We start from the raw sequence: 144,179 nt of genomic DNA on the forward strand, positions 1-144,179 counted from the left end.
CCCAACAGCAGTCAACACTTCAACGCTCCAGGTCCTGTTCACATGAAAGGTCTGGGCTCCATTTGCAGAGCCTTTCAAGGTGTTCAGCATCATGCTGCAAGCTCCTGGGTAAGTCCTACAAAAAAATCGAAGAAATCCCCGAAGTCAAAGCTCTTCAACTTTGCTGCGCCTGTTCAAGTCATTGGACAAGGCGCAGGAACAATGTCACCACTCCAAGCCCCGCTACAAAGCATGCATAAGCCATGGGGCCTTTCTCTGGATCTGCTCTACGCCTCCCTGAATTTCCCAGAGCCAGTGCTACCCCCACCCTGCTAAGGGAGTTTCGTGAGGCCATGCAACTAATATTTGGATGGGCCAACCCTTCTGGAGCGCCTTAAGGTCCCAAGGGTTAGGAAGGTGCCTGACTGCATTACTGGTGCTGAATTCACCCTCAGCACCAGAGCCTCCTCCTGGCACAACCGACACCCCACGGCAGCACTGACCCAGTCATCATATCTGACTCCGATAAGAAGTCAGATAGGCATTGCCTGGCATCCAGCACTGGTCAGAACTCCACCTTCCGAGTCGGAGACAGTGCTTTCTTTTTTTGACAAACCATGTGAGGAATATGATTGTGGAGGATCTGAGGATCCCTTTGACTACCAGAACCCCTTAGAAGAGCCTGACGACAACTTGTATGAGGAACTTGCTGTTGAAGGTGGGCTCACCCCAGGCAGTCATCTTTCACCTGCAGACTACAGCGGACCTGCCGCATTTACTGCACTTTGGGGCCTATCCTCCAGGAAGAAAGTCCAGGATATTCATGCAATGATTCTGATGTTTCGGCTTCTATCGTGGATTTCGGTGAGACTGACTCGGAGTATCCTGCTGTTTACACATGCCCACTGGAATATGCAGGCTCTACAGTGGGACCTGAAGTCCCAGTGGGTGCAGCATAAAGGAAATCTCTCTGACCTGGTCCAGATATCTGAGGGAACTACAAAAGATCTGCAGTGGTGGCTGACGAGCTGAGATTGGGTGGATGACAGACCCCTCTCCCACCCCACCCAGAACAGGCTGCAGTGACAGACATGTCACTCCTGAGTTGGGGCAGCTATCTAAGAGAAATGGAGATTAGAGGACTCTGGTCTCCAGTGGAGTCCCGGCTACACATCAACCTGCTGGAGTTGAGAGCAATTCGCCTGGCATTGATAGCCTTCTTTCCGTCCATCAAGAGAAGGCTGGTTCAGAAAAATACTACTACCATGTGGTATTGCAACAAAAAGGGCAGGGTGGGGCTGTAGACTCTTTGTGAAGAGGCCCTGCATCTCTGGAAATGGATGGAACTTCAGGACATATTCCTGGTGGTTCAACATTTGGCGGGCTCTCTGAACTCCAGATTGGATGCATTCACTGGTCGATGCCTAGCGGATCATGATGGCATCTCCATCCAGAGGTGGTGCAAAGTCTCTTCAGAGATTGGGGAGAACCTTGATTAGAGCTCTTCACCACTGCCAAGAATACACAATGTCAGCGCTGGAGTTTCCAAAGCGACTGTTGCTTGGAGATGCTTTTTGCCTTAAGTGGGGCTCAGACCTCCTGTATGACCTTTTTGCTAATACCATTTCTGCCCAAAGTTCTCAAAAAGATCAGGAATGACCGGGCCCAAGTAATTCTTGTGGCTATGAATTGGGCACAGAGAGTATGATATCAAACTCCTGAGAATGAGCATCGGTTCATCAATCAGGCTGCCCTTTCAAGAAGATATTCTGTCAAAGCAACTGGGCAGGATTCTGCATGGAGATTGAGCGGCAGCAATTAACAATTTTTCACCTCCGTGCAGAAGTGTGTGATGTCATTCTTACAAATTTGAGACTTGGTGTGCTACCAAAAATGTCGATCGCTTTTCTGCACTTTTGTCTGAGGTGTTGCTCTTTGTTCTTTTGTTAGCCTGGCAAGGCTTTGCTTTGGGCACAGTTAAATTGTATTTTTCTGCCATATCAGTGTTCATGCGACTGCCAGACCAGCTGCTCCTGTTTAAATCACCTGTTGTGACTCGTTTTCCAAAAGGACTACCACATATGTTCCCTCCAAATCCCTTTATCATCCCCCAAAGGGACTTGAACCTAGTCTTGAAATTCTTGATGTGCTCTCCCTTCGAGCATATGCACAACTAGCCGTTTCATCTTCTGACCATTGAAACTGCTTTTCTAGTGGACATTAGATTGGCCAGACTGGTAAGGCAGGCACTCTCTGTGCGCCCTGCAAACACTGCACTCTTTCCAGACACGGTTGTTCAGAGAACATGTGCCTCTTTCATGCCAAAAGTGGTGACACTCTTCCATGTCGACCAGAGCATCACACTGCCAACCTTCTTTGCTCCACCTCACCCTTCCAAAGAGGAGGAGAGACTCAATCGCATGGACTTAAAAAGAGCCTTATCATTCTACATTACTCGTTTTAAGGATCACTGGGTGGATGATCAAGTAATCATTGGGTTCACCAGAGCAAAGATAGGAAAAGCTGTGCAGAAAAGGAGCATCTTAAGATGGATTAACATCTGCATTAAAATCTGCTATGCACTGGGCAAGAAACAACCCCATGGGGGCCTTTGCATGCTCATTCCACAAGAACCAAGGCTACTGGCACTGTGTTACCTCCTTTTCTAGACATCTGTCAGCCTGTGACATGGGCATCTCTGCACACGTTTACCAACCACTACTACCTGGATATTCAGGTCCATCATGACAGAAACTTTCCCCGTTCGGTCCTCCAGGACTTCCTGGTCTAAATCAGTTTGCAGACTACCTCCGGAGAGGTATTGCATGGGTATCAATTCTAAGGTAAGGAATCTGCAGTGTGAAGTCTATCAGATGAACATGTTACTTACCTTCAGTAACACCTTATCTGGTATATACTCTATCTAGCCGCAGATTCTTGACTGACCCTCAGATCCTTCCACCCCTGCAAACTGATTTCTCCACATAGGGTGACACTTGTAGGCTCTCAGTGTCTGAAGACTAGTCCATCAGCATTCTGCCATGGCTCTATGCTTCTGGTGTGGAAATGTCATAAAAGAAAACCTGATGTCAGCGTGCTGGGGTAGCACCTATATAGGCACAGCACATGTTACTTCCGGCATGGACGACACCGGTGCTGCTGATGTGGAGCCGAACGACTCCACATACCAGCACAGAGATACTGTTAGAAAATTTCCAGTTGCAGTCTGATGTCTTGGAATATTCGAAAGTGAGGAATTTGAGGCTAGATAGAGTCTCTACTAGATAAGGCATTACCAAAGGTAAGTAATTTGTTCTTTAATTACAAGAAGATATCTATACTACAGCACGTAGCGTGAGCAATGCTTAACGTAAGCTGGTAATGCATTTATTCAGCAGTTTTCAGTTTTAATTAGTCCTGTCTGAAAATTGAACTAAGCCAGAGTAATTGGAGTAATTTCAGTAATTAGGCATTCCTCTTCTGATGCGAACTTACTGAAATGATGCAATTACTCTAGCTTGAGTAATTAAGAGTAATTTGGGGCAAAAATCCTACCCCAAGTGCACATGAATAATGAACTAAGAGAGAGTGAGTGGCCGCGGGCTACAGCTGCTCATGTCCAGTACCATTTAGAGCTATTTGTTTAGCTCAAAATGCATCCTCAGGCCCATATTGGATGCAAAGGTGCATTTTGCACTAAGAAAAGAGTGTGAAATGCTGGATTACACTTCTCACTCAATTATGCACAACAATGGGCAGTTTTGCGATAATTACAAGTAATTACGCTAGAAAGAATTGCACCAGTTATGCCTACACCTAGTATTAATGCCAACTGAATAAATACATCAATAATTGGGGGGCATGAAGATGAACACTTCACATATTCAGGGCTCTCCTCAACCACCCTGCCTAGCAGTGGTGGCTCCTTCGCAATGGCGGAGGAGCATCTCCCTACTGCCTGGCGCTGACCCAGCAAACGAAAAATAAAATGATGCTCTAGCATCGTTCTATTTTTCATTTGTTGGCTCTGAGCAAGCCTGTGGATGGAGGGGTGGGGCATAGGAAGGGGGAGGAGGAGTGCGTGTGCACTCCCTAAGTACGCATATGTAATTGGCCGGCCAGCTCAGGCCAACCAAAACACATGCGCACTAAGGTTTCTCCAACCCACCTGCATTCAGCAGCCGGGCTGGAGAAACACCAAAGACTCCATGACCCGTGGCGAGCGCGTTTCCTGCCCACTCAGGCCAATCCCTACGCTGCTATGCAGCATGGGGATTGGATGGGAGTCTGTCCCAGGGGCCTGTTGGGACCAAAAAGAGGCCAGCAGCAGCAACGCGGGAGGCAGCCAAAGGCGTCAGATATGTTTTTAAAATGGTTATTATTAACTCGTCACCCCCCTCCCCCGCGCTCGCTCTCCCTTCCTGTGCTCCCCCACACCCGCCCACCATCCTTTGTTAGAGGCAGCCGTCACTGCCGCCTCGTAGGTCTATCCTTTCAGAAGTCCTTCATTAATTTGGTGGTCTAAGCTTGGGCATGTACATCTACAGACTATTCATCTGCTAATTTGTTCATACCTTTTTATTTCACAGTACTGCGCCATATCATCACATTAATTCAGATATTATTGTGTTCCTTAAGGATATCTCATATAAAGAATGATCAATGTTTTATCATGCCTCATTTCTTCCCTGGCAGGCCTCAGTGTGTCAATATCCTGCAGAGTGGCTTTTGCATGTGTGTTAAAGGTGATGAAATACTGCTGCTGTGTTCCATCTTCATGTGCTCGCATTGAGGTCGTGAATGTGTTACTGGCGGCCTCCTTCATTCTGCGTGAAAGTGACATGTTGGCCTGATGAAGTTCTGATGGGATGTAAATTGGACCAGCCTTCTTGGCTGCTTCCATCTGTTGGAGCTCTGCAGCAGTTAGGGTGACAAATGTTTCATTACAAGTCCCTCAGAGCTGTTCTGTTTTTTTGTTGCGTTGGCACTGCTCACACTCTGGAATGCGCCCCGAGAATACTGTACATGACAAGGGACTCTGAATTTGAAAACGTGAGGAATTTGCAAATTTCAGTGATTTTTTTTATCGTTTCAAATCAGGATTACATTTGCATTTAGTCTCATTGTTATATTTAAAAATGTATCAAGCAAAAAACAGAACTGTTGTTGATATTTTAATGTAGCACTTGCAAAGCACACAGCCTGTCATTAGAATGGCATGGTGGCACCTTTGATTATTTCAGAGTTTGACCTCCCAAGCCATTGCATTGCAGGCCTGGGTCTAATTCGGATTGTGGAGGAGTGCATTTGTCAGCTCTACTGAAATGTAGGCGTTTGGTGAAAGCGACCAGATGGCTATGCCATATTGTTTACATATTTCCTCGGTTGGTATGGGTGCTATATTAAATATATATGTGTGTGGTAAGCCATTTAATTTCATATTCGGGCTTTCCTGGGTGCATGCTCTGAGTTCTTTCTTAATGTGTGATGTTGTAAGGTGGAGTGTGGTAGGCCTAACGTGGCAGTACTTTGTACTACGCAAGTCATGCACTGGTCCAAGGTAGGGGATGGTAAAGATGCTAAAAATGTTCACATGGCCTACCCGCTTTGGGAGTTAGTGGCATTTAGGTCTGCCTCTGTCTGGTGGGAATTCTCAGAACAACTTCTGATACAAATTTCCTTTCAATTGTGATTATAGGATGTGGCTTTACAGTAAAAGCACACCGAAGGCACCACTGACAGGTTTCCACTCTATGTCTATCACCCTCCCTCCTGGGGGAATCTCTACGTTTTGGCTCAACATTACACATTTAATATTTAATGCAGAAAGAGGAACCATTGAGAAAATACTTGGAAACGGTCTTGTTGCTTATGGCAATTATGAGCTCCCTGAGCTCCCCTTAAACAAAGAGCTTTGTTCTTTCAGAGCAATTACCAGAAGTAAAAAAAAGAAAAAGAAAAAAGCTCCATTGCCAGTAAAACTTACAAAATGCACATCTGCAGAAATAACGTTTGCTCTTCTTTTATCCAGTCTGGACACAGCTTGGACTAACCTTAAAGATAATATTAGATGGTAATAATCCAATAAGACAGAGCTTTACTTGAGATATTTTGAAATAGCAAGAGATGCTTATTCAAGCAAGATGAGAGTCTTACAGGGAGCTGCATCTTAGGCCTAGCTGCATTATTTAAACACATGTTCAGTACCGCAGTGCAAATGTGGACATCACTGGATATAGACTCAACAAATAAGCACACTCTTAAAAACATAATTCAGAGTAATATTTTTTAGGGGGGAAAAACTTGTGTTTTGTGTGCATATATAGTGAAGGCGTTAGGCCCAGATTCACAAATCTATTTGGTGATTGCAAACCCTGCTACTTACAGAATCACATAAAATACAATTGCTCAATGATTTTTTGTATTTACTGAACCCATTTTGCAAGTCAGATAAGCCTTTTCCACTCACAAAATGTGTTTTGTGATCTGTACCGAGGAAGAGGTGTGTAAATTGCATACTCTCCAAATTTTAAGTGGCAATGATATGAATCAAAGTTGTAGAGGAAGGAAGACTGAAATATGCCTCTTACTGGTTCACAATTGAATCCCATTAAATCCATCAACATCTTCCACAGCAATTAAAATACCTATTACATACTTAATAGATTACTTGCTGCTGCTTGAATTACAAAATTACGTCTGATGACTACGGTCCATATCATGCATTGTTTGCTGGATCCGGAACAGGCATGTACGCCAGCTTTGCGCGTCCCCGCGGCACAATGGTATTACAGAATGGGCTGCAGATGCTTGTGCGTCTTCTACTGTAATGCTGATAGCTTGGTGCACATGTAGCACCAGTGTTATCATGACGGTGCAATGCCTCATTTGCATGGGGTGTGGCCCCATGCAAACAAGGGAATAATGTTGCCTCTGTGCCCATGCCATATTATGGATGCGGGCGCAGAGTCAAAAATTACATTGAAACTGCACCACAAAATAAGTGGCTCACTTTCAGTGTGCTTCCTAAAGGCAACCCTCTGGAGGGTAGAAAATGGGTCCTATAGAACCCCCCAGATATACCCCGTCAGACCAGTGCAGTCACTCACTGCACCCGCCTGCAAGGGGATCTCTTTCCGCTCTTCAAAATTGCAGGTGGCGTGGTGTCTGCACTGTGAAACATGTAACAGATTTAAAGCAGCTACACGTGCTTCACTTGAATGCACTGCTCCAAGGCCAGCAAGTTCACTGCTGTCCTGGGGTAGAGCATTCTTTCTAATACGGTGCACTGTCTCCATTTGCACCCGGCGCACCTTTTGAAAGAGGTGCCACGGTACAAATAGGGAAAGTGTGCAATATACAAAATACTGCCCCAGGTAAGTGCAACTTTTAAAATTAATACTAAGAAATGTATGTTTCAAAAAGGACCATGGCTCTCCGTGATGCTAAAAAAAAGAAGAGGAAAGAACTGGCACCAGTCTCTGGATTCGGGTAATATGGAGTTTGGAAGGACATAGCCATGACGGTGGTCAATGGTAGCAATCTGATTCTGGTGTGTTTTCTACAAGTTCAGATGCATATTTGCTGTTATTGGGTTATTTCATGGATTGAAATTCTTTATGCTCACGTTTATAGAAGATGAATATTTATTTTGCTTTATAAAAAAAAACATCCACGGTTATTTTATTTATTTCTAGTTTCAATTATTCTATCTACATAGTCCAATTAGTTATGAAGGGCACATGTGCTGACCTGCTACAGGAAAGGAAGAAGGATTAACAAGAAAAGACAGTGTCATCTTGTTGTTAATTTTGTTGCCTGATTTTGGTGGTACTTCTGTTTTTATGTTTATCTGTTCTCTTATGTCTCCTGTGCCTGAGTAATGATTGACGACTGGGAGGAATGAAGTGTCCTAAGGTACCACGAGGCTTCTTCAGCACACTCTACTGCAGATTCCCTTGCCTGTTCTATGTCACTGAATTCTGTTAAATCCCTCTGTCTGCACTCCTGAACCACTAAACAGACCAATGGTGAACCCTTCTCTTCACCCATGGACCCTATCTGTGCAGCACCTATCCATAACTTGCTCCCAGATGCATCCCAGTAATCAGACAGTTCCACCATGGTAAACAAAATGATGTGGCCCATTCCACCCCTTGCATCCTATCCTCAATCCAAAGAAACCAAAAGCTGTCAGTGTCAAGAGCCAGTCCCCAGGGCATACAGGGATATCTGACCTCTGAGATTTGTCGGGGTGGGCAACAACCCATAACACAAAAATTATTTCAGGGGGGGGTCCAAAGGATAAGATTTTTAAAGACCTGCAAGAAGTAATTCCCCCAATACACATATATAAACCACACAAAGAACTTCTTTGGTCTGTCAGGACTTGAAAACAATGAAAGTTTAAGGCGAAGTACAACCGTATCTCAATCAAGAAGCCTAATTGGGAAGCAATCCCTTTTAGGACGAATGCCCTCACTCACCAAAGGTGACATGCTTCATCATTTGGACTTTCTCCTCCCAGTGGGAAAACCTAGTCCCACTGAGGGCTACGACCATCCCTCTGAGAGGTGGGAGCTCTGGGATGTTTGTGTTGTTCACTAAGCGGGTGGGAATTGCTATGCTCAAATGCGAGCAAACTAGTAGAGTGAGGGTGCAGCGCAAAAAGTGAAAGGTAAAAAGTGAATCTAAAACTGCCTAGTGCAGATGAAAAGGAACTTTATTAGCTCATCTGGGCTTGAGGATTAAAACGCAGTGCGACGCAGTGTGTGATTAGACTGCTAGATTGAAATGAAAGGTTGACATGTTTCAGCCATAAGTCATCTAACAAGTATGTTTGGCTTTCTTCAGGACCATATAAAAGCAACTGCACAAGTGAAAAAAGAAAAAGTGTCTGATACAAAACCAGTAATCCTAGATAGGCACACGGTATCACTGGAACTCGTCCAAGACAGTAGGACAAGTAAGCCCACCTCAACCTGGTCACAACTCAGGGAAGGGAACCCCGCTCTCTCTCCGTCGGTACTCCATTGTAGTACTAGAGTTGTAACTGGGTGTCTTGGGGTGGGCACAACGCCAGGTGTTAGGCACCCATCTTCCACTCTTCTTCCAACCAGTCCATGGGTGGTATATTGAGACTGGCCCCTCCGCCCAGGCAAAGCAGGCTTCAAGTGTGAGTCCTTCCTCCTGCTGTTCTTACATCTGGCCTCTGTACCCTCGTTTGGGAGAGGTTCCCCTGAAATCTGAGCTTTCAGGGCGTCCTTTGTGGCTTTCCTTCCCAGCTCTCCTGACACCAGAGGGAACTCATTCTCCAGAATGCAGTCCATGAGCATCTGGGGACTAACTATGACCCTCCTCTGGGTCACCTCCCCACCACATTCCAGGGATACGAGGCCATGGGGTAGAAAATATCCTGCCCTTGGGCCTGAGTTACCCTAAACACCTGGACAGTGCACTGCTCTGGGAAACCCAGCCTTTCCAATGCTATGGTCTGGCTGGCCCCAGTGGCCTCAGAGCAGTGACAGGGAGCACATTCACCTGTTGGAAGTAATGACTCCCAACTTCAGGGATCTATTCCATGAGTTCACGCCCAAATAAGAAAGATCATGGCATCGTATCTGTGTCTCACTTGACCTCCCACTCACTCTGTTATAGGGAACCTGAACCCCCTTCTTGGAGTCACTCCCAGGTACATTCTTGTGGACTATGTGGTCCTCCTCCTAAGCAAGTTCCCTGGGATTTGGGAGCTTACTATCCACAAGGTGTTGGCACAGATCTGTAAAACAAAGACAAAACATGTGGTCTCTAGAAATCAAATTGTACAGCCACTTGGTATCACTCACAACACTGCCGTACACCTAACCGTTTAATGCCTTGCAAAATAATCCATACAATCCACCCAGATCTGTTGGGGCAGCTTCTGGATGTCCCCACACTTCAGCCTATACTTCTCCGGGTGAGGCTATATTTTATGTTTATGTTTATGTTTTTGTTTTTGGCAATTTTCATAGTGCGCAAATACCCAGGGGTGTCTCGGCGCTGACTGAACAGTTGATGGCTATGGCAGATCTTAATGTGGGAACAGCCAGGTTTTTAATTTCTTCCTGAAGCTAAGGAGGGTTGGGGCAGTTTTGATGGTGATCGGGAGTGAATTCCATAGTCTGGCTGTGGAGATCACAAAGCATCTGTCAGCCCAGTTAGCTTTCCTTGTGCGTTGGACTTTGAGCAGATGAGCTGAGGATGAACAAAGGGTTCTGGGGTTTTCGAGTGGACGGAGGGTGTCTTTGAGAAACTGCGGGCCTGAGTTGTGAATGGCTTTATAGGCAATGCACAGTGCCTTAAATTTTGTACGGCTTCTGACAGGGAGCCAGTGAAGTTGTCGGATGTAAGGGGTAATTGAGGTGAACTTGGGAATGCCCAGTAAGATTCTGGCTGAGGCATTTTGCACTAACTGAAGCCTATTAAGGACCTTTTCCTGTGCATTGAGAAGGAGGGCATTACAATAATCCGTTCTGGCAAAGACGAGGGTGCTGATCAGAGTTTTTCCAGCTGAGGTGGGAAGATAAGGAAGAAGTTTCTTGATTTTCTTCAGAGTGAAGAAGGTGGTGGAGACTACGGATTTGACGTGATGGTGGAAGAGCAGTCTGTCATTGAATATGACTCCGAGGTTGCGAACCTTGGTAACAGGTTCTGGTGGAGGTCCCATCTCATTCGGCCACCATAGGGGGGACCAGGCAGGTTCCAAATTCCCGAATGTCATCACCTCTGTCTTTTCAGAGTTTAATTTTAGACAGTTTGAGGACATCCAGGAGCTGATGGCGAGCATTCCATCTTGAAAGTTTGCTGCAACTGTTGGTCCATCATTATGTACTGATAGGACCATCTGGGTGTCGTCGGCATAGGTTGTGAGACTAATGCCATAAGACTTAATCACCCTCGCTAAGTCCGAAACATAGATATTAAACAGGGTCGGACTTAGCAAGGAGCCCTGTGGTACTCCGCATGGAAGGGAGAACGTGTGGGAGAAATAAGGGCCCAGCTTTACTGCCTGCGAACGGTTGGCCAGAAAAGAGGCAAGAAGTTCTTTGGCATTGTTGTGAATGCCAATTGCTGAGACAGGGTCGATCAGAGTGGCATGATCGACTGTGTCGAAAGCTGTAGATAGATCCAGCAGTATTAATACTGCTGCTCCGCCTTTATCTAGTGTCATTCTTATTTCGTCTGCTGCTTTTATTAAGGCTGTCTCTGTTCCGTGTTCCTGCCTAAAGCCAAATTGGGTGTTGTCCAGTAAGTTATTTTCATCGATAAATTTGTCAAGTTGTATATCCATTACTTTTTCGAATATCTTTGCAGGGAAAGGGAGACAAGCAATGGGTCTGTAGCTGGATGGGGAGGCGGGATCAAGGGTGTTTTTTTCAGAAGTGGCTTGATGATGGCCTTCTTCCAGACTGAGGGATAAGAGCCGGTAGTGAACATAGTATTACAAATGTTCGTCAAGGCGGGGGAAATGGCGTCAGGGATGAGGTTGAGGATGGAAGGTGGACAAGGGTCCAGGGGTGATCCTGATTTCGTGCTAGAGATTAGTCGAGAGATTTATTTCTCAGAGACTGATTTGAAGTTACAGAAGGAAGGGACGTTGATAGCTGGAGATTGTTTAACTATGATGGTTGAAGGAGGTTCGTGAAGAAAGGCTGAAAAAATAGAAGTGACTTTGTCCTTAAAGAAATCTGCAAGGAATTGCAGAGGGATTGGGACGTGTCGGAAGGGGGAGTGGGGGGGTTTGAGAGATGATTAACTACTTGGAACAGTTTTCTTGCGGAGTTTTTGACCTGATTGATTTGGGAAGTATAGTAAATCATTTTTTCTGAGGTGATGAGGTCTTTGTATTTGGATAGGACGCATTTATATGAGATTTTGTCAATAGGGTTGTAATACCTGCGCCGTTGTCTTTCCAGGTTTCTGCAATGTTGTCTTTGTAGACGTAGGGATTCAGAGAACCATGGGGCAGAAGGAGATTTTCTATTGCGTTGAGAGGTTTTGGGGGGTGCAAGTTTGGAGAATGCCGTGTCCAAGATGTTGAGATAGTTGCTAGAGGCTAGTGATGGATCCGGTTCCATAGTGTTTATGCCCTCGGTCAGCATCGAGGCAAGGTGATAGGTATCGATGTTTTTCCAGTCTCTTGATGAGATAGAGGGAGATGGTCCGATTTGAGATGGAGGCGACTTGATTTTAATAGAAAAACATACTGCTGAATGATCAGTCCAAATGAGGGGAATAGGGGCGGAGATCTGGATGTTAGGGTTGTTGGTGAATATTCCATCAAGGGTATGACCTGCCTTGTGGGTAGGCTGGGTGACAATTTGCTGAAGCCCTGCTGCTGAGAGATCACTGATTAGGGCGATGGTATTGTTGTCGCTTGTAGATTCTAAGTGGAAATTGAAGTCTCCTAATATGGTGTATTGGGGAGCTCCAGCTGTAACTTCAATTAAGTTCTTAAAGCTGTTAAGGAAATTGGATCTAGGACCAGGAGGGCGGTAGAGCAAAGTGCCTGTAAATGACTGGTTGCCGGAGAGGCTAATAGAGAAGGAAAAGGCTTCACAATCTCTGTAGATAAGGTCAGTGGTTTTAACTTTATAGTGTTTTTTATGGATAATAGCTATACCACCACCCTTTTTTTTGGTTCTGTCTAGTCTGTGAACACAGTAGTTTTCAGGAAGGGCAGCTTTGAAGTCAGGACCGGAGGAGTTGTCGCCCCAAGTCTCGGTGATGAATAGTAAATCGAGATTGTGTGACACAATAAACTCTAGGATTTCGAGTTTGTGTTTTGGGAGGGAGCGTACGTTATTGAGTGCTGCTCGAGCCTGTTTAGGGGTATTAGCAGGGGGAGTGTGGTTGATACATGCAGGGCATTTGTAAGGACCTATCAGAGGGTCCCTGTATAGAAATTGAGGTATAGAGTGTGGTAGGTTATCCGGAGGGTTAAGATCTAGAAGTTGAGATGAGGTATATTTGATCAAGATAGAGGCTAAGGGGGGCTGCTGAACGAATGGGCCAGGGGGGCGACCCTGGGCCCGGTCCCGGCGCGGACGGGCGGGGACAGGCGCAGACGGGCTTGCCTTAGGCGCGCCCGCTGCGCTCGTCCGCTGCACGTCCGGTAGGTGCACATGTTTAATGGTGAGAGAGGGTGTTAGGGGGGCGTGGCCAACAATAGTAGGCGTGGCCTGGGGAGTCCCAGGAATGGCGGCAAGAAATTTTTTGAACCCGCGGCAGCGATAAATCATGCCTCGTGAGTGCTAAAGAAGAATAATAAGTGCCCAGGAGGGGATCGGTAAGTTTAAAAGTAAAATTTTAAGCACAAGTTAAAAACTGCGAGCAATCGATTCTCCCGGCTTCCGCCTCAGGAGGTTACTGTCAGGTTCTGGCGCTTGTAGTCAGCGCGATTAAGTAGTCTTTGGCGGGGGTGTGTGGCCAACAATAGTAGGCGTGGCCTGGGGAGTCCCAGGAATGGCGGCAAGAATTATTTTGAACCCGCGGCAGCGATAAATCCGCTGCGCGGGGGATGCCTCGTGAGTGCTAAAGAAGAAATAATAAGTGCCCAGGAGGGGATCGGTAAGTTTAAAAGTACAATTTTAAGCACAAGTTAAAAACTGCGAGCAATCGATTCTCCCGGCTTCCGCCTCAGGAGGTTACTGTCAGGTTCTGGCGCTTGTAGTCAGCGCGATTAAGTAGTCTTTGGCGGGGGGCGTGCCCAACAATAGTAGGCGTGGCCTGGGGAGTCCCAGGAATGGCGGCAAGAATTATTTTGAACCCGCGGCAGCGATAAATCCGCTGCGTGGGGGATGCCTCGTGAGTGCTAAAGAAGAATAATAAGTGCCCAGGAGGGGATGGGTAAGTTTAAAAGTACAATTTTAAGCATAAGTTAAATCAAGATAGAGGCTAAGGGGGGCTGCTGAACGAATGGGCCAGGGGGGCGACCCTGGGCCCGGTCCCGGCGCGGACGGGCGGGGACAGGCGCAGACGGGCTTGCCTTAGGCGCGCCCGCTGCGCTCGTCCGCTGCACGTCCGGTAGGTGCACATGTTTAATGGTGAGAGAGGGTGTTAGGGGGGCGTGGCCAACAATAGTAGGCGTGGCCTGGGGAGTCCCAGGAATGGCGGCAAGAAATTTTTTGAACCCGCGGCAGCGATAAATCATGCCTCGTGAGTGCTAAAGAAGAATAATAAGTGCCCAGGAGGGGATCGGTAAGTTTAAAAGTAACATTTTAAGCACAAGTTAAAAACTGCGAGCAATCGATTCTCCCGGCTTCCGCCTCAGGAGGTTACTGTCAGGTTCTGGCGCATGTAGTCAGCGCGATTAAGTAGTCTTTGGCGGGGGGGTCGTGGCCAACAATAGTAGGCGTGGCCTGGGGAGTCCAAGGAATGGCGGCAAGAATTATTTTGAACCCGCAGCAGCGATAAATCCGCTGCGCGGGGGATGCCTCGTGAGCGCTAAAGAAGAATATTATGACATGATACTTCATCCTGGCTCCTGAACTATGGTTACTAAGAAGGGGGACCCCTGAAAAGATGTGGGCAGGTAGGCAGGGGAACAACAGATACACTAACAACAAAAAACTACCTGTCCCAGTAAATGTAAACAAGGCCCCAAATGGGGGTCCTTAGATCAACTCGCTGTCAGCAGAGCAATACAATTGCAAGGAAAACCTTACCTATGGTTAACAGGGCATCTCTCCCTTCACTGGGAATATGCCTCCAAAGGCTGATATCCCAATCTGCTTCAGGGACCCTAATCATCTCCAGGGCAACCTCATAAGCCTCAAACTAGTTGTAGATGTAATCCCCCGAAAACAAATCTAGGCACCAGGGGCCGGATGTATCAAGCTTTTTTGTGATTGCATATGGGTCGGTTTGCAGAAGCGGCCCATTTGCTACTGCAAAAAAGCATTTTGGTATGTATAAACCAAATACTGATTTGGTATTTGAAAGCGGAGTCCTTCCAAATAACGAATTGTAATGGTATATATTAATGTGGTGCGACCAAATTCCGGTTGCAAAACATTAATCATTTGCAGACTACAGAAATGTAGTGGTAATGCATTTTGTAGGAAAGTCCCCCTTTTGCATGGTTACCCCCCATTTATTACCTGCCATTTGATGCAACCTTACTTGATGTACCCTGAGTCCCTGCCAACCAGGTTCCCAGGGCCTGTGTTCTTTCCCAAAGCTGTATCTTTGTACCCACAATTGGCTCAGCCCTGGCCGCAGGTAAACCCCTTGTAAAAGTTACCATTGGTACCAAGGGGGGGCACTGTGACCAGGGAAGGCCTCTAAGGGCTGCAGCACCTATGACAACCTCCGCCCTCTGAGTCCAGAGACAAAACCCATCCTTGGCAAAGGTGTCACTCCTCCTCCCTCTGGATGGGCTGGGTCCACGAAGGCCTGCTGCCTTTGGAAGCTGACACTGCCTTTTGCTGCCCCTAGCAACTGGCTCCCACCGGTTCTGCTCCCCACTTTGGGCAGGAGAATCGGCGGGAAAACCAAGCCAACCTTTGCCAACCACACCCCTCAGATGAAGCACACATCTCAGTCCCCTCCATCTTGAAGATGAGGGGACTCTGCCAATTAGGGAGAGGCACATGCCTCCTCCCACTGGAGGGTGGCATAATATGGGGTGGACCCACCCCAAGGAAGGGACCCATTGGGAATTTTTTTTACTTTGAGTGATTTTGCGCCAACAAGAACTCTGGCTGCCCTTGTTTGTATTTAACCCCTCTATTGTGTGTCTGCTGGGAGGAGTAAACATAGTCCAACTGCCAACTACACACAGTCCTGTGACCCAGGATTGGCTGCAGACATCAAATAGTTGAGGACAGGAACCAGCCAACTTTCTGAAAGTGGCATTTTCAAATTGTAACTTAAGATCCAACTTTACCATTAAAGAGGATTTTAATTACAATTTACACCAAAGATGAAATGCTTACCTATTAACATGTATTAAATGTAATAAGGCGATCCGCTGTTATCCTATGAGGGATTTAGGCCTCATAATAGTGGAAAATCAATTTAAGAGTGTTTCACTAACAGGAGATGTAAACTTTGAAAGTGCATGTCCAGCTTTTTAATTACAGTGCACCCTCCCCCATTGGCTACCTAGGGCCTACCTTAGAGGGGAAGTTCAGAGTCCTAAGGCCAACAAAAACAAATTCAGCAAATGTTAGAGGGTGAAGGCAAAACGTTTGCGGGTGACCCTGCAGGGAAGGCCAGGTCCAACAATCATGTTGGGGAGAAGGCAGCTATGAATTTAGAGTTAAATGAAGGACCAAAAAAACAACATAAATATAGGAAAATGCAGGAGAAGATTACTGTCAGCAGAATACTTAAGCCAGGAATAAAATAGAAGAGTCAAAGGGAGTACTTTTTAGGAGAAAAAGTGAATCAAATATGTTTATTATGTCTATTGGAAGTTTAGCTACCGTTGATAATGTATTACAGAGCTGGACAAAGAACCAGCTGCTGTACAACCATTGGCAGAGCCAATAGGTATCAAAGATGAGACCTATTTCTTTTGCCAATGCTTGTTACACCAGGATCTGCTACAGTACTAAAAACGTTTTTCCACCAGTAGCAAAACCAGCCACCATTCTTGCGTGCCATTAGGTAATCTACCACCTTCCTTAAACCACAGCTCAAGCCTGCTGAAGCCCGGAATGCTCTGCACCGCAAAACCCTCATCGAGTATTAAATTCCGGTACTGTTTTCTCGTATTGTTTCTTCTCTTCTACCGCGCATTAACACGCAGAGGCCCTGCACCCCACTCCCATGTGCATTATCTCTCTTACTACTTCCTTAAGCACGCTGTTTGACTCCGGCCAACTCTCGTTGGTTTGTTGATCTTGCATAACATATTATTGTGCACAACTGCTTCCATTAGTTGGACGTTTTGAATCATCTTTATCTGTTTCCTGGCCCTAAAAAAAATCAATTCCTAATGGACTCCGGTTCATTTGTAAGAGCGGGGAATTTGGGGTCAGGACTCACTTACCAGCCAACACGGCTGAACAGTCTTAAGTGTCTGTTCCCAATGTTGTGCCTTTGACGAAAAATAAAAGAAATCCTTTTAAAATTCGTTCCCAGGAGTTTTAGTCTTGGACAGTTCTGACACTAACAACGCCAGCGACTTTGAGAAAATCACTTTGCCTCCCACGGCCCCAGTATACTCAACTGTTAATGGGTTAATGGTGCAGCAAGCCCCACGGGGGAATTACCTTGTTATTTCCTCCGAGCAGCGGCCATTAAGCACGTTCTTAATGCTTTATAAATGCAATATATTGGCTCTATTATTCTTGAAGGAAAGGGCCTATATGTAATTTGCATACTTTCAAAATACTTGTCCGGCTGGCACGGCGCCTTTAAAAGGAAACACCACGCTTAATGCACAGTCAATGAAAAGGACACTCGATCTTAAACTCTGGGTATCTTTAATTGCTTTAACCAACTTCCCTGCAATCCCCTCCTCTCCTGAAAGGCGAGTATTATTACTGGCAACAGCGTCACACATTACGCTGCTCATAAAGAGATTACAGGTCTGAGAGGAGGATTCTGAAATGCATATTTTCACTCAGTAAATGAACACACCTGTTTGTGGGCAGCGAAATCTTATTGGTTTTAAGCCCACGCAAAATGTTAGTTGCACAGGTGTAATCTTTGTAATTTTCAGCATTGCGTAACGATTATTACGTGAAATGTAACCCTGAGCAAAGCACTACGCTACGCTCGAGTAGTTTGCGAAGTTTGCGCTACTTCGCACTACGCAAACTGCACGTAGCACAGTGCAAGCACCCCTAGCATAGTGCAGAGCTAATTTTTTGCTTGCTCGCGGTCCTCAACATCAAGTTGGCGACCGCGAGCAAGCAAAGTGACATCCCAGCGAGACTTTTTCTTCGTTCACGATCAGCATCATCAAGTTGCCGATCGCGAGCGTGGAAAATAAAACTACCGGCGAGATTCTCAATGTGGGGAGGTCAGGTTTCTCATTGCCAGTGGTCGCATATGCTCATGACCGCTCGTGATGAGAAACTACCAGTCCACGTTGAGAAAGCTGCAGCTCGAGTAAAATCTACTCGAGCTGCAGAAAACTACAACTCACACTGTGCAAGATGCCGTTTGCAATGATTACACAGTGCCGAATGCTTGACCGCACTATGCAATCATTGAAAACGGCATCTTGCACAGTGCGAACTGGGTACTACGCAGTTTGCGTAGTGCTACACGTACCTTGCGTAGTGCGAAGTGCACTTTGCATAGCTTTGCGTAGTGCTACTTACGCCCAGCCCTAGTGAAATGTCGAGATTATTCCATTATGCCATATTGAGTTGAGAATAGATTTCGTTCAGGTAAATATCCTATCACTGGAGCTCAGGGACAAAGCCAATAAACTAAATGGAAAAGCTTTGTTTCCGACATGTACGGATGTGCGCTATTTTATTAGTGCAAACTACATCCTTGCATCCAAATTGGGCGTATGGATGTATTTGCCCAGAATTTCAAAAAATTTTGGGGAATTTTGCGGAATTTCCGCAAATAAAACTAAACAAATTCGCCCAGCAAGTTCAGACTGGCCTACACAGCAATCAGACAGTGCCCAATGGGCTCGTCTGACAGCTCATAGAAGGGGGGCTTTTTTGGCTATTTGTGGGCCTGTTTTGATGTCTGGTGGAATCATTTTTACTATTGTTTTTTCTGAAATTAAAATAAACATTGCCAAAGCAAGCTCAGAGTCAGTCTTCCATACCTTACAAGGCACTTATACAGCGTGTCTTTGCAAGTGCAGTTTGCAAAATGGGCCACATTACAGCGTTCTTATTCTCTAACGGGGTCCGTTGTTATTTTGATGCCCTCTCCTATTTTCTGTCCCAGTTTGACCAGGTCTACTAGACTTTGTTGATTTAAGTATTCTTTTTTTTTAAACATTTTTATTTGCCTTTTTTTTATAACCCAAGAATACAATCATGTCATCATCTGCTCGCACTACCTTGTCTCCCACCCTCCACCCTCCCCACCATACATCTCTGATAAATTCCATGTCGGTCCGACCCAAAGTCCAAAGTGCTGTGGTGTGATAGTCTCTTAATTTTGGCCTCCAAGGCCTCCGGAGGGAACAGCTAGATGCTCCTATCACTCTACTTCGCATGCATCCCTCATAACCCCCCGTCCAGCCCGTGGTATGTTCTCCATATGCCCCAGACCTTATGAAATTTCTTCGGGCAACCCCTTCGGCAGCCATATAAAGGTCCAACCCTCTTCTCCATTCTTCCAATCCTGGCGATTCTGGCGCACCCCAGTATTTTGCTATGTCTCTTTTTGCCATCACCAGTGCCAACACCAGAAAGATGAGTTGGGGGCGCGCTAAGTCTACGTCATTCGTCATGCCCAGTAGGGCCAGCCTGGGCTCTAGCCGGAGGGAGGTCTCCAGCACCTCGCTCAGTTCTTCAAACACTTTACCCCAATAGTCCTGTATCGAACAGCACGTCCATATGATGTGATAGAAGTCCCCTCCCATGTCCCCACATCTAAGGCATCTTGTGTCGTCCGTTCTACTCATTTTATGTAGCCTCACTCTGTCATAATATGTTCTGTGGAGGACCTTTAATTGAATAAGTCGCAGCCTAGACTTAATGGCCACCTCCCTGGGGTGCATTAACACCTTGGCTGTGCAGGATATTCCTCTCCTGTGCTGGGCCATAATGATCTTGGGTGTGGTCATGACGAGCTCAGCTCGTCATGAGCACACGAGCACCGTGCCTCATGACAAGCTGAGCTCGTCATGAGCACTGAAGGGGTTAACACCATGCCCCAGTCAATATCTTCCATGTCTCCCACCTCATTCTCCCATGTCCTAGTTTTTTATGTAAGTGAGACCGCTTTTCCCTGAATCTGTTCCTGTAGTAGCCTTCCCTCTAGAGGTGCGTAGACTGAGAGCTCGTCTACCCGAATCTTTTCTGCACGCCAAGCATGTCTCAGTTGTGCGTACTTATAAAATTGCGTGCAATGCAGTCCAAAATCCGATCTAAGGGCCACAAATGATTTCAACTCTCCCCTGACCACTATGTCTCCCAAGGTGGAGATACCTATATCATCCCACCTCTGGAAGCCTTTTAATTTGTTCAGCTCCATGAGCCACCTACAGTGCCAAATCGGCATCTGTCGAGTGGGTTTCTTCTCCCATCCCGTGCGCTTCATCGCCTTGTTCCACAGCTGTAAAGTAATGCCCGTAGCAGGAAGAAGGTGCCTCCGTCTGGCTCCCCCATAGAGGTAGTAAATAATGACCTAGCTGACATCTTATGTCTCTGAAGGGCATAAGTGGGGTGATCTGCCTGCGCATGTAGCCATCATTGATTGGGGCAATCTGTTCTGCCCAATAGTATGCCTCCAAATTCGGGAGCGAGATCCCTCCGCTATATTGATGTCGCTGGAGGGTGTTCAGTGATTCCCTGGGTTGCTTACCCAGCCAGAGAAAGGAGCGGAGGTCCGCATGTATTCTCACAAACACATGGTGGGAGTGGATAATATTCATTCTGGAGGGTATATAGGAATTTGGGTAGTGTGATCATCTTGAACATAGCCGCCCGACCCAGCATAGTGAGCGGGAGCTGCTTCCAGCGAGTCGCGTCCTCTATGAAATTCAGTATTATTCGTTCTAGATTCTGTTGGTAGGATTGTTTCCTATCCAGGGTGACGCACACCCCAAGGTATTTAAACCCTTCTGCAGTGGTCAATAACCTCCCTGGAAGGTCTGGCCACCGTTCCCGTCCCTTAGGGTCATAAAGGACCAACTTGTGCCAGTTTACCTGGTAGCCCGCGTACCTGCCATACCTTTCCAGTTCCGATAAAAACTTCCAGTATCGTATGCTCTGGCTGTGTGATATATAGTAGGATGTCATCAGCGTAAAGTGATATTTTCTCCTCAACGGCACCCCCTTTCTGAATCCCCTAATGGCCACATTCTGACGGACCCTGGCTGCCAGTATTCTATCGTGATGGCAAAAAGGAGGGGGGACGAGCAACCCTGTTGGGTCCCCCTCCGGACTGGGAACTCCCGCGACAAAGCCCCGTTCACTCTCACCTTGGCTCTAGGTTCTGTGTATAACAGATGGACCCACTTCCAAAATTTGGGGCCAAAACCAAATTTCTGCAGGACGCCCTTGAGAAATGGCCAATGGACAGCGTTGAAGGCTTTCTCAGCATCTAAGGATAGAAAACAGTGGGGATCCTCTCTCCCTTGTACCTCTTGCAGCCAGTTGTGGGTGCACCAGAGGTTTAATCTGGTGGCCCTTTCCGGGAAGAACCCTGTTTGGTCTAAATGTACTAAATCCAATATCATTGTCCGAAGTCGTAAGGCGAGGATTGTCGCCAGTAGTTTCGTCTCTATATTCAAGAGGGAGATGGGGTGGTATGACGCACAGTCAACTTGCGGTTTTCCCTCTTTATGTATTGGGATTATTATCGCCATACTCATGTCTGGGGGGAGTTTCCCTTCTTGTAATGCCTCCTCGAATAGTCCCTTCAGATGGCGTGTTAGGAGGTCCGCCGTGCGCTTAAAAAACTCCGCCGGAAACCTGTTTGGGCCCGGGGTTTTACCCGGTCTCAGCCTGGACAGGGCCCCAGAGATCTCATCCAGAGTAATGTCAGCCTCTAGGCCTTGTTGGGTCTCAGGGGTCAGGGACGGCAGTTCAATTGTTTCCATATACTGTAGCGCCTCCTCACATGTCCTGAGATCTCTATCCGCGTAAAAGAGTTCGTAATGGTCAGCAAATACCTCTGTGATTTGGGCATCAGATCTAAACAACCGCCCCGTAGGGTCTCTGAGCTGCTCCACCCATCTGGCTGCGCGCTCCTTTTTACTGAGCCACGCCATTAATTTGCCGACTAATCCCCCACATCATATACACAGTGCGGGGTAGCTAGTGCCTGGGTTTTGCACTCTCCTGTGACCAGCTCTCTATATTGTTTCTGCATGTCTGTCAGTCTCCTGAGTGTCCCTGTCTCTTTCAATGCCTGATATTCCCTCTCTAGGTCTAAGATGTTCGCCTCCACCGCCAGTGTTTCAGCGTGGAGCTTTCTCCTCTCAGTCGCTAATCTGTGTTGTGCCCTGTCTCGTATTACTGCTTTTATTGCCTCCCAAAATGTCACCCCAGAGCTGACCGTCCCTTCATTTTCAGCTACATAGACCTCCACGTCTGCTCTTAGGCCTTTCAATACACTCGCATTTTGTAGATCCCAAGCCGTCAGCCTCCAGGAGCCCTGCCCATTCCCACCCTGGATAGTAGTGGGGAGTGATCCGAGATCCCTCTTGCTTTATAGTCCGCCGTGTCTTCTACTGCCAGGGTTTGCCTGGACATGAAAATGTAATCTAAACTCGAGTACACTTTATGTGAGCCCGAGAAGAAGGAGTAGGTCTACTGATCAGGGTGTAGCCATCTCCATACGTCTGTAAGCCCCATGTTTGTGATCGTCTGGCATAGGGGGGTCCGGGTCTTGTCCCTTGACGCCGCTCCTGTCTGGTCCTACCCCGGGTCCATCACATCGTTGAAATCTCCCCCAAGGATCTGTCTAGTGTCCGCTGTGTCTAAGAGTATATCTACCACTCCCTTTAGCGTGTTGGCCTGCAGTTTTGGGGGGGCATACACTGAGAGTATTGTGCACTCTCGTCTATTCCACGTCCCCTTTACTCCCACATAGGCCCCCTGTGGATCCGTCCATGTTTGAGCTGTACAGAACGGTGTGGTCTTTTTCACAATTATGGCCACCCCTCTCAAGCCCGTGGTGTACCCTGCATGTGCCAATACCTTGTACTGACCCCTGGCTAGGAAGGCACAGTTTGTCCCTTTAAGATGAGTTTCCTGTAGCAGTGTTATGTCAGGGTTTAGCCTTTTAATATAGGTGTTCACCAGCCCTCTCTTAATCTTACTGCCAAGCCCGTGATTTAAGTATTCTTGATGGAACTTGCCTCAAAGTTTTTTTTAATCTAAGATTTCATTTTGGAAGACCCTAGGTAAAGTGTAGATGTGGTTTCCATGGAAATGTACAATGGCTCAAAGTAAATCAAATACTGTGCAGGGAGCAGCAGCAGGACGTCCTGTAAAAGAGGCGTTGTGCCAAAATACCACCAGATTAAATCTAGGCCCACCTGGGGCTACATTATACAAAGTGTCCATGGGGAGCAACAGGTGTTTGCACCTGCTTTGTGCACTTCCGGGGCACATTGAGATTACAGAAGGGGCCGCAGATGCTATATATGTAATAAGGCCCCCGGTGCCCTGCAGCTGCACCCGTCAACAGCGCTGAGCCAACAACTAATCATGGCGGGAGACATCCTTAGCAGACTTTCATGCTGCCTAGCTGTCCTACACTAGAATTTAAATTTCTCCTCAAAGGCTACTAAAATGTTATGAGCTCTCCCCGCTGAGCCCAACCCATACACTGGGGGAACCCATCTGGATGTCCCCCTTTTCCACAAGAAATAAAACAACCATTTGTTGAAAGAAAAAACAAACATTTCAGTTGTCTCTGTTTATTGCCCAGTGCACAAATATTTATGTAATGTATATTTGCTCCATTGTTTATTATACAAGTCTCATCACAAAGCAACAGAGCAGGGGAGGTATTACAGAACATGCCCCGGGTTGCAACAAGCATTTGCTCCCCCCCCCCCGGGGGCATGTTGGTATTACAGAAGGGGCCACCGAAACTTATGCAGCCCCTTCTGTAATACTGAAAGTGCTGGCATACATGTAGCTCCAGCGCTTTCTCAAGAGGGCATTCCCTCATTGGCTTGGAGGCGGGGCCCCATGCAAATAAGGGAATCCCTTTGCCTCTGTGCCCGTGCCGTATTATTGACGTGGGCGGAGAGGCAAAGAAACTGTCATGTAGTACATTGACATTGCGCTACCTAAAATGTAGCGCACTGTCCATGCGCCACCTGATGGCAGTCATCTAGAGAGGGTACAGGTGGTCCTATGAAACCCAAGACATCCCCCTGCATCTGCCTACAAGTGGTTCTTAAATCCCACTTTAAAATGCCGGCGGGATTCAACCTGCCTTGAGATACACTAAGCGGCTTTTAAACAGCTGCTCCGTATTTCTCCTGAATGGGCTATCCCCAGGGCAGCGAGAGTTCACGCCTGCCCTAAGGTCATTGTATTTTAGGTGATAGGGTGCACTTTTTCTGTTTGCACCTGGCGCACCTGATAAAGGTGCGCTGTAGTGGAAACGGGAAAAATGTGCCCTATCTATAATAGGGATACTATTATGTATAGAGCCACTTTTCCTGTTTGCACCGGTCGCACCTTAAAACAGGGGCACTGGGCATTAACAGGGAAAGTGTACCCTATTACACAGAAGCCGCTGCCCCGAGGGCAGCTGTGAACTCACTATGCCCTGGGGGAGGTGTATTCAAGTGAAAAACAGAGCAGCTTTGAAGCAGCCGCTCCATGTTTCACTGTGTAGGTGGCAACCCTCCTGCACTTTTAAAGGGGAGTAGAGATCCCCTTGCAGGTGAGTGCAGTGAGTGGTTGCACCCGCCTGCAAAGTGATGTCTAAGGCGTCCATTGGACTCACTTTACCCCCTCCAGAGGGCTGCGATTAGGTGGAGCACCTGACAGTTTCTTTGCCTCTTTGTTCATGTCTGTGCATGGGCACAGACTACCATGAGCGTGAAATCCGTTACGCTCGCGGATTTTGCGGATTTTTGGGAAATCCGCAATCCGTGAATTTTGCAGATTTCCCGCAAAATCTGCCAAAAAAAATCCGCGAACGTAATGGGTTCAAACGTTGAACCCACACTCATTTAACTATTTTACAATGGCGCCAGCAAGCTGCCAGCGCGGTTGTAAAATAGTTACAAAGTTAGCTTGCACAGGAACCACTAGATAAAATGAAGCAGGTGCTTCCTGTGCAAGCTAACTTTGTAACTATTTTACAACGGCGCTGGCAGCTTGCTGGCGCCATTGAAAAATAGTTACAGGGCAGCACAGCCTTACAGGTCACTCAAGGGACCCCTGCGCCCTTCAGGGCGATTGCATAGTAACACACACATGGTCGCTCGAACTAGTTAATGCTCAAATTCAGTGACTCATTCATTAGCCCAAAAACAATCATGTGCCTCTTCCCAAATGTACCGCGGAAAATCAGCTGTGATGCTGGATAGAGGCCTTTGCATCCTTGACTTTCACGAGCGCAATACCCGTGCTGTTCCTGTGACCAGGAGCTTCTTTTTCTTCATCTGCTGAACCGATCTTTCTCTGACCTTTTATACATACAAGAGGCATGTGAACTCGCATGGAAGCACCCCCCCCCACCACAAAATCCGCAAATCATGGTCGCTCGAACTAGTTAATGCTCAAATTCAGTGACTCATTCATTAGCCCAAAAACAATCATGAGCGTCTTCGAGGCTGGACAGGTGTGCCTCTTCCCAAATCTACCGTGGAAAATCAGCTGTGATGCTGGGTAGAGGCCTTTGCATACTTGAGTTTCATGAGCGCAATCCCCGTGCTGTTCCTGTGACCAGGAGCTTCTTTCTCTTAGTGTTCGCACGGGTTGCTGCAAGTTCGCACGCGTTTTGTACAATTTCGCAATTTGCAAAATTGTACAAAACCCTCGCGAACTTACAGAAACCCGTGCGAACATAAAAAAAATCCGCAAATTCGCGAGAATTCGCGGATTTTGCGGATTGCGAGTTCGCAAATCCGCAAAATCCGCGAACGCGAGATCTGCAAAATTCGCCCATGCTTCCACAGAGGCAAAGGGATTGCCTTATTTGCATGGGGCCATGCCCCCTTGAAAATTAGAGAATGCCCTCTTGCGAAAGCACTCAAGCTAAATGTGCGTCAGCGCTTTCAGTATTACAGAAGGGGCGGCATAAGCATCTGCGGCCCTGGGGGCACTTTGGGTAACACAGACCCAGGTTTCCAATGGGCCTGATTCACAGAACTAGCTTAAGATAAAATCCTAAACTTACTACCGTTTACTCATTTTGGTAGTCACAGAGTAAGTGCCTTCTGTGAATACCAAAATGAGTAAGTGCCTTCTGTGAATACCAATATTAGTAAGTGCCTTCTGTGAATATCAAAATGGTAGTAAGTTTAGGATGTTGTCTTAAGTTAGTTCTGTGAATCGGGCCCAATGTTTGTACCATTGCACCAGTTACATAATCTCAGCAACTTGTAGGTAGGAATATGGATCCCAGCTATGTATTGTTGATCTTGCTCGACCAATGTGTGTGTTTGATTAAATGTAAATTGATACTTGTATAGCGCACTACTCACCCGCAAGGGTCTCAAGGTGCTTGTACAAATACCGCTGTGGAACCCATCCTGGCTTTCCCTGTGAGGCGTCCACTCCTGGGCACCCCCAAGGTGGAGGCCAGGCATCCCTAGCGTTGGTGGGGGCCTTTGTGGAGATTAAGCAAGCTATTCCCCAGAGTTGCAGAGTGGGACTCCATGATTGGAATAGGCACCGAAGCAAGAATTATCAGGTCCGTGGAATTTTTGAGCCCAAGACCCGCTGAGGCGGGGAATTGAACCCTTGTCCCGGGCTAGACCTCTGCATCAGGGTCTGCCGCTCTAACCATTGAGCCACCTTCAGCAAAGTTCACGTGTTAAAATTTATTGAATACTGGTATTCATGGGATGTATTGTGGCAAACCTCTAGTTACAAAGATAAGTTTGAGGTCACAATTAACCCTGGGCAAAGTACTACGCTACGCTCGCGTAGTTTGCGAAGTTTCCGATACTTCGTGCTACGCGAATTGCACATAGCACAGTGCAAACAGGCGTAGTGTAGCACAGCGGTCATTTTTTGCTTGCTCGCGGTGCTCAATGTTAAGTTGGCGACCGCAAGCAAGCAAAATAACATCCCGGCGAGACTTTTTCCTCGTTCGTGATCAGCAACATCAAGTTGCCGATCGCGAGCATGGAAAATAAACCTCCCAGCGAGATTCTCAACGCGGGGAGGTCAGGTTTCTCATTGCAAGTGGTTGCGTATGCTCGCAACCGCTCACGATGAGAAACTACCAGTCCGCGTTGAGAAAGCTGCCGCTCGAGTAATCTACTTGAGTGGCAGAAAACTACAGCTCGCACTGTGCAAGATGCCATTTTCAATGATTGCACAGTGCTGGATGCTTGTCCGCACTGTGCAATCATTGAAAACGGCATCTTGCACAGTGCAAACTGGGTACTACGCAGTTCGTGTAGTGCTACGTGTAGCTCGCGTAGTGCTACATGTAGCTCGCATAGTGCGAAGTGCACTTCGCGTAGCTACGTATAGCACTGCTTCGTGGACTACGCCCAAGGTTAGTCACAGTAGGAGCCGTCTGAATTACGGAATCAAAAATAAACAGGTAAATCATTTTACCACATTTGTAATTATTGTATAATGTGCAGAATAAAAATGTGCCCCAGGATGCTCGTTTTCATTAAAAGCAGTGACAGTATATGTTCTCTTCATTTCAAAATGGGCTATGTTTCAAATCAAATTAATGCATTCCGTTTTATTTTATTAATTTTACAAATAAATAAAAAAGTGCAAATCATTTTTTCTACTTTTTGTTTAAAGAAGATTATTCAAGTACTGTTATTTCTTTGATGAATCTCCATAACTCTTCTAAAATGATTCATGAGGAATATAATGTTACGTTTGGTTTCACAAAGTTTTCTTCCATTTTTTCCCTGAATGGAACATCTTTGTGTGATATAAAGTAAACCCGCATAGGTTTGCACCCACTCTGTATTACAGTAGAGAATTTCTCTAAAATGGATAACATAGTTTGGAGTAGCTTAACCAAGGACGTTGAAATATCAAAAATCAGCGCACATAAAGATTACATGGCTTATTAACAACAATTTGACACATGGCAGCGCTGCATGTCAATTTGCTGCACTGCCCTGCGTCAAAAAGAAAAGAACAGGGATGCAACGTATCTATGAGATACAGCACATTCCTGTCCTCTTACACTGCGCTGGTGCACAAATGGCTGCCTAGAAGCATGCCACCCCTGGGGAGGTGCAAGCTTTTGATGCATTCCCAGGTTTACAGCACGTTGTAAACATGTAAACTAACAACATTCACGGTCAGTTCTCCTGCCGACACTGCCGATCTTCCTTCTCCGTTGATATCGCCCACCTGTCCATCGGAACTATGCTGGATGCCCGGACCTCAGAAACGATGACCTGCATCCTCCTCAATGTGCGCTCCCTTCACATACATGTGCACTCCAGAGGTGTACAAGATATAGAGAAAGGACCGCCCTCATTGCACAGGAGGAGAATTAGCCATCATAGGCAAGAGTGCACTCCAGCTCTATACCTCGAACGAGCAACCCCCTCTCAAACACTGAACACCTCCACTACCTGATCCAGACCAGCTCCAGGACCACCCTGCGGGGCACCCTAGCCTACAGACCCCCCGGACCCCGCGCACCCTCAGCTACCACCATTGCCGACCTCGTTGTACCTGATGGAGCAGATTTCATCTGGAGTCAGGCATTGTTTATTTTTGTGCTTCAGACAGACTGCATTTATAATTGACACGCACATTTTGGTGCAAGTTAAAAACATGGCACATGAAAAATATGAAAGTGATGCCTAGTCAGTCTTAAATGCTTGTGCTGAATTAACATGTGTTTTTGCAGTGTAGAGAAAAGTGGCCTTTTTAGCTTGGAAGATTAATAGAATGTGTTTCTCTCTTCCCAGCTCATCCTTGTAATCTAAATTCACTATTTATGTCTTAAGAGACTTTGGCTTGGTGAATATTTGAAAAAATATATATGTATATACTTCAGTTTATTACACCTCTTTTTATAATGTGTGTGAATTAACAAATGCAACAAACACTACACTTGGGGCTAAATGCTTTTTTGCATGAAAAGCTATCTAAAACATTAAAGCATGTTGCTGTGTGCGCTGTATTAACTGTGTGCGCTTTTAAAATTTACCCTAATGCATAATAATGCTATGTTATACATTGCACATTTTGCATGTTGTACATAACCAATAATAAAAGCTGCTTTAAACTAATAGCTTGTCTAGGTAAACATTTATAAGGGGTATTAGTATGAGGGAGCGAAACATAATGGCTGATTTACATGAAATTAATATTCTTTTGTGTTTGTTTTGTTTTTGAGGCCTACGAACACATGGCTGCCTGTGAATCCAGCAAGGCTATGACTTGCATTAAAGAGAAGAGAGCATGCGCAGACTGTGCCAGCTTTCGTCATGACAAGAAGGAGTCAAGGCCACTGTGAACTGTACATTCTTCTGATTGTGCCAATGTACCAGTGTTAGTTAAAATATCCGTCCTGCTGTGATGTGACAGGAAGGAGGAATTGGAATGAAACATTTTTCCTAGTAAATGTTGCAAAAGCATATAAATATATTCATAATTTGTGCTTCTTTTGTTAAAACTGGCATGCTCTAGAATTTTAAAATGAGTCAGGATGAGGAGACCTCATGCCATCGTGACTTACCAATCAAGTACAAGCTTTTGTGAAGATTAATCATTTTTGTGTAGTCTGCCATGAATTCAAGTATAAATAATGACCTCTTTGGAGGCATGGTTGGCTTCTAGCTCATTTTGGCTTTGGCTTAGGCTCTGCTTCATTCATATGGGTTAGGTACGAGAAACGGCGCGGGAGGACATCGCTGAGGGTAAAGATTGCGTCCAAGGAGAAGGGAGGGTTTCCCTTGCTGATGTTTTTGTCAGAGAGTCCTAGCACATTATATTTTGGCACCAGGCCACATTCCTTTAAGGTCTGGTGAAGGAGGGGTGCTTTCAAGGAGCAGCTTCCATCAGAGTGGCAGAGATGCAGAGAGCAGCAACAGATAGAAAAGCTTTTTAGATTTAGGTGCTAACATTTTAAGTTTATGCTTTGACTAATTATTAGGTCTGAAAAGATTTGTCTTATGCATTTATTTTTCTTTATGGGAGATTTTTGCAAACTATTTAATTATTGATTAGCCTTGCAAGACTATTTTTCTTAGAAACTCTTTAAGAGTTTTGACTGACATTTTGCGCCACATTTTCTTTTCTACATGTAATGCTTATATGCGGACTGTAATATGTTCTGTATTATTGCTATTTTTCCTGTTTTCCAAATTCTGTAACCTGATTGATATTTTACTAATGAATAAAGGGTCAGAGAAAAACCTAACTTTTGACTAGAAAATAAAACCCTTTAAAATACTCAACAACTCTCTTCATTGGCTAAAATAATAATTGCATTTTTGACTGTTCATGTTTATTTAAAGTCTCCTGAAGGTAATACATAGTGTCAAGGGCCCAACACCTTTTCAGCGGTAAATTATAGGTAGCATGAGGGTTTTGCATTGAGAAATTACCAGAAGAAATTACCGCTGCATCACACCCCACGCCATAACCTCAATGGACTACATCCTCATCAGGGACCTGAACTTCCACCTCGACAACCGCAGCGACCCTGACTCCACCACCCTCCTTGACAACCTCGACAACCTCGGACTGAAGCAACTTGTCACCACCCCCACCCACAGAGCTGGACACACCCTTGTCCCCATCTTTGCAGGAGGGACCAACATCCACTTCAGCTACACCATGCAGCCCCACTGGACAGACACCAACTGCGCACACTTCACCTTCAATCACCCCAACCGCACCGAAACCCGCCCGCGTCCACCTTGAAGGAACTGGAGCAAGATCATTGAGGGACTCCGCAACACCACCCTCCTCCAAGACCCCCAATCCGCCACGACCGACGCCAGCTCTGCAGCCAGAGAACTTCACTGCTGGATCTCCAACTGCGCCGACCAGCTAGCACCCCGCCGCCACCCTGCCAATCAATGCCCCCTGAAGGCCGCCTGGTTCACCATCAACCTCCAAAAAGCCAGGCGCTCCTGCAGACGCCTCAAGAAACTTTGGCGGAACGGGAAAACTACCAACAACCAGATCAACTACAGGACCGCCATGAATGAATACCACTAGCTCATAAGGATCACCAAGCTGACCTTCATCAAGAACAAAATCTACACCAGCTCAAGCAACACAAAAGAACTTTTCAACGTTATACAGCAGTTCACCAAACCACCTAGCAAAGACATGGACGTCACTCCATATCAGGACCTCTGCAACAAGCTCATCTCCTACTTCCACCAAAAAATAAAGACCCTCTATGGCAACTTCTGCAAACAGACTCCAGAGACTCCAGACACCACCCCCCTCTCCACCAACAACCACCAGCCTACCATCACCACCTGGAGACCTGCCACCACCCAAGATACCACCACACCCATAAAAGCACCCACTCAGGAGCCCCCACGGACCCCTGCTCACCTCACATCTACCACAGAGCCGCCGCCGCCATAGTACCTGAGCTAGGACGGACCATCAATGCCTCCCTCACATCCAGCATCTTCTCCGAATGACTAGAAGAGGGCAAAAGTCAAGCCCCTACTCAAGAAACCCATTGCCGGTCCGACGGACCTGAAGAACTACCACCCCATCTCTCTCCTCCCCTTTGCAGCTAAAGTCACCGAACGATTCATCAACACCCATTTGACCACCTTCATCAAAGAGAACGCCATCCATGACACCTCCCAGTCTGGATTTCACAGCAACCACACCACCGAAACCGCCCTCCTTGCCGCCACTGATGGCATCCGCATGCTACTCGACCAGGGCCACAGCACAGCCCTCATCCTGCTATACCTCTCCGCTGCCTTCGACACCGTCTCACACCGCGACCTCGCGGCCAGACTCCATGACGCCGGCATAAGAGGAACCACCCTCGACTGGATCTGCTCATTTCTCTCCAGCAGAACCCAAAGGATTAGACTCCCTCCCTTCTTCTCCGAACCTACTGAGATGGATGAGCGACAGCTGCCTTAAGCTGAACTCGGAGAAGACAGAGGTCCTCATCCTCGGACCCTCCCCACCTCATGGGACAGCTCCTGGTGGCCCCTGGCCGTCGAAAGCCCACCCACCCCCACAGACCACGCCAGGAACCTCAGCATTATTCTAGGTTCCACCCTCACCTTGACCCGCCAGATCAACACCGTCGCCTCCACCTGCTACAACTCCCTCTGAATCCTCCACAAGATCTTCAAATGGATCCCCCCTGAAGGCAGAAAGACCATCACCCACGCACTCATCACCATAAGACTAGACTAAGGAAACACCCTCTTCGCCAGAATCAACAAAACCCTGCTATGCAAGCTCCAAATCATCCAGAGCACCTCTGCCAGACTCGTCCTGGGAATACCTCGACACGAGCACATGACCCACACCTACAAGACTTCCACTGGCTCACCATCTAGAAGAGAGTAACCTTCAAGCTACTCACCTACTCCTACAAATCCCTCCACAACATCGGACCCAAATACCTCAATGAAAGAGTCTCCTTCCACGTACCCAAAAGGAACCTCTGCTCCACAGATGCCTCCCTGGCAGAGACCCCACGCATCCACAGAACCAGAGCAGGCAGAAGAGCTTTCTCTTACATCGCAGCAAAGACCTGGAACTAGCTCTCTGTCAACATCAGATGCTCCCCCATGCTGCACAACTTCAGGAAGAGCCTCAAGACCTGGCTCTTTATCTGATCCAGAGCCGAACCCTCGCACCTTGAGACCCTTGTAGGTGAGTAGCGTACTTTACAATCCCCCTGATTGATTGATAAATCTGGGAATATGTTGAATGCAATGGGTACGTGCAAACACCCACCATATTTCGCATGGCATGCTTCCCTACTGCAGAGTAAGGCAACGCACAACTTGCGCTACGTTGCCTCACACCATATATAGGAGGCCAAGAAAAGCCATGCAGGGTGACTTTAAGTGGTCTCGTAGATATGGCTCTGCTGTGTGTGCCACCGGAGCATCATTAAAAGTGATGGTCCATCAGCGCATGGGGCTTGTAAATGAGACCCTACATGCCTCATTTATGGTATTTTGGAGTAGGTCAGTGCGGTAAGCCACCTTGCTGCGTTGCCCTATGCCAAATACGGTGTGTTCCTGTCCTTTCTGTCAGCACTCGCACCATTTTTTGGCAGCCTAGCGCCAACGTGGGCACCCTTGCACCACGCCTCTGTTGCATGTAGGATGTTTTTTGTGCAAGACGGGGCACCTTCTGGCACAAAAACAATCTTGCGAGGTGTTTTCGTCTTTCCACCTGTGCTGCAGAATGCAGCTCACATGGAAAGAGGAAAAACAAGGAGAAATAAACATATTTCTCTTCGCTACCCTCACCTTGGGCAGCATACGGATTTGTCGCTTCGACAGGTTTACATCACTGTAAATCTGGGGCAGTATCAAATTCCATGGGAGTTGCGTGGGAAAACCAACTGTAATGCACATGGAACACCTCGAGGGCACAGAGTCAGATGAAGTAGCGATTTGTGCAGCTTCACCGTACTCATGATTTTTGAGGCCACTCAAAGCCATGCAGGGTGGCTTTGCGTGGCTTTATAAATCTTTATGAGAGCCCTGCGCCATGCATGTACCACTCTATGTGGTGAAAAAGTGAATATGGGCTCTCATAAATAAGCCCCCGAATACAAATTGCACAATACTCTTTAAGAAGGAGAGTATGCACATGATAGATGACACAAGTATAAAAGGACGCAATATCGGAAGTCGCAAACGAGTACAAAGATTATTCGTTTACATTTGTACGAATACATTTTCTTGATGCGAATGATATGTATACTCCATCCTTAGGGGAAACAGTAGCCAGCTGTCAGATGAAGTGGTAGAGCAGGCATATTACCTGGTATGCTGGCGATTGATGGTAGAACTACCGACTGCGTCCACTAAGGGTAGTACGCTGGCAGGAGGTTGACTACGAGCAGCGACAGACTGGGAATCCTAAGCAGCCTTGTTGGATCAGCCTTCCACACACTCCCCCCGGGCAAGGGAAGGTGAACTACTGCTTTTGTCACTAGGCCAGATATTCCAGCACCACTGCAAAACCGCCCTCAGTAACAAAACCGGCCCACACAGCTGCAAAACCAGTCCCCACCCTTCATGCTCCCGGGGAAACACCCAACGCCCTCTAAAGCCAGTCTAACTCTGACTACGAGCTGTGCCAATGAAACACTGATTTCGCCTGTGTACATTTCTGGAGACCACTACTAAACTATAAGGGATTTTTGTAGATACTACACATTGGGTTATAAACAAATACCCCCAAATTTGTACCAATGGTAATTTTATCAACCCTCATTTAACAGGTAAGGGCCCTCTTTCAAACAGTGGTACTTATGCCAGCCTCCCTGTCAGTTGAACACACAATACTGTTTTTAAAAATACGGGGGCATATTATCAAGGGGGTTTATCTCTGCTTTTTTGGCTTTAAAAGCCAAGAAAGCAGAGATAAAATTATCTCCCTATTACCAAGCTGTCGCTAACACCAGTTAGTGACAGCTAAAAGGAGATAGCGACCATCTTGGGCTCCGGTTTGCATGTCAGTGATATTTATCACTAATGACATGCAAAGTGGGCGTGCCAAGATGTTAGAGACTGGAAACAGTCCCTAACATCGCTATCTCCTATTACCAACTTTTGGAGATATTCGCGCTATGCGCGAATATCTCCAAAAGCTAACACCTGCCCTGAGCAGTTCTTAGCCATGTTATCCAATGGGAGGTGGATAACATGGCTAAGAGCATTTGCTCGATAATGCATGAATATCGCTGACTTTTCAGCGATATTCATGCATTGCGGCCGTTTTTTATCGCATTTGCGATAAACCTTGCTAATAGCAAGGTTTATCTGCGATAAAAATCGCCGATGTGCGGCGATAATTTTTGTCTCTTAACAAGTTAGAGACAAAAATTATCGCTAGTTGTTGGTAATATGCCCCACGATTTTTACCCGACTTCTCCACATATTACTTAGAACCAATTTCCTAGGCTGTAAAGGTTTCGAACTTTTGTCTACAAAATGTATTTTTAAGACCCCACTATTTAAAGGCCACTTATAAGTTTGAGCCAAACTGACAGGGTAGGAGGTAACTGATAAGTATATTGTTTTAGATTTGCTTCATTGATCTTGAAACCCTTGCATATCCGTCAGCTGATTTGCTATACCTATTTAATCTTGCTTTATTAATTTTGTAATGATCTTTTACGACGTCCATGAAATGATATGGTTTTTATTCATGTATTGTTGATGCTTTTATGATTTTTAAACTAAAATCGAATAAAGCTTAATTGAATTGAATTGATTGTACTCAGCCAAATGCAAATCAGTCTTAACCCTGCTCGAAACTTTAAAAGTTGCCACATTGTCTTAAACACTGACATTTGACACATGTTTGCTTGTGTGCCTGTGCAGGATATTATTCTCTGAAGTGGCTGTGCGTAGATTTACACTTTTTTGTAGGCATATTAGCAAGCTCCTTGAACATTCTGTACAAGAGCTAGGTTCACTATGCAAAATGCTTTTGGTTGTTATTTGTCACTCAAGACCGAGCTATCACGAAAGAATCAACAATAGTGGTCTGACTGGAGCTCCAGCATGATTACATGATTGCAGTTTATTATAACATCAACCTTTTGCTGACACTGCTGAGGATGCCCCATGCAGAATTCCAGGCCAGCTGATTCCTCTTTACCTCCTGTGAGGGATGATGCCCAGCTCTCCACTCAGACAGAGGCCCTGATGATGCCTACCCACGAGTAACATGGACGTTAGATCACCCTACAGGAATTCTGGCAGATTTGTAAAAACCTTGTGGTGTTTAGTCTTTTTTTGCCCAGTACAAATTATGAGCATTGTGTTTTTCCAGTGCTTAAATTCAATTTGGCTTTTATTTCCTTCCCTTAGGGGGGTTATTCCTATGGTCAATTCTTCAATTCTTAGTTCATTTTCCTAACTCCTTTCTGTGTACCTTCTCCTTGAATTTGCTCTTATATGTAACTTTCCATTACTTCCTTAACCTACCTGCCTGCTTCATTTCCAGCACTCAAACTCATCTTTCCAGCAGACCAATTCCACCAGATGTCCAGGATGTGCATGGAAGCCAATATGTTTTCTTATTTTAAGATTTGATTGCAGTTAATAAAAGGATAATAATAAGCAAGGAACGCCCCTCCTTGCTGCTGTTTTCTTCAGACTAATGACAAAGTGTGACTGAAGATTATCTACTTACAATGTGAGAATGTATTGTAGGGTGCTCTGTGCTCTTTTATTGCAAGCCAGTGCCACAGTGCTCTACTTTTTTCCTCGAGACACCAAGAAAGGACAAAGCTAATACATGTTGTTTTACGGTCATATGTAAACGTATTCCGGCACTACATGGTCAGAGGGGAGAAGTTTGCTAATGAATCAATATGCATACTCTTAAGTAAAGGATCTTTGGTAACAGCAATTTGTGCTGCTGAATAAAGAAGCTGATTAGTTAGCACATCATCTTCATGACCTGCAGGATGCCTTAGGTTGTTTGCCTGTGCAGTTCACACTGTAAATGAAGGATATTTACATGGTTGGGTTATGCCTATGGGATTTTGTGTTTATTTGTAACAACCGCAATGCTTTGATTTTTACCATGCATGTAGGTATTTGTTTATTTGAAAGCAGTGTGGGGACTGTGCTACTGCCAAGCTTGTGTCAAAGTTGCTTAATGCACTTTACCTTTCTGTTCTGTGAAGCTTTCACTGTTGTAGTGCATTTTCCATCTTGGGAGAAAGAACAAGTACACCTCAATAGGTTTCCACTGAATTCGGTGATAGTGTTTTGTACAGGTAATTCTGAAAAGCGGCAGGTCTACTTTCTGCACTTTCCAAGCTTAATTTTGACATGCATGCAGTAGGAATGAAAGGTGTATTTGGTGATTCCGAGGCTGTATCATGAACACATTCTGTTTTGGTGTAAAGGCTCAGAATGAGTTCATACACCTGTTTTGCTTAAATTGTGCTATGTGCAGCACATATTAAGGAACAAAGCAGTGGCCGCCTCTTCATGTTTCTGGACTGCACGACAGCATCTTGAACACTAACTCATAGGTTTTCTGAGTTGTTGTATGCACTGTAGGATGCACAGCTTCAGAAAGTCCTATTAATGGACTCTTTCTGTAACCTGTGCATTACTGCAGAAGAAGAAGACGATTAGGGGATGTGGCTCACAAAGGCATGCTTTTCAGACCATCATAATAAAATACTAAGGGGCAGATTTATGAAGGGCTTGCGCCACGTTTACGCCGCCGTTGCGTGACGCAACGGCGCGGAAACGTGGCGCATCCCTGCGCCCTATTTACAACGTGACGCATCTAGGAGATGCGTCACGTTGTACAGCACTGCGCCATGAGGAGGCGTTCCTGCGCAGGGGGGGGCGTTCCTGCGCAGGAACGCCTCCTGAAAGTGGCTGAGTGAAATCTATGAGATTTCACTCAGTCACTTTCAGGGCAATGCTGCGTCAAAACCCTGCGCCTGCTTGAAGCAGGCGTAAGGCTTGAGGCAGCATTGAAAGAATAGGCCCCCACAGAGCATTGCTGGAGCCGCGTCGCGCTTGCGACGCAACTCCAGCAATGCGTCACTTTTACGGCACAGATGCGTGACGCATCTGTGCCGTTTTTGCCCCATGGTGCGCCGCATCATAAATGCGGCGCACCATGGGTGGCGTAGCTGTGGCGCACTGTGGCGCATGTTAACTGGCTCATCCCTCGGGATGCGCCAGTTAACATAAATCTGCCCCTAAGGACAGAAGTGTTGGGTACAGCACTTTGTGGGAGAAAGTTGATTTTAAAGGCATCCTTATGCACAGTAATGTTTGTTGCCACAATCCTGATACTGAGATTTAAGAAACCAAAGCTTTTGCCATTCTGAGTGAAGGACAATGACGTCTGTGAGCTGAATTCATATGAAGACAGCCATGCTACCAAAAAGGAAGCTGAAATAGGTCTAGAGAGTTGAGGCAGTCCAGAAATCCTGTATATATGCTTAAAGGTCACAGGGGCATATTAGCAAAATCCTCGTTAAAATTGTCGCCGTTTTAGAAGCCCAGGTTAGATGTGCAGGACATCTAACCTGGGCTTCTATTGGAATTCTATAACGCATATTAGCAAGCCTATTATTGCTGTTTCAGCGACAGTTTCCTGCCGCTAAATCTGCGATATTTTAATGAGTTTATTGCTAACATGCCCCACAATATGTTGTTTACCATGACTCAAGTGGTCACAGCAGTAGCATTTATCACACAAAAGTGCTTAAATGTAGAGGCTGCACTTTTATTGCTTTGCTAATAGAGGGCACTAAAGCAGTAACTGCAGCAAAATCTGATGTTTTCTAAATATTCCCTTTGGTGATGTTTACCAGTTAGAAAACCATATACCCTATATGTAGGTTATGGTAGCTATCCTCATACTAAGCTTGCTTGTTTTTAAAAAACATATTTTTGTATTTTGGAAAGTACCACCCTAGAAAGTTCAAGTGTGCAACATTTTTATAATGAAGAAAACCAAATTCAGTAATGAACTTTGATAGTTATTACAAATATCACAAAATTAATTGGTAGAAGTGTAAAAGTCTGCATTTCCTGCACTAATGTTGAAACCAGTTACCTGTCAAGAACAACTGGAATGCATGAGTCAAATAGCAGCTAGACAGAGACTGCTCTGTAACATGGCAAACTCACTAGGACAAGCCTAGGGGAAAGGAAATATCAGAACAAGAGAGGAAAAGCACACTTTGTCACAAATGGTACAGGGTAATGTCAATTCTCAGCTTGAAGCAGCCTTCTCTACATCTTTTCAGGTAATCAGTATGTCCAGGTGTCATGTACCGTGTCAAGTCTCATGACACATCACCAGCCCACTTACTTCCTCCTCCTGTAGGATCACAGTATATTGATGACAATCAATCACTAGGTAAGGCCTTAGGTTCTCTTGGAGTTCCTCTCAGCCCTCCAGGTCATGCTCAGTGTGAAGGAGGGATCCACACAGTATATCTCAGCCTCCAGCCCATGTTCTGTATCAAGTACCCAAATCAGAATTGTAGGTATGCCAGGAGCGAGAAAGGGCGGTTAGAGTCTCTGCTGCTGCTCGTGCTGAACATAACGCGTCCTAAGTTGCTCAGTCTGCGACCTGTTCTTAAATTGTTTTTAAGCCATTTTAAAGCTTTTAACTAATAACTTATTTCAGGTATCCTCTTGCGCATTTGCACAGCACTTCCTGGAACTTTCTCCCCTGCTCTGGTCCACCGCGGCGGGAGCGGTTTGTGTGGAGGGCGGGCCAAAATCATTCAAAAGCACAGCTGACTCCACTCTGAGCTGAAAGGGGGTGGAGCTATCCTAACGCTCTCCCATATCAGCTGATGGGCCAGCGGACACGCAGTGGAGAAGAAAGGGCGGTTAGCGTCTCTGCTGCCACTCATGCTGAATGTAATGTGTCCTAAACTGCTGAGTCTGCGACCTGGTCTTAAATTGTTTTTAAGCCATTTTAAAGCTTTTAACTAATAACTTACTTCAGGTATCCTCTTGCGCATTTGCACAGCAATTCCCGGAACTTTGTCCCCTGCTTTGGTCCACCATGGCAGAAGCGGTTTGTGTAGAGGGCGGGCCAAAATCGCTCAAACGCACAGTTGACTCCACTCTGAGCTGAGAGTGGGCGGAGCTATCCTTACACTCTTCCATATCAGCTGATGGGCCAGCGAACGCTCAGCAGAGCGAGAAAGGGTGGTTAGAGTCTCTGTTGCTGCTCGTGCTGAACGTAACCCGTCCTAAGCTGCTCAGTCTGCGACCTGTTCATAAATTTGTTTTAAGCTATTTTAAAGCTTTTAACTAATAACTTACTTCACGTGTCTTCTTGGGCATTTGCACAGCACTTCCTGGAACTTTGTCCCCTGCTCTAGACCACTGCAGCGGGAGCCGTTTGTATGGAGGGCGGGGCCTAAATCACTCAAATGCACTGCTGACTCCACTCTCAGCTGAGAGGGGGCGGGGCTATCCTTCTGCTCTCCCATATCTACTGACGGGCCAGCGGACATGCGTAGAGGGCGTGCCGCCCGTCCGCATCTGGCCTGCATCCAGCGCCAGCCACGCTCCCCGTCTTCAACCAACTACAAGAACAATACTTTCAAGGGAACAAATACTTGATTTAAAGTCAAAAGGCTGTCCTAGACCAACCTGCCTGGACCCCTGTATATTGGAACAGGAGCTACATGACCAGGGGTCATATTGCAAAGCCTGCTCCTTCGAATTTAACAATTCATTGAAGGGGCCACACCCTCGGGATTACAGACCACTAGTAACAGGTCAAATGTCAAAATAAAAGCCTGTTTAATTAACTGTAGATCTCGCCCCAAGCATGCGGACGATGTCTGGCTATTACTAGAATCGAGTGCCTGGGATATCATCTTCGTTACAGAAACATGGCTGAGAGAGAGCTTTAACGCCGATATAATGTTGCCCATCCCTGAAGGCTATAAAATAGTTCAGAAAACCGAGTTGACAATAAATTAGGGGGTGGACTTGCTGTGATCATAAGAAGCGATTGGGTGATATCACACAAAAGGATCGAACACACTGATCTGATAGAAGCAATGTCCTTCAACGTTACAATCTCCCCTAGTCTCTCTATTGCGGGAATGTTGGTCTACAGACCTCCTGGTTCCAAACCCACTGAGATATGGGAAATATGCGATCGGATCACTGATCTCTCACTGAAATATGTGCACTTCATAGTACTGGGTGACTTCAATGTCCACATGGACAAAAATCAATGTCCCTTGGCCTCCCAACTAGATGACACACTTAAAGGATTGAAACTCAATCAAATGGTCTCTATGCCTACACATGTGGCAGGCCACATACTGGATCTCATCTTTATTAACATCCCAACCTTAACAACAGAGGATCCCCTTCCCCTCACATGGTCGGATCACAGTCTCATCCCATTCAATCTAACCACCCTCATACACCATAACACTGGGAAACCTGAGTACGAAGTCAAAAGAAACTGGAGGAAAGTCACCCCCTAAAGCAATTGGCCCGGCACAACTAAACACCCCCTAGTCATTTACCGGAGAACCTAACAGTGACGCTGCAACTTTTAACCACTGGGTCACTTCTGCCCTGGACAAAATAGCCCCTATGAAAGTTATGAAACTGGCCAAGAGAAAACCCCCTCCCCTTGGTGTACATCGTAACTACAATCAAAAAATCAATCAGAGTACTTGTAAAGCACGCTACTTACCTGTGAGGGTCTCAAGGCCCTGAGGGGAGGGGGTGCCGCTACTGCTCAAAGAGCCAGGTCTTGAGGAGTCTTCTGAAGGCGAGTAGGCCTTGGGTCTGCCGTAGGTGGGTAGGGTGTTCCAGGTCTTGGCAGCGAGGTAGGAGAAGGATCTGCTGCCGAAGGTTGTTTGTTGGATGTGGGGGACAGCATCGAGGGCGAGGCTGGTGGACCGGAGCTGGTGAGTCGGGGTGTAAAAGCTGAGTCTGCAGTTCAGGTAGGCTGGTCCGGCGTTGTGGAGTGCTTTGTGTGCGTGGGTGAGGAGCTTAAATGTGATCCTCTTGTCGACAGGGAGCCAATGTAGGTCTCTCAGGTGGGGGTGATGTGGCTGCGGTGGGGATGTTGGCGATCAGTCTGGCGGAGGCGTTTTGGATGCGTTGTAGTCGTCATAGGTGTTTGGCTGGGATTCCTGCGTAGAGTGCGTTGCCATAGCCCAGTCTGCTGCTGACCAGGGCCTGTATCACCGTTCTTCTTGTTTCGGTTGGGATCCACTTGCAGATCCTGCGAAGCATGCAGAGGGTGTTGTAGCAGGAGGAGGACACGGCGTTGACTTGTTTAGACATGGAAAAGGAGGAGTCGAGGATGAATCCTAGGTTGCGTGCATGGTCGGTGGGTGTTGGTGCTGTTCCCAGTGTGGTCGCCCACCAGGAGTCGTCCCAGGCTGAGGGGGTGGGTTCGAGGATGAGTACCTTTGTTTTGTCCGAGTTCAGCTTCAGACTGCTGTTCCTCATCCAGTCAGCGATGGCCTTCATTCCCTCGTGGAGGTTGGTTTTGGCGGTGTGCGGGTCCTTGGTGAAGGAGAGAATGAACTGGGTGTTGTCGGCGTAGGAGATGATGTTGAGGTCGTGTTGGCGGGCCACTTGTGCGAGGGGTGCCATGTAGACATTGAACAGCGTCGGGCTGAGGGTTGACGCCTGGGGGACGCCGTAGATGATGTCGGTGGCCTCAGATCAGAAGGGCGGGAGGCGGACACTCTGGTTTCTGCCGGAGAGGAAGGACGTGGTCCAGTCAAGGGCCTTCTCTTGGATTCCAGCTTCTAGGAGGCGTGTCTTTAGAGTGCAATGGAAGACCGCGTCGAAGGCGGCTGACAGGTCCAGGAGGATGAGGGCTGATGTTTCGCCGTTGTTTAGTTGGGGCCTGATGTTGTCTGTGGCGGTGATGAGGGCTCTCTCTGTGCTGTGGTTTCGTCTGAACCCGGACAGGGACTGGTCCAAGATGTTGTTGTCTGCCAGCTGGCGGGTCAGTTGCATGTTGACGATTTTCTCGATGACCTTCACCGGGAACGGGAGCAGGGAAATGGTCCGGAAGTTCTTAAGGTCAGAAAAAGCTGCTGTAAGAAGCTTGAACGGATCTGGTGAAAAACCTATAACATAGAGGCAAAAAATACTTACAGAACAGCACTAAAACAATTCCATGGGTTAAAATGTAATTCCATAAATTATTATATTGCCAATCAAATCAAATCCATCAGACAACTCCACTAAAGAAGTTTTTTAAATTCTCCAAGGGTTCATTAAACCAGGGACGATGAAAAGCAATATAGCCCCCTCTGCCACTCTTTGTGAAGATCTCTCGATCTTCTTCCAAGAGAAGATCCAAGACATTTACCCTTCATTTACCGGGACCGAACTACCCAGCATACCTTTGCATTTCCCCTCCCCTGCAAACAGTTGGTCCGAATTTAGTCTTTTTACCCCTGAATCCTCCCTCATGCAATTAAAAAAACCAAGATCCGGATCTCCAATTGATCCCTGCCCGGCTAGGCATTTCAAATTACTAACCCCACTGCTCAACCCCTCATGAAACCTGCTATGGAATGCATCTCCTAAAACAGGCATTTACCCATTCATTTTATTAACTGCACTCTTTCAACCTATCCTCAAGAAGGAGGATGCAGATCCAGCAGTACTGAAAAATTTCAGACCCATCTCACTCCTGCCAGAACCAGCCAAGATCCTTGAGAAAGAAGTGCAGAAACAGCTATCCAATTTCCTAGAGTCTAACAAACTACTCCATGACTCCCAGTCCGGATTTAGATATAGTACAGAGACAGCGCTGCTTGAAGTAGCTGAAACAGTCCAGGAGACCGTGGATAAGGGTAGCTGTGCAATGCTGGTGCTGCTGGACATGTCGGCGGCATTAGATACGGTGTCTCAAAAGATCTTCTTAGACAGGCTCAGGTAGCTGGGAGTGGGAGGGACCATCTTAGCCTGTTCAGCTCCTTCCTTGAGTGCCTGTCCCAGAGAAGACGGTTGCATCCTCATGTTTCATTCCCTCACCCCCTGATTTGTGGGGTCCCTCAGGGCTCGGCCCTCAGCCCAACTCTTTTTTAATATTTATTTTACCCCCCTTGCCCCACTTATAGAGCAACACGGTGTGTTAGCTCACATGCTGATGATACCCAGCTTGTTTTCTCCTTCAAAGATAACTCTGGGACAGCATTTACAAACTTCAAGCAGTGTCTCATGGACATATCAGCCTGGATGACTAACAACTTTGTTAGGCTGAATACAGATAAAACGGAGGTAGTATTTTTTAACCAGCCTTTCCTTCATCAATCCGCCCTATCATGGCCTTCAAAGCTTAATCCTCGCCCACTTCCTGTCTCCACGGCCAGGAACCTAGGGTTCAAATTCAACACCACACTCCCTTGCAAGACCCGGATAGGACATGTTTCCTCATCCTGTTTCTGGAAAATGAAGGCAATACCAAGATTCCTTCATATCCTAACTGTGGACTGCAGGAAAACAATAGTCCATGCGCTGATCACATCGCTGCCGCACTACGCCAATAGTTTGTACTTGTATTTGCCAGTCTCCCTGATCAAGAAACTGCAGACTATGCCAAATGCAGCGGCTAGGCTTATCTGAAATATCCTGCTACGGCACATTTCCCCGCACTTACGTAATCTGCACTGGCTGCCCATTAAAAAAAGAACAGAATTCAAGTCACTGACTCTTGCCTACAGAGCAGTCAATGACCTTGGCCCTCACTATCTAAGGAAAAGACTCCGGAAATCCCACCAGAATAGGAACCTAAGGTCTAACCTCTTGAACTCCTAGTCACTCCTCGCTTCGCTAAGGCCATGCTTGGAGGACAGTCCTTCCCTGTCAGAACCACAACCCTGTGGAACTCAATGCCCGAACTCATTAGAAAGGGTAACTCAGAATCTACCTTCTGGAAATCCTTGAAGACATGGCTCTTTATTATGCCTTAGTACCCTGTGTCACCTGACACCGCACCCCTTCCTTTCTGTATCCACTGCGAGCGCTGGGACACCTCCAATGGGGGTAGCCATGCGCTCTACAAGCTACAAAATAATAATAATAAGGTATGCCAAGTGCTCAAAACCTGTGTTTGTGCACCCAAAACAGAACTCCATCATGTTATCTTGAAGTGCCTTATACTGTATCTGTTTGTTTGCAGTTCCTGTGGGGTTTGTTGAAATCTCATTAGATTTTGGCAAATCTCAGCAACCATCTTGGATGCAGTTAGCATTTAAACCTTGCCCAATCATGTCCATTTGCTTTCCCTTGAGAACCTTTCCAGAAGCAGTTTCTCCTTCAGGTGCTTTACTTACCAGAGAAATATCCAGGAACCTTATTGACCTGCCCTGAAGCTGAGTAATCTTCAATTCAACCCACAACTTGGCCAACTCTTCAATGTCAGGAGCCTGCGAAAGAAAAGAAAGACAGTAACTGCTGTTGCTTCTTACAGGATCTGCCCTTTCATTCTCTCAACTGTGCATGGCTATGCAGGTAGAAGACTTTAGCCAATTATAGACTCTAATAATGAACTTTCAAAAGTGAAGGGGGTACATATAAATGAGTTCACTCACCACTCTATTTAAAGGGACAGACAAGTTATCAAACCTTTGGTGTGACAGCGACACCATAAGGAGAAGAAAGCTAGAAAATGATACAATCCAAATCATAATGGAAGCGAATAATGATAAATAATGATGTGCCTGTAATGTGATAAGAAACTATATATATATATATATCTCTATATTCACAGAAAAAACCATAGGTTTGACACCAGTTATAGTTAGCTGGAAATTTTACTGACATAAAACCAATGAAATTCCACGTTATAGTTAGTTGGACTCACTATAACTTGCGCGTGTAATGCACTGCTGATGACATTACATATTACATCACTCATGACATGGTCAGTGACATCACTTATGACATCACTGATGACAGACCTCCTTTAAGTGTAATGTAACCCTTAAAACACATATTGGAAAATAGAAATTAACATTTTCAAAAAAAATGGAGATACCCATACCAGTTACAACAACCAATTCAGTAATTCCACCATCTATATACACATTCTCTCATTTACCAACAGTTCTATATAGTCACTCATACATATACTCACTCATCATATGTAGTGATACACCTACACATCCTGTAACACACCGACAATCATCCAAAAGTTACTCACACACATACTCACACATGCAAATAAACTATTGAACATCCATTTATTTGCATATAAAACTATACACACTCAACCACCCATACAGTCCTGCACATATGGTGTCTTCTAAACACATACAAAAAGAGAGTTAGTCATTCATGCATCTATGTGATTAGTAATACCCCCATAAAACCATAGAAACACTCATACTGATACTAAAAAAACATCTAAGAACCCAAATACCTACACATGTAGGTACTCATCAATCCATGCAACCAGTTATTCACAAAGTGAAACACTGATACATATAATCAAATATTTAAACATTACTCGCTAATATATGTATTCACTAAGGTACACTTAATAAGCCAGTTATCCAATCATTTCTTTTTGAAAACAACATTCATTAAGACAATAATTTAAACATTTATTCTTCCCTCGACCTTTACATATACATATATAAAACATATTTATTTTTTAGAAAGACACACATTCACTGGATGGTGTCATAAGTGATGTCACTGACCATGTCATGAGTGATGTAATATGTAATGTCATCAGCAGTGCATTACACGCGCAAGTTATAGTGAGTCCAACTAACTATAACGTGGAATTTCATTGGTTTTATGTCAGTAAAATTTCCAGCTAACTATAACTGGTGTCAAACCTATGGTTTTTTCAGTGAATTTCATAGGTTTTTCAAATGCTACTTCCTAACTATAACGTGTGTAAAACCTATGGTTTTTTCAGTGAATTTCATAGTTTTTTTGAATGCTAGTTCCTAAGTATGTAATCACGTTCGTAACTACATAGTGTCACCGCCTACACGTCCTGAGAAGCGCATGTAAAGTCATGTGACTTGAAAACAAAACTTCCAATTGGTTATTAGTAGTTTCTGTTCTGGAATATACACGAAGCACTCCACCCACTTTCCTCACAATCTTTTCTACTCTCAAGAGACAACAACGTCGAGCATCTTCCGGAAGACTTTGCTGAAATGGCTGCCCTACCAGATTCATCTTCCGAATCTGAAGGAAATGAGCGACCACCGTTAAGAAGAAAAAAGGAATCTTTCATTTGGCAATTTTTCACTTATCCTGAAGATCAAAAGAAAGTGAATGCGCCAAAAGTAACCTGCACGATATGCAATTCGGAGCTCTCAAGGAGAAATCCAAATAAAAAATATTCCTTTTCTGCACACACCATGCAGCGGCATGTTAAACAAAGGCATCCTGAGCATTATGCAAAAGCATCGACAAGAGCCCTGGCCACGCTATTACCATCAGAGGTGGCCAGCACATCTTCTGGTGTACGACCTGTATCTCCATCGAGTGCTGAGATGGACTTGAGACCATATCTTGCGAAGGTGCATATGAAATGCAACAAGTGTGGAGAAATTCTTTTGTATGGAGAGCAGAGCCTCGTTCTTATTAAACTCAAAATTGACAGTCACAAATGCCCCAAGAAAAGATAAATTTCTTCACTTCATTTTCAAACTATTACATACTGAAAAATGTAGTAGCAACTTTAAGAAATCGAAAGAACTAACTCTTTCTACCAAAACGTGCTCCAAGAGCATATTATGAGAGATTTTTTCGCCGCTTTATTTTAGTGCGAGACCGGGTGCGCGCACCCTCCTATCGCGTACAGGACCTGACACTTGCATGTGAAGTCATGTGACTTCTAAACAACACTTCTAATTGGTTCTTGGTAGTTTCTATTCTGCAATTTACACGCAGCACTCCACCCACTTCCATCACTTTCTTTTCTACTCTCAAGAGACAACAACGTCGAACATCTTCCCGAAGACTTCGGTACAATGGCTACCGTTCCGCATTCATCTTCCGAATCTGATGAAAATGAGCGACCACCTTTGACAAGAAAAACGGAGGCCACGCTATTACCATCAGAAGTAATCAGCACATCTTCCGGTGGACGACCTGTATCTCCATCGAGTGCTGAGATGGACTTGAGACCATATCTGGCGAACGTGCACATGAAATGCACGAACTGTGGAGAACTTCTTGTATACGGAGAGCAAAGCTTTACTCTAATTAAACAAATAATTGAGAGTCATAAATGCTCCAAGAAAAGTTAAATTTCTTCACTTTATTTGGATAGTATGACATACTGAAAAATGTCGTCGCAACTTTAAGAAATCAAAAGCATCATAACACTTGTTTCCAAAAAAAAAAAAAAAAGTTCTTTTCAGAACTAACTCTTTGTACCAAAACAAGCTTGAAGAGCATATTAGCTGATATTTTCTCGCCGCTTTCTTATAGTGCGCGACCGGGTGCACGCACCCACCTATCGCGTCGAGACACGCATGTGCAGTCATGTGACTTTAAAACAACACTTCCAATTGGTTCTTACTAGTTTCTATTCTGCAATTTACACGGAACACTCCACCCACTTCCCTAGAAAACCAGTTTATCGTAAAACATTTAAAGCCTCCTCTTATGAAATATTCGACATCAATCACATAGCAGAGTACTAAATAGCACTATATACTCTCCGTCCCTTAATTATAAGAGACTTATTGCTATGTAAAAGCAACTTTTGTTTTCCAAGATAATGTAAAATGCTGAGCCTATTACATAATTTTATTTCACATATATGTTACTAGTCTCCTTCGAGTACTAACACCGTAGAAAATACCACCAATAGCGGTGATATTTTTTACACCGAGAACGGGCGATTTCTATCGCTTACAGCCCTTACAATTATAAAGTTTTATTTCCTAAGTCTCTGATCTCCAACTGTGCAACGTAGGTCCCCTGTGTGTCGCAATAAGGTCCATAAACAAAAACTACAGAGCCAGCATTATAAACATACACAGAACCACAAAACGACAAGAGCCACCATGCTAATATATATCCTTAATATAATAAACCTCTGAGAATAAATACATATTTCCGTGGCAGCCCATAACACAAATGTGGCGTCCTCTGACTCTGCTCCATTACCAAACACCGTAACTCCCCGCCCCCCTCACTTTTCACTAAACTCCGCACTCCACCCCAGCCGAACCCCCTATTACAAACCCCCAACCTACCCTCCCTGCCCAAACCCACCATGAACGTCAAACCGCCCCTAGAAAACTTATAAGACACAGGATTACTAAAACTCAAAGAATACGCAACAGGCACATAATGTAAATAGTACATAAAGGCACATATTTTTTCCAAAATACTATTTAAAAACATGTTCTATTTTTAATAAATCTATCATGCATCTGACCCTCTAGAACTGCTTTCAAAACGTGAACTATAAACCTCTACTTTTCATTTTCAAACCATACACTTTCTTCTGACCCTCTAGAACTGCTTTCAAAACATGAACTATAAACCTCTACTTTTCATTTTCAAACCATACACTTTCAATTACATTATTTTTTTTCCACAATTCATGTAATGTTACAAACCTTTTCAAAAATACACCAGTCCGTATCATTTATAAGGATTTATTTTCAGTCTTCATCAGTGACACTTTCTTCACATATAATAGAAATCACTATAACTTTTTAAACGACAATGCTAACGCAGTAAAAATAACCCTTCATTTGCTTTCCTTTAAGAATGCACACTATGTACCCCACGCATGCGTTTCTTAATCTTTGTATTTTGCAGCGAATACCGACCTTGAATCGGAAGACATGAACAAGACCGCCATTGTCACATTTAAAACTGAACGTTGCATCTGCTCACACACATATCTTTCACTAAGCTAACATTCACAGAAAACAGCATTGATGTAAAAAAAAATTGACCTTGCTTTACAACTCCCTCAAATCACTCCCTTATTTTTTAATGCATCCTCCAGTTCAAAAAAAGCTACTTTTTTAATAACCACTAAGCAATATATAAGTGACTAGACTCCTAGAAAATGTATCAAGTCATTCTGCTCCTCTCCACTGCATAGCCGGCGACCTAATTCTGTGGAGTTGCTATACAACCAGCGGTGCTGCGCCGTTTCCTGTACCATCTTGGGAAATTCAAAATGGATGTCCCTCCTTCCTTCGCAAACGAGCCGGGCCACTTAGAACTATTTCGCCAGAGGATGCTTGACTACTACGGCATCTTACCACTCTCGACTTTGAATGCATCATATCGATTATCATTTCGATATTCGTATTTCACCTGTGTGCAGCCTGTATTTCATTGCCTGAGCTGTGATTTCACATGGGCCCTGGATTTATGTCTCTGCAATTTGGTACCTCCTGAACCGAATTACAATCACCTCATGAATCCGTTACTTGATCATGAACAGCTTTGTTACAACGGAGGGTTTATGGCCTTTGCAGCGATACAAGGAGTTCTGGGTCATTGGAATATATTCGCAGCGGCGCAAGATTTCCTAACAGAGAGCTACATCGAAAACCCACCGAGCTGCCCTATGATGGTAAAAGACGCCCCAATAATGACAGATCATGAATGCTCCTTTCATCTTCTCAATTGGATGGCTGACATGTTTTCAGATGATAACAATGATTTCATGTTAGAGGCACTTGCTGCATACTTTGCCTACACAATGGACGGTTAACTCTTTCCTAACAGCGAGCTACATCGAAAACCCACCGAGCTGCCCTCTGATGGTAAAAGAGGCTCCGATTATAACAGATCATCAGTACTGCTTTACTCTTTTCCATTGGATAGCTGACATAATTTCAAATGATAAAACTGATTTCCTGTTACAAGCAGAAACTACCTATTTTGCCTAAACAATGCTTCAATAACTCTCAAACAACCCATTGACGTCCTCATTTCCTTTTGGTTTTCTATATTCTTCACGTTATTTTCCATATTTTCTTTTGAAGAACAGACCTATTTGCTTTACTAACAGTGGACATTATAATTTCGTGTTGTTAGACAGCTGATTCATAAAGTAATGATGTATAACCACTTGCATTTTCATATATCGTTCCTAAACTGAAAGGCCACAAACCTTCTTCCATTTATTAAAATATAATATACTTCCTTATAAGACTGTACAATGTTTTTTTCCAACTATATTCATTTTTCTTCAACTATAGCGTTTGTATTCCATGTACTACTGACAATACCAATTACTGTGTTTTTTGCAATTTCTGTACTCAGATTACATAATGATTTGCCTTTAAAATAGTACATTTCTAAATAAACATTTCAAATATTCACGGTTTCTCTTTTAATCCATAATCTCAACTGAAATGATTTCATATTGAAAAACTATTCATGGGTTCCACATAACCTTAACTGTAGACACGGAGGACCTTATTTATGAAGACCTTCCGCCGCCAGTGCCTCATTTTTTAAAATGGGAAAAAGTGACGCACCGGTGGCGCAAGGCCTTCATAAATAAAGTCCTGAATATTTTCTTTTCTCGACCTCACTTACTGATACTAGAACCTGCAAGCCAAATACGGCCCGTGAACTCTTTCTTAGTAGGTCGCGCACCGTAAAGACAGTTATACCACTGTTAACATTTTTTTTTTTACTGTTATTAAGCACCGACACAGTTCCGCTTTACTCAGAGTTAATCACTGCTCCCACGCTTCTACAGGCCAGACGCTATGTCGTATTTCTCTCCTTATCACCCTTTCATCTCCACAATAACAAACAGTTGTCCGCCAGCCACCAGAGAACAGACTCAGATGCAGAGGCACCAAAGAGTGAACCCATCACCAACTGCCATCTCCGGCTGTTTCCATGGTTACACCTCATTCTGCACCTTGCTGAAGGCACAGGTCAAAAGTTCATCTCTCAACGTTCTACAGCTAACTAAGAACACTATTTTCCCTCCAGAAACACCTGCCAATCCACAACTCTGTTACATGTCTTGTTTTTTCACACCCAATAGTACTTTTCGTTTAACATAAACATTGACCTGTTCACTCTCCACTTGTTACAATCAACCAATCATTTTTATTTTTTTAACCACACCCAGCCTCTTCCTTTTTCTTTATTTAAAATTTCAACTTTTACTACCATTCCACTTCCAGAACCGATCGGAGGACGACTACAAATCCCTTGAAAATGAAGGTCTGGCTAATAGGACACAGTTATATTCACTGGAGTGAAAAATATGCAGTAAGCAGACGAATTTGCAACCTCAGCTTACCAAATGTACACATAACATGGATTTCCAAAAGAGGATTGAAATGTCACCAATTAATTCCATTGGTGAAAACTTTTATGCATCTCCCAGAACCAGACCTTATAATTGTGCACTGTGGTGGGAACGATCTAGGCACAATCACTGGGGTAGGTCTGGAAATGCTTCTAAAAGACACCTTTCGACAATTGATGACACTTTTTCCTCGATCTGCCTTGGTATATTCCAATATATGCCAAAGACAGAAATGGAATTGGTCCAATCAACATTGTGCACAATTTGAGAAAGCAAGGAGACATGTAAATAAATCTGTTTCTGCGTTCCTCAGAGATTATAGCATGGGTTCTATTTACCACAACAACTTGCGATACCACATGCAAGACGTCTATAGGAGAGACAGTGTTCATTTCACGAATGAGGGAAACAGAATCTTCCTCTGCAACATCAGGCTCTGCATCGGTACTTACTTATAAATGCAGAAAACACTCAATTAACACAAGGGCTCTTTTCAGAGCCACCTTATATCTAAGCACTCAAACTTCTGATTTACCTCCATTTTCACACTCTTGTAAATAGGTGTACGCGACCGGGTGCGCGCACCCCGTATTTTTTTTCGGAGAAAAATTATATCTTTTCGCGTTTAAGGGCCTTACTGCACACCCTGAGAAAACCTACGCAGGAAGACAATCTCTACCTTCTCCCCTTTCCATGTTTCAACGCTTTGAAATGAACAATATATTTACTCGCAGTGACAAAATGGCGGACAAAACTTCCTGATTTCCTTCGAATCGAACGTTAACAGACGTCACGCAGCCAAAAAAAATTCCGCTCAGGCGCAGCCGCTTGGGTGCGCGCACGTGTGCGCGCCTATAGATATATAATTGACTTTAACTTTAATTTTCTCAACAACTACTGAACGGATTTACACCATTCCAAAAAAAGCGTAATCTGCGAACAAGACTCTACAGTTTTGGCAAATTTCTTATAAATTCATTCACCCGTTTGAACTGTAGCCGAGTCTAAAGGTCCTATGGAAAATAACATGGAGAAAACACGTTTTGGGACCCCCCTTATATCTCAGCCCCCACTTGACCAATCCCCCCCAAACTTTCAGGGAAGGAGTGCAGCGAACCTAGCCATCTTCTTTGAGAAATTCGCAAAGACTCATCCACCAGGGCCAAAGTTATTCCAAATAGAATGTTGAGGATTTCCTATGGAAAACAATCCTAACTATAACTACCTACTGGCGACCGCCAGTAGGTAATATATCTATCTATATATATACATATATATATATATATATATATATATATATATATCTGACAGATATATATATATTCACTGGAAAAATAAAGGTTAAAGTAACGTATAGTTAGGTGAATTTGTCAATGACAACATTAACGTTTTGAACTAAAATAAACACTGAAATTTACCAGTTATAGTTAGCAGAGCTAATTATAACTTGCGCCCCCACCATTTACTGCTTATGACCTCACATATGATATTACTCATGAAATATTCTATGACATATAACCCTGAGGGCCATACATTTAGCTAAAAAAGAGGAGGAGGCCACATGGCCCGCCTCCCCAAATCTTTATCACCCCAGGGACCCCATATTTAATCAAGCCTTGTAAGACACCGGGGACCCCAGGACTCAGGGCCACTCTTTTAAATAAAAAGCTACTGCCAGCTAACGGAATGAAGGAAATAAAGGGACTGAAAGACATCAAATCGAAATTTCCTCAGTGCCTAGCTCAGCGGCAGAAAGCGGGTCAGATAATGAAGGTGCAAGGAAATCAGCTGGAGTAAAATTGACATTGGGGGAAGAATTGGATATTTTAAAGAAAAGCAGGCGGGATACACCGAGACCAAGGTTTGGAGGCAAAGTGGCAAAACAAGGCGCCAAAGGAGAAGGGGGAGACGCCAGGCCCGCAAGCAGTGGAGAGCCAATAAAGCGGGGTTGGGGACGTGCCCGGAGGAACTAGTCACTATAAGGGAAGAAGAAGAATGCCCTACCAGAGCCGATGATAGTCCGGAATCAAAATCAGTCATTAATTTGGGCACCATTGACTTGTCCGAAGCGGAAATACAATTGCTCTGTTTAGGCCTCAGTTTCTGCCCAGAATCCAACTTTAATTACACAAGAAAACGGGCGGACGTGTATCAGTTCATCCGCAAACTAAAGCTCAAGAAAATCCATTTACAAAAATCAGTAATAGAGTGACATCCAAATCCCCCACAAGATATTGAACCCCTAGGACTTTTGGTCTCACATGTAAACCTGTATCAAGATATTTGTCATTTGGCTTTGGGGGATGAGGCCAACACACAAGAAACATCTACGAACGACGAAAGACGAAAGAAACCAGCAACACCCTTTAAATTAAAATCCAAATCTGTCCCATTGGCAGCACATGATGGTTTAGATACCTTCAGTGAACATGTGGTAGCGCAAATTAAGAAACTGACCCACGCAAACAATAAAACAAAGAAAAAATACTCAAATGAGGAAAGAAGATATAATCAACTGATCTTAAAATTGCAACAGGAAAAACTGATAATAAGAAACGCTGATAAGGGCGGGAATGTCGTCCTATGGCCAGTTGAGGATTATTTAAAGGAAGCTTACAGCCAACTGAACTATGTCGAATGTTACCAAAAAAGTAACCCCTTGAAATATAAGGTAACACGATATGGCCGAGATACCCGCCACCCCCTCTCAACACAATCCCCAAAGGAGGGAAACCGGAAACAGTTCTTGAGTTTTTGGAAGTGGGATGGAGTGACCATCCCGGCCGTATTTATTAAAACAAAAATTAAAACATTAAACGTTTCATGTTATGTACAATTTCATTACCATATTGCGATGTTTGGCTAACCTTAACAGATTCTCTAATACAGAGGTTCTCCTAGCCGAACTAGCATCCTACAAAACATTTCTTGACATATTGAAATTGTACAACCTAACGTTTAAGGGCCAACGGCAAGGTCATAACCGGTGTCAAGATCCCTAACCAGACTTACCCCTCCCACTTGGGCTGGGCGACAGCACGGAGGCGTACCTCAAGTGCAACTATTACCAATTTCCCTTGACTTGACGGGGGCACCTAAAGACTCGACGCCAGTTAAAGGTCGTTCGAATACTCGTGTGAGGTATCTAGAAGGTACCGTAGACCTTATCCCAACCCCACACAACTTACCGCATCTGCCGTCGCAGATGTCACTGGCCCCGGGAAATTCCCCAGGAGGGGGCTGTAACCCCTCCTACAAAGGAAGGGGCCTTGACCGCCTTTCCTTTACTTCCGGTGACCCATCCTTAGAAGGGACCGCCTCCCCATTGAGGGGCCAATGGCCACCTCTCCCGAGCGCTCCCATCCGTGTTGGGTGACGCCCACTCATAGGGATCTACTAATTAGTGCTCACCGATCATGACCTTACCGCCACAGGCCCGGATAGTTGACCGGCTATCCGGGCCCCCCACAAAACTCCTAGCTAAAGGTCATGTTTCAACGTTTTTAACCATGCTAAGAAGTCTCCTATGAGTAACTCATTCCCCACCCGAGACAAATGCACACCATCCCCTAGATACATACTGTCATCATTAATACAACCGTGCGAGATAGAATGCAATGTCCTGGAACGAAACAACCTACTCACTTTGTTATTAAGTTTTCTAACAGAATGGTTCAAAGCAGGAATCGAAACAGCCCCCGCCACACTTTTCGTGGGATCATATGAGACCACGCAATTATGCACCCCGGAACTTTCCTCGCCAACCAACTTACAGTGGAAAGCATTGCCTCCAGGAGAAGTCGTCTACCGGTGGTGACCAAATCATTGCCCCCTAAATGTACTATGACTATAGACGGCGGTGACCTCGTCCGCCCTAACAAACCCTCAAAGAATGCCTGAAACTGGTCAATACAGAGACCGCCCCTTCCGTAGAAGGACATTCTGTACCCGTATTCCCCAGCTACGTGAATCATGTCACCTGCTTCGAATACGTCTGCGGCACGCCTCACGTATGAGTGGCCCACGACCCACACCTCCTTTCTCACAGCCGGTGATGTCTGACCGCTGGCCTGGTGTTGGGTCGACTGCATAGTCCGCCCCGCCTCGAAGGCTTGCGTAACTGAAAACCAAACAAAAACAAGAAGCGTGAGTACATTATTACAGCTTCACAACATGTGCAACCGCACATACCTCTTATAACAATTGGAGGACCAACGCCCCACTCGTTTTACTTGTTCCACATTAAGACCCCTGGCTGTAGCTTCAGTGGCAGCACCTATCCGAAAGGAATGGGTCCCAAACTCACCCGGGTCCAAGCCCGCTGCGGTAATCGACATCGCGAGCACCCGCTGAAACTGAAACTTCGTCAGTGGGGTGGCGTCCGCGTGTCTCAACAATGTCCCCCCCCATGATGCCACCCTTCGTGCTAGGTAATCTTCTAAACACTTCACCGGACACATGGAAGACCCTGGAATCCTGCGAATGACTATGCAGTCTCCCACCCCACCTTGATCGGTTTTTGACTTGACAAAGGATACAGTCATCGTCTCACCCCTGATCTGAACGTGTTCCCGGCACAAACCCCCCACCACATCCCGCTTGTTCCTTGCTACCAGCTCACTTATCCTCATTGCCCCGTGAAATGCAAGCGTAAAAGCAGCTCGGAACAAACAGGCCTCGAACTGAGACGAGCATGTGGCGGGGAGTGTGGCCAGCAACTGGGACAACCTATCCAGACCTATCGGGCGCCTCTCATCTACTTTGCGACCCTCAAGGCGTTGCCACCCACGCAGCGCTTTCTGTACCACATAAGACGCTGTCGGGTCCTGGATATTATGAGCCCTGGCAACAAAGGAAATGGCAGCACGATGCCTCTGGGCTGTAGCCACCGACTTCCCAGCCTTACGCAAGGACATCAGAAAATGTACTACCCAATCCTCATGCCCCCAAAGCCCCCCTCTCTCAGTCCCCAAAAAGGCTAAATAAGCCCGAAACGCCCCTTCGTATGCCTTCCTCGTCCTTGGTGCTAGACTCTCTCCCACGAGGTAACGAAGTTCGGGGCACCGAGAGACCAGAGAGCTTCGGGAAAGGGTGCTGGCTCTGGGTCCGCTGATGGAAGGAAACCCGAGAAAGCCTGCATTTGAAAACGAGACAGTGCATCAGCAGCCTGATTCATCACCCCTGGGACATGTTTTGCTCTGAATACCACGTTCAGTTGCATACACAGTAAGACAATTTCTTTAAGCAGCCTTAAAATCATTTTACAACGTGCTGCCTGACTATTGATGCATTCTACAACGGTCATATTGTCAGACCAAAATATGACAGAGTGATTTTTGAATCCATCGGGCCAGGTTCTGAGGGCCACCAAAATGGGAAACAGTTCAAGGAAAGCAATATTACTCGTCAGCCCCTCTTCATGCCACCATGTTGGCCACCTTTGTGCCGACCATTTTGTGCCGAAGATGGCGCCGAAACCCATGCTTCCCGCTGAATCCGTCCATAGACCAAGCTCTTCAGAGGACAAGGCCGGTTTGTTCCAGACGACTCGACCATTGAAATCCGCCAAAAATGCTAACCAAATACGCATGTCTTGGCGGACCTCGGCCGATAATCTCGTGCGATGATGACCCTCTTTTAGGCCGACCATCGCCTGGGCAATTGAACGGGAGAAGGGGCGGGCCATCGGGATCACCCTTAGGGCAAAATTCAACTTCCCCACCAATTGCTGCAATTGATGCAGCGTAACTTTAGATGCAGTAATACACATTTGCAGGGCTGCCCTGAATTTCGACACTTTGGCAGCTGGTAAACGAAAACAACCCTCACTAGAGTCCAACTCGATCCCGAGAAACTCGAGGCAAGTCGTGGGACCCACAGTTTTACCTGGTGCCAATGGCACGCCAAATTGATTCATTAAAACACAAAATTCAGTCAAGGCCCGGGCACATTCATCATCCCCAGCGGCCCCAAGGAACAGAAAGTCATCGAGGTAATGCATCACATTTCGAAAACCCGTTTTCTTCGTGTAAACCCATTGTAGAAAACTACTGAATTTCTCGAAATATGCACAAGATATAGAGCACCCCATCGGCATACACCTATCCATGTAATACGAACCTTGAAACATGAATCCCAAAAGACGTTGGTCTTCCGGGTATACCGGGAGCAAACGGAACGCTGACTCGATATCTGATTTCGCCATCAGCGTCCCGGGCCCCAGGCGATTCAAAATGGCTACGGCCTCATCGAATGATGCGTACCGCACCGAACATATCTCTGGATCAATTGCGTCGTTTACAGAAAGGCCATGAGGAGCTGATAAATTGTGAATCAATCAAAACTCACCTGGGTCCTTCTTGGGGACCACCCCTAAAGGAGAACAAACAAAATTCTGTACCGGGGGAACACTAAACGGGCCGGCAACCCGACCTCGGGTAACCTCTTTCCGGATCTTATCCTGTACTACAGTCGTATGCTGCAAGACGGAAAGTTGGTTTTTGCACGTCCCGACACCCTGAAAGTTCCCCACCGGGATGCGGAAACCATATGAAAAACCGTTTCGTAGCACCCCAGCAGAAGTACGATCTGGGTATTCGCTGAGCCAGGGAATCATCGCCAGGGTATCAATCGGGGTTGGTAAAGGCGCCCCTCGGACTATATTAGACCTGTTTGGCGCCTCTTCTACCCCCATTTTCACCCGATTTGGCTCTGCACGAGGACTCAGGATGGGGTGCCCCACAACCACTACATTCGTGTTTGAATTTACAAGATCCCGGGGGCCTAGTACATTTACTTTTGTTGAAATTGAAACAGAAACCCCTCTTCCCTGTATTGCCGGCGGGTCTCGGGTAATCGTCTGTACCCGTACCCGACCGAAAGGGCGTCCCCCCATTTTGGCGGGAGGACTCACCAACAGTACTCCCCACCAACGGCACTTTCAACATCCCCGACTCTTTCATTTTATTCCATGTCAAAGAATCGTAACAGTCCCAGGTTAAACTTTTGTTATGCTCCATCGCTTTCCTGAAAAGGTTGTCATAACAGAACCATTGGTTACCTTGGTGCGATGTCGAGTACCCCATAATTCGTGACTGATATACTGGAAATTCAGGGAGCAATTCAGGCCTACGTTCCCCCAAAATTGACGTAAAAATTCCCCAAGCATTACCCCAGTTGCCAATATTCTCATTCACTTTAAAGGCGGCCATTTTGGCGCGCCAAACACTCGGATGCATCAGATCCTTTTGACCCTTAACAGTTTCGACCTCATAGTGATCAACGAGCAGGGAGAAAATGTTTACGTATTCCCCCGCCCAAATCTTTTCCTTTATTGCCAAAGGAACATGTTGCCCCAATTTTTCTCTACGAGAGGGTGTTGACTCATCCCTTGCGATCGGCAATGGCCGCTTACCTGCACCGGACGCTACTTCCGCCCCTCGTGGCTTGTCTATCACCGCATCCGGCGCGGGCACCTTGGCTGTATCACGTTTCTCGCGCAACTGTTTCATGAGTGCTTGCGCTTCGGCAGCCGTGGCGCCCTCGGTACTGTCCCCCAACCACGCTGCTAGCTGTGCCGCCAACTCGGGAGGCATACCCTCAGCGGATGTCGGGGTGACTACGACCGGAATCGGGTTCCCTTCCTGCGGTACCGGGGCCGGTACCGGGGCTGGCGGCTCGAGCGGGGAACAGGGAACCGGGACGTCTCCCCCGACCGGCCCCCTTCTCGGCCTCTTAGGCCTCCCTCCGGCCGGTGGACGCCCCGATCCCTCCTCGCCGTCTCGCCCCGCCAACTGCTTCTTTATCTCGGACATTTCCTTCATGAGAACCCGAACCATCTGGTCAGTCGACATTCTCTTCGCGCCTTTCTTGGGCATCTTTCAAACGAAGTATCTAGAAGACAAAAAGAAAGATTAAAACGCTCAAAATTGGCTCTTCGTTCTGTCCCGAGCTCACGTGCAGCGAGGAGGTGCAGCTTCAGAGCACAAGAACAAGAGGATGTCTTCTGGTCTTGCGTCCCTTTTTATCCGTCTTCAGGGCGGGCGTATACCCGCCCCTGCCTGCCCCGAGGGCGTGGCTGGCTGCGTCAGTGTCTAGGCCAGCCCACTCTAGGGCGGGAACAGGCGCGCCCCGGCTACGCCGCTTCGGGCATACCAGCCGAGACGCGCCTCCCGCCCAAAAATGGCTTCCCGGGGGGATCGAGGCACTCAGCCATACGTTCGGGGGGACCAAGTTGGTCGCCCCTTTCCAGACGTTATGTACTAACCTTTTGGCATGGAAAAGCTTGGGTCTTCTGAGTTGGGCTGAATATAAATTTCTTAAGAAAGAACATCCTTTGGTACCGTATATTTTTTTCATCCCAAAGGTTCGCAAAAACCCAACGGTTCCACCCGGAAAACCCATTATAGCCGCTTGCGAAGGGCCGCTTGAGAACCTCTCCAAGTATATTGATTATTTTCTACAGACCCACATGAAGAATTTGGAATCTTATGTACAGGACACTAGTGACTTCCTTACAAAAATTAAATATTTAGCATGGAGTCCGGACTTGCTATTGGTCACATTAGATGTATGTTCATTATATACCTGCATCAAGCATATGGATGGGCTTCGGGCCACGGAATATTTTTTGAGCACTAGACCAATAGAATATGCCCAACATACGAAAATGTTACTTGATATGTTGTCCTTCTGTTTAGAAAATAATCATTTCCTTTTTAATGGTCAATTTTACCAGCAGGTGCAAGGAGTAGCTATGGGGGCCAGTTTCTCCCCCAGTTATGCCTGTTTATTTATGAGCTGGTGAGAGGAACTGGTCCTTAGGTGAAAATATGATCAAATTTGCACAGACCATGTGGTATCCTGGTTGCGTTTTATAGACAATCTTTTTATTGTATGGTGTGGGACAGAGGAGAGTGTACTAAATTATATTGAAAATATTAATCAGAATGATTTTAATCTAAAATATACTTTTAACATCAGCAAACGCTCTGTGACATTTTTAGATGTACAGGTCTTAATTGTAAACAATGTTTTAACAACTACCCTTTTTAGAAAACCGACTGCAGGCAACACATTGCTTCAGGCAACTAGTGCGCACCCTCCCCATCTAATAAGAAGTATACCATATAGGGAAATCCTTCGCATCAAACGCATATGTTGTGACCCAGTGGATTCGAAGCAGAAGCAATTGGAGAGTTGTGTACGGTTCCTAGACAGAGGGTATAGCCAGAAGGTAGTGGAAACTGCAATGAAAAAGTCCCAGCTAAAACCTAGGGATGAACTTTTTACTTACAAAACCAAAATATTGCAGGAAGTAGGTAAGAAAAAGGTGGAGCAGGTCCAACTGATTCTAACATATTCTAAACAACAGAAAGAATTGAGGAGCATAATAAGAAGAAATTGGCACTTTGTCCAGGATGATCCTGTGATAGGTGACCATATGCCCTCAAACCCAGCGATAGCTTTTCGTAAGTCTATGAGCATGGGAAATATGTTATCAAGAAACAGTCAGGAAAGCTTCAAAAAAGACATCTGGCTACCATCTAGGAAGGGTTTTTACAAATGCTTGACATGCAGAGCCTGCCAGTTTGGCCTATAAATTAGCGTTCTCAGGTACAAACAAACAAATTAAACAACACCGTATGTGTAAAACTGAGTATTGTGTGTATGTCCTGGAATGCGAGTGCCAACTAAAGTATATAGGCAGTACAAAACTGGCAGTGCACAAAAGGGTCTTACAGCATTTGAGGGCCATCACAAATAAAGATCAAAATTATCCTGTCGCAAGACACTTCCAGGCTGTACACGATAGCAACCCCAAAGATTTAAAATATTTTGCCATAGAGTCAATACCAATGACTAAGAGAGGAGGGGATAGAGAAGCTAAGCTTAGACGAACAGAAACAAGCTACATATTGGAGTTCGATTCTAAGTGACCTGGAGGGTTGAATGCAACAGAAGATCTCCACACATTTTTGTGATGATAAGTCCGTTTAAACAATGTACAGAAGGAATGTCATCTGTTATATGTGTACACTAGAATGTTTTAAATGAATGGCCTACAATGCTGTATATCAACTGTATCCTTGTATGTCAACCGGTTATCAGGGTAAAGGACAGTGAACATAATGTAACCCTTTTTAACTAAATTTAATTTATGCATGCGGTTTTTAACGATTGGTTTTAAGACATTTGGGTAGTTTTTATTTAGGTGTCTTTTAGCCAATTGTTTTTAGTAGTATCATGGAGTATAGCTTGTCTTCTTATATAAAGGTACCTTTCGCTTTATATTTGTCCTGAAAAAACTTTGCACACATGTTGACAGATTAGTAGGATGCGCATTTGCACATAGTACACGCACATTGTTCACTTTATGGTATTGAATCTCCGTTATGCCTCTATTTTTTGCACTCTTTAAGCACTAGTCACTTTACAGTCTACTACTTAGGCACAAGACACTTTTATCTTAGTACTGTTGCACCACAGCACTTTATGGTTCAATGAAATAGTAATTGAATTCCTTTGAAAACTTAGTACTGTAGCACGATGGCACTTTATCATTCAATGAATCAATTAAATTGAATGGTTCTTTTCGGGTAAGCTATATATAGTATACTATAGTCTATAGGTGCAAATATTTAGTCTATGTATGATTTGAACATTGCCAAGTGATATTGCTCTTTACTGATGCTTCGCTGTTTTTAATTTTTGTTTATTAATTTATTGTGTAGTTAGTTATACACGGAGGTGAGCACGCAACATTTTATAAATATCTATTGCATCATAAGAAGCAGGACATTCAAAAGTTAATTTGAAAATAAGCATTTATGCCGATACTTTTCTTGTCTTGGTTAGTCCCCAAGTAAAGGAAAATGAATATTCTCACAGAACGGGTAAAATGTATTAATACTGTGTGCATTTAAGCAGTTAATATATATATATATATATATATATATATATATATATATATATATATATATATATATATATATATATATTCACTGAAAAAACCATAGGTTATAGACCATATATAGTTAGGAATTTGCATTTACAAAACCTTGAAAATTCACTGAAAAAACCATAGGTTAGAGACCATATATAGTTAGCTGGACATTTTATTGACATAAAACCAATGAAATTCCATATATAGTTAGTTGCACTAACTATATATCGCGCACCCGCAATCCACTGCTGATGATGTCACATATTACATCATTCATGACATGGTCAGTGACATCACTGATGACATCACTGATGACATCTCAAATGACATCACTGATGACATCACTGATGACATCTCAAACGACATCACTGATGACATCATCTAGTGTCTGTGTGTTTTTGTAAAGTTTAAATATGTTTTACATATTGAAGAATGAGTGGATGTATGGAAGACTGAGTGTGTGTGTGGCTGGCTGGGAGGTGTGTGACTCTGTGCATATCAATGTGTACTTGTATCAGTGATTGTATAAGAGAGTAAGTATGTGTTAGTATATGTGTGAAAAGTATGGTGTTCTGTGTTTAACTGTATAGATGAGGAAATCGAAGTGTGATTGATTCTTCACAGGACTGACTAGGTGTATGAGTGCATATGATAGTGTTGTAATAATGAGTGACTGTATGTATGAGTGATTGTATGGGTGAATGAGTGAATGTGTGTGTAGACGTAGGAATCAGTGAGTGCGTATGTAGTAACTGGTATTGGTGTGTCATGATGTCATCAGTGATGTCATTTGAGATGTCATCAGTGATGTCATTTGAGATGTCATCAGTGATGTCATCAGTGATGTCACTGAAGTATGGTGTTCTGTGTTTAACTGTATAGATGAGGAAATGGAAGTGTGATTGATTCTTTACAGGACTGACTAGGTGTGTGAGTAACTCCATGGATGAGTGGCAGTGTGTGAGTGTCTGCATAGGTGTATGAGTGCATATGATAGTGTTGTAATAATGAGTGACTGTATGTATGAGTGATTGTATGGGTGAATGAGTGAATGTTGGTGTAGACGTAGGAATCAGTGAGTGCGTATGTAGTAACTGGTATTGGTGTGTCATGATGTCATCACTGATGTCATTTGAGATGTCATCAGTGATGTCATCAGTGATGTCATTTGAGATGTCATCAGTGATGTCATCAGTGATGTCACTGACCATGTCATGAATGATGTAATATGTGACATCATCAGCAGTGGATTGCGGGTGCGCGATATATAGTTAGTGCAACTAACTATATATGGAATTTCATTGGTTTTATGTCAATAAAATGTCCAGCTAACTATATATGGTCTCTAACCTATGGTTTTTTCAGTGAATTTTCAAGGTTTTGTAAATGCAAATTCCTAACTATATATGGTCTATAACCTATGGTTTTTTCAGTGAATTTCATTGGTTTTTTAAAAGCTAATATCTATAGCTGTAAAATATATTCTTTATTACGTGACGTATCACGTAGCCACGTGAGACGCCTCATGACGCGTCGCATAACCGTGACGTATCGGTTCTGCAGCGCAAACAAAACCCGTAACGTAAGCGTGCCGGAGCACGCTTACAGATATATATATTTTTTTAACCTTAATTAGACAAAATCCACACGTGCACATATCTTGAGGCCTTGCAAAGGCACATCAAACAAACAGTCCCTTCAATTTTGCCAAGTTTGCTGGAAATCTATTCCCTTCATTTTTTTTTTACTGTTTCTCTTGGTTTTCCCCTTGTTACGCTTACCGGGACGCTACCCGGTACGCGAACCGGACGCTCCAAAAACACAAGATGGCGGACTCCCGTTATGCTGCCGGTTAGCTGCCCGGTTCGCGTACCGGGAAGCGCCTCTACCGCGAAAAATCGCGGGGGACTTTAATATCCCCCTCATCAATCCTAGGGGGTCAGGAGGGGTTTACCTTGCCCCCTTTCCTTCATTTCCCCCTTCTTTTTTCACCACATCTTGTCTCTCGAACCTACCGAGAGACAAGATGGCGGCCGCTCCGGACTGTTTACAATGTTGACAGCTACGCTGCCGGTTAGCTGTCCGGTTAGCTGCCCGGTGAGCTGCCCGGTTCGCGTACCGGGACGCGCCTCTACGGCGTAAAATCGCTAAATTTTTTGCCCCGCGGGGCACTTTAATATCCCCCTCATCAATCCTAGGGGGTCAGGAGTGGTCTACCTTGCCCCCTATCCTTCATTTCCCCCTTCGTTTTTCACCACATCTTGTCTCTCGATCGTACCGAGAGACAAGATGGCGGCCGCTCCGGTTTGTTTAGAATGTTGACAGACACCAGAGACCCAATCAGATTCGCTTCGCGAAGTTCCGTTACGCGTCAGGTACGCGAACCGGGGCGCTAACCGGAGCGCTGTCACAGATATATATATTTTTTTAAACGTTAATTTCTCAAAATCCACTGGAGCACATATATTGAGACATAGCAAAGGCACGTCGGGCAAACCATTTCTACAATTTTGCCAAGTTTCATGTAAATCTATTCAGCCGTTCGAGCTAAAAGTGAGTCCAACCGCCCTATGGAAAAATGAATGGGAAAAACACGTTTTGGGACCCCCCTTTGTTCTCAGCCCCCCCTTGACGAAACCCCACCAAATTTTCAGGGGCTGCTCAGAAAAAAATGTGCCATTTTCCTGAAAATTTCAGCCAATTCCGTCCACAAACGCCAAGGTTATTAGACATAGAATTTTCAGAAATCCCATAGAGAAAAAATCCTAACTATATATACCCACTGGCTATCGACAGTAGGTAATATACATATATAAACATATGTAATTTGCATATCTATATAAATATAAATGCATGCATACATATACATATATGCATACATATGCATGTTATTTACATGAAAGTTTTAAAAACACTAATAAAAGCAAAGCTAAAAAGCCACCTCATTACAAACAGAATGGCTTTAACTTAAACGAGGGCGAGATCTATTGCATTTTCAATGCTTGTTTACTTTGGTTCTATCAAGAAGGCATTCAGATGTGTCACACATTTGCCATAAATTCTGAATGTTAGCACTCTAGTTGCTCATTAGATCACTGTAGTAAAGCTAGTGCTCACCAGGGAAGTCTGCTGCTAATCATGGTTTGCAGCCATTTTCCCGCATTTTTTATCCCGCAGACTTTCAGTCCGCATACCATTATCCCGCAAGGTCATTGAGCTCGCATACCATTATCCCGCATTTTTTCAAAACACATGTGCATTTATCGCGCATGCCTTTACAAAGAATTACGTTTTAAAGGCATGTATGGTAAATGCATTTGCGTTGTGAAAACCACGATGACGAGAGAGGTAAGTGGGTTTGTGTTAATTTTTTCGTGGGTTAGTGATTGTGTAGTGTAGTGTAGTGTTGTGTAGTGTAGTGTTGTGTTAGTGTAGTGTAGAGTTGTGGTGGTTGTTTAGTGTAGGGTCATGCTGGGGGTAGTGTTTTAGGGTTCAGGGTAGTGTTGTAGTGTTTGCGTAGTGTAGGGTCATGCTGGGGGTAGTGTTTTAGGGTTTAGGGTTGTGTTGTAGTGTTTGCGTAGTGTAGGGTCATGCTGGGGCTAGTGTTTTAGGATTTAGGGTAGTGTTGTAGTGTTTGCGTAGTGTAGGGTCATGCTGGGCGTAGTGTTTTAGGGTTTAGGGTAGTGTTGTAGTGTTTGCCTAGTGTAGGGTCATGCTGGGGTGTAGTGTTTTAGGGTTTAGGGTAGTGTTGTAGTGTTTGCGTAGTGTAGGGTCATGCTGGGGGTAGTGTTTTAGGGTTTTGGGTAGTGTTGTAGTGTTTGCGTAGTGTAGGGTCATGCTGGGGGTAGTGTTTTAGGGTTTTGGGTAGTGTTGTAGTGTTTGCGTAGTGTAGGGTCATGCTGGGGGGTAGTGTTTTAGGGTTTTGGGTAGTGTTGTAGTGTTTGCGTAGTGTAGGGTCATGCTGGGGGTAGTGTTTTAGGGTTTTGGGTAGTGTTGTAGTGTTTGCGTAGTGTAGGGTCATGCTGGGGGTAGTGTTTTAGGGTTTAGGGTAGTGTTGTAGTGTTTGCGTAGTGTAGGGTCATGCTGGGGTGTAGTGTTTTAGGGTTTTGGGTAGTGTTGTAGTGTTTGCGTAGTGTAGGGTCATGCTGGGGGTAGTGTTTTAGGGTTTAGGGTAGTGTTGTAGTGTTTGCGTAGTGTAGGGTCATGCTGGGGGGTAGCGTTTTAGGGTTTTGGGTAGTGTTGTAGTGTTTGCGTAGTGTAGGGTCATGCTGGGGGTAGCGTTTTAGGGTTTTGGGTAGTGTTGTAGTGTTTGCGTAGTGTAGGGTCATGCTGGGGGTAGCGTTTTAGGGTTTTGGGTAGTGTTGTAGTGTTTGCGTAGTGTAGGGTCATGCTGGGGGTAGCGTTTTAGGGTTTAGGGTAGTGTTGTAGTGTTTGCGTAGTGTAGGGTCATGCTGGGGGTAGCGTTTTAGGGTTTAGGGTAGTGTTGTAGTGTTTGCGTAGTGTAGGGTCATGCTGGGGGTAGCGTTGTAGGGTTTAGGGTAGTGTTGTAGTGTTTGCGTAGTGTAGGGTCATGCTGGGGGTAGCGTTTTAGGGTTTAGGGTAGTGTTGTAGTGTTTGCGTAGTGTAGGGTCATGCTGGGGGTAGCGTTTTAGGGTTTAGGGTAGTGTTGTAGTGTTTGCGTAGTGTAGGGTCATGCTGGGGGTAGCGTTTTAGGGTTTAGGGTAGTGTTGTAGTGTTTGCGTAGTGTAGGGTCATGCTGGGGTGTAGTGTTTTAGGGTTTTGGGTAGTGTTGTAGTGTTTGCGTAGTGTAGGGTCATGCTGGGGGTAGTGTTTTAGGGTTTAGGGTAGTGTTGTAGTGTTTGCGTAGTGTAGGGTCATGCTGGGGTGTAGTGTTTTAGGGTTTTGGGTAGTGTTGTAGTGTTTGCGTAGTGTAGGGTCATGCTGGGGGTAGTGTTTTAGGATTTAGGTTAGTGTTGTAGTGTTTGCGTAGTGTAGGGTCATGCTGGGGGTAGTGTTTTAGGGTTTAGGGTTGTGTTGTAGTGTTTGCGTAGTGTAGGGTCATGCTGGGGGTAGTGTTTTAGGGTTTAGGGTTGTGTTGTAGTGTTTGCGTAGTGTAGGGTCATGCTGGGGGTAGTGTTTTAGGGTTTAGGGTAGTGTTGTAGTGTTTGCGTAGTGTAGGGTCATGCTGGGGCTAGTGTTTTAGGATTTAGGGTAGTGTTGTAGTGTTTGCGTAGTGTAGGGTCATGCTGGGCGTAGTGTTTTAGGGTTTAGGGTAGTGTTGTAGTGTTTGCCTAGTGTAGGGTCATGCTGGGGTGTAGTGTTTTAGGGTTTAGGGTAGTGTTGTAGTGTTTGTGTAGTGTAGGGTCATGCTGGGGGTAGTGTTTTAGGGTTTAGGGTAGTGTTGTAGTGTTTGTGTAGTGTATGGTCATGCTGGGGGTAGTGTTTTAGGGTTTAGGGTAGTTTAGTTGTTTAGTGTATGCTAAAGGCATATTCGTTCTAAAGGTTTTCGTTATTTTAATTTGCGGCCTAATAGTACATGCAGGATTTTTTTTGCGGACTGATGGTATGCGGGATTTCGTCATATATTCGCTAATCATACTTTCTATGGCAAAATGAACCCCCTCATTTTGTTCCTTTTTAAATTAAATGTTTTAAGAGTTACCACTTTATTCCAATCAAGATGGCTTCAGGTGTGCCATACCTTTGTAATAAGTAGGACTGTTAGCACTCTAGTTGTTCTTTAGAACACTCTGGGACAATCTGTCATTGGGCTATAGTTGGGCTACATCTGGTGATATTTGGGCTACATTTGGTTTTTTTTGTCTCTGGCGGCCATCTTTGGGCTACATTGGGCTACATTGGGCTACATTGGGCTACATTTGGGCTCCAACATATATATAGCCCAATGTAGCCCAATATATATTTTTCAAAGTTAATTTTCGTAAAAACCACTGGAGCCTATATCTTGAGACATAGCAAAGGCACATCGGGCTACCAGTCCCTACAATTTTGCCAAGTTTGGTGTAAATACATTCAGCCGTTCAGGCTAAAAGTGAGGCCAACCGCCCTATGGAAAATTGCATGGGAAAAACACGTTTTGGGACCCCCCTTTTTTCTCGGCCCCCCCTTGACAAAACCCCCTCAAATTTTCAGGGGCTGCTCAGAAACAAAATGTTCCATTTTCCTGAAAATTTCAGCCAATTCTGTCCTCATAAGCCAAAGTTATTCGACATAGAATTTTCAAAAATCCCATAGGAAAAAAATCCTAACTATATATACCTACTGGCTATCGCCAGTAGGTAATATATATATATATATATATATATATATATATATATATATATATATATATATATATATATATATATATATATATATATATATATATTACCTACTGGCGGTTGCCAGTAGGTAGTTATAGTTAGGATTATTTTCAATGCAAAATCTCAACATTCTATTGTGAATAACTTTGGCGCCGGTTGAGGAACCTGCCTGAATATTTCCTCAAATTTGCCTCGCGGTGCCCCGGTCCTTCCCTGAAAGTTTGGGGGGGGGGAATTGTCAAGCGGGGGCCGAGATAAAAGGGGGGGTCCCAAAACGTGTTTTCCCCATGTTAATTTCCATAGGGCGGTCGAGCTCACTTTTAGCCCGAACGGCTGAATGGATTTCCACCAAACTTGGCAAAATTGGAGGGACTGGTAGCCCGATGTGCCTTTGCTATGTCTTAAGATATGTGCTCCAGTGAATTTTGAGTAATTTAGGTTAAAAAAATATATATATCTATGGCCGGGCCCCGGTACGCGCACCTGGGCGCTAACCAGCGCGCTACGCGAGTTCGCGCGCGGAAACCTGATTGGCTCTCGGGTGTCTGTAAACATTCCAAACAGTGCGGAGCGGCCGCCATCTTGTGTCTTGATTTGCGCGGGGGGAGCACCCGGTACGCGCACCGCGGAGCGTACCGGGAAGCGTTCCATGCGAAAAAAGAATGATAGAGTTTTTAAAAAATGTAGCCTTTTTTTATAAATTGGAGGTAGTTCTAAAAAGAACTGTTTTTTTCTTCTTTTTGTTATTTTATATTTTTTTAATGTTTTTTGAACATTTTGTACTTTTTTTGGCTTTTATGTACTATTTTATATTTTTTTTGTTATTTTTATGGGGAGAAACAAAAAACAGGGAATTGAAAATGGCTCAACTGGAGCAAAAAAAAAAAAGGAAACAATTAGGTTTTTTGGGGCAATTGTGGTTGTCACCAGCAAGGAGGATGAGCTTGATGCTCTGTTCACCATAGGAGATGGTCTTACCACAAAAAATACATGTAATTCTGTATTCCCCAAACCGTGGTTGTATGCAAGGGATTGTCTCCCTTGTCTCTGGTCCCGATGGAGTTGGTTGCTTTCTTTTGGAGGTGGTGGTTGAAGATTGGGGAGGGTTACTGGCCAGTTCTCTCCTCTCTGCAGCAGAATAGTTGTTCGGATGCTTGCGCTGCATGTGTCTAATCATGGTATTATTACCGAAAGAATATTTTTTGTTCGGGTTCCCCCTTGAAAGTTCCATGCCACAGATTAGGCAAGTCACCTTGGGCGCATTGACTTTCTTCTTGCCCTCTGGGATAGAAAAAAACTCCCATACAATGTGTGGCCTTGGCTTGTATGGGGTATTGTCTTCTGGCAGCCACCTTCTCCCCTCCTCCTCCTCCTCTTCCTCCTCCTCCTCTTCTTGACCACCAATGTAATGTTGTGGTGGTCCTCTTGGTGGTGGGGGTGGTGTTGGTGGTGCAGATGCTCCAGCTGCTGCTGCTACTGTAGCCATTTTAAAGTACAAAATATTTCTCAAAGATGTTGAAACAGGTCTTCCTCAGTCAAAGGACAAAGTCAGAATAAGGAAAAAAGGTGGGGTCTTTCATCATTTGGAAAAAAAAACTGTCCTGAACCAATGAAAAGTGTTATTTTCAGGTCACATGACCCGGGCTTTCAGCATTTGGAAACCAAAACTGTTCTGCACCAATAAAAAGTGTTATTTTTAGGTCACATGACCCGACGCGCTTACGCGACGCGCCCCCGGGCACGCCACGGGGCGCACCACGGGGCGCGTCGCGTAAGCTCGTCAGATGATTACGTTGCGCGATCGTATTCGCTTGAGTATTTCCGGGTGCGCTTACGCCGTGCGTATCACGCGGACGCGGCTACGCGATACGTCATGATGTTTTCGTTCGCGGCAATAGCGCTAACGGGACGCTCACCGGTGCGCGACCCGGGGAGCTCCGAAAAAATGCACTTTCCAGTGCGCACACCGGGCGCGCACCGAGAGCGCACCAGGGCAAATATTTTTTTTTATATAAATATACAATATAGGATTCATTATAATAAATATTACATTTCATAGGTTTGAGGCCCTACATATAGCTAGGAATTAGCATTTAAAAAACCTATGAAATTCACTGAAAAAACCATAGGTTTCACACCAGTTATAGTTAGGAATTAGCATTTAAAAAACCTATTAAATTCACTGAAAAAACCATAGGTTTCACACCAGTTATAGTTAGCAGGAAGTTTTACTCGCATAAAACCATTGAAATTCCCACGTTATAGTTAGTTGGACTCACTATAACTTGCGCGTGCAATGCACTGCTGATGACGTTACATATTACATCACTCATGACATGGTCAGTGACATCACTCATGACATCACTGATGACACCCTCCTTGTGACAGAGTGACAGACCTCCTTTCACTGTAATGTAACCCATGAAACACATGTTGAAAAATATAAATTAAAATTTTTTAAAAAATGGAGATACCCATACCAGTTATAACAACCAATTCAATAAATCCACCATCTATATACACATCCACTTATTCACCAACAGTTCTATATAGTCACTCATACATATACTCACTCATCATATGTAGTGATTCACCTATACATCCTGTTACACACCGACAGTCATCCAAAAGTTACTCTCACACATGCAACTAAACTATTGAACATCCAGTTATTTGCATATACAGCTATACACACACTACCACCTTACTTCTAAGGAAACTTACACATACTTACTGTCTTAAACAATCACTTATAGAAACACATAATTATTTAAACAGGAACTCTTTCAATATCTCACTCTCACATATACTCACTTATATACATCAATACTCACATATACTAGATTAAAACATATGTAGTTACTGATAAAGACACTAGTGAGACAGTCATTCACTCACTAACACACACATATACACACTCATCCACCCATACAGTCCTGCACATATGCTGTCTTCAAAACACATACAAAGAGAGAGTTAGTCATTCATGCATCTATGTGATAAGTAATACCCCCACAAAACCATACAAACACTCATACTGATACTAAAAAAACATCTAATAACCCATATACCTACACATGTACCTACTCACCAACCCATGCAGCCACTTAGACACAAAGTGAAACACTAATACATATATATAAATATTTAAACATTACTCACTAATATATGTATTCACTAAGAAACACTTAATAAGCCAGTTAACTAATCCATTTTTATAAAAAAAAACATCCATTTAGACACTTATTTAAACATTTATTCTTCCATCAACTTGTACATATACATATATAAAACAAATTTATTTTTCAAAAAGACACACATTTACTGGATGGTGTCATCAGTGATGTCATGAGTGATGTCACTGACCATGTCATGAGTGATGTAATATGTGATGTCATCGGCAGTTCATTGCACGCGCAAGTTATAGTGAGTCCAACTAACTATAACGTGGGAATTTCAATGGTTTTATGTGAGTAAAACTTCCTGCTAACTATAACTGGTGTGAAACCTATGGTTTTTTTTGTGAATTTAATAGGTTTTTTAAATGCTAATTCCTAACTATAACTGGTGTGAAACCTATGGTTTTTTCAGTGAATATATATATATATATACAAAAATATCCCAAAGTGAGAGATGCAGATTATTAAATGTAATCTGATTCTGTTAGGGTATTTAAACTGTTAAGTATTTTTTCTATGTCCATGAAATGTATGATGCACTAGCACTTTAAATTTGGAGAAGTGTCTGCGCATGATCAGATGATCAAGGCAGCTTGGAAGGCCGAAACGCGTCTTGACAAATGTGGGATTGAATAATAAATAATGCTGGAGCACAAGTTGGTCTATGCCCGTGATTTTTGTGCCTAAACAAAGTACTTTACGAGTTGCAGCATATATATATATATATATATTATATATATATATATATATATATATATATATATATATATATATATATATATATATATATATATATATATATATATATATATATATATATATATATCTGACAGATATATATATATATATTCACTGGAAAAATAAAGGTTAAAGTAACGTATAGTTAGGTCAATTTGTCAATGACAACATTAACGTTTTGAACTAAAATAAACACTGAAATTTACCAGTTATAGTTAGCAGAGCTAATTATAACTTGCGCCCCCACCATGCACTGCTTATGACCTCACATATGATATTACTCATGAAATATTCTATGACACATATTCCTGAGGGCCATACATTTAGCTAAAAAGGGGAGGGGGCCACATGGCCCGCCTCCCCAAACCTTTATCACCCCCAGGGACCCTATATTTGATCAAGCCTTGTAAGACACCGGGGACACCAGGACTCAGGGCCACTCTTTTAAATAAAAGATAGGAGGTGTGCATGGCGCTCCTCCCTGGGCTGATTTTTGCCCAGAGGACCTAATTCCCCAAAGTTTTTTTGAGGGGAGCATGCTGCCGATTTCAACCCCGGTGACCCCAACCCCAAGGGCCTGGCGTTCTTTTAAAAGGAAGGTGGGTACAAATGGACCCCCTCCCCTTGGCCAAATTTGGCCCCAAGAACCCCATCCCCCAGTTGCTGGCATTCTTTTGAGGGGTAGGATGGGCATGCAGGCTCCCTTTCCAGGCCAATTTTGGCCCCAGGGACCCCAGTCCCAGGTCCTTGACACTTAAACGTGGGTGTCCTGGTAACCATCTAGGGCACCCACCATGGTGTCGCTGGGTGCTGCGTTGGGAGCCCCAAGGACCCAGCCAGTTCCCCACATATAGCAGGAGCCTGCAGAGAAGAGCACCTAATTCTAGTCCCTCCATGCGGGAACAATCTTTTGATTTGTTTCCTTGCCCACTTAAGTGTAGGCAGGGAAACAGATTAAAGGTCCACTCCCAGGAGGCAGCAGCATTTTTGAAGCTCTGGCCCGCTGGGAGCACAAATGGTGTTTCCTCCTGCTCGGCAGTAGATCAAAAAATGCTCCTATCCAGCGAGAGCAAGCATAGGTTTCCCTGCCCATGCCAGTGCATGCAGGGAATCGGCTATGCCTCGGGTGTGTGCTCCTCCGGGATATAATATCTGAGCTGGCCCTGGGAATGGGATCCCCAGGACCATTAATGGCTCGGAGTGGGGGGCCGGGTGGTCACCTTGCCATTTTTAACAATTTTGTCCCCAGGGATGGGCTCCCTGGGGCCTTTAGAGGCTTGGGAGAGAGTTTGTGTGAGTCCTCTCCCCATATGAGGGTCAGGTGTGGGCCAGGCTGCCCCTTCTCTATTTTGCAGTTTTGACTAGGGGTTTCAGCTCCGCTGGGTCTTTAGAGGCTCGGGAGGGGGTTTGCTTGGTCCTCACCCCTTATAATCTAATGCTGGTCCAGGGGGCTCCATGGGGCCTCTGGAGGCTCGGGAGATGAGCCACGTGTCCCCCCTCCCCAGTAAAAGTAATTTCAGCATCGGGTGGGCCTCCCAGGGCCTTTGGAAGCTACAGGAGGGAGCTGCCCCATATAAACTATTTTCAGCCCTGGTGGTGGGCTTCCCTTCTCTATGCTCAGGAAGGGGGGCCACTCAGTTCCTCTCCCCTTTAAGAATATACAGTCCAGGGGGTGGTCTCCCAGGGGCATATGGTTATGAAAGCGGCTCAGTCTGCATTTGTTTGTTCAATCCTGCGAGAGTCTTGCTGGATGCAGCAATTATACATATTTTTTTCTTTTTGGCCCCAACAGGAAGGTTCCTCTGGGTTCCCGCCATGGAGTCAAGGGGGTCGGGGAGTCCCTAACCTGCCCCCTAGATTATTTTGTTTCCTTTAGTACAGGGGACTAACTCCCTGAGTTCTTAATGGCTGCCGGCAACATTTTTCCCATGTTATTGGCAGCCAATCAGAGCACTCGCTCCTGCAAGTGTCGGATTACTGCAGGACTGAGATGGCCCAATGGAAATAAAACTCTATGTGTCAATCAGAGCGCTCTATTTTTAAATTGTTGCTCCCACAAGAGTCGCTCAAGACTCTTGTTCATCTAACTGTCCAGCTATACAATTATTTTGTCCCTTAATTTCTCAAAACCTACTGAACGGATTTACTGTAAACCACAAAAAGCACAATCTGTGGACCAAGATCTAGCTTTATGTCAAATTAAGTATACCTTCGTTCAGTATATTTTTCTGTAGCCTTGTCTAAACAAGTTAATGGAAAATGCATAGGAGTTTTGCGTTTTGAGACTTCCTGTTTTTTCAGATGCCTCACGTATCTGTGCCATAAAAGTGGTACATTGCTGGAGTTCGGTCACAAGCACAACGCAGCTCCAGCAATGCTCTGGGGACCCAATCTAGTTAATGCTGTGTCAATCCTTACGCCTGCTTCAAGCAGGCGCAGGGTTTTGACGCATTGGGCCTAAAAGTGACTGAGTGAAATCTTGTAGATTTCACTCAGCCACTTTTAGGAGGCGTTCCTGAGCCGGAACGCCCCCCCTGTGCAGGAACGCCTACATGTAGTGCAGGGCTTTACAACGTGACGCATCTCCCAGATGCGTCACTTTGTAAGTACCCAGCACCATGGCGTAGGATTTGCGCCACCGCTGCGTTGCAAAAGTAACGCAACAGCGGCGTAAATGAGGCACAAGGGGCTTGTAAATCTGCCCTGTAGTTTTCAATAAAATACACAATTTAATACAAAGGCACTCATTAATTTTTCTCTTACTTCCCAAAACATTCACCACTAACCTCTTAAACACAGACCCTCTAATAGACACAGTTCAGTAGGTAGAGGGGTGGTGGGTCCCAATCCCTTACTCGTCGTCGAGTATTGAGCAGAAATTTGTTGCCAGGTTACTTGTCCTAGACAGGGGGATACCCCTACTCCCTAAAATTGAACAAACTCGAAGGTGGATGTCAGGGCAAGTACAGGTAATCCTGGTATTTCAGGAATAATTCCAAGAGGCTGGATTCATTGTGAACATAATATTTATCAGTGTTGTCACTCATTAAAGAAAAATGTATTGGGTGTACAAAACGCATCCTTGAATTTTCCCGAATAGCAGGCATTACGTGGAGAATTTAAAGAGTATAAAAGGACCCTGATTTCCAACTACCACTCTTATTGTTCAGTAACGATACCATGCCCTGAGGAAGCCCCGGGCCGGATGGCCATGTAATGGGAGAAACACGTGTTGGCAGCTTGTTATTTTCTTGCACACCCACTAAGCTTTTCTTCAATGAGTGACAACACCGATAAATAATATTTTCACAATGAAGCCAGCCTATTGCAATTATTCCTGAAATACTAGGATTACCTGTACTTGGCCTGACACCCACCTTCGACCTGTAATAGACACAGTTCAATTCATACATTTTTTTGTCATCACTGGTGTACTCCTTGTAATCAAACTCCCATATACATCTTTATTTCTAATCTATATTTTTAAATAATTGCAAAGTTATATACATACCACTGAATTCAGTTTGTGGATTATATTGTTGTTTAAGCACTTTCTGCATAGATTGGACACTGATATGATTTGTAAAAACTAAGCACAAGAATAGTATACAACTCTCATACAAAGCAAGTCTAAAATGGCAACCTCTTCAACTTTCCACTCCAAAATCACGAGAAAGGTGGCAAATGAAATCATGTCTTACATTTTAGACTACTGCATCTCCACCTGTGTTTAGTTAGCATATGCTAACCCTTTCCCTCTCTTTCAAAATGAGGTGCCTGTTGCTGCGTTTGTGATGTTTTTGCGATTTTTTTTGCGATTATCATGGAATATTCGCAAAAAAATGGGAGTTCAACCCGATATCTAGCTTCATTTTTCAGAAATTTAAATATGACACAACAGTTTATTACATAGTCCTGAGTTGGAAATGAAAACTTGCCATTACTTACATTGTGTCATCATCACTCCTCAACTTTTAAAAAAATGATCTGTCTCTTTAACACCCTTTCTCCCCAATACAGTCTTAGCTCAGTGTAGCTAGCAACCCAGTGAAACCAGTAAGCCACATTCTAGAAAGAACATTCTGCTTTCAAATAAGTTACATATTATCAATCAACAAGGCAACCCAATCGGATTGGTCAGGGACCTTGGGTACTGGTATATTACAAAAAACAGTGGTTCCTCACAGGAAGGATAAGGGAGAAGCAATAAATTGATACTGAGTTTGTGCTTCCACATTATTTTTTGTTTTAATCCAAATAATAAAATATGCTTGTGCGGCTGGACAACGAATATAGATCTCATTGTATGTTTATATTTATTGCTTCTCCCTCATCCTTCCTGTGAGGGACCGCTGTTTTTTGTAATATTCAAATAAGATACAACAGGTGTGGTTTACTCCACAGATTCAAAAGCATTTCCATGTCTGTATTACATTTCTTTTTTTTAAACAACAGCAAATAATAAGACTTCTTTTTCAGCCATCCAACACTCTACCTAACTTTATTCACTTTCATGCTGACAGCATCCAATGAAATAAATGTATATTTGTTGCTTAAAAAGCACCTCCATTTTAACTGCTTTTCCTTTGAAATACTACCCTATTAGTCTCCAACCTTCTCCTGGCTACTATCACTCCTTCACTTCAAAATGTTTACACTATGGATTGTTGGCCAGAGCTACATCAATTGGGTTAAAGAAGCTGTAAAAAAGAGTGATATTGACAGAGAGTGAGACTTGGCTTTGCCAAATGCGCACATTACTTGGTTTGGCCAGAGAGGGTTAACGTTTTATCAGTTGCTGGCCTTGATTAAATTCATTGTGGATTCCCAAGCTCCTCACCTCACGATTGTGCACTGTGGTGGCAATGACTGCGGCACATTGACTGGGGTAGGGCTGCTAATCCTAATGAAAGAAACCTTTTCAGAACTGATGTCACTTGTCACTCACACTGTCATGGTGTACTCTAATATATGTGAAAGATAAATGGAAGTGGTCAAATCAATTTTGTCCACAGACTGACAAAGCTAGGAAGAAAGTTAATAAAACTGTTTCTGCATTCCTCAGATATCATCGCACGGGCTCTATCTATGCTACAACCTGCGTTTTGACATGCATAGAATTTATAGAAATCATAGAGTGCACTTTACAGATGAAGGCAACAGAGTGTTTCTAGGTAATCTGAAACTCTGCATCCGGTCTTATGTGTAGCAGTCATATGCATATAACCAACACAATAGCTCTCGTCAGACCCAAGCTAGTACCCAAAACATTGTGAAGTGTTTCTCTAAAGGTTATTTTTTCTCTTTAGTTTTTGGGGATCTTTGCAACGACATCATGATCCCGGCAGACACTTTGTAAAAATTGAAAACAAAAGCAGGTATTCAATGGCCACCAATACACCCAAAAATAATATATTAAAAGAACATTCTGAACAATGTCCCGCACACGTTACTATATAAATACTTTTTTCGAAGCATTTTAAACTCATATTTTTGTACTAAGTTTCTTTAAAAACCATCTTACAGACCTATTTTTTATTTTCGTGGTTATTCGGGACATCGCAATGACATTGTTAACAGCAACGATGGCTCCTTTCCCTTAAATTGAAAACACATACATGCGCAGACATTACAGTATTCTACAAACTAGAGGTTTGTCACAGTACACTTCAAACTCATGTTTTTCTAGTGTATTTCTAGAACAACCATCTCTAAAACCTATTTTCCATTTTCACAGTGATTCCAGAGATTGAGATGATCCCCACGGGTACATCGCAAAAACGGAAAGCAAAAGCAGGATTTCAATAGCCACTACCAGATGAAAAATGATAGCTATTACATTAATTCAAACCATCACAGTAGATAATACACTATTTATTTATTAAAGTTTTGTATAGCGCTAGCTGGACCCGAGGGTATCAGAGCGCTTCACAACAAGTACAGAGGCATCAGACAGACATTGCGGATGGAAAACAAGGCAAGGGGCACATGAGCGAGTACAGTCTGTACAATAGCATTCCAGCGTAAAACATGTATGAAAACATTTATGAGAATCTCAATATCTCTATAAGAATGCGCATTAATGATTCATCAATATTCGCGAGGACGTCAATAGTCGCGAATATCGCACACGATTAAAAAAATCTATTTTGGACACATTACTTGTGTCACTAACACCTCCATTTCTCGACCATGGGGTCAGATTACCACCACCCTGATCCCTTATGTGGGCTTTCACAAACATTTCAAGCTCCAGGAGCCATTACTGATAGGTAAAATGGCAGCCGCAACTTTCTATCCAGGTTGCGAACAGTCAATCAGACCATTCCCGTTGGCACGTGCATTCACGATTCATCGCGTAACCTTCGTGAAATATTAGCGGTCAGAGATATCAATAAAATTTTAACCTTATGTTTATCAAAGGCACTTCGTGGAACCTACATCTACTTCTCTGCCAAATTTGGCGTAAGTCCGTTCAGCGGTTCGGGCTGTAGAGGTGGCTAAAGGTTCCTATAGAATTAACATTATAAACACAACCTTATTTTGCACCTCAAATTCTCAGTCCCCACTGTACGGATCACCTGCAAACTTTCCCAATTAATAGAACCCAATGGAACACTTCTTTGGCAAGATTTCATGCAGATTGGTCAAATGACACCAAAGTTACAGCCAAGTCAAAAAATGCTTTTCCTATGGAAACTAGGTCCTAACTATAACTACCTACTGGTGACTGTCGGTAGGTCATATATATATATATATATATATATATATATATATATATATATATATATATATATATATATATATATATATATATATATATATATATATATATTACCTACTGGCGGTCGCCAGTAGGTAGTTATAGTTAGGATTTTTTTCAATGTTAAATCTCAAAATTCTATTTGGAATAACTTTGGCACCGGTTGACGAATCTGCCTGAAAATTTCATGAAAATGGCCTCGCGGGGTTCCGGTCCTTCCCTGAAAGTTTGGGGGGGATACAATAAGCGGGGGCCGAGATAAAAGGGGGGTCCCAAAACGCGTTTTCCCCATGTTAATTTCCATAGGGCGGTCGATTTCACTTTTAGCCCGAACGGCTGAATGGATTTACACCAAACTTGGCAAAATTGTAGGGACTGGTAGCCCGATGTGCCTTTGCTATGTCTCAAGACATGTGCTCCAGTGGATTTTGAGTAATTTAGGTTCAAAAAAATATATATATCTATAGCAGCGCACCGGTGCGCGCACCAGGGAGCGCTCCGGGCGCGTGACGCGAGGTGCGCATGGAAAGCTGATTGGCTCTCGGGTGTCTGTAAACATTCCAAACAGTCCAGAGCGGTCGCCATCTTGTGTCTCGGTAAAATCGAGACATAAGAGGTGGCTAAAACAAAGTGGGAACTGACCATAAGGCGTCAGGGATAGACCCCTTTGACCCCCTAGGTTTGATGTGGGGGCTATAAAAGGGCCCCGCGGGGCATTTAAAATATTTTTTTTTTTTCGTTTTGCGCGGGGGAAGCGCTCGGTGCGTGCACCAGGTAGCGCACCGGGGAGCGTAAAATGAGGGAAAAAGATGACAGAGTTTTAAAAAAATGAAGTTTTCATTTAGAAATTGGAGGTAGTTCTTAAAAGAACTTTTTTTTTCTTCTTTTTGTTGTTTTATATTTTTTTTGTGTTTTTGGAACTTTTTGAACTTTTTTTGGCTTTTCAAAACAGTTTTATATATTTTTTTGTATTTTTTAGGGGGAGAAACAAAAAAAGGGAATTGAAACTGGCTCAACTGGAGCAAAAAAACAAAAAACCCAAAAAATTATTTCTTTTTGGGGCACTTGTGATTATCACCTGCAAGGACGATGAGCTTAATACTTTGTTCCCCATAGGAGATAAGCTTGCCACAAGCAGTGCAAGTAATTTTAAAATCAGCAAATCTCGGCTGAATGCAAGGCATCACCTCAGATGTTTCTGGTTGCGAGGAAGTGGGTTGGTTTCTTTGGGAGGGGGTCCTTGATGACTGGGGGAGGTTACTGGCCAGTTCCCGGAACTCTGCACGAGAGTAGTTGTTTGGATGCTTTCTTGTCATGTGCCGAATCATGCTATAGTTACCAAAAGAATATTTCTTGTTTGGGTTGCCCCGTGAAAGTTCATCATTGCAGATGAGGCAAGTCACCTTGGGAGCATTCACCTTTTTTTTCCCCTCTGGAATTGAAAAAAACTGCCAAACAATGTGTGGTTTGGGTTTGTAAGGTGTATTTTCTTCTGGCAGCCATCTTCTTCTCCCCTCCTCCTCTTCCTCTTCCTCCTCCTCCTGTTCTTGACCACCAATATAATTTGGAGCTGGTCCTCTTGGTGGTGGTGGTGGTGGTGGTGGGGCAGATGCACCAGCTGATGCTACTACTGAAGCCATTATTTGGAGCAAAAAAGTAGAGAGAGCAACAAACAGGTCTTCCTCAGTCAAAGGACAAAGTCAGAATAAGGAAAAAAGGTGGGGTCTTTCATCATTTAGAAAAAAAAACTGTCCTGAACCAATGAGAAGTGTTATTTTCAGGTCACAAGACCAGGGGCTTCATCATTATGAAACTAAAACTGTTATGAACCAATGAAAAGTGTTATTTTCTGCTCACATGACCCGACACGCTTACGCTACGCGCACGGGGGCGCGCAGCGTAAGCGCGTCGGAAGTTTACGTTTTGCGATCGTATTCGCTCGAGTACTTCCGGGTGCGCTTACGCCGTGCGTATCACGCGGTCGCGGCTACGCGATACGTCACGATCATGTTTTCGTTTGCGATATTGGCGCTCACGAGACGCTCCCCGGAGCGCGCCCGGGGGCGCTTTTCAGAAATACGCTTTTCGGGGCGCACTCCGGGGCGCGCTCTGGGAGCGCTCCCCCCAAAAATTAAAAAAAAAAAAAATGGGATAATTGTAGAGACAGGTAGCCCTATTCTGAAGTGGTTTGTAAAAAAATTAACTTTATAAAATATGTATTGTGCTACATTGGGCTTAATATATGTTAGAGCCCAAATGTAGCCCAAATGTAGCCCAAAGTAGCCCAATGTAGCCCAAAGATGGCCACCAGAGATCAAAAATTGTACATGTAGCCCAAAATTCAACTAGATGTAGCCCAACTGTAGCCCAATGACAGAATGTACCAGAGTGTTAAAAAGAACAACTAGAGTGCTAACAGTCTTATTTATAAAGTGAAACTTATAGTTAGGAATTAGCATTAAAAAAACCTTTGAAATTCACTGAAAAAAACCATAGGTTTCACACCAGTTATAGTTAGGAATTAGCATTTAAAAAACCTATTAAATTCACTGAAAAAAACATAGGTTTCACACCAGTTATAGTTAGCTGGAAATTTTACTGATATAAAACCATTGAAATTCCCACGTTATAGTTAGTCGGACTCACTATAACTTGCGCGTGCAATGCACTGCTGATGACATCACATATTACATCACTCATGACATGGTCAGTGACATCACTCATGACATCACTGATGACACCATCCAGTGAATATGTGTCTTTCTGAAAAATAAATATTAGTGAGTTATGTTTAAATATTTAAATACATATATTAGTGTTTCACTTTGTGTATAAGTGGCTACATGTGTTGATAAGTAGCTACATGCGTATGTATATGGGTTATTTGATATTTTTAGTAGTATCAGTATGAGTGTCTATATGGTTTGGTGGAGGTATTACTTAGCACATAGATGCATGAGTGACTGACTCTTTGTTTGTATGTGTTTTGAAGACAGCATATGTACAGGACTGTATGGGTGGATGAGTGTCTATATGTGTTTGTTAGTGAGTGAATGACTGTCTCACTAGTGTCTTTATCAGTAACTACATATGTTTTAATCTAGTATATATGAATATTGATGTATATAAGTGAGTATATGTGAGAGTAAGAGATTGTAAGATTTCCTGTTTAAATAAGTATGTGTTTCTATAAGTGATTGTTTAAGAGAATAAATATGTGTAATTTTCAGTAGAAGTAAGGTGGAAGTGTGTGTATAACTCTATATTCAAATAAATGGTTGTTCAATAGTTTATTTGCACGTGTGAATATGTGTGTGAGTAACTTTTGGATGAATGTCGGTGTGTAACAGGATGTATAGGTGTATCTCTTCATATGATGAGTGTGTATATGTATGAGTGACTATATAGAACTGTTGGTGAATGAGTGGATGTGTATATAGATAGTGGAAGTACAGAATTGCTTGTTGTAACTGATATAGGTATGTCCATTTTTTAAAAATTTCAGTTTCTATTTTTGAATATGTGTCTCAAGGGTTACTTTACACTGAGAGGAGGTCTGTGACTGTGTCACAAGGATGGTGTCATCAGTGATGTCATGAGTGATGTCACTGACCATGTCATGAGTGATGTAATATGTGATGTCATCAGCAGTGCATTGCACGCGCAAGTTATAGTGAGTCCGACTAACTATAACGTGGGAATTTCAATGGTTTTATATCAGTAAAATTTCCAGCTAACTATAACTGGTGTGAAACCTATGGTTTTTTCAGTGAATTTAATAGGTTTTTTAAATGCTAATTCCTAACTATAACTGGTGTGAAACCTATGGTTTTTTTCAGTGAATATATATATATATATATATATATATATATATATATATATATATATATTCCACAATGTGATCCTGCAGTCCACAAGTGCGCTCAGCAATGTGTGCTCAGCCCAGGGGTCGGATCCTGACCCAAGACGTAATTTTGTAACACAAAAGAGGCGGCACAACCGGATATTTTACTGAAGCCTTTTAATCAGCGCTGATTAAAAGGCTTCAGTAAAATATCCGGTTGTGCCGCCTCTTTTGTGTTACAATATATATATATATATATATATATATATATATATATATATATATATATATACATATATATATATATATATATATATATATATATATATATATACACTGAAAAAAACATGGGTTTCACACATGTTATAGTTAGCTGGACATTTCACTCATACAAAACCATTGAAATTCCCCTGTTATAGTTAGTTCAGCTAACTATAACTCACGCGCCCGCAATGCACTGCTGATGACATCACATACTACATCACTGATGACATGGTCAGTGACATCACTCATGATATCACTGATGACATCTCAAATGACATCACTGATGACATTACTGATGACATCATCCAGTGAATTTGTGTTTTTCTGAAATTTAATTATGTTTTATATATGTATATCTTAAGGTCGATGGAAGAATAAATGGGTATATAAGTGTCTAAATGGATGATTTTTTTGCAAAATTGATTGTATACCTGACTAATTAATTGTATCTTAGTGAATACATGGGTTAGTGAGTAATGTTTAAATATGTAAATATCTGTATCAGTCTCACACATTTTTTGAACAAGTGGCTGCATGGGTTGGTGAGTAGCTACATGAGTGTCCTTACAGGTTATTAGTTGCTTTTTTGAGTATCAATATGAGTGTCTGAGTGTCTATATGGTTCGCTGGGGGATATCACTTAGTGCAAAGATGCATAAATGACTGACTCACTGTTTGTATGTGTTTTGAAGACAGCATGTGTGCAGGACTGTATGGGTGGATGAGTGTGTGTATGGGTGTGTTAGTGAGTGAATGACTGCCTCAATAGTGTCTTCATGAGTAAGTAGATATGTTTTAAACTAGTATATGTGAGTATTGATGTATATAAGTAAGGATATATGACAGTGAGAGATTGGAAGACTTCCTGTATAAATAAGTATGTGCTTCTATAACTGATTGTTTAAGAGAGTAAGTATGTGTACGTTTCTGTAGAAATAAGTGTAGTGGTGTGTGTAGAGCTGTATTTGCAAGTAAATGGATGTTTGAAAGTTTATTTGCATGTGTGAGTATGTGTGTGAATAACTCTATGTACGAGTGTAGGTGTGTAACAGGATGTATAGGTGTATGAGTACCTATGATGAGTGAGTACATGTATGAGTGACTATATAGAACTATTGGTGAATGAGTGGTTGTGTATGTAGATTTTGGAATTACTGAATAGGTTGTTCTAACAAGTATTGGTATCTCCATTTTTATGAAAATTTTAGTTTCTATTTTTGTATGTATGTATCAAAGGTTATATTAGGGTGAGAGGAGGTGTGCCACTCTTTCACAAGGATGATGTCATCAGTGATGTCATTTGAGATGTCATCAGTGATGTCATGAGTGATGTCACTGACCATGTCATGAGTGATGTAGTATGTTACGTCATCAGCAGTGCATTGCGGACGCGTGAGTTATAGTTAGCTGAACTAACTATAATGGGGGAATTTCAATGGTTTTGTATGAGTGAAATGTCCTGCTAACTATAACATGTATGAAACATATGGTTTTTTCAGTGAATTTCTAAGGCTTTTTAAATGCTAATTCCTAACTATAACGTGGCTGAAACCTATGTTTTTTTCAGTGAATTTCAAAGGTTTTGTAAATGATCATTTTTAAATGTATTAATTGTTATATTATTTATACTAATTTACTACATTGTTTTAAAGTATTTGTTTTTAGATTTTTTTATTTTTAAATTACATTACATATTTTTAATATGAATATATATTTTTTTTAAATATTGAAATTGTAATATTTTTGTTATATATTTTATATAGCAGGCAATGATATCCTATGGAAGGAAATTCAAGTTACTGGTAAGTACAGTTAAATTTACTTTTCAGGAACAGTAGTGAGCTGAAAGATGCAGCACTGAGGTCTCTCCTGCTAACAGGTGAGTAAATAGGAATTCGTAGTTCGGCTGAATTTAGAGGAATTTTTTAAACTTCCAAAACTCCACACTTAGAAGAATTTCCAAGTGAAACCAGTCAATGTTAGCCTATGGAAGGAAATTCATGTTACTGTAAGTATGGATAGAATTACTTTTCAGGATCAGTAGAGGGCTGAAAGATGCAGCACTGAGGTCTCTCCTGATAACAGTTAGTGAATCAGAATTTGGAGTTCGGCTGATTTTAGAGGAATATTTGTACGTTTCAAAAATAGACACTGAGAAACTTTTCTGGTGAAAACCACACAATAGATTCCTATGGAAGGAAATACAAGTTACTGATAAGTACGCTTAGATTTACTTTTCAGGGTCCGTACTGTGTTCAAAGATGCAGCACTGATGTCTCTCCAGATAACAGGTGAGAAAATCAGAATTCGTAGTTCCGGTAATTTTAGAGGAATATTGTGCTCAAAGTGAAGGAAGGGGGCGTGGTAACATGTGTGCAAACACGCCCTGTGATGCGTTTTAGATTGGGTAATTAATCCCTCTTTTTTCTGAGGTCCCCATGTGAGCCAACTAGCCCACCAGGTACCTCCAGTATGCACCAGGGAGCTGTGTTGCAGAGAGGTGTTCAGAGGGCACGCCCCCCTTTTTACAACACTCTGCAACGCATCTCTGTGGCGCTTAATGGAGGTACCTGTTGGATTAGTTGGCCCCTAGGGGACCTCTGGATTGAAAAGGAATTAATTCCCCAACTGAAAGCGCGCCACAGGGCATGTTTGCACATATATCGCCTCAAGCCCCACCCCCTACCTTCACCACTGTGCAAACACGCCCGTAGCGCATTCTAAGTTGGGGGATTAGGTCCCCTTGCATACTGGGGGTCTCTGGAGGCCAACTGGGCCACCAGAAACCTCCAGTATGCGCCAGGGGGCTGCGTTGCAGAGAGGTGTAGAAAGGGGCGTTGCCTCATTACACCTCTCTGCAAGGCAGCCCCCTGGCACGTTTGCAGAGGGGGAACTAATTCCCCTTCCATACTGGTGGTCCCTGGGGGCCAACTAGCCCAGCAGCAACCTCCAGTATGCGCCAGGGGGCTGCATTGCAGAGAGGTGTTGTGAGGCCAGGCCCCTTTTTACACATCTCTGCAACGCAGCCCCCTGGCGCGTTTACAGAGGGGGAACTAATTCCCCTTGCATATTGTGGTCCCTGGGGGCCATCTAGCCCACCAGGAACCTCCAGTATGCGCCAGGGAGCTGCATTGCAGAGAGGTGTAATGAGGCCATGCCCCTTTTTACAACACTCTACAAAGCAGCTCCGTGGCGCTTACTGGAGGTACCTGGTAAGCTAGTTGGCCCCCAGGGACCCCCAGTATTCAAGGGAAATTACTTCCCCCTCTGCAAACGTGCCAGGGCATGTTTGCAGAGTGGTGCAGGGAGGGGGCAGGGCTTGAGGTGATGGATTGCACCACTCTGCAAACGCGCCCCCTGGTGTGTTTGCAGAGGGGGAACTAATTCCCCTTGAATACTGGGGGTCCCTGGAGGCCAACTAGCCCACCAGGAACCTCCAGTATGCAACAGGGGGATGCGTTGTAGAGAGGTGTAAAAAGGGGCGTGGCCTCTTTACACATCTCTGCAAGGCAGCCCCCTGGCTCATACTGGAGGTTCCTGGTGGGCTACTTGGCCCCCAGGGACCCCCAGTATTCAAGGGAAATTATTTCCCCCTTTGCAAACGTACCAGGGGGCGTATTTGCAGAGTGATGCCCTAATTTTTTTGGGGGGGAACGGTAGGGTACGCGTACCCTGCGTGTATCCTGGGATTTAAAAAAATATATATAGAAAATTTTGGGCCTTGGGGTTCCTTTTGGTACCCCCTGAGCAGGCCTAGGTGGTCAGGAACCTCCAGTATGCGCCAGGGGGCTGCCTTGCGGAGAGGTGCAAAAAGGGGTGTGGCCTCTTTATACGTCTCTGTAAGGCAGCCCCCTGGCACGTTTGCAGAGGGGGAACTAATTCGCCTTAAATACATGGGGTCTCTGGGAACCAACTAGCCCACCAGGAACCTCCAGTATGCGCCAGGGGGCTGCGTTGCAGAGAGGTGTAAAAATGGGCGTGACCTCTATACACTTCTCTGCAAGGCAGCCCCCTGGCGTGTTTGCAGAGGGGGAACTAATTCCCCTTGAATACTGGGGGTCCCTGGGGGCAAACTAGCCCACCAACAACCTCCAGTATGCGCCAGGGTGCTGCCTTGCAGAGAGGTGTAAAAAGGGACGTGGCCTCTTTACACTTCTCTGCAATGCAGCCCCCTGACACATACTGCAGGTTGTTGGTGGGCTACTTGGCCCCCAGGGACCCTCAGTATTCAAGGGGAATTAGTTCCCCCTCTGCAAACGCGCCAGGGGGCATTTTTGCCGAGTGGTGCCTTAAGTATTTTTTGGGGATCGGCAGTGTATGCGTACCATACGCGTATCCCGCAATTGTAAAAAAAACAACACATTTCATGGGGGCTTTGGGGGTCCTTGTGGGACCCCCTGAGCAGGCCTAGAGGGCCAGGGTGTTTCTACCCTGCCCCCTTTTCTTCGTTTTCACCTTTGTTTCCCTGTTTTCTTGTGACTCGGTTCTACTGAGGCACAAGATGGCTGCCGACACTGGTTTGGAGTGTTGACAGACAGTTGACAGCCAATCAGCATGCAGCTCGTGCTCCTAATTGTACAGATTTTCATACGCGTGTAGTACTTCGTCTCTAGATATCACTATGATTTTACTTTTGATTTTCTCCATAACTACTGAACGGATTTACACCATTTAACAAAAAGCACAATCTGCGAACTGAACTCTACCTCTCCGCCAAATTTGGTGTAATTCCGTTCCGTTTTTAAAGCCTTTCAGGCAACCCCCCCTGAGCTCAGGGGGGGTAGCCTGAAAGGCTTTAAAAACTCGTAATGTGCAAAACGATACAAACAATCATGATTGAAAGGTTTAAACATGACCAAATTGTATGAGAACTACAGAGTCCAGAATTCCCAGTACTGGGATAAACAGGAAGTTTTGGAGATCACATGCTTCCTGGGAGTTAGGGTGTTTTTAAACAGTGTGTTATCACAGTAGAAATTGAACGTGAGCAAGGTAGACGGAGCTACCGAAACGCGTTGGTTTATATCTGTGCTGTGAAGGAAAATAAATCTTTTGTCTGAAAAGAACAGTGGCTGGAGTTGCGGCTCATTCGTTTTTCTTGGAACAAACGTTGGTGAAAATATATAAAACTATATATATGTCCCTCAATTTAGCTGAAATCCGCACGCTCTCAGGGCAATCAAAGTTTGTTCACAATGAAGTTCTGCAAGGTTGTTTATTTACAACGCGTTTCGACTGGGTCCACAGCCTGACAGTTGGCAGCTTCATCCACCTCCACCGTGACTGTCTGGACTGATGCCTGCACCAGGGTAGTTGGAATTTCCAATGCCTTCTCTAGTACCCCTTTTGCACTGGTCATTTTTGGCACTTCACGCGTCTATTGGACATTTACCTTACATGGTGCAATTGCGCGCTCGCATCCCTGTACCATGTGATGCTAAATACACTTTCCGTCTTGGCGCTAGGCAGTCTGTTTGTCAGTCAGCACAGGGGATGACAGTAGAAGTTAACTATTTTTGATAAATATGGCTCTTCTTCCCCTTGAACAATGCAGTGCTGCCACTTTAGTTACTATTCTGAGTTGTACTGAAAATTTATAAATCTGATCCTTGGACTCCTACAACAAAGTTACATTTTGCATCGATTACACAGAGTGTACGCTGAGTGTCTCTGAACATACTTTGGCATCTGGTTGCCAAAGCGGCTTAGAATGAAACTGGATCCATATCTAAATTTATGTGGGCTTCAGGAGCCCCACAGTCACTCCAATTCTACAGTTTGCCAATGGTACGGCAGCACATAGCCGAAAATGCTTCCGGCAAAGCGGCTGGAGTACTTTTAGTTTAACACAAAATGCTGGCTGAACCACTATTGTGACATTGCTAATCAACAATTTATTTTTACGTTTCACATTTCATCTCCCCAAAATTGGGGTTTATTTTTGAAAACTGTAAAATCAATGGTGCTCACAGTCTGAGAGCTGGGTCACAGGGTATAGTAAATATTGATGGGGTTTTCTTGACCATGACCTCACTGAATAAATGGTAGACCTGGGAAGGAAAATGGCAGCTGACAGGCAGCTGGCATGGTTTCCGAAAAAATCCCAAGCTAATGAGGATGGCCCTTCCCATGTCAAGGAAACCAGTGGTCTGAGGCCAATATTGGCTTTTCAAGAGCAGAGCAGGCTGTGGCTGTGCCATCTGAATAACAGTTCTTCGCCTTGCTATAAAAGTGAAGCAGCAGAAATGTGTAAGTAGTTGATGTGGCATCCACCAATTTATTTCAGATGCTCCTTCACCACTAACCTATTACTCAGGTGCATAGTCTGAAGGGGAAATAATCAGAAGCGTCAAGAAAGTGAGTACCACTTTCAGATTTATGGTTCTAATTAATTAGAATGAATGGTAAATTCTGATTGCAATTTAAGATCTACATATTTAAGGAACACACAGTAGCTTTCCACAAATGGCATGCTCTTTTCTTGTCTATAAGACTTGTGGTTATGAAGGTTATGTATTTCTCTATATTCTAAAGCCAGTGCACTAGTGGTGTTCAGAAAATTAATCAAAAGTATAACATGCTTACAGAACCAATCATTTACACAGACAAGCAAAAAGACATACTGAATTGCCTCCTTCCTGTTGTTATCTGATACAATCCATTATTTAATACGCCTCAGAAGTGCAGTGCTATAACATGAGGGTGATGTACATTTAAGATGGATTATGCATAACTTCTTAAATAATGGATTTATATAAGAACATTAGAAAGGAAAGTTTTTTCACGGAGTGCCGTTGATGAAAGGTCCAGTAATGACCATGGGATTTAATGTTTTATGTTGACAGTGCTTGAAAACAAAACTGATGAAACAAAAAACCCAAGCGTGGCTTGAGTCACAATGATGTTGTGGTTAGACTTACTCTTGTAGTTCTCCTGGCTTATTTCTGAATTTGGGAGTAGTTCAGTAGAAATCCAAACTTGTTGATATCAGTGCAAGAAAAATAAATAAATATATATATACATTTTCTGTATGTCATTCTTCTTCTTTTTTGCTCACGTTCCTTGGTCCCCTCAGGCGTGCTGTATAACTATCACATAAGCTGTCGCTTTGCCTGACGTCGTGGACATAGGAGTACTTATATGCATTTGCATATTTTAATTCACTGAAACAGTTTTTTTTGGAAAATTTTTTTTTTTCCCTTCACATGTGGTTGTCTGCTCTGTGATATATGCAGGACATCCCAGCACTCCCTCACCATTTAATTACATTTTTTGTATCTTTTTTAGGCGGTAGAGTAATCCTTTGGTTGTATTAGTGTTATTATTCTGCGCCAACATTCTGATTAGCCAACTCACCTGGGGGTAACCAATTCCAACACGTCCATTTAACATAGAATCGCCCATACATTGTGATTATTGTTGCAGTAGGAGATATACACATGCAAGGATTTGATTTCAATTTTTTTGTTGTATATATATGAAATGCATAAATCTGTCATCACGTATTTGTATGTTTTAATAACTTTGCGTATTTGCACGAAAATTGTTTGCAACAGATCAGGCAGCTAAGCATTTGCACTTTATTATGTACATATATCTTTTATTAAATGTATATACTACTGTATTTGTACAGCTATTAAGTGGCGTATTTGCACAACAAACTATTCTTGCGTATTTGCACATGGTAAATGTTTTTTCAATTGTACTCCTTGCATCAGTTATAATAAGCTACACCGCAGTCATTGTAAATATGGGTTGATTCTCTGCTGTATATATCTTCAAATGAATGTGCATAACTACTTTGGATGTGGTCCCGTTACAACATGGCTGAACCATTGACTGCATTCAGCGTACAAAAGGTTGCAGCTTTAGTCCTTTTTTTAGTTCATTGTAACTGATTAAGGCATTTTGGCGCGTTCTAAACAATCAACCAATGTATATAAACCTTGTAAATACCGCCTACCCGCTGACAGTGAGCAAGGGCGTTCGCGCCCGAAACGCGTCTGTTTGGCAGTGTGTTGCACCTCTGCACTTTGATGAAATAAAAGACGAAAGAAATACCTTGAAGTCTGGCTGTGGATTTATACATTTGCTGTCTGCGCACTGGGTTTGTTGTGGAAGCGCCGCAACCTCCGGTTGGATTCTATATATATATATATATATATATATATATATATACACACACAAAGCGTTTCCCTCCATCTAGAGAAATTCTGCACTCAATCATGGGAATTAACTCATTTATTCAACAACAGTACTAGCATTAAGACTGGAACGAGTTTAGCTGAGTACTCATGAAAGAGTCACTCCTGTAGTTTCTACCACTCGTGTTTTGTGGGTTCCAACAATCTCGTCCTTGCAGTAAGTTAAAAACAATTTCAATTTTAGCATGCTTCTAGCAGTGAGCAACTATGTGTAACATTCAGCTCTTTGCTAGCCTCGTGGGTGCCTAAATAAGCTCCTGGAATCTTGAAAAGTGTTACAAGTCAAATTTATCTTCTCAAGTTGTGAGTGTAGGCCGCCTTTCACGTCATAATTACCAATGTGTCAGTATGTACAAAAGTCTGAGTTCCTTTACTGACTGCTGCCAGCCACACTTCAACTTCCAGTAAATAACCCATTCCAGATGCCTCATTCAAAATATTTCAAAGCAGCACTCACCTCGATTTCTCTGTTCAACCTGCTAGAGTGAAAGTTCAATTTGAGGTCCCAGTATTCACAGCTCCACATGTGCCCTGCACTGTGCCCGGCTCTGAAAACTTCCTTAAATCAATTATTAGGGCTTCAGGCAAAGAAGAAGTTCCTACCAAGTGTAGCCCTCGGGCTCCCAGCACCGAACTTGTGCTGTTGATGTCGTCCCTTCCATCTCCAGTTCTTGCAATGAAGTCCTCTGGGGCTCTCCAACCATCAGGCTACTGCACTCTGGATTTTGTGGTTTGTTGGAGTGCATCCAGAAAGCCAGTGGTGCAGAAATGAGGCATATATATGAATTACCTGCTGGCAGTCACCAGTGGGTAGGTATAGTTAGGACCTAGATACCATAGGAAGAACATGTTTTCATTTGCCAATAACAGGGTAAAACCACCCTTACCCCCAAGCCCCTTTGGGTCGGTCCCACAGTGACCCCATGGCACAGAAATCATTAATTAATGTTCTGCAGGAGTTGCGCTTGATCCATAAATACAAACAAAACAGGTGATGGACCGAATGTGGATCAATGTCACACATTCATCCCAGTCCAAAGATCTGGGACCAAATCCATCGTTTTTTTGCACTCCACACCACCCTGGGTTGGACAATGGCGATATGCAAATCAGCTCTGACCCTGTGCCCCATGGGAACAGTCCAGTCCGAACTACAAAAGCCATGTCCTTCCCAGAACGGAATCAAGCATCCGAGGACCGGACCGGTTTCGAGGTAACACCTCTCATCAGCCCGGCTAGCTTGACTCCAGTGGTGTGGAGTGCCTGGGACCCACGTCTGGGCATCCCCAGCGCACTTAGGGCGGCAATTGCAAACAAAACAGGTGATGGACCGAATGTGGATCAATGTCACACATTCATCCCAGTCCAAAGATCTGGACCCAAATCCATTGTTTTTTTGCACTCCACACCACCCTTGGTTAGACAATGGCGATATGCAAATCAGCTCTGACCCTGTGCCCCATGGGAACAGTCCAGTCCGAACTACAAAAGCCATGTCCTTCCCAGAACGGAATCAAGCATCCGAGGACCGGACCGGTTTCGAGGTAACACCTCTCATCAGCCCGGCTAGCTTGACTCCAGTGGTGTGGAGTGCCTGGGACCCACGTCTGGGAATCCCCAGCGCACTTAGGGCGGCAATTGCAAACAAAACAGGTGATGGACCGAATGTGGATCAATGTCACACATTCATCCCAGTCCAAAGATCTGGGCCCAAATCCATCGTTTTTTTGCACTCCACACCACCCTGGGTTAGACAATGGCGATATGCAAATCAGCTCTGACCCTGTGCCCCATGGGAACAGTCCAGTCCGAACTACAAAAGCCATGTCCTTCCCAGAACGGAATCAAGCATCCGAGGACCGGACCGGTTTCGAGGTAACACCTCTCATCAGCCCGGCTAGCTTGACTCCAGTGGTGTGGAGTGCCTGGGACCCACGTCTGGGCATCCCCAGCGCACTTAGGGCGGCAATTGCAAACAAAACAGGTGATGGACCGAATGTGGATCAATGTCACACATTCATCCCAGTCCAAAGATCTGGGTCCAAATCCATCGTTTTTTTGCACTCCACACCACCCTGGGTTAGACAATGGCGATATGCAGATCAGCTCTGACCCTGTGCCTCATGAGAACAGTCCAGTCCGAACTACAAAAGCCATGTCCTTCCCAGAATGGAATCAAGCATCCGAGGACCGGACCGGTTTCGAAGTAACACCTCTCATCAGCCCGGCTAGCTTGACTCCAGTGGTGTGGAGTGCCTGGGACCCATGTCTGGGCATCCCAGCGCACTTAGGGCGGCAATTGCAAACAAAACAGGTGATGGACCGAATGTGGATCAATGTCACACATTCATCCCAGTCCAAAGATCTGGGCCCAAATCCATCGTTTTTTTGCACTCCACACCACCCTGGGTTAGACAATGGCGATATGCAAATCAGCTCTGACCCTGTGCCCCATGGGAACAGTCCAGTCCGAACTACAAAAGCCATGTCCTCCCTGAACGGAATCAAGCATCCGAGGACCGGACTGGTTTCGAGGTAACACCTCTCATCAGCCCGGCTAGTTTGACTCCAGTGGTGTGGAGTGCCTGGGACCCACGTCTGGGCATCCACAGTTCACTTAGGGCGGCAATTGCAAACAAAACAGGTGATGGACCGAATGTGGATCAATGTCACACATTCATCCCAGTCCAAAGATTTGGGCCCAAATCCATCGGTTTTTTGCACTCCACACCACCCTGGGTTAGACAATGGCGATATGCAAATCAGCTCTGACCCTGTGCCCTATGGGAACAGTCCAGTCCGAACTACAAAAGCCATGTCCTTCCCAGAACGGAATCAAGCATCCGAGGACCGGACCAGTTTCAATGTAACACCTCTCATCAGCCCGGCTAGCTTGACTCCAGTGGTGTGGAGTGCCTGGGACCCACGTCTGGGCATCCCCAGCGCACTTAGGGCGGCAATTGCAAACAAAACAGGTGATGGACCGAATGTGGATCAATGTCACACATTCATCCCAGTCCAAAGATCTGGGCCCAAATCCATCGTTTTTTTGCACTCCACACCACCCTGGGTTAGACAATGGCGATATGCAAATCAGCTCTGACCCTGTGCCCCATGGGAACAGTCCAGTCCGAACTACAAAAGCCATGTCCTTCCCAGAACGGAATCAAGCATCCGAGGACCGGACCGGTTTCGAGGTAACACCTCTCATCAGCCCGGCTAGCTTGACTCCAGTGGTGTGGAGTGCCTGGGACCCACGTCTGGGCATCCCCAGCGCACTTAGGGCGGCAATTGCAAACAAAACAGGTGATGGACCGAATGTGGATCAATGTCACACATTCATCCCAGTCCAAAGATCTGGGCCCAAATCCATCGTTTTTTTGCACTCCACACCACCTTGGGTTAGACAATGGCGATATGCAAATCAGCTCTGACCCTGTGCCCCATGGGAACAGTCCAGTCCGAACTACAAAAGCCATGTCCTTCCCAGAACGGAATCAAGCATCCGAGGACCGGACCGGTTTCGAGGTAACACCTCTCATCAGCCCGGCTAGCTTGACTCCAGTGGTATGGAGTGCCTGGGACCCACGTCTGGGCATCCCCGGCGCACTTAGGGCGGCAATTGCAAACAAAACAGGTGATGGACCGAATGTGGATCAATGTCACACATTCATCCCAGTCCAAAGATCTGGGCCCAAATCCATCGTTTTTTTGCACTCCACACCACCCTGGGTTAGACAATGGCGATATGCAAATCAGCTCTGACCCTGTGCCCCATGGGAACAGTCCAGTCCGAACTACAAAAGCCATGTCCTTCCCAGAACGGAATCAAGCATGCGAGGACTGGACCGGTTTCGAGGTAACACCTCTCATCAGCCCGGCTAGCTTGACTCCAGTGGTGTGGAGTGCCTGGGACCCACGTCTGGGCATCCCCAGCGCACTTAGGGCGGCAATTGCAAACAAAACAGGTGATGGACCGAATGTGGATCAATGTCACACATTCATCCCAGTCCAAAGATCTGGGCCCAAATCCATCGTTTTTTTGCACTCCACACCACCCTGGGTTAAACAATGGCGATATGCAGATCAGCTCTGACCCTGTGCCTCATGGGAACAGTCCAGTCCGAACTACAAAAGCCATGTCCTTCCCAGAACGGAATCAAGCATCCGAGGACCGGACCGGTTTCGAAGTAACACCTCTCATCAGCCCGGCTAGCTTGACTCCAGTGGTGTGGAGTGCCTGGGACCCATGTCTGGGCATCCCCAGCGCACTTAGGGCGGCAATTGCAAACAAAACAGGTGATGGACCGAATGTGGATCAATGTCACACATTCATCCCAGTCCAAAGATCTGGGCCCAAATCCATCGTTTTTTTGCACTCCACACCACCCTGGGTTAGACAATGGCGATATGCAAATCAGCTCTGACCCTGTGCCCCATGGGAACAGTCCAGTCCGAACTACAAAAGCCATGTCCTTCCCTGAACGGAATCAAGCATCCGAGGACCGGACTGGTTTCGAGGTAACACCTCTCATCAGCCCGGCTAGCTTGACTCCAGTGGTGTGGAGTGCCTGGGACCCACGTCTGGGCATCCACAGCGCACTTAGGGCGGCAATTGCAAACAAAACAGGTGATGGACCGAATGTGGATCAATGTCACACATTCATCCCAGTCCAAAGATTTGGGCCCAAATCCATCGTTTTTTTGCACTCCACACCACCCTGGGTTAGACAATGGCGATATGCAAATCAGCTCTGACCCTGTGCCCCATGGGAACAGTCCAGTCCGAACTACAAAAGCCATGTCCTTCCCAGAACGGAATCAAGCATCCGAGGACCGGACCGGTTTCGATGTAACACCTCTTATCAGCCCGGCTAGCTTGACTCCAGTGGTGTGGAGTGCCTGGGACCCACGTCTGGGCATCCCCAGCGCACTTAGGGCGGCAATTGCAAACAAAACAGGTGATGGACCGAACGTGGATCAATGTCACACATTCATCCCAGTCCAAAGATCTGGGCCCAAATCCATCGTTTTTTTGCACTCCACACCACCCTGGGTTAGACAATGGCGATATGCAAATCAGCTCTGACCCTGTGCCCCATGGGAACAGTCCAGTCCGAACTACAAAAGCCATGTCCTTCCCAGAACGGAATCAAGCATCCGAGGACCGGACCGGTTTCGAGGTAACACCTCTCATCAGCCCGGCTAGCTTGACTCCAGTTGTGTGGAGTGCCTGGGACCCACGTCTGGGCATCCCCAGCGCACTTAGGGCGGCAATTGCAAACAAAACAGGTGATGGACCGAATGTGGATCAATGTCACACATTCATCCCAGTCCAAAGATCTGGGCCCAAATCCATCGTTTTTTTGCACTCCACACCACCCTGGGTTAGACAATGGCGATATGCAAATCAGCTCTGACCCTGTGCCCCATGGGAACAGTCCAGTCCGAACTACAAAAGCCTTGTCCTTCCCAGAACGGAATCAAGCATCCGAGGACCGGACCGGTTTCGAGGTAACACCTCTCATCAGCCCGGCTAGCTTGACTCCAGTGGTGTGGAGTGCCTGGGACCCACGTCTGGGCATCCCCAGCGCACTTAGGGCGGCAATTGCAAACAAAACAGGTGATGGACCGAATGTGGATCAATGTCACACATTCATCCCAGTCCAAAGATCTGGGCCCAAATCCATCGTTTTTTTGCACTCCACACCACCCTGGGTTAGACAATGGCAATATGCAAATCAGCTCTGACCCTGTGCCCCATGGGAACAGTCCAGTCCGAACTACAAAAGCCATGTCCTTCCCAGAACGGAATCAAGCATCCGAGGACCGGACCGGTTTCGAGGTAACACCTCTCATCAGCCCGACTAGCTTGACTCCAGTGGTGTGGAGTGCCTGGGACCCACGTCTGGGCATCCCCAGCGCACTTAGGGCGGCAATTGCAAACAAAACAGGTGATGGACCGAATGTGGATCAATGTCACACATTCATCCCAGTCCAAAGATCTGGGCCCAAATCCATCGTTTTTTTGCACTCCACACCACCCTGGGTTAGACAATGGCGATATGCAAATCAGCTCTGACCCTGTGCCCCATGGGAACAGTCCAGTCCGAACTACAAAAGCCATGTCCTTCCCAGAACGGAATCAAGCATCCGAGGACCGGACCGGTTTCAAGGTAACACCTCTCATCAGCCCGGCTAGCTTGACTCCAGTGGTGTGGAGTGCCTGGGACCCACGTCTGGGCATCCCCAGCGCACTTAGGGCGGCAATTGCAAACAAAACAGGTGATGGACCGAATGTGGATCAATGTCACACATTCATCCCAGTCCAAAGATCTGGGCCCAGATCCATTGTTTTTTTGCACTCCACACCACCCTGGGTTAGACAATGGCGATATGCAAATCAGCTCTGACCCTGTGCCCCATGGGAACAGTCCAGTCCGAACTACAAAAGCCATGTCCTTCCCAGAACGGAATCAAGCATCCGAGGACCGGACCGGTTTTGAGGTAACACCTCTCATCAGCCCGGCTAGCTTGACTCCAGTGGTGTGGAGTGCCTGGGACCCACGTCTGGGCATCCCCAGCGCACTTAGGGCGGCAATTGCAAACAAAACAGGTGATGGACCGAATGTGGATCAATGTCACACATTCATCCCAGTCCAAAGATCTGGGCCCAAATCCATCGTTTTTTTGCACTCCACACCACCCTGGGTTAGACAATGGTGATATGCAAATCAGCTCTGACCCTGTGCCCCATGGGAACAGTCCAGTCCGAACTACAAAAGCCATGTCCTTCCCAGAACGGAATCAAGCATCCGAGGACCGGACCGGTTTCGAGGTAACACCTCTCATCAGCCCGGCTAGCTTGACTCCAGTGGTGTGGAGTGCCTGGGACCCACGTCTGGGCATCCCCAGCGCACTTAGGGCGGCAATTGCAAACAAAACAGGTGATGGACCGAATGTGGATCAATGTCACACATTCATCCCTGTCCAAAGATCTGGGCCCAAATCCATCGTTTTTTTGCACTCCACACCACCCTGGGTTAGACAATGGCGATATGCAAATCAGCTCTGACCCTGTGCCTCATGGGAACAGTCCAGTCCGAACTACAAAAGCCATGTCCTTCCCAGAACGGAATCAAGCATCCGAGGACCGGACCGGTTTCGAGGTAACACCTCTCATCAGCCCGACTAGCTTGACTCCAGTGGTGTGGAGTGCCTGGGACCCACGTCTGGGCATCCCCAGCGCACTTAGTGCGGCAATTGCAAACAAAACAGGGGATGGACCGAATGTGGATCAATGTCACACATTCACAGGGTCAGAGCTGATTTGCATATCGCCATTGTCTAACCCAGGGTGGTGTGGAGTGCAAAAAAACGATGGATTTGGGCCCAGATCTTTGGACTGGGGTGAATGTGTGACATTGATCCACATTCTGTCCATCACCTGTTTTGTTTGCAAGTGATCCATAAATACTGCAGAAATTATTTTTCTAAAATGAAGTGCCGTCACCCTCGTTTTGGTATTAATTAGCCCCGAGTGGGCCAGGTCCGGGTAGTGTGCAAATAAAAGAAGGGAATGCATGAGCCCACTCTCCTGGGGCATATTATGCCCCAGGGACCACCACCTTCCTGCAGCTTCATTCTAATAAAAGTGCAGGTTGCCTATTCGGTAACCCCAGAGCCCTGGGGATTGCCACCACCCCAGGTCAACTTGTAAATTTTAATGCAGGGGGCCTGCCCTCACCACAACCCTGGGAAAAGCTACCTCAGGGGCAAAAGCAACCATTAATGCATGGGCGTGCACCTACCTGGGACAACACTTTAAAATTAAATATGGGGGGTGTACGCCATCAACTCTCTGGGGCAAAATTAACATTGGAGGGGGGCTGTGCAGCCCCCCTCCTTTCGCTAATAAATGGCCCTGGGGACTGCCGCCGATCACCCACCCCCCCGGGGCTGGCTCCTGCAATGTCCTGTGTTGCCCACCCCGGGACATTGCTGTTTGCTATGGCTTGGCAACAGCTCTGCTCCTGCCAAGCCATAGCAAACACTGCTCTGCTTCTATTAAGTGAGAGCAGAACATGCTCTCACTTACTAGAAGTGAAGCAGAATTGCTTTTCCACACAGGGAGCTGCATGTTAGCAGCTCCCTATGTGTAAAAGCAATGCCGGCTCCCACAGGAGGCGGGGAGCCGGCAGCGACTGTGGGGGCCTTCAGGCTCCCGTATTGGTTCCATTGGTGAATGGGTGCCCTGGAAGCACCTACAATAAATAGGCAGGCTCCAGGGGATGGGGTCCCTCTGAGCCCAATTCGGCCTGTGGTGCGGGCAGTGCAGCCCCACTCCTCCAGCTGTAAAATGCAGGCCGAGGGGTCCCGGGACCCCCTACCCCTAGTATGAATATAAAAAAATAAATAGGCTGGGCCTGGGGGTCCCAGGTTCCAAAATCAGCCGAGTGGGGGTACTGCGCAGCACCCCTTCCCCTTTTCACATATAACAAAAAATAAGGAAATGGCCAGGTCCAGGAGGGGGTGCGGTCCCCGGGGCCAAAATCAGCTCTGTTTGAATGAGAAAAAATGTAATAAATAAAGAAGGGGCAGACCCGTGGGAATGGTGTCCCGCAGCTGAAATAGGTCCAGGAGAGGGCTGTATGGCCCCCCTCCCTTTAATATAAATATATATATTAAAAAAAGAATGGCTGGGCCCCAGGGATGGGATCTCCGAGGCGAAATTTGCCCAGAAAGGGGGGCCGCACTGTCCCCTCCCTCATTAAAATAGGACCTGACCTGGGGTTATTGGGGCTCGAGGGGTCCAAATCAGCCCAAGGAAGGAGGGGCTCTTCTCCCACGAAAAACCGAATGGACCTCAAGTTGCAAGGCCCCACCCCCTTTCTCCATGGCCTCCTACAATCTCTCAGCAATCCTGGTGTGTATACTTCCTTGGGGGTCAAGTCCCTATCCTGTTGAAAGTTTCTAAAACATGTTTGTGTGTTAAAGCTGCAGGCGAGTGGTGCCAGAACCCCTGGATCACATCACAGTCCGTGGCTGTCTCTCTTAGTCCCCTCGCACTGCTACCGCCGCTCCTCCCAGGAACAAACATGGGGAAGGACTGTCAAATGGAGACACCGCGTCCTTTTGAAGTAAAATACCTCCAACTGCCCACATTCGCCTGGGGTTCCTGGCTGTCTTTGGACACATCAATACCTCGATCACGAACACGCTGTGGCAGTGGGAAGCCAGTAACAAGTCCGGGACACTTTGATGTAGCTGCTGTGCTGCGTCTCTGGCTGGTACAGAATATATCACGGAAAATTTCTTAGGAGAAGAAATCAGAGGCCGGAGGGGAGTTCAGTGTATATATATATATATATATATATATATATATATATATATATATATACATATATATATATATATTCACTGAAAAAACCATAGGTTATATACCATATATAGTTAGGAATTCGCATTTACAAAACCTTATTTTACTCACACAAAACCATTGAAATTCCATATATAGTTAGTTGCACTAACTATATATCGCGCACCCGCAATCCACTGCTGATGATGTCACATATTACATCATTCATGACATGGTCAGTGACATCACTGATGACATCACTGATGACATCTCAAATGACATCACTTATGACATCACTGATGACAACATCCAGTGACTGTATGTTTCTGTAAAGTTAAAATATGTCTTACATATTGAAGAATGAGTGGATGTATAAGTGTCTGGATGAAGGATTTAGTAGGTGCATAACTGACTGTATGAGTGAGTGATTAAATGTGTCTCACTGAGTGCATGGGTTAGTGACTAAACTGTCTTAATTTGTGCATCATTATGTCTGTTGTTCTGTAAACTGTTGCATGTGTTGATAAGTAGCTATATAAGTAACTATATGGGTTATTGATTGGTTGCCCAAGTATTTGTATGGGAGACTGAGTGTGTGTGTGGGTGGCTGGGAGGTGTATGACTCTGTGCATAGATGTGTGAGCAGTTGATTCACTAGATGTATGGTTTCAAAAGTGCATGTGGAAACAGCTGTATGGGCGGTTGACTGTGTGCATGAGTGTATTGGTGAGTGAATGGATATCTCAGTGCTACATGTCAAAGTAAGTACATATGTAAAACACAGTACATGTGAGAGTTGACATATATAAATAACTGTGCATAAGAGCCAGTGAATGTGTGAGTGGCTGTATGGATCATTGTGAACTTGTATCAGGGATTGTATAAGAGAGTAAATATGTGTTAGTATATGTTTGAATAAGTAAAGTTTGTATAACTGTATAGTTGAGGAAATGGAGGTGTGATTGATTCTTTGCATGACTGACTAGGTGTGTGAGTAACTCCATGGATGAGTGACAGTCTGTGAGTGTCTGTTTACACTGATTGTATCTAAGGTTATATTAGAGTCTGAAGAGGTTCATCGTATTATCACATGAATGATATCATCAGTGATGTGATCAGTAATGTCAAATGAGATGTCATCAGTGATGTCATCAGTGATGTCATTTGAGATGTCATCAGTGATGTCATTTGAGATGTCATCAGTGATGTCATCAGTGATGTCACTGACCATGTCATGAATGATGTAATATGTGACATCATCAGCAGTGGATTGCGGGTGCGCGATATATAGTTAGTGCAACTAACTATATATGGAATTTCAATGGTTTTGTGTGAGTAAAATAAGGTTTTGTAAATGCGAATTCCTAACTATATATGGTCTATAACCTATGGTTTTTTCAGTGAATTTTCAAGGTTTTGTAAATGCTAATTCCTAACTATATATGGTCTATAACCTATGGTTTTTTCAGTGAATTTTCAAGGTTTTGTAAATGCTAATTCCTAACTATATATGGTCTATAGCCTATGGTTTTTTCAGTCAATATATATATATACATACATATATAAACATATATCATCTGTATATCTATATAAATACAAACATAAATGCATGCATACATATACTTATATGCATACAGATGCATGTTATTTACATGAAAGTTGAAAAAACACTAATAAAAGCAAAGCTAAAAAGCCACCTCATTACAAACAGAATGGCTTTAACTTAAAAGAGGGCGAGATCTATTACATTTTCAATGTTTGTTTACTTTGGTTCCATCAAGAAGGCATTCAGATGTGTCACACATTTGCCATAAATTCTGAATGTTAGCACTCTAGTTGCACATTAGATCACTGTAGTAAAGCTACTGCTCACCAGGGACGTCTGCTGCTGGTATTCAAAGTGCATGTTTCAGTCTGCATGTCAGAATTTTTTTAATGAAATAGAAGAGGATTTGAGAAGTCACTCAAAATGATCCCTAATTTTTCTTTCTGAAGCACTAATCATACTTTCTATGGCAAAATTAACCTCCTCATGTTGTTCCTTTTTAAATTGAGTGTTTTCAGACTTACCACTTCATTCCAATCAAGATGGCTTCAGGTGTGCCATACCTTTGTAATAAGTAGGACTGTTAGCGCTCTAGTTGTTCTTTAGAACACTCTGGGACATTCTGTCATTGGGCTATACTTGGGGTACATCTGGGTGATATTTGGGCTACATTTAGGCTCTTTTGTCTCTGGTGGCCATCTTGGGAGACTGTATGTCAGAATTTTTTAATGAAATTGAAGAGGGTTTGAGAAGTCACTCAAAATGTGCCCTAATTTTTCTTTCTGCAGCACTAATCATAATTCATATGGCAAAATATACCCCCTCATTTTGTTCCTTTTTAAATTAAATGTTTTAATAGTTACCACTTTATTCCAATCAAGATAGCTTCAGGTGTGCCATACCTTTGTAATAAGTAGGACTGTTAGCGCTCTAGTTGTTCTTTAGAACACTCTGGGACATTCTGTCATTGGGCTATACTTGGGCTACATCTGGGTGATATTTGGGCTACATTTGGGCTCTTTTGTCTCTGGTGGCCATTTTGGGAGACTGCATGTCAGAATTTTTTAATGAAATAGAAGAGGATTTGAAAAGTCACTCAAAATGTGCCCTAATTTTTCTTTCTGCAGCACTAATAATACCTTCTATTGCATAATATACCCCCTCATTTTGTTCCTTTCTAAATTAAATGTTTTAAGAGTTACCACTTTATTCCCATCACGATGGCTCCAGGTGTGCTATACCTTTGTAATAAGTAGGACTGTTAGCGCTCTAGTTGTTCTTTAGAACACTCTGGGACATTCTGTCATTGGGCTATACTTGGGCTACATCTGGGTGATATTTGGGCTACATTTGGGCTCTTTTGTCTCTGGTGGCCATCTTGGGAGACTGCATGTCAGAATGTTTTAATGAAATAGAAAAGGATTTGAGAAGTCACTCAAAATGTGCCCTATTTTTTCATTCTGCAGCACTAATCATACTTTCTATGGCAAAATATACCCCCTCATGTTGTTTCTTTTTAAATTAAATGTTTTAAGAGTTACCACTTTATTCCAATCAAGATGGCTTCAGGTGTGCCATACCTTTGTAATAAGTAGGACTGTTAGCGCTCTAGTTGTTCTTTAGAACACTCTAGGAGGCTGCAGTAGAACACAAAGGAATCAACTGACAGTCTCTGTCCTTGTTGGATGTACATGTTTTACTGAGAATGTCAGACTTCATTTTCACATGACTGAGAAAAATAATGTGAATTTACAGAAAATATGCTTTCAGTTTAGCTTATAGATCCCCTTCCAAACCACTGTGGGAAAATCATGAGATATTAGTTTTCTTTCAAACAATATTCATGATATCACAGCAGAAGGTTTTTTCACATGGTAAAATCACCTTAGAACCCACCACAATTCCTAAAACGAGTATGGTACCATCAACAAATGATTTATAATGTAACTAAAGTCCTAAAACCCTCTATTAACTACAATGCTTTTAAATGAGGTGCTATCATGTATATTGGTCCCAAGATGGCTGCCAACACTTCTTGGATGAAGTGCTGACAGCCAATCAGATCAGATGTGTGGTTAGGCTCCGCCCAGATATATATCTTTTTTTGAACCTAAATTACTCAAAATCCACTGGAGCACATATATTGAGACCTAGCAAAGGCACATCGGGCTAACAGTCCCTACAATTTTGCCAAGTTTCGTGCAAATCCATTCAGCCGTTCGAGCTAAAAGTGAGGCCAACCGCCCTATGGAAATTAACATGGGAAAAACGCGTTTTGGGACCCCCCTTTTTTCTCAGCCCCCCTTGATGAAACCCCCCCCAAATTGTCAGGGGCTGCTCAGAAACAAAATGTTCCATTTTCCTGAAAATGTCAGCCAATTCCGTCCACAAACGCCAAAGTTATTAGACATAGAATTTTCAAAAATCCCATAGAGAAAAAATCCTAACTATATATACCTACTGGCGACCGCCAGTAGGTAATATATATATATATATTGATTCACTCATATATATATATATTGATTCACCAACATTAGAACAAATATATCACCTTCCTCACGGGCTGAGGGGTCGCTCCCAGTGTCCCTCCAGACATCTGGTATCCCAGCGTTTCTTGCCCTCTTACTGACTGCATTGCTCTGTGCTTGTGCTCAATCTATTGGCGCTCTGTGTTTGTGCTCAAATTATTGGCGCTCTGTGTTTGTGCTCATTTGATTCATTGTACTGGCGCTCTGTGTTTGTGCTCATTTGCTTAATTGTACTGGCGCTCTGTGTTTGTGCTCATTTGCTTAATTACATTAGCGCTCTGTGTTTGCGCTCGATCGCTGCTTTTAATTCCAGTCCGCCTGCTTGTGCCATTGTGTCCGCTCCCCTAGCGTTACCAGCGCGTTTACCTGAAGCGCTCCACTGTGCCTCCCCCCTCCGCCTCCATTTTGTTTGTTGTTCTCGTCGTCGTCCTCGTGTGCCCGCCCCGCCTCCCAGCTGAGACGCCCTCCCACAGTCTTAAAATACCTCTTCTTCCCCTGCAAGCGCCGTGACTCGCTCCTTCCTCACGGGCTGAGGGGTCGCTCCCAGTGTCCCTCCAGACATCTGGTATCCCAGCGTTTCTTGCCCTCTTACTGACTGCATTGCTCTGTGCTTGTGCTCAATCTATTGGCGCTCTGTGTTTGTGCTCAAATTATTGGCGCTCTGTGTTTGTGCTCATTTGATTCATTGTACTTGCGCTCTGTGTTTGTGCTCATTTGCTTAATTGTACTGGCGCTCTGTGTTTGTGCTCATTTGCTTAATTACATTAGCGCTCTGTGTTTGCGCTCGATCGCTGCTTTTAATTCCAGTCCGCCTGCTTGTGCCATTGTGTCCGCTCCCCTAGCGTTACCAGCGCGTTTACCTGAAGCGCTCCGCTGTGCCTCCCCCCTCCGCCTCCATTTTGTTTGTTGTTCTCGTCGTCGTCCTCGTGTGCCCGCCCCGCCTCCCAGCTGAGACGCCCTCCCACAGTCTTAAAATACCTCTTCTTCCCCTGCAAGCGCCGTGACTCGCTCCTTCCTCACGGGCTGAGGGGTCGCTCCCAGTGTCCCTCCAGACATCTGGTATCCCAGCGTTTCTTGCCCTCTTACTGACTGCATTGCTCTGTGCTTGTGCTCAATCTATTGGCGCTCTGTGTTTGTGCTCATTTGATTCATTGTACTGGCGCTCTGTGTTTGTGCTCATTTGCTTAATTGTACTGGCGCTCTGTGTTTGTGCTCATTTGCTTAATTACATTAGCGCTCTGTGTTTGCGCTCGATCGCTGCTTTTAATTCCAGTCCGCCTGCTTGTGCCATTGTGTCCGCTCCCCTAGCGTTACCAGCGCGTTTACCTGAAGCGCTCCGCTGTGCCTCCCCCCTCCGCCTCCATTTTGTTTGTTGTTCTCGTCGTCGTCCTCGTGTGCCCGCCCCGCCTCCCAGCTGAGACGCCCTCGCCCCTCCCCCTCCACTATCCATATATGACAGTTGTTCCCGCGCGCAGCGTCAACGCGCAGCGTCCGCGCCCAACCCGCGCCGAAGGTGCGCCAAAGGTAAGCCCGTCTACGCCCGTCCGCGCCTGGACCGCGCCCAGCGCCAGACCCCCTGCCCCTCGTGCTGCCCAGCCCCCCCGCATTACCTACGATGCCGCCACCCTCCTAGCCCTTAACTCCGGTCGCACCCCCAACTGCGTCCAAGCCGCTCCTGGACGCACCCATGGACCGTTCTCCTGCCTCTCCTGCAAATTCAGCGGCACCGACAACATCCCCGCTACAACCGCAACACAGATTCCCGACCCCAACCACCTAGAATGCATCCTTCTCAACACCCGCTCGGTCCACAGGCACGCCATTGACCTATGGAACCTACTAGACACCATCTCTCCTGACGTCGCCTTCCTAACGGAAACATGGATGAACGCTTCTTCCGCCCCTGACATCGCCATTGCCATCCCCGATGACTATAAGATCACACGCAAGGACCGCACTGACCATACAGGAGGAGGAATCGCTATCGTCCATAAGAAATCAATCCGCATCTCAACCAGCTCTGACGCCAACCTCACTAACTCCGAACACCTTCACTTCCAGATCCACATCGACCCCAAGACCACACTCAGAGGCACCCTCCTCTACAGACCACCAGGACCCCGCGCAAAATTCAGTGAAGACATCACGGACTTCATCACCCCACACGCGCTCCCCTCCAAAGACTACATCCTTCTGGGAGACCTCAACTTCCACCTGGAAAAGATCAACGACCGCAACACCGCCACCCTCCTGGACAACCTAGCCAACCTCGGACTTAAACAACTGGTCACTTCCCCCACCCACATCGCAGGTCACACACTCGACCCCATCTTCACCTCCAGCAACCATGTCTCCTTCAGCCACACTACAGATCTCCTCTGGACTGACCACAGCTGCATTCACTTCACCTACAACAAGCCAAAACCCACCAACCACCTCCAACCAACTCTACAAAGAAACTGGAACAAAATCACCACAGAGCAGATCTCCACATCGCTCCTTCAAACCTCCCCAGCCCTCTCTTCTAACGCCAACGAAGCCGCCTCTAACCTCACTCTTTGGTTATCCAACACCGCCGACACCTTAGCACCACTGAAGAAACGTCAAAGCAAACCTGGTAGCAAAAAGGCCTCATGGTTCAACGATGATCTCAAGAAGTCCAAGAAAATGTGCCGCTCCCTTGAAAAGGCCTGGAAAAAAGACCCATCCACCAACAACAAAGACGCCTTCAAAAGCGCCATCCGTACTCACCACCAACTGATCCGAAAAGCCAAGAAAACAGCATTCAAGGATCGACTTGACAACAACGCCCACAACAGCAAGGAACTTTTCAACATCGTCAAGGAATTTTCCAACCCCTCGGCCAACTCCAACGACATCACCCCCTCTCAAACCCTCTGCGATTCCCTAGCCTCTTTCTTCCACAACAAGATTGCTGACATCCACAACAGTTTCGACAACCAACCCGGAAGCCAACCCACCCTACCATCAGCTGACCATCTTCCCCCCGTTAACACCCTTAACGCCTGGAACCCTATCTCCACTGAGGACACCATCCGCCTGATGAATTCCATCCACTCTGGATCCCCCACAGACCCTTGCCCTCACCACATCTTCAACAAAGCAGACTCCGTCATAGCTCCGCACCTCCGAGACGTCATCAACTGCTCCTTCAACTCCGCTACCTTCCCAGAACATTGGAAACACGCTGAACTCACCGCCCTTCTGAAAAAACCAACAGCAGACCCCACCGAACTCAAAAACTACCGCCCCATCTCGCTTCTTCCATTCCCGGCCAAAGTCATCGAGAAAGCTGTCAACAACCAGCTCGCCGCCTTCCTCGAAGCCAACAATTCACTCGACCCCTCACAATCTGGCTTCCGAGCCAAACACAGCACTGAGACCGCTCTCATCGCAGCAACTGACGACATTCGAACTCTACTGGACAATGGAGACACAGTCGCCCTCATCCTCCTCGACCTTTCTGCAGCCTTCGACACAGTCTGCCACAGCACCCTTTTACAACGCCTTAGAAACATCGGAATCCAAGGAAAGGCACTGGAATGGATCACCTCGTTCCTCACCGGAAAAACCCAGAGAGTCCGCCTCCCACCATTCAAGTCCATGGCCTCTGAAATCATCTGCGGCGTACCACAAGGATCCTCACTCAGTCCCACCCTTTTCAACGTATACATGAGCCCCCTCGCGACCATCGCCCGCCAACACAACCTCAACATCATCTCTTACGCAGACGACACTCAACTGATCCTATCTCTCACCAAGGACCCCAGCACCGCCAAAACTAACCTTCACGAAGGAATGAAAGACGTCGCCGAATGGATGAAACAAAGCCGACTGAAACTGAACTCAGACAAAACAGAAGTCCTCATCTTAGGTAAATCCCCCTCTGCATGGGACAACTCCTGGTGGCCAGAAGCCCTCGGAAATGCACCCATCCCGACAGACCACGCACGGAACCTTGGCGTCATCCTGGATTCTTCACTCTCAATGAACAGACAAGTCAACGCCGTATCGTCTTCCTGCTTTAACATTCTTCGCATGCTCAGAAAAACATTTCGCTGGATCCCCACCGAAACAAGGAAAACAGTCACCCATGCTCTGGTCACGAGCCGACTGGACTACGGAAACACCCTCTACGCAGGTACCACCGCTAAACTCCAGAAGAAACTACAACGAATCCAAAACGCCTCAGCCAGGCTCATATTAGACATCCCACGCAACGAACACATCTCTGGTCACCTTAAAGATCTCCACTGGCTACCCGTCAATAAGAGGATTACTTTCCGACTGCTCACCCACGCACACAAATCACTCTACGACATCGGACCAGATTGCCTCAACTCTCGACTATCCTTCTACACCCCCTCCCGCCAACTCCGCTCTTCCAGCCAAGCCTTCGCCACTGTACCTCGCATCAACAAGACCACCATGGGAGGCAGATCCTTCTCTTACCTGGCTGCCAAAACATGGAACTCACTCCCCGCTTACCTTCGCCTCACCCAGAACCACCTAGCGTTCAGAAAGCAGCTTAAAACGTGGATATTTGACAAATAATCCTCCCCCCTTCCTAAGCGCCTTGAAACCCTCTGGGTATGTAGTGCGCTATATAAATTATATGACTTGACTTGACTTGACTATATATAAATAACTCTATACAATACACACTCGTTAAGGTCACCATAAAAGGCAATAACTAAAAAAACATAAAACTATAAGAACACTAACCAAAAAAATCAAAAAACAAAGAAAATAAAACAATAAAATTAAGCAATCAATCTAACTAACAATATAAAAGATACAGAAAATTTAAATAATTACTATACCAAAAATTGCAAACGCTTCAAAGAGGTTGAGACTCTGCCAGATTTTCCAAACAGAAGCTACAAACAGAAGAGAAAAAAATATATCCTCTACCTTTTAAAGTAAGTAAAACATTTACTTGCGCTAACTTATAGACTAATTATTTTTTTAAATACTAAAATAAAAATTAATTATCTGAATACCTACTAATTTCATGTCTTTTGAAATAGATACTACAGAATAATTAGTTCAACTTTGAGAAAAATTACAGAACTTAGATACTTGGACAAAGACTAACAAAAAGTCAGTTAATTAAAACATTTACTAAACACAAAACCACCCTAAAATGAGTATATTCTAATTAAACTCCCTCTGCCCCCAAAGTAGGAACCCAGTCGCATGTCAGTGACCCCACTGATTGCCTAGAGCAGCAGACCATTGTCATACAAGAGCACCAGATCAAATGTCCGATAATCGTTGATAAACAAGACCACAAATCCACCCCAAACAAAATATACATAAAAAAGGCGCTGATAATTCCACTCAAGAAAATTCACTCATGTAACTACCTCTGAACCTAAAACTGCAACTGGCATTGATAACCTGCCCCACTCCACTGAACCATTGAAGATGACAGCTGCACCCCGACCAAAGGACAACATCTTTCCAGATAAAACAAGAAGAGATTAAAGAAATTAAACGACGCCAGGAAAAAGAATGGAGTGCTATTTCGCTGGCTCAGATTCCGATGACAATGAATCGAAAGCCAATGCAGCCTCTGTATCTCGCAAGAACATCCATGGAGGAGGAATTTAGCCACTCGCTCTCCAGAACAACCTATTGTAGCGCATAGTGTGGATCAATGTAAGCTGGAACTCACTCAATGCACTGTGCCCAGTCCAAAGGATACTATTGGGAACAGTAGGGGAAAAAAGAACACAATAGCCATTGGGGAGAAGTCCCAAAGACTCTGGATAAACCCATAAAGCCATCAAGCAACCGACCCTCCATTGAACATGGTGTGAAAAAGCACATGGGCCTGCACCTCCTCTACGAACCCACAGGCCGCCGCGACTCAAGACAGTTATGTGAAATTGAGAAAGAGGGCTATAACATAAGAAAACCCACAGAGGTGATAGCCATACAAGTTAATCTTATAGATGGCCCCGGAAAGAAATAAAACGAGAAGGCATTGAATTCCCTCGAAATAGTGGACCAGAGGCAGGAGTCCCCCAAGGGACCATAAAAGAGAAAGTAGTACCTTATGAGGTCAGCCCACACTGCTCTAAAGTGAACAAACCAGAATGTTTAAATCAACCTCTTAAGATCGAGATGCCCAAAGATGACCCAGTAATAAAACTCTTACATCAGAAGAATAAAGCTGCATTGAGCGACTCTGAAACAATCCAATCACCCCAAGAAGGTACAAAATTAACGTTGTATCCAGAGTATCTATCCCAAGGGAAATGGGACATCCTCAATCGAGGAAACCTCCTGAACCTGTTTTCGCGTCTTCCAGGACTAGAAAATATAAAAACAACAGACATTGAAAGTGTCGCTTTTATCGTCCCAGAATAGGGCCAAATAAATTAGACCACAGCAGTAACCCTTTACAGTAAAGATATGGCCTCAGCCCTACCCGATGAATAAAGATCATTTAGGCGACTGGGGCATCCAGTCTAGTCTTGTGACCAAAGTTAAGTACCCTACTATTTTAAAGGACAGAATTCCTAATGTCTCAAAGGATTTCAATATTCCAACTTTGTCTAACAGTGATATAACCAGGCTGTTGCCTACTCAGTTCTGTGTGGCTCCCTAGCGGGTACCCAAACTGTGCCCTGGAAAAAGAACCCGCTACAAATAACAACATCCAGAGCAGGAGGCTCCCACCAGTGTGCGCTAAAATGAAAGAACTCACAAGACTGGTCTTGGCTCTCCCAGGCCTTAGGGTGAAGCACATTACACCTCGACTGGATAGAAAAACAGTGAAGCTACTGCTCACCATCTTAGAATCTGTTCCTGGAATATCCGAGGTCTAACAAAGGAAAAAGCTGAAAGATTAATGACCTCTATGACATTATTGCTCTGCAAGAAACTTGGTCCTTGCAAACTATCGCCTGGGAGGACTACACTGTTTATGAATCTTGTGCAATAGTATCTCAAGTAGGCGGTCATGTGTCAGGAGGCGTATTAATCGCTCTGAAGAACAACTTGGCGCTAAAGGTCTCGCCAATCTGTGAAGGACAAGGGGATTATAGTTTTATCAAAATCCAGTCACAACAGCTGGGAAAAAATAATTTGAAACAAATAACTATTATCCTTGGCTGTATCTATCTACAACCCTCTGAAATCAAGCAAGAGTTAACCTTGAATAAAATTCTCCCTATCAGAAGAGATCTTCTCGTACACTTCCGAAACGATATGTGGCCAGTAATCGGACACTTTAATGCTAACCGAATGGAGACAGTCTTGGACTCTTCCCTCCTATTCTCATTGGGGAACCAAATGTGGTCTCTCCCATATATAAGGTGCCAGTACCAATTAAAGGATAACCAAGGGATAATGGTGGCCGTGTGCTTAAACCAACTAGGGCTCTGCATTCTAAACAGTAGAGTGGACTCAGACTCGCCCACCGCTTATACCCATGTATCCCCTTTCAGAATGGCTACCTTGGATTACATATGGATCTCGGTCACCCACTTCCAACTCGTTCAGGAATTTGTGGTGACCCCCTCATTGGAAAGTGACCATGCAGTCCTAACATTTAAAGTTCTATCCAAGCAGAGCTCCCGCTCAAAAAATTACTTGATTGGGAAAAATCAATATTGGAGCCTATTAGAAAACTATGGTGGATCCTGGACCAACAAGAAGAAATTGAAGAGAAGATGGTTGACTTCCTGGAAAACTTGAACCAGGAGTTTAGCGGCCAGCTGATGACACTACTATGGGAACAGGCAGTGGAGGACCCTAAAATAAAATCTATCTACAAAGAGACTTAAAAGTTCAAATAATTCCCTCCCAACTAAACCCCACCTTAGTAAGCACAAGCAAGCTATATTGAGTATTAAACATAAATTAAACAACTTACTGCGCAAATGCACATACACCAACATGGATTGCAAATCCTTACGAGAGAAGCTATTGACTACTTGTAAAGAGTATAGGAAGGCAAGGTTCAAGTATAAGAGGATAAAAGAAGAACAGCACTGGACAATTGCCTATGAAATTATAAAATTAAAGGATCAAAAGAGATTTTGGAGCTGGGTAAATAAGACTGTTAGATCAGACCAAATATCTACCACAACAAATATCTCACCCACTGATTGGAAGGCTCATACTAAAGTACTTTACGTTGAGCCCAACAGACACAACTGGCCTAACTATCACAGCCCTGCTCTCCTTAATCCCCATACTGGAACATCATCCACTATGAAGATAGCCCCTAAACAATTTGCACTTTTATAAAGCAAATGCGTGCAGGAGGGGCCCAGGGCCCAAATGGGTTACCAACAATGATATATAAAACGTCCACTTACAAGTGAGTAGCACTCTTGGCCCCTCTATTTGAGGCATGCAGAATGGGCGGACCCATACCTGATTCTTGGCGAGGCTCTCTCCTCGTCCCAATCTACAAAAAAGGCCAGCGGTCTAATCCCGATAACTATCGGATGATTGCCCTCCTTGACGTTGCGGGAAGGCCTATGCAAGCATTTTATTACAATAATTGACCAGCTGGGCGGAAGACCGAAAACGAATACCTTTTACGCAAACCGGTTTCCAAAAGAGCTGTCACATCGAGGATGATCTGATCTGCTTAGCCCACATGATTTAGGATACTCTTGCAAAAAAGGGAAAATCGCTATTGTGGGGATTTATTGACTTTCAAAAGGCATTTGAAAGCGTCGTCCGCCCAAGGCTTTGGAAAAAATTGTTCAAATGTGACATCCCGCAGACTCTATTGAATGCCCTCATCACTCTTTATTCCAATACGTGGGTCAAAATAAAAGTTTCTACTGGTTGGTCTACAACCAATAAAATCATGACTAACAGAGGCCTAAAACAGGGATGCATTTTGGCTCCTCTACTCTTTAATTTGTACCTTGCAGATTTGCCTGAGTCTTTGGCCCGCCCTCGAGCTCTCCCACCAAGAATCAAAACTGTCAAAATCCAGTCAATGCAATACGCAGATGACACGATTCTCCTTGATCACACACAGGTGGGCCTTCAATGACTTTTTGATTCCCTGACATCGTATTACGAAACAAACACTTTGAAGATTAATATCTCTAAAACCAAGGTGATGATAGTCTCGAGGCGTCGAGCAAGACAGCGCCCTTGGTACATCGCTGGGAAACCTATAGAGGTAGTTGCCACATATAAATATCTTGGATTCTGGATATACTACAGAGGGACCCCAGGTCCACAAATCGCTGCAATGCAAGGTGTGGCTCGCAGCCTGGAGGGGGTTTTCCTAAGAACCAAGAAAGCTCTCCATTCTTCAGACTTCACCCCATTAATCAGAGTGATAGGTGCCACATTACTATCCACTATAGCCTTTGGCGCCACTACTTTTAAGAATAAAATGTTCACCTGGCTGGAAAAAGTACAATCAGCCTGTTTTCTCAGAGTGTTTCACTTACCCAACTCAACTTCTCACGCCTAAACTCATAGGGAGTTCTGCCTGTATCCCAACATTGGATCATGAAAGCAAGATTCATTGCTTACTGTGCAAACACCAAAATGGCTCATGACTCCACACTAAAGAGTTGTATATGGTCACTGTTAAACAACCCCAGCACTTCCTGAAATCCATGTTTAATATTTTGCTTGGACGCACTAGAAGCTCATGAATTATGGGAAAGCGCGCTGCCCATAGGGGTGGCTGCTAAAGTTTTGACTAAACAAGCAAAGATTCTTTCAGTGGAACGCAATGCATCAGCCGTGAAAAATCTAGCCCATGACAGTTGGGTGCCAAAACTTTATAATCTTAAAACATTACCTTATTATCTCTCATCCTCTATGAAGCCATCGGTGAAACACCAGTTAATGAGACTACACTTTGGCCTAATCCCCCTGACGGCGTATAAGTATGGACGGAGGTACAAGGCAAATAGACCCTCTCAGCGTCGTTTTTGCAACAACCTGGAAGAAAACTTAATACACGTTTTGCGTATCTTTAGAATCCTACTCCCGTTTAGAATTTTTGGTTGCGCCCCATCTGGAGAATTCTCAACGTGCGGACATGCCAAGAAGCCCTAGAGGAGTGTATGAAGGGGGACTCGGCTCAGATGGCTGCCCGATTTGGAAAATTCCTGATCAAGATAAACTCAATTTTACCGGCAGATATCACCCATGAACCTCCGCTGTGTTAGCTATGAACTTCCTCCTTTTTCCTTTAAAAAAATAATAATAAATTAACTTTTATAAATTGAGAGCGGAAAGAGCTTTTTATGTCCTTTTTGTATGAATTGCAATGATTTTAACTTATTGTGCAAATAAATATATCTATCCGTCTGCCCCCACTAACTACCAAGAAACAAACGTTTAAAATTGTTACAGGGATTAGAAAACAGGCCAAATTATCTACAGATGCATTACATACGCAGTGAATAGTCACATGTTTAGAAACAAGTGAATGTCTGACAGAAGAGGTGCATTACTTCTTTTCAGTAAGGAAGATGTCTTTGTTGTTTTGCTCACAACGATGAGAAAATGGGAGTGACCATAACTCATAAATGAAACTACCTCCTAGGGGTTCATATCTACCAACAGGGAAATGTTTCAAGCAAGTTGTGAATTGAAATGCAGAATGTGGCAAAGATATTGCGCTATGTATTAACCAAACAGCGGAAGGTGTTCTGCTACAGTGAATGGGAGCTGTTCTAGCTTCATGAGATGTAACATTGTGTATATAGCATCTTTTGTAGCCATCAGTCGATGTTTACGTGTCAGATTCAAAGGTGAAAATGGGTGAGTCCAATTAAGGTAACGCCATGGGACGCATCCGTTCTTAAGGGTTTGAAGTATCAAGCTAAATTGCATAATGGATCTAAGCTAACTTTGCCCATGATACAATGAAAACATGTCACTATGGATGATTTCAATAACAGATGGCACAATGCTATTCAGATTGTAAATGCAAGAAGAAAACTTATTAATACTATTCTCAACAACTGCAATCACTGTATCCAAATTATATTGCCGAATTTGTCTTAAACATGCAGCAGCTTCCATTTGTGATAATTTCCAAATTTCATTATATGTGGCATAAATGGTTGTATGACGGAACAACAAAATCCCTAACCCCACATGCCTAAACAACGCGGTCTGAATAACAACCAGGTCTTAACATTGCATTGCTTTACCATGCATGCCTTTACGACAAATGTTCATGGTAAAGTTATGCATGGTAAAGGGAAATGCGTGGCTATGGTCGCCACCCCACCCCCCACTGACCTAAGGTACAAACTCCCTCCAGCCTTGAGGTGCAAATACCCCTACCCCTCCCAACCCTCACGCTGGGCCCTCCCCCTGCCCTAATGCCTAAAACCCTGTCCCTTAACCTGAACCTGGCCAGCCCTGACCCAGCCCTAAGAACTGCCCTACCCTCCCCTAGGCCCAAAAAACTACCCGACTACCCATTCCCCTCCCCTGCCCTGAGGCCTAATAGCCTAACCCATAATTAAAAAAAACTAATCCAACACTACCCAGCCCCGAAAACTACCCCTGACCCGCCCAGCCCTGAAAAGAAGTCCCAATCCCCCAGCCTTGAAAACTACCTCCAACCCCCAGTTCTGAAGACTAATCCCGAAACCCCCAGACCACAAAACTACCCCTGACTCACCCCAGCCCAGAAAACTTCCTGACCTACCCCAGCCCAGAAAACTATCCGACCACCCCAGCCCACAAAACTACCCCAGCCCACCAAACTACCACCGACCCACCACCCAGCTCACAAAAGTACCCCGACCCACCCCAAGCCCAACTTAAAACAACCCCAACCCACCCCCAGACCACAAAAGTGCCCTGACACACCCCCTAGATGGAGGGTTAACTATGAGGACAGGGAGAAACATACCTATTGTAAGACTCTAGCCACCTACAAGAAATGTATTACGGAAGAAAAATCGGCCTCCTTTACTAAAAAAATCAAAGAGGCCAATAGCTCTAGTAAAGAGCTTTTTGCCACGGTCAAAAAGCTTACCAAACCCACAGCTAAGCAGATTGAAGGCAGTATAGGGCTTTGCAATAAGTTGGGTCAATTTTTCACAGATAAAGTTAAACTCATATGCGACTCGATCCCTATTCTTAATCACGACACACGGACTCTGGGTGAACCCCAACGCATCATAAGTGATCTCACAGAGCCAGTGAAGGCAAAAAATTTCTGTTCTCCACCCCTTCAGTTGATCAGGTGTACCAACTCATGCTAACCACAAAGTCAGGGAGCCCCCTGGATCTGTGTCCTCCCAAAGTCCTGCACATGTTCCCAGAACAGCTCAGTAAGCAACTTCAGCGGCTCATCACTAGGACTATTGAGTCGTCCTGTTTCCCGAGGGCCTGGAAATACGCTTCTGTCCTCCCACTCCTCAAAAAACCGAACCTATACCCTTCGATCCCAGCCAACTATAGACCTATCTCGAGAATCCCTTTCCCGGCGAAAATTCTGGAAAAACACCTGAACACCCAACTGTCGAAATTTATCAAGGACTCCCAGGTTCTTGATATTTCACAACATGGGTTCCGGGGAGAACATGGGATGGAAACGGCTCTGATTAGGGCGGCGGAGGAGATTAGGAGGATTCTGGACAGGGGTGGGAAGGCTGCCTTAGTTTTATTAGATCTGTCGGCAGCCTTCCACACCATTAACCACGTGCTGCTCCTGTCCCGTATTAAAGAAATAGGGCTGCATGCTTCGGCTACCACACTTATGGCCTCTTTTCTGGGAGAAAGATCCTTCACTGTGCAGCTTGGGGATTTTTCATCAAAATCTTTCAAATCCCCATGGGGGGTTCCCCAGGGCTCCTCTCTAAGCCCCACCCTTTTTAATGTCTATACAGCCCCGCTAGCAAACATTAATAGGGATCACGGTTTCCTACCTATTTCTTACGCAGATGATACACAAATAGTGGTGGACATATCCAATAACACCTCAGAGACGGCAGGTAAATTCCGTCTCTGTATGAATCAGGTCAGTCTCTGGATGCAAGCTAATTGCTTGAAACTAAACGGAGATAAGTCTGAGGTCATGCTGCTGGGAGCCGACACTAACATCTGGTCACCCAATTGGTGGCCGGACGGCTTAGGCTACTGCCCATCACCTGTGGACAGTGTAAGGTACCTTGGATTCATGTTCGATTCCAAACTCACGTTTAAGGCCCAAATTACCAAACTCACCTCCTCGGTCTGGTTCACCCTGAAGCTAATTCGTAAACTTCTGCCATACATTCCTCCTGAAGCCTGTAAAACACTGGTAACCATGCTGGCCTTTTCCAAAATGGATTAAGGGAACGTCTTATATGGTGGCCTACAAAAACAGCTTCTCTCAAAACTCCAGCGGTTGCAGAATGCTGCGGCCCGGCTCATACTGAACATCCCCAGGTTTGAACCGGTGGCCTCCAAGCTTAGAAATCTTCACTGGCTTCCGGTTGAGAAACAAATCCAATTTAAGCTGGCATGCCTGGCATATAAATCCATGCATGGGTCAGGGCCGCATTTCTTGAAAACAAACATGACACCCTACATTCCTGCTAGGATGCTGAGATCTAGCAGTGCTAACCTCCTCCGCACCACCCGTTTCAAACAACTGAGATGAAGGGGGAGATGTTTTCTGCTGCACTCAGCGATAACCTGGAATAAACTCCCGGCAGAAATAAAAAACATCTCATCTCTGCTAATTTTGAAAAAGAACATAAAGACCTGGCTCTTCGCTGGGTAGCCTGGCCCCGATTCCTGCACGACTCACCCGATGCCCTCCGCTCAACAGTCTCAGTCATGTCAGCGCCAAGACGCCTGCGGGCATTCGTGCGCTCTACAAATCCTATAATCAAATCAAATCAGTCAATCAAATCAACCTCCCTTACCTCAATGCTGATCTCACCCTACTTCCTGCTTCTGTCCGTCCAAAGCTAGATTACCACCGACCCAGCCCACAAAACATTCCCGACTCACCCTCTAGCCCACGAAACATTCCCGACCCACCCCAGCCCACAAAACAACCCTGACCCCCAGCCTGCAAAAGTAACCCAACCCAGCCACACTTAAAACAACCCCGACTCACCCAAGCCCACAAAACTACCCGACCCTCCCATCCCACAAAAGTAACCTGACCCACCCTCAGCCCCACTTAAAACAACCTCAACCCATCCCCAGCCCACAAAACAACCCAACCCTATCCCACAAAAGTACCTTGACCCACCCCATCCCCACTTACCTCACCGCATATCTCTTCCTGCTTCCTGCTACCATCTGTCTGCAAGCCCTACAGTGCATTGCCTTAACCATGCACATACATGGTTAGGCATACGCATGTTTAAGACATACGTGGTATGGCTTGCGGAGTCTGAACACTCATGGTTTAGACCGCAGTGTTCCAACTGTTCCCCGGCATAAATACATCTTTTGGAAGGCAGAGACTTAGGACCCAATAAGAAATCGGATAGGTCTTTGTCTTCAGACAGGAGAGAAACATGTTGTTTCACTGCAGACAGTGTGGAATGTTCTAACCGTTAGTGACACAATTTCCCCCCTGAATAGGTTGTGACTATGCCTGGGCGTTGAGATTGGGAATAACAAGAGTCTGGTCTGCTAGCCTTAACCCCCAGTGTGGGATTTAAAAAACGAGCATAGCAACCATTTGTGCCCACTGGCCAAAATAACCAACCATGAGGACCTGAAAGTGTGGAATTAAATGTGTCATTGTGCAACATACTATCAAGATGTTGTTCAATGTAATTTGTCAAATGTTGCCAATTGTCAAATAGAGCAAGGGAGGGAATGTTTGGTGCATTCATTTCTTTAATGTTTCCCAATCCTATACATGTAATCTGCTTAACTGTATCATTCAAAAAGGCATTAGTTTTGTAATTAAACAGACTAGGAACAAAGTGTCCGCCCCCTGAAGTTGCCAAGGGTTGGCACCCCAAACTGATTTCATGGCAGTGGTATCCTTCCAAAAGTCATAGCCCTTCACAGCTAATTGTGTGACAAGCAAACCTGTAAATATCAGCTTAGTTTGTGTAAGCATATATTTCTTTTGTAGTGTAGGGACTCATTTGAAGTAATATGATTTCGGATCAGATGCATCATATTCTGAAAACTATGTGAATATATCCCTCTATTTTTTTGATCTACCTTAGAAGGTAGTGGGGCAGTGTTGAAATTGTGTGTAATTATAAAGTGTGCACTGAACACTAGCTTGATGTAAATAGTGATATCCATATTGATGGTAACAGTACATTTCACCATGATTAGCAGAATTTAAATATAGAGTTTCTGATTTAAAGACAGTATAGTATTCCAGCTCTGAGAGCATGTAGTTTACAGTTTCGATATTCCAATCAACAGAATGTAACCCATGTACAATTACATCATCCATAGAAATCCTACATATTCACTCAAAAAACTTTATTTCGGTTAGTTTTACCCATCAAAGCACTTAAAATACATAAGCAGTTTTTAAACAATTCATTGTTAATTATATATGCTAAAATGCATCGTCTAAAATTCAGAGGGGAGAAGATAATGAGTTAAGACTATAAAACTTTAAAATTATTTTCAAATGTTTAAAAAATTAAGATAGCGTATGGTGATACACTTATTTCTCGAGTCTCTACAAATATATACATATGTGCCATCCTTAGGTATGCAGTTTCCTTCTAATAGTCCACGTAGAAAAGAAAAACTTGGTTACAGCGGACACTATCGCTGGATTTGTATCAGACTTCAAAATCCTGAAGAAAGCTAGATAATTCCTGATGCCCAGTTTATTACACAGCTGTATTATCCACTTTCTCCATATGAGTGAATAGGCTGGACAGAAGAGGGTGACATGAAGAATTGTTTCGTCTTCTGTTGTACAGCCAGGACATAGGTGTACAGGACCCCCCGTCCACCTATCAGTCATAGAATAGAGGGGCAGTGTTGCGAATTCAAACTGTAAGTACAGCTTCTTCGCTAGAGTAGGTTGGATTACATCTATTACTTGTTCAAAGCTGTAGAGTGACTTATGATTCAGGAAGACGCCAGTCAAGCTCGTTGGTGTAACTGAGCAGAATGTCTTCCTGAGGTTAAAGTCCTTTATAGTGTTGGACAATGTTTTCTTGGAAATAGCTGAGCAGGACGCCTCAGGGTTTGACCATAAGTTTTCGTGTCCGATCAGAGCGAAGGACTGCCTTACAAAACGCAGCCATGGAATCCTACCTGCTCCTGAGGAAGCCAGCACCACCTTTAATTCCTCCTTATAGCTTTCCAGCTCAGGGGTGCTCCACAGCCTCCTCCAATAAAGGAGTGGGCGTGAGGCGATGGCATCAGCGATAGGGCTAATATTCAAATCCAGCCTGAGTGGAACAAGTGGGGTATTTCTGGGCAAAGTTAAGATTTGCCTAATAAAATTATTTTCTGTTGTGGTTAACTCAGTAGAAGGGACGTGCCCCCAAAGTTCCGCCCCATAAAGGGATGATGACCTTGCTTGAAGTTTAAAAATTTCGAGTGGGGCACTTGCAATTTTGTAAGCATAATTTTTTGGGACTTTTAAAATCCCCCCCCCCCAGTTGTCTGAATTAGTTTTAAGTTGGCCTTGGCCATTTGTGCGCCCCAGCCCATTCTATCGTTTAGGGTTAAGCCTAAATAGTCGAAGGTTGGGACTCTTTCTAGTGGTCTACCTTCCATCATAGGATGGGGACAATTAGTGGTATTGGTGTTAAATACCATATACTTAGTCTTATCAATGTTGACGACCAGGTTTCTTTGGTTACAAAATGTAGTGAACTGATTTAAAACCCTCTGCATACCCATGGGGGATTTTGAAAGCAGCAAGGTATCGTCCACAAACATTAATGCGGGAAATCTCTGAGAGGCCAATTTCGGGGAATCAATGTCCTTAATGTATAGTAGATCTTCTAAAGGCCGATGAGAAAGAGGGAAAAGAGGGTTGGGGCAAGCACACAGCCCTGCCTGACCCCCTTCTCAACTGTAAAGGGCCCAGTTAGTTGACTGTACTTTCCAAAACGTACTCTGGCAAAAGTGCCATCGTGGAGGAGTTTGAATTGGTAGCATAGGTATTGTGGTACCCCCATGGATAGTAAAATAGACCAAAGTTGGTTTCGATCCACCAAATCGAATGCTGACTTCAAGTCCACGAACGTTAAGTATAAGCTTCCCAGGTCCAGAACAACGTGCTTCCAGTAAAGGACCTGGAGCCGAACTAGTTGGTCAGTTGTGGACGTTTTGGCCCTAAACCCTGCCTAGAGGGGGGTCAAAATGTTGCTATCATTGACCCAGTCCAGTAAGCGTTGTAAGAGTAGCCTTGCATAGATTTTCTGACTTACATCGATAAGGCTGATCGGCCTATAATTTGATGGTTCGAGCGGAGAACCCTTCTTGTAAATGGGTATTATCTCCGCCCCCAACCAAGTACCTGGGAGAGGTAGGCCCTGCAAGATTGCATTGTATAGTAGTAATAGATAAGGGGCCCAAACTACCGGTTCCTCTTTAAAGAGGTCGCCTGAAATCCTATCTAAATGAGGCGCTTTGTTGGGTTGCAGGCTATGCACTGCGGTATGGACCTGATCCAAAGTAAAAGGCGGTGTAGACCAATTAGGATCCATGACCAGCAGGGTTGAAGGGGCTGCAATTTTTAAAATTGGGGGGATGGAGTAAAGCTCTTTAAAATGCAGAGACCAGGATTCTTCGGGAATATTTGTAACAATCGAGGTCCTGCCTTTTGGTTTCCCGGTATGAACGAGATTCCAAAAGGTCCGTGTATCTTTAGCCTTGAGTGCAGCTCTGCTGGCGAGCCATTGTTCTTCTTCCCACTCTGTTTTTGCGTTAAAAATCATTAGCTTGTATGCGCACCTGGCTTCAGACACTGCGACCAGCGTACCTTGTTTCAGTGCCCTAAGCAGTGCGTGCTTCAAGACTCTACAACCCTTATTAAACCAGGGATGTTTGGTAGCCTGAATCCTAGGTTTAATGGGTGCTATTTTATAAAAGGAGTTCGCCAATAGTGCAGTAAGGTCCTTGTGTAATTCTAACAGGAGCCTTTGCGCGCTGTTTCCAGATGGGAGAGCTTTAATAGAATTTGCCCTTTCTAGCAGAGGTATTAAGCTCAGATACAATTTGCCCATATCTTCAGTAGACTTCTTCAAATTAGCCCATCGGATTCTCCTCCCACCTTGGATTATTCTAAGGTCACTGTTTTCATGGGTTTCATTAACCTCAGTGATCAGATTGACATTCATCTCGATTGACAGGGGGTTGTGGTCACTTTCCTTGCGACTAACAATATGGAAGTTGAGGATCTTAGACCAAAGGGGTGTGCTAATCATAAAATAATCAATTACAGAAGTGCGCCCCATTCCACTATAGGTTGAGTGCCCTGGGCTATCCCCCTGGAATCGCCCGTTACATGCTCTTATAGAAAAAGAAAAGGTGATAGAAGTTAACTGGAGTACCAGGGCTGACCATTGTTTTACTGGATATATGTTCGGGAAAGGGATTGACCATATTTCATCCTCTTCTGTTGAGATCCGAGGAACTCCAGTGAGTGGTTCATAGTAGCAATTGAAGTCACCACCGATCATCAACGCAACATCTCCCGGAAGGGAGTGAAGAAGAGTGGTCAAAGAATCTAAAGTCTGGGAGGTGCCTCCCGGTCCTGCTGGCCTTGAGTAGATATTAATGAGTGCCAGTTTAGGTGTTTTGATGTGTAACAGTAGAATACATATCAGATCGGGGCTATTGGTGTCTATTCTTTTCAAGGTGAACCCTAGGTGAGCACCTACCCAAATACACAGTCCCCCGATGGTCTGCCTTTGGGTCCCTTCGTAGCTGGCTCCATATAGGTGACATAACCCAGTCTATGTATGGGATTAAGAGCCCATGTTTCCTGGAATAAACATATCCCGTGAAGGTCTACAAAGGCACACCAATCGGGAATATCTAGATTGGTGGCAAGACCTGCTACGATCCAGAATAACATTTTTAGAGTTGTATTTTGATTCGATTTTCTAGATGGCGGGTTGCCACAGTTAACCAGGCTGTTCGAGCCACCAGGTACCTTCATAGACCCATGTTTTGCTGGGGTGGATTGTAAGAGCGGACTTTGGGCAGATGGTGCAGTGGTAGGTATAGTAGTACAGACTATTGATGGAGTTACCACAGTTCCTCTCAACGATACTTCCCCATCAAAGGGGAGTTCTCCGCTGGATGGTGACAGATCAGTAAGGCCTTCTACTCCCTTCTGCCCTGCTCTCCCATGATCTACTGGAGATAGCAGGCTAATGGCTTGGCCGGACCACCTTTCTAAGTCCACCCCATTTCCTAAGACTATACTATTCTGGACTACGCTTTGGTACACATACCGTCAGTCACAGTCCCCCAGTCCTGACAGGGCATCGAATCTATAAAACAACATGATGTTCCCCAAAGGGCATGGGTTCAGCGCTTCTCCCAATGGAAATGTTTCTCTTGGAATAGAATGCCATGGTTCATAAAAATAGGACAGGGCCAGTGTGAGAATTCCGGGCAACAAATCGTTTTGGGGCCAGTTGCAGATAAATGCAACACACCTCCAGTCTCTAAAATTGATTATAACACAGTCCCCCACCATAGAGTTAGAGCTCCTCCCAATCCAATTCACTCTCTTGGCGAACAAAATTTCTGTTCGTATATGTGTTGGCAATGCTTGCTTCTCATTAAGCCAAAAGGTGCACTTATTTTTAAGATCTGTGGATGTCTCCCTTTTCCCCTGGGCCAATGGGGGGACCCCTGCCAAAACTACCACGTAGGGTGCTGATTCAGGTGGAAGGTTAATAGTAGGCAGGGTAACAGCACTATGGACTTGGGACGTCACAGGCAATTTTTTGTTGTGTAGCTGCAGGTCTACTAGCAGATACTTGGTGTGGTCTATCCCTTAGAGCTGTGTTTTCACCCCCTGGCAAATTAGAAATCTGAGTAATGTCAGTGGACAAGGTGGGGGCTTTTTGAATAGAGGCAGTACAACTGTTTAATACTACAATATCATTGGAATCTAATGACGTTTGTCCTGTGGTTTTTCTCTGCCTACAAGTTGGATCACTATTCCTCATTCCCACCTGCTTCTGGACTGATGCGAGTGAAAGTTCGAGACAAACCAGTCTATTCTCGATTGAGTCCAGTCGGGCGGAAATTGGGTTACATAGTGTTTTAACGGTACTTTCCAGTTTCTTCCAAAACGAAGGGCCCAGGTCAGGTTGTACATCTCCCCCCACGGTAGAATTATGCCTGCTATGTCCCTCTGTAGGATTTAGTGTTTGATGTGCGGGACTAGGAGGGGGTCCAGCAGCTAAGTCTTCATTGGGCACATCCGTTTTGCCAGTTTTAGCTTTTTTCCCCCCTGCGAGTGTTTGTGCCCCAGTACACTTTCTTTTGGCTGTTACTCACGCATCCCGCTGGGCAGAACTGATTTTGAGTGTGAGGCCGAGCGAGTTTTGATATTAGGAGAGGGGATTCTCTTTGCAGCATTGTGAGCGTCCGTCCCATTGGGGGAGTTCAAACTTTTTTCGAGGGTGACAGCTGACTGTGACAAGGGGCTTCTCTCCACAACTCCCGAGGGGGCAGTGTGTCCTGGGACTCACCCAGATGATAGATTGGTGATCTGAACCTCGCTAGGCTTCCCAATGAAGATCTATTATCAAATGGGGTTTCCAAGGATAGTCTCTGCTCAGTAAGTTCAATATCCTTGGCCAGTGCTGATGTTACCCTGACCAAAAAAATGTCCAGGGTACCCATTAGTGACCCTCCTGTAGACTTCCTAACATTCACACCTTCGGGTAGTGCAGTTGACATGTTTACTGTATGAAACCTGTTTCTTATACTCCTCTGTGACAGGATTAATGCACAGCCAAACAGTAGAGGATTACACTAACCTTTTTACGCTGTAGCTGATGTAAGGAGGGTGGCCCATCCCGTCCTTGACCGGTCTTGAACAGGCTTAAACGGGCCCGCCCTTGGCACGGGCTTCGCCCGGCACGTCCCGCGAAGAGGGGATGTGCGCTTCTTAATGCGCCTCCTGGCGCGGCTGGTGTGTCACAGGTGCGCACCGCCGCTGAGGATGCCGGGAGATGGAGTCCCGGGTTGGAGCGCGATTATTTGCGGCGTCTGGTGGCGGTGAGCAATTCCATGGGGCAAGTGTGTGGCGAGGCACAGTGTCCCACTGCTGGTGGTAGGGCTCTCCTTTTTTTTTTGCGAGGCTCCCCCCGCTCCGCCAGGATGTGCACTTCTTAATGCACCTCCTGGCGCTGCTGGTGTGTCACAGGTGCATGCCGCCGCGGAGGATGCTGGGAGATGGAGTCTCGGGGCGGTAGCGTGATTATTTGCGGCGTCTGGTGGCGGTGAGCAACTCCACGGGGCAAGTGTGGCGAGGAGCGGTGTCCCACTGCTGGTGGTAGGGCTCTCCTTTTCCTTTTGCAAGGCTCCCCCCGCTCCGCCAGGATGTGCACTTCTTAATGCGCCTCCTTGCGCTGCTGGTGTGTCACAGGTGCACGCCGCCACTGAGGATTCCGTGAGATGGAGTCCCGGGGCGGCGGCGCGATTATTTGCGGTGTCTGGTGGCGGTGAGCATCTCCACTGGGCAAGTGTGGCGAGGCGCGGTGTCCTACTGCTGGCGGTAGGGCTCTCCTTTACCTTTTGCGAGGCTCCCCCACTTACCTCACCGCATATCTCTTCCTGCTTCCTGCTACCATCTGTCTGCAAGCCCTACAGCGCATTGCCTTAACCATGCACATACATGGTCAGGCATATGCATGTTTAAGACATACGTGGTATGGCTTGCGGAGTCTGAACACTCATGGTTTAGACCGCAGTGTTCCGACTGTTCACCGGCATAAATACATCTTTTGGAAGTCAGAGACTTAGGACCCAATAAGAAATCTGATAGGTCCTTGTCTTTAGACAGGAGAGAAGAATGTTGTTTCACTGCAGACAGTGTGGAATGTTCTAACCGTTAGTGACACAATTTCCCCGCTGAATAGGTTGTGACTATGCCTGGGTGTTGAGATTGGGAATAACAAGGTTCTGGTCTGCTAGCCTTAACCCCCCCCAGTGTGGGATTTAAAAAACAAGCATAGCTAGCAACCATTTGTGTCCACTGGCCAAAATAACCAACCATGAGGACCTAAAAGAGTGGAATTAAATGTGCCATTGTGCAACATACTATCGAGATGTTGTTCAATGTAATTTATCAAATGTTGCCAATTGTCAAATAGAGCAGGGGAGGGAATGTTTGGTGCATTCATTTCTTTAATGTTTCCCAATCCTATACATGCAATCTGCTTAACTGCATCATTCAAAAAGGCATTAGTTTTGTAATTAAACAGATTCGGAACAAAGTGTACGCCCCCTGAACTTGCCAAGGGTTGTCACCCCAAACTGATTTCATGGAAGTGGTATCCTTCCAAAAGTCATAGCCCTTCACAACTAATTGTGTGACAAACAAACCTGTAAATATCAGCTTAGTTTGTATAAGCATATATTTCTTTATTGGTGTAGGGACTCATTTGAAGTAATATGATTTCGGATCAGATGCATCATATTCTAAAAACTATGTGAATATATCCCTCTATTTTTTTGATCTACCTTGTAAGGTAGTGGGGCAGTGTTCCAATTGTGTGTAATTAAAAAGTGTGCACTGAACACTAGCTTGATGTAAATAGTGATATCCACATTGATGGTAACAGTACATTTCACCATGATTAGCAGAATTTAAATATAGAGTTACTGATTTAAAAACAGTATAGTATTCCAGCTCTGAGAGCATGTAGTTTACAGTTTCGATATTCCAATCAACAGAATGCAACCCATGTACAATTACATCATCCATAGAAATCCTACAAATAAGGAATCTGCAGACGTTCCATAGGGCTGAATATATCATAAGATACTTTAGCCGAAACTCTTCCATCCGTTAATGGAACGGCTCAAATGTTCATGAGGGACAAGTCTCATTTTAGTTTATGCAAAGATGAGTGAGGCGTCAACATCTGATCAACCAGTTTTGTGGCAGAGCATTTCTGGAAGGTAATGGTCATTACTCAGCAAGAAAGAAAACTGTCAAAAATCCAATCCACAGAAAAGGAAAACCAAGGAAAGTGTGATCCAAACATATAACCAGGTAGGACCAGATAAGTGCATTTCAGCCATAAATTGAAAACACATACCTTTGTAGGCAAAGTATCTATAACAAAAGAATGATCAAAAGAGTTAGAAAAAAAATAATCTGGGCCCACATAATAACCAGAAGCAGTTTATTGAAAAACTAGTGTCACAGGTACAGTAACAGGACTGGAAAAATCCAAATGAGGTAGATTGATAGAAACAACAGCTACTGTAGACACAGCAGTAAGTACAGTACTCACTTCAGTCGTGTGGCTGGAAGTTGTATTGGTATTGGGAAGCTATTCAGGTTCATTCTCTACGCCCCCCCCATTGGGAAGTAACAGCTGAACTGGTGCTCACTATCTGTAGAGGAACTTCCTGTATGGTAGCGAGAAGAGTTAAGCAACTACCAAGGACTCCTTGTTGCCTACTGTTCAGAATTGGCCACATGATGTAACTTGATGAGATCAATGGAGACAAAACAAGTGTCTTTAAAACCAGGAAGCAGTAGCAAGAGATCTTTTTTGGGAGAACATTAAGTTCTCGCTGTACCCCATGTAGGTGGTGGATCTAACTACGCCCTGTGCCTAATACTCTAGCTGTAAGGACTGCTTTAAATCACAGTTCATCCTCTCCACAATAGAACTGCCCTCAGGCCAATACGGAGGAGAGTAATGCACCTCTATACCCAGGGAATACTTAGTATCCTGATAGGCTTTGGAAGCAAAAGACGGGCCCTGGCCCAAGTGGAATGTAGTACATGCATATGTCCCAATAAAGATTTGCATATCTTTAATAACAGTACCAGTGCCAACTAAACACTGTGGCCAAACCCAGAACAACCTAGAGCAAGAATCAACTGCAGCTAGGATACATTTTAATGCAGTAGACAACAATTGGCGAAATAAATGAAGTTGAAAGTTTGTTAGAAATTAACAGATGTGTCTGTTGTGGACAAACAACAGTGGAAGCTTTAGTTTGTTGACAAATGTCAGAGCAGAGGATGCATCTCTTGGCCTGTTGATATTAGCCATGCCACCAATAACGCTACTTTAGCAACAGAATTGTGTCTGCCACACCTGCATGTGCAGAAGTAACACCTTCATGCACAGCTATCACTAAAGCTAGTCTGTAATCATGGTTGGGAATCCAATGATCACAAAACCCTGGAACTGTTACAAAAGGAACATTTTGTTCACTTCAGTGGTATGTATATTGAGATGGGAAGCCCTTAGGTAAAGGGGTGCCATCTCCGTTAGCATTGATGGCAGCCAATATATCAGTATCTATTCTCATTCTGGAACGAGTAATCACAGCAACTGTGCAGTCGCAACTGCAGATTTGGCCGCTTTATCAGCCAGATGTACCTACAAAGTGTGTTCCCACACATTGATGACTCAACGTATACATGACGAGAGTCAGTGGCAACCTATCTTTCAGGTTTTCCATTTTCACCCAAAGCATTTTATGCTTGATTATGTTGCCTTTAGAATCTTTGAACCTATTTTGGTGGGAATAATGTAAATTATCTTTAAAGGACTGGACACAGTAATACGAATCTCACACTATAAGTGTTGGAAATTTAGGATCCATATGTTTTAGTGCAAGAAGCAAAGCTTTCAGTTCAGCCAACTGTGCAGTGCAGTTCTTTCAGATTTTTGTGGTTGGAATTTTCCATGCAACATGACTCCACCAGCAGTGGCACACGCAGCAGAATGTTGGTGCTTGGTGCCTATAGCAGACTGGCCCGAACCATCAGTATAAATAATATATACATACTACTCAAGAGGGAAAACAGTGCTGGGCATGGGATAAACATGCTCATATTGTAGAAATTCTTGAGTCTGTAAAGACAGTTCAAAGACAAAGTCTACATCAAAAGCTGTTAAGGATGTTGCCCAATGCATCCATTGAGGGTGATGGACTTTAGCGTTGGGAACGCGCGCTTCTCAGACAGCCTCTAAGGCTGACACGGGAGTAACAACATCAATGCATTTCTTTTGTGCAAGTGGCCGCTCTTTAAGAATAGCCATCTGAGCCACAGTCAGTACATTTTCAGTGTAAACAAAATGCTTTTCCGCACTGTAATATAAATGTGATTTATATGCAATCTGAACTGTTTCACCTTAGTTAAAGTTGATATAGGTAAATCGAATTGCACCCGCTATGACACGGATGACCGTTTGTGGTATTTACACTTTTATGTAAGTGTTGCATTCCAAGTAAATCAGATTGTAAGGATCTGAGTGTATCTGTAAGTCCAACAGGAACTGGAAGTATCAGTGTGTACCAATTCATAGAGTGATTTGATGCGTTGTGCATAATCAGGTATGTAATCCTGGCAAAATTAAGGAATCCTAGCAAGGATTGTAATTTCTTTAGTGTATTTGAAGGTTGCATTTGTACACATTTCTCTAAAAAGTGAGGGCAAGCCTCTTCCCCTCTCGAGTAAGTTCATATCCCAAGAAAAGGACTCCGATAAATGCTATTTTAACTTTATTGAACTCGTAGCCAATACAAGCAAACCCCAATATTAAGTGATTTACTACATGTGGGTCTAACTCATTGTCCGTCAGGTAGATACCATCTACATAGAACAACGAGTTTGGGTTAATATCATGTAGATTTGACACTATACGTGCTGCAAACAGTCCTGGACTGTTCTTATAATCCATGACTAATTATGCAAAGCAATGTTGAAAGAAAAGCGCCAAGAAACTGTCAAATCTCTGCTCTCAGGCGCTAGATTTTGTCAGAAAAAAAATAATAGAAATATCACAGGTTGTATTTTATATCGATTATATTATAAAGAAGTGCTGTACTATGTGTATTTTACGTTGCAAAAGTGTATGTATAACTGTTTAAATGTCTGTATTTTAAGACTATGTGATATGAAAGATCTGGTTTTAAGACAGGAAAATGTGATTATTCATTTGAGAGACACAGGGTTCAATAACTCCCTGATTCTCCTTTGGGAGAATATTTTAAGAGGGTATTGAGGTTGCACATGTGGGCTGGACCTTATGTGATAAGGGGAGTCCTTATCCCAGTAGACATGATTGCAATATAAAGGTGGGGCTTGGGAAAGAGCCCATTCTGCTGCATAAGATTGTTTGACTTCATCAGGGACAAGTGCAGAGAAGGAAGCCTTACATCCTCATCTTGTGGGAATGTTTGGACAACCTGCGGGGCCAATTGACCTCTGCCAAAGTATGCTGTAAAACAGAGTTAAATTCTCACAGAATATTACTCAAATGGTGTGCTATATGTCACTCTATCTTTGCGCTGCCTGGGACTCTGGTTTGGTTTTTTCTCCCACCTCATATTTGCTGATACGCCCCACGACCTGCAACGGCCCTATTGTAAGCTGTGCGGTAGTCCTCCCGCTGCCGCTCCTGACATCTGCGGCCGCCGAGCGGAGGACTACTATTCCCTTGGGCCATTGCGGCAGGAGCCGCCACCGCCAGACACCGCCCCCGGAGGCGCTACTAAAGCGAGCGATACCGGTGGAGCGGGCATCTATCTTTGCGCTGCCTGGGACTCTGGTTTGTTTTTTTCTCCCACCTCATCTTTGCTGATACGCCCCACGACCTGCAATGGCCCTATTGTAAGCTGTGTGGTAGTCCTCCCGTTGCCGCTCCTGACATCTGCGTCTGCCGAGCGGAGGACTACTATTCCCTTGGGCCATTGTGGCAGGAGCCGCCACCGCCAGACACCGCCCCCGGAGGCGCTACTAAAGCATGCGATACCCGCGTCGCGGGACGCGAGCGGGATGCCGGGCGAAGCCCGGTCAAAGGACGGGCCCTCTTAGGCCCTCAACGGAGGCCAGGCTGGGCCACCCCTCTGACGTCTAGGACGTTGCATCTACCATTTAGGTACTTGTACCTCGCTCCCTTATTTACATCTTGTGTGCTATCATTGTTTTTTTTGTTGTACTATGGTCCGGACACTTAGGAAGGAAGGACCGTAAGGTCACATTGCATCCACTGGGGGGGTGGCCACCGGTACTATTGATCAATTCCTGACACGGGCCAAGGTGGTCATAGAGAACGAGATAGTGCTAGTAGAGAAGCGTTTGTCGTTAGATCTACTGACAGGGAAGCGTTCCTCTCTTGGCAAGATCCGTTACACCTGAACCAGTTTTAAGTAACACACCATTAGTTATCCTGAGTCCAGCATCTAGCCACACACAAGGGGAAATCGATAGCGCTGAGGCATGTTCTTTACTAGACTCTACACCAACTAGCCTGGCCTCTCGTGCCTCCGGCATTTCACCACCCCTATTACCCATCTCAGCATTGTCGTTACCTTCACCTGCGATCTCTGCACACGTTATCACAGAGATATTAGAGACTATCAATATTAGTACTGCTGATCCACCAGGCAAAAGGAAAAGAGGGGCCAGTCCACTAAAGAAAGTCACAGTAAAGAGGCACAAAAAAGCACAAAGGGTCCCTCGACAGCCTGTGCAGCCCCCTAGTTCACCTCTAGTAGTTATTGACAAACCTCAATCAGTCTTACAAGGTTATAGTGAAGACAGTGGGGGACGTAATGCTGAATGGTAGTCTTATGACAATTGATGCCATTCAGCAGACGTATGGCTTGCCCACTGGCCAAAGCTTTAAGTATCTCCGATCTCGCAAACGCTTAGGGCTGTTGGCTTTGACGCTGCTCTTGGCGCTCACAGCCCCACACTTGAATATCTATTGAAAGGAGGGAATAGGATCCGGGTTATATATCAGGAATTAATCGAAAAGGTGCTCGAGGATCTTGAGAAGCATGAGGCCGCCTGGGCAGCTAAACTGCAAGATCCAGATGCAGATCTCCACAAAGCTCTACATCTGGATAGGCAGATACTTCGGTCCTCAAATTTTAAGGTACAGCATTTCAAAACTCTCTTTAATCTGTACTACACTCCATCCAAGTTGTATGACTGGGGTATGAGGACGGATAGTAATTGCCCCAGATGTCAGAAAGGCCCGGGGGACTTGCTGCATATGTTCTTTTACTGCGAAAAGCTTACCGTAATCAAAACAGAGATCGAGAAATTTCTAGAGGGACTGCTAAGCTCTAAGATCAGTCTATCCCCGACAGTGATGATTCTAGGGAGCAATAGTAAGCTGGGTCTCAGCAGCGGAGAAACTGAGGCATTTATTTTCCATTCTGCTGTCAGCTGCCTGGAAAGACCCAAATCCCCGACTTTTTCAATGTGACTGGCCAGGCTTCTCGCTATCCATAATCTAGAATCTGCGCTGTATTTGAATAAGGGTAGGAAACTGCGTGATTTTGGCTGTAAAATATGGGCCCCCCTGAAAGAGTGGAGGGAGGGTCAGGTTGATCTGCGGTAAAATCTTAGCTGGCTATGTATATATATATGTTGATGGGCATACTTATATGTTGCTTATTTATATATTTATATATTTATGTCTTGTACGGATCTTCTCTCTGCTTTTTTAATGCAATTATATCAAACTGTATTATTGTATAATCTGATCTGCTAGCATTTTTTAAGGCCCATCGTTTTTTATGAATTGACTTGTATAACTACTGAATAACTACCTGTTTTTTTGATACCGTATGAATTCTCAATAAAAAAAAGAAAAACACTAAGGGTATCATTACGATGGCAGGCGGACACCGCAACTGCAAAGGGGACCGCCCGTGATAGGTGCAGCAGTCCCACCATGCCAATCAGGATGCGACCGCCACCATGGCGGTCGCATCCTGCATTTTTTACATTGTGGCGGGCGGTGCTGTGAGCACAAAGTCCACTACATATACAGTAGCAGATGTGGGTGGAGACAGCTGTGTAAAGCTCCGTGGATTAAAAACACATGTTGAAAAAAGAGACAAACAGTTTGGGGTTTACTGAAAAGGCAGCTTGAAACATTCACACTCTATGAGCACATATGTTTCCCAATTATTAATCTATGTATTTAGTGATTTTCTAGAGTCCTGCTGGACCGAACTGACACTTAAAATATAGAGTCATATAACAAATGTATTCAAATACGTAAATGTAAGTAATCTTACATGGAAGGCAAGGAAGATTATTACAATTAGGTCGGTCAAAAAATCAGGTGATATTTCAGATGTATAGACACATTAGTCTAGTGAAAACTTGTATAGGTGGGTCTCTGCTTTAAAAGCAAACATAGAATATGAATATGTATACAAATACAATAGTATCGGAACTGAAAATCAGTTTACAAGCCAATTCCAGATTACAATTAGTTAGGACAGAATCAGAATCATAAATGCCCGAAGAAGATGGCCTTTAAGTATTTTTGAAAAAGCTGGTACCCTGGAGTAGGATCTCGCAGAGGCCGCCCGAAGGGGGCCTCAAAGGCCGGCACCATAACAGGTGCCAGAGCCCTACAAGGAGCAGGTATTAGCTGCCTGGAAGCTCTCTGATGCAGAAGTAGCACTTTGAGCGTGATAAACTCATGCCAGAGAGGCGCCTAGTCACCTGGCCAATGGGGGTCCAGGTGATGTTTGAACCCACCAATCACTGTGTAACCTCAGTAGCGGCAGGAACAGCGTGGGGGAAATACAAGGCACCAAAGGTTTTCAAGACCTACCCACACCTACACAGCAGTGTTGCAGTGCTGGTGGATAAGAGGGGTACATTTGGTTGGTCATGGAGTAACACTGACAGGGCGGTGTGTAGAAGGAGGGCCGCTCACTTTGGGATGCCTTAGGGCAGAGTGAGTAGGACTGACGAAAGGGGGTAGCAAATGGTGATGATGCTCACAGCTCAGACCCCGCTAAAGAGCAGGGCACCAAAAAAGACTAGCAAGGTAGCGAGTTGGGGTCTAACTCCGTGAAGAAGCTCCCCCACACGCAAGGGGGAGTGGAAACCAATAGAACAAGGTTTGGCCCCAAAATCAGCAAGGAAGGAGATACGCCTATAAAACAGCAGAATAACAAACTGTCAGGGTGATTTATGACTTGATAATATGCAAATGCGTCTTGGCAAGCAAGTGATTCATGACCAATGAATAATTTATACAAAAGGGGGTGGTGATGGACCGAGCATCTGAACTAATCAAACACTCACACCCAGTCAAAAGATCTGGGTTTAATCCATCACGGTTCTTTAGCCCACTCTGCCACCCCAGTTCAGACATGGCTATATGCAAATCAGCCTGACCCTGTGCCTCATGGGATCAGTCCAGCCTGAACTGCCAAGCCATGCCTTCCCTGGACCTGAAACAAGCTTCCGAGGACCGATTTCTGGCATTCCAGCCGTCTTCAGCCCGGCTTGCTTGAATCCAGTGGCACAGTGAGCAAGGGACTCACGTGTGAGCATACCCTGCCACACTTATGGCGGCCAAAAGCGGTGGCTGACCTTCTTCCATCGGACCACGATTTTCCCCTTGCCAAATTAGGATGGCGGGGGAATCCGACTGCGACCGTGGCTGGCATAAAGATCACCCGCCACGGATCCGCCATAGTCAATCGGTCCAATTGCCTGTCAGAGCGGCCAGCGGCCAGCATCCATAAAATGGTGGTGGTGCATAGCAGGCACCGTCCACCAGATTACAATGCTGCATCCCCACCAGCCGGTGTATGGTTTTGGATCCGCCATTCACAAGCTGACAGGGATTGTATTTGGGGGTACGTTGTGGGTCCCCATGGTACCCCCTTACATGTCCCTGCACTAAGTGGCAGGCAACGTGTGGTGCCTGCCACGTAGTGCAGGAAAATGTAAACAGTGCATCTTTAACATTGCGGTGGGTGCTGCAGCTAGCAGAACGCGCCACAATGATAATGACGGTTGATGCGGCTGCCACCGTGGCATTGTAATACCACTCCCCAACATGATGGCGTAATCACCCCCTAAGTCTGGCTCATGTATCATAAATCTGGTACATCCCTTGGGGAAACAGTATCGGACATTGTATCTATTTATCATCATTTTTTTGGTCTTGTATGAATTGTAGCAATTCGAAACATCAGGATGATTAAGTGTCTGTCCATGAATTACAATGGAATGACTCATTAATGCAAAGCATGTTTTAATATGCAATGTTGTATGTATTTTTACCATGCGTAAAGTTTTGTCAATAGACATTGATCTTTATTTACTGACTAACCTGTGCATTTTCGAAGCACAAGCTGATTGCAATTGGAGTATTTTCTCTTTCCAAGAACTTAGTTTTGCATTTCTATAGGGGATGGTACTCTGGTTTTTCACTTTATAAAGGCTTCGCCAAAAGGCGTCGTTGTTTGTGTGCACAATAAACTATTGTGCTGTCCTCTGGTGTACCGCTGTTTTGTTTTGGGACTTCCGCAAAGACTGTTTTTCACAAAAAAAATAGCAGCAGCCGCAGGCACTGGCATCTCAGGAGGTGGATCGGTAAAATGCTGCAGTTTTCAGAAATATGTATATATTATTTTCTTAACCCAATAGCTAGATCCCTTCCCTCGTACATCAAAGATTCTACTGAATTTTTCAAGTGTATTTTTTACATCCGTTGGGACAACCAAACCAGGGTTTTGCTGACATTGGACATCTCTACACTATATACTAGCATCAGACATGTAGATGGATTGAGAGCGAGTGAATATTATCTTAATAGGAGACCAGCTCGTTTTGCCACTCAAAATAGAATGATTCTGGAACTTGTGGAATGGTGCCTCACTAAAAATATATTCCTATTTGGGGACGATTTCTTCCTACAGGAACGGGAGACCGCGAGGGGCACCTGTTTCGCCCGGAGTTATGCCAACTTACATCTCGGCTGGTGGGAGGAACGGGTGCTCGGGGGTGGTCCCCTTGACCATTGGACTGAACATGTTCTGTTGTGGGTCAGATTCATTGATGACGTCTTTGTGCTGTGGCAGGGCGCGGAGGCGGACATCGAATTGTTTATTAGTGACCTCAATCAAAACTCCATAAAGTTAGAGTTTGTAGGTCATTATAGCAAAACCACAATCAGAATAAGTCCAAATGATGATAAATTGGAAACAACTGTTTTTCGTAAGGCAACTGCTGGGAATTCTGTTCTCCACGCGTGCAGCGCTCATCCTGCCGCATTGATTAGAAGTATCCCTTTTGGGGAATACTATAGAGCAAGGAGAACGTGCAGCAGCGAGGAAGAATTCAATAAGATTGAAAAAGAAATGACCCAAAGATTCATTCAAAGGGGTTATAAAACAGACATTCTGAAAGGGGCAGCCACCAAAGCCAGAAATCTAATACGGCATAAGATACTATTTGAACCCTCAAGAACTAAAAAAACAGCAGGAACAAAATAAACATCAAGGGAACCAGATTAACTCTAGGTTTATAACTACCTTTAATGTAAAACATAAAGAAATTAGATCAATTCTAAAGAAACACTGGTATCTTGTAAAAAATGATCCTAGGTACTAACGTTCAAAAGAATCCTGAGGTCACCTATAGAAAATCTAAATTGTTAAAAGATTTGATCGTCAGGAGTGAATTTATTGAGAAAAAAAAGGGTTCCTATGATTGGTTAGAACAGAAACTAGGTTTTAAAAAATGAGCCAAATGTAAGGCATGCCAACATGGCATGAACCGAACCAGTTTTGAAACATTTTTTAATAAAACCATTACCATCAGGAGTTTTATGACCTTCAAAAGCAATTTTGTTGTTTATCTGTTACAATGTTCATGGCCAAAAGTATATATAGGTAGTACTTCTCTACCTGTTCATCAAAGAATCCTTCAACACAGGCAAACAATTGTCAACCAGGACAGAAATTATCCTGTCGCAAGACATTTTGAGTCCCAAAATCAAAGTAACCCTGAGAGTCTGCAATATACTTGCATAGCAGAAGTCCCCAAGAGAAAGAGAGGGGGGACAGGGAAAGGGAACTCCGGAAGTTGGAGACATATTTTATTCTGGAATTTAACTGTAAGGAACCATATGGGCTCAATGTGGATGAGGATCTATACACTTGTCTGTCTTAAGAAATGTAAAAGAATATGACGAAGAGTTGGTACTAAGACTTGCACCTGTAACCATGAATTGATTGTTTTTTTAACTAGGAATATTTTTTCTTTTAACAGTGATAGTATCTTTTTTGATATATGTAAGATATGGACAAGTGGTATTAATATAGTTCTTGCACTTTAGGAATTATTATGCATTTGCACTTTATGATAGAACTGTTCTTTTGCACTGATATGAAATGGAATTGTGAATTGGTAACGAGTGGAAATGTTTACTACGAGAGATATGAATCTAGTTTACATAAGCACTTGCACTTTATTTATTAATAGAGTACTGTATTAGAAAAGAGTGAAATGTTTACGTTGAGAAATTATCAAGGTTTACATAAGCACTAGCACTTTTTTGTATATTATGGTTTATATAAGCACAATCACTTTTTCATAGGGGTAAATCCCTTTCCTTATGGATATGACGTTTTTATTGTGGGTAAATCATATCGATTTTTTTTTCCGTTCCAAAATTAATTTTTTGACTTCTCTGGAAATGCATAGTATGAAAAAGTAAAGCTGCACTAGCACTTTTCAATTTTGCAAGGACCAATAAGTACTGGAGAGGGCACTTTCCAAAACACCGGAGATACGCTCTTAGATTGTGAATTCTCTAAAAAAGCACTTGCACTTTATTCTTAGTACGAACGCATGGGTCAAAAGAAAGAAAATAAGAAAAAAATCTTTTACCCAGATATGCATAATGAGAATCACTGTAAATGAACTCTGATGAGGTAAAAAGCCTGGTGATTGCTGTGAAGTAGCACGTTTAAATATGGCTGCCACATTATGGAGAATTGTGATACTTGTAAACACTGTGTCTATTGTCGATTTTTACTATCACGGTGAAGTGTATTTGATTGTGAAAAAAGTGGTGGTTAAACATCGTGAACAAGGGAGCTTGACTCCCGAAACGCGTTGATGTAGCTTGTCATTTATGAAATAAAATCTAAGGACTTTTAAACCTACCTTGGAGTGCCGAATGATTGTCTGTTTGTGTGGGATAATCCTACATTCAATATATATATATATGTATGCAGCACAGTCCTGCAACAGTCTCTCTCCAAAAAGCAGGTATGGACAACAAATGCGGGGACAATCTTCTATTTTATTTCATGCAGATCATTAAAGCGCAAGTGCAGATTTATTCAAAAGGCTAGTGCCCAGCATGACGCGTTTCGACTGCCAGATGGCAGTCTTGATCACATGACGCGTTGGACCAATTGGTGTACATATATAGTGAATTGTTAAAAAGCACATTATGCTTTTCATGCAGTTAATTAATAGACACATTGAAGACATAGAAAGAGGCCTATTTTCAACATATACAATGTTAAACCATTTTGAAAAGGACATTAAATCTACATTTGAGCACAGTGCTTATAGATATATATCATCAACCTAAAAAATAGTTTGTAAATCAGAAAATCCTGCTGATCACAACCTCCAAAATATCAGCATAGTGCCGTAAATTATTTGTCAGTTTGATCTACATCAAATTTATTTTCAAATGCTCAAGTGCAAATATTCATTTTCGGCCTCTTATAAAATACATCATGTCATAACATATGCCTATTTCGTCACCAAGAAAATTCATGACAATGTGCAAAATATGCAAAAAATTAATGAAAACATAAATATTTACAAATAAATGCAGCACTTATATACAGACGTTCCAGGTGTCTTTTCTTGAAAAGAATGTCTTTGTTTGTTTCAAAACAGTGATACATCATGTTCCAATTTCGAAAGTGTCTTTCACACTTAGTTGCATCTAGTGGAATGAAAAGATTACATATGTATATATTTAAAAGATACATGTTTACAAGACATATTCTCGTTGTGAATTAAATTGCAATTGCTATATAAATGTAATATAGCAATACCTTAAAAAGGATTGCTTACAGAGGTGGACCAGTGGCCTTTGTCCAATATCTGCCTGATATTATAATGTTTAAAACCGGCAAAAATTCTGCAAAGCCACGTAAAAAGCGAGAGAATCTCAGATAAAACCCAGATAAAACAGGATATTACCAACTAAAACCATCACAATACCAATCCTCTCTAAAACTACAAAATGGGAAATATATAAAAACAATCACAATGTTTATTAAAAGATATATACACATATCTGTATCTTTTTCAAAGGTAATATACATAGCAGCTGATAACAATGTTTTTAAAGTGCAAACAGTTTAATAAATATTCAAGGTAAAATCCCAACACTTAAAAACCGGCAATATCCCTCTCTAAAACCAGGTTAAAAATCTAAAAACCCAGAAAAAGAAGAGAAAATAAAAACCAATTCAAAAGCCACCCTTGAGACCTATCTAAAAATATCCATAAATACCTCAACAATGTTTATAAAAAATTGTGCAAATCATCACTATTGTTGAGGCCATTTGGCATCTTAGTGTCTAGTAACATGATAAATTCTGATTCTACTTGTCTAAGTCTTCTCTCTCTATTTCCCCCTCTGATATTTTTGGGCACCGAGCTGACAACATAGTATCTGAGATCGTTCAGATTGTTTTTGTGAACAAGTTTGAAATGCAGTGCCCCAGGATAATTTGGGTCAGAGTTAAATACTGCTCTAAGATGTTGCAATATTCTGTTATAGACTTGTAGTTAAGTGCTACCTACATATAAAAGGTTGTACGTACATTCAAGAACATATACAGCATGATCTGTTCTACAAGTATAGTGACCCTGTATTTTAACAGGTTCTGAACTAAAAGCAGTGACATATTCTGAGATATTTTTACCAAATTTACATGCGCAGCATGAACTACATTGCGGCGGGCGGTGTTTACACCAGCACCTGCCGCAATGTTAAAAATGCATGTTATGCATTTGCATACACAAAGCGGCAGGCCCCGCGCGGTGCCTGCCGCTTTGTGTATGCAAATGCAGGGGGGTACCACAGGTACCCCCCATGTGCATCCCCCACCTTGCCTTCACCATGGGGGCCTGCAACGGGCCCCCAATGTAAAGACCACAAGCTTCTCCATGGCGGCAACGCCACCGTGGAAAAGCATCAGACCGCCCTCGTCGTAATATGGTTGGCAGTGTCTTGCAGACGCCACCACCATAGAACAGCACTTTTTCCGCCGGTCGCTAAGTCGACCGGCGGAAATGCAGCGGACGGACTTTCCTTCCGCTGCGGACCCCCCAGCCATCCTAATGTGGCGGGGGTCATTTTGTTGAGGATGGCGGGTGGATTGAGTTGAGTAGCTACCGCCGGCCCGGCGGGGGCAATCCACCCGCCATCTCAATGGGCCCCCAAGTGTTCACAGTAGTTACTTCAGGACTGATTTTTACAAGAGCATCCCTCATAGAGGGTGCCCTTTGGAACGTGAGGCTTGGAAGTTTAGGTAAAATCTGAGACATTGTTATGTCTGACCGTATGACTGGCCAATTTTTGTAAAGAATTTTACGGATTTGTCTTTTTTTGCCTACAAAAACCGGTTATCAGTCTTATGTTGTCAGGGGGCGTGGCTTGAGCACCGGGGGGAATGGTGGTGTGAGCTAGAGGCTACGTGCCTGATCCCCCAAATCATCCTGACAAACAGAGCAGTGGCCCGTGCAAGTACGTTCTTCTGCACGCCGTTAGCAGGGGGATCGGTGGTGGCACCCTCGTGAGCGGAGAAGAACGTCCGCCGGTGGCACGGCGAGCTGGGCGGCGAACTTGGGGGCCTGAGGGGCATACGTCAGGCCATGGCAGCCATTGCCGGGATGGCTGGCCGGCGATGGTGAGCCCTGCTGGAGCGTAGTGCTCACGGGGGAATCACTCCCTGAAGAGTGGAAGAAACGGACACCAAGTGCGTGACTGGTGTCACTGCGGATCCCCCGAGACACAAAGTGCAGCACCGACTGGCCCCTTCGCATGGATGACAAAGCCGCTGATTCACAAAATGGCGGCGGCCGCTGGGCTCCGGAGCGACAAAGGATGTGCGGCGGCTAGTAACTGGGAGTGAAACTGAGCATCAAGGCGGGGGACTGGTGCCTGGGACATCGCCTGGGCTCCGGCAGGGGAAATCGCTCAACTTGGTGATCGCGCGTGCACGAGAGGGCAATGGTGCACAGAGAAGGTGAGCTGACACAGCACCGAGTGAAAGGGTACTGCCTGGCCCCACGAGAAGGAGGGCCTCTGCTGCATGCGAAGCCCGTATGGGGCCCTAAGACCTTCCCTACATCAATACTGCTAGTACATTCTGAGGAAATGCCCACATCCTGATGATTGGAGCCCCGCGCCGAGAAGCACCCCTGAGAGGCTGGGGTGAACTTGGACGGCACTCCGGAAACACCACAGTGCGAAGGTCAGGAACAGCGGCAGACTGACGCTCGGTGGCGTTGGGGACGTCTGAAGGGAATGATGACGGACTCTTGCGGGCCCAAGCCCTGAGGACAGCCCTGACACACGGGCTGCGACACGCTGATCACCAGGCGTGACGCCGCTGGGACGAGAAGGACTCTCAACCACAGCGAGGTGAGGTGCTGCGGAGACCCGGGCGGAGACATTTGAGACGGTGAGCTGCGCAATACTGCCGGGGAGTGCTACCTGATGTCTTTCAGGGTTCGCTTGTAGACCCCCAACTATATATTGCAACTGTGAGTCAAGGGTTCACCAGAGCGGCGCCCTGAGGACGGTATAGTGAGGGAGCTGGAGAAAGCCGCGGGTTGGTGCACTCGACTGCCGGGGGGCCCATAAGCAACGAGGGAGAGCGGACTGAATGGCCCCGTAGTTGAGAGGGCCTGCCACGTATACAACCCGTGCAAGACCCTTAGGCCCGACTTTGACCAGTACCGCCAGCGCACGCTGCACAACCACATGGGGCATGGTGATTGCAGCCCGAACAGTCACCCGAGGTGGAAACGGATCAGCCCTGATACCGCCGTGGTGCAGGGGACGGAGGACAAACGACAAGCTGGTGATCACTGAAATTGGGAACCCGTGGGGGCACCGCTGGCGGGATCGTGCGAGCCCGGGCCCTGCGGACAGCCCTGGAACTCGAGCTGAGACACGCCGATGAGCCTATGACACAGCTGGGGGACGCTGGAGTATGAAGCCCTTCGGCCTGAGATGATCTTTGGTGCCGCGCGACACCAACCCGGAGTGCTCGCGCGGAGCTCGGCTCCCCCACAGAGGTTTGGTTCACCCCGCAGTGAAGCGCCACGTGGTACTCAGATATAGCTGATTGGGCAACCCTGAGCCAGGGCGGGAGAGACTCGAGCGCTGCACAGTGGCAGGGACATTCGGCCAGGCAGACCCCACACGCCCGAGCACAATTGGCGCAGCAGCCGACCTTGACCCCACGATTGGGGAGTCGCCGGACCGGCGGGGGCTGGAGCTGTGTGCCCCATGCAACTTCAGGCTGGGGTCGCATCCCTCACATTGTAGGGAGTAACGGCCTAGCAGATAATAAAGAACCCTGGTGAAAAACAAGGGGAAAGCAGACGGGCCGCGGCCTTGGAAACGCCGGAGGGCTCCGCCCCGGGGCCTGCAGACCTGCAACAACTCCAAGACCGCATACTGGAAACCATTGCGGCAACGAGAGACGCTTTGCAGCAGGATATCGAGCAA

The sequence above is a fragment of the Lissotriton vulgaris genome, chromosome 4_1 (assembly GCF_964263255.1).
Source record: "Lissotriton vulgaris chromosome 4_1, aLisVul1.2, whole genome shotgun sequence".
In the NCBI taxonomy this organism is placed as follows: Eukaryota; Metazoa; Chordata; class Amphibia; order Caudata; family Salamandridae; genus Lissotriton; species Lissotriton vulgaris.